Source organism: Lemur catta, chromosome 9 (genome assembly GCF_020740605.2).
Source record: "Lemur catta isolate mLemCat1 chromosome 9, mLemCat1.pri, whole genome shotgun sequence".
NCBI lineage: Eukaryota > Metazoa > Chordata > Mammalia > Primates > Lemuridae > Lemur > Lemur catta.
Window position 1 is genome coordinate 36,405,825 of NC_059136.1, and position 144,179 is coordinate 36,550,003.

Here is a 144,179-nt window from a genome sequence, read left to right on the forward strand (position 1 = left end):
GTTCATGCTTCCTGTTACCAGAAGAAATTTTTCTCTTAGGGTACAGCATGATGGAGTAGAAAGATCAACTTTGGAGCTAGAAATATGGATTCTATTCCTGATTTAAACATTTATTGGCTATGTGATATCAGACAAATAACATCAATATATTAGATCTTAATTCCTTTACAAGCAAACTGAGAATAAAAATCTCTACCTTGTGCTATTGTTGTGAAGACTAAATGAGATAATGTGTGTTGAGGGTCTGATGCTAAGTAAGCTCTTGATAAATATCCATTTCCTTCCCCTTCTATTTGTGGCCAATGCTAAATCATAAAGACGGCATTTGGGCACATAACAGGATATCCTACATGAGTAGGAATGGCTTCCCAGGGTAATAGATAGGGTTGCCAACAATAAAGAAGAGAATGAGAGGAAGCAGCCACATAAACGAACCTTCTCAAGGTTTCACCCTGAAGGGTTCAATGTAAGGTTCAAAGAATGACTTTGAACATTAAACAGCATCATGAACAACCCAGCAATGTTCCCAGCTGTGGTGCTTAATCAACACACATTCCTAAAGGCAAGATGGCTCAGTGAGAGGCAAGAGAGCTGGATTCAGCACTGAATGAAAGGTCAACAGGGGTGCATGGTATGCAAAGCATGTGCCAATGACAACATTAGGTCCACCTTCTTCCTGCTCTACCCCCACTCTGTAATAAAGACTGTGAAGGAGTGGCATAAGCTTCCTGCTTGGTATGGTGAGCTGGGTATTCTCTTCCCCAAGGGCATTTTAAAGCCTTCAGGTTTTTATCAGGTCATTGCTGCTACAGCAGTTACGAAAAATGTCTACATATTGTATCTACAAGTGGTAAGTAAAACTTCCCCAGGCAAATACAATAATCAGGACCAAAATTAAGGATGAAACTATTACAATCCTTTATGGGCTGCTGAAAGCCCACTTTATATTTCCAGACAGTGGTCTGATCTTTCAGTTATCTTGTTTAAAGAGAAGACCCACTTTTATGCCTGAGGAACGATTTGACTTATTGGCAGCTGGTCAACCAGGTAAAACACTGACTTCGTGCTGAACAAGTCCTACCTTCATTTTCTGATAATAAGAGACTAGAAACTTAAACATCGTCCTTGCAGGAAATAAGCTGCAAGTTCTCGGAGGTGTGTGTTCCTGCCCCCCAAATTCCTACCCTGGCTATGGCTATAACCACACTTCAGACTGTGCTGCTACAACCCTGTAATGAACATGGCAAAATGGGAGATTCAGCCAACAAGGAAGTGAGAAGAGAGAAGTAGCATGGTATTGCAGAAAGAATTCTGGATGGGGAATGTGGAGATATGGATGCTTTTTGTACTTGCCTATTCTGCAAACTTGATGGATAAGCTTGGTAAATAAGATAGTGCTTATTCAGCGTCAACCTTTCTCTGGGTCATATCCTTAAATGTGTGTGTGTGTGTGTGTGTGTGTGTGTGTGTGGTGTGTGTGTGTGTGTGTGTGTGTGTGTGTGTGTGTGTGTGTGTGTGTGTGTGTGTATGTTAAGTCTCTTGCCAACACTAGTTGTAATACCTATTCCAGACATAAGAAAACTGAGGTTTGGATTGTGTCCAAGGTAAAAGCTTGGTGGATCATATGTTGAAACCAATTCCATGTTCTTTCTACTATATCATGCTGCATTGCAAATAGACTGCAATGTTTAGCTTTTTTACATCCTCCTTTAAACATGAATGGCCACCTATGACCAACTTCAAGTAAAACTGTTCCAGTCCAGTAGCCGTGGACTAGATAAAATGATAAGGCAGACACCACAGAATACTTTCTACCTGCTGGATGGCTTCACATGCATTTTCTCATTTGACTTAGGGCAAATTATCTCACTGGGCTGGACCTTGTTTTTCACTTCTGTGAAATATGAAGTTTAAACCAGATGATTCCTTTTAACTCTCAATTCTAAAATGAAAAGTAACATCTCTAGTAACATATATTTCATATGTCTATATATTTATATTTATTATATATTTATATATATTTATTTATATTTATTATATATTTATATATATTTATATATATTTATTATATATTATATATTTATAGACATATAGACAAATATTTCATATTTATATAGACGTTAGTTTAGTGTCTATTAAATTTTGTTTTTAAGGGGGACTGGAGCCTTTCTTTTGAACTCTGCTCTGGTGAAGTTCACCCCATTTTCATTTTTCTTTCTTCATTCTCCCTCTCCTAGCTAGAAGTAGAAGCTCTCATGTCTGACCTCTTCTATAACTCTGCAGACCTCACTTTCAGCACTGACCACATTCTGCTTTCTTTTCTTCCTATGGTGATTAATGGTGGGCATCTCTTACCTCCCTATAATTCTGTAGAGTTTCCTCCACTTCCTTACTAAGGCTGAAATTCCAGGACACTCAACCCAATGTTGGCACCAGGGGTATAGTATTGATATGCTCCATGTATTTTTATTGAAATTGAAATCTGAAGTATTACAAGATTTTATTTAATTTAAATGAGCTCCACACAACATTTTTCAAACAGGAAAAGAAATAATCTGAGAAGTTATATGGCAGAAAGTTTGAATAACAAATATCATGTCTATGCTGTTTTACAGTGGGGCTTTTCTTGCTGTCTGAGTTGAAGAATCAGATTTTTAAAATTAATTTCCAGTCAATTCTGGTTTGGTGCTTTTGTAAAGTATAATAAAATGAATTTCTAGAAAAATTAAATTTAAAAGATATCAAAATACAAACTCAAAATTTGTATCACTAGATTCAAAAGAAACAAAATCATTCTGTCAAATTGATATAAAATTTGTAAACACTATAAAGTCTCTCAATTTCTGGACTTATTAATCAGTAACAGAGTGGCTGCTCACTACCACCATTCCTGGATGGCATTTGAAGGAGCACTAATTTACCTTTAGAGTAGTTGTAGAATTCTAATAGGAGCTTGGTTGCACCACCTGGGTGAAAATACAAGAGATCATATGAAGAAGAAACCACTAGAGACAATATGTTTATCTTCATCCTTTCTCTGTGGTCTTTGAAAAGAAAGACCAAAGTCAAGGACAAAAAGTCAAGAGATTATGCCTTTATGCTTTGCTCTCCAGATGAAGAAATGGGATTGGAAATCACTTCCAATATAACTGAATCTTGGCAGAACAAGTTCAAGAGTCATTGTCTGCAACTGCTTCATATTCTTAACAAAGAAAAGAATATTTATTACCTAATTCTAAGTTATAAATGAATCTTGCACTACCAGCTCATTTTAAACTTTCCTCTGTTAATAATTTGTTTGTATTTCTCTTTTTTTTTTAACATGCCACAAAAAAAAAATTATTTAACCCTCCCCAGATCCCAGCGAGGTAGGTACTAATGTTTTCCTTACCTTACAGGTGAGAAAACTGATTCAGAGATGTTACATGACTTATCATAGTTACTCAGTTACTAAGTAGTCCTACTGGCATTCACACCCAAGCCTGTCTGACTCCCTATCTGGTTCTCTGCTTACCAAACCTATTGTTTCTCTGACTAATCTCCCTTTACAGTGCCTAAGCAGTCTAAGCATACAGGGAGCTATAGAGAATATGCTTTTTTAAGTAAGCAGGAAGAAAATATCTCCTCACAAAGCCCTGGGATAAGACTCACAGACATGCCTTCGTGAACGTTAGATAGTTATATAACTACTGTATTTTATCTCCAAGCCCAACCTCTACAGAGTATGACTAGATATATAAGTATCATGCATAGGTTCTTAATAATAAGCTGTAAATGCTGCACTTGCAATCTTTCATCTATAGAATCTAATTATCTTTAATGAGTAGTTAAGAGTATTCAATGTGATTGTCTAAATACCCTTGAAAATCAGACCCATTCATTATAAGGATTCACTTGATGCATATTAAGGAAAAATCTAGCATTGTAACTTTTCTAAAATTGACCACATTGTCCTAATGTACTGGGGGGAAACATCTATCAGGAGAGACAGGATAGTTTCTTGAACTACTCATGTGTTGCAGTTGATTTGTTTTCTTTCCCCCTGAATAAGTTTTCAAAGAATAGGGAAAAATCTTTGACGTGAGCCTGGTGGTGAGAATCTCTTTGTAGAGGCTCTCATGAAACAGTGATAACATAAAGGGTGCTGCTTTCTATGATATTAAAAAAAACCAAAATCTGCCAAGATATGTGCTACTTCAAGAGTGTGGATTAGCTGCTATGTCTTCAGACTCTTTCAACTCAGACTTCAGGTCTCAGTTTCATCCTTAGCAGATACTTTTCCGACAGAATAAACTTCAAATTCTAAGACACACAAAGATTGACAGCAGTGCAAAATATTGGGGCTCAAATGTACTCCACTTATGGGTGAGGAAACTAAAACCTAGAGGAGAGAACTGACCTGCACACAAATAATTGATACTAAAGGTACACTGGAACCCTATCTGAATCCCCCTTCTAGGAAGAATCCAAATTTAACCCAAAACAAATAAATCCACTGCATATACCTCCATTTCCTATTTTTAGTGGCAAAATCCACATCTACTTATTCATTTCTCTATCCTCAGCACTAGGCCTTAGTGCCTGACACTTATTAGATGCTCAGTAAGTGCCTGATACATTCAATTAAATTAACTAAAGTACCAAGGTGGAACCTTTTGGAACTCATTGTGATTATGCACACTACTAAACCTTGTCTGAGTGCTGATAACATGGGGTAGAAGCAAATGTAATTCCACTAGCCTTTTATGATCTTTGCTGTGAAAGAAATATAATAGCACTCAGGATTCCTATTACCACTGTCAGAGGGATGAATGATCCAAAGACCTATAAAGCTTAATATACAATTAATATTGTGCTTTGCTTTTGTGATAGGCTTATTGTTCTACATTTTCACTGTCTAGACAGGTATCTCAACTTTAACCTTCTGGGCTAATGAGACTACAAAAAAGTGTGCAGAGAAAAAATAAAATCAAAATTATGGAAAATGTAAAAATCAAAATGCAACAGTCTATTACTGTTCTGTCACTCAAAGAACCCAGAAGCATCATATCTTTCTTGCCTCAGAATTAAAATGTAGGCAGGACTGCATATATCATATGGAATTCCTGATAGCAGTGATTTTAAATCAAGTTGGTATTTGACCAAAGCAGACATTAGGACTTGTCCAGCCCTCATTGGATTCACATGAAATAGGATATGTTCATGTGAAGACACTAAACTTCTGACTGTCCAAGGGACTGTTTGTGACTCCTGTATAATTTTCTTGCTATCTTCTTGGTCTAAGGGGATAAATCAATAAGTGTAGGCACACACACAAACACACACACAGGCTGCAAAAGTGGTGGGAGGAAATATTTACAGGAAAACTTTCAACCAAAGCACACAATGAGGACATATTTAATTGTTAACTGCCTCTAGATCAAATTATGCCTTTCTTCTTGCTCTTAGGAACATCTGAGGATCATGTATCAGACCCATAATAGAGAAAAGAATATTATGGACAGTGCTGTGGGAAGCATAAAAGAATTCATGTTATTTGAGCCTTTTAGAGTGTTTTAGGGAATTCCTTACATATTCAAGGGGAAATCTACATGTTCATCCATGCATACATGCATGTATCCATCCATCCATCTAACATTTTTGACATTGCACCAAAACACAGCCATGGTGCCACGTAACAAGGAATAGAGTGATGAACAAAGTAGACATGTTCTTTTTCCTCCAGAAAAGGCAGACACATATACAGACATAAAAAAAAAAAAAATCAGTTAGCAGAGTTGACAGACAAGTGTTATGGTGAGAGCAAGTAAGAGGTGAGTTTCCCTGAAAAAGATGATGTTTGATATGAGTACTATGGAAAAGGAGGCATTAGGTAAAGCAAAACAAAAACATGAAAAGTAGGAATATATTTGGGATTCAAGTATTAGTACATATTTTATTTCAAAACTACAAGTTGTGAAAAGCTGTGATGTATTTGGGGAACTGCCAAGAGCTCAGTCTGATGAAAGGGAAGGACGTGGTAGTGACAGTGAGAATGGAGGTAGACTCGGGCTCTGCTGCTGAACGAAGTGTGAAAACTTTAGGAAGTTTCCTTCCTTTCCCAGCTTCCTCACCTGTCGACTATGGAGGCTTGTTTCAATGATGCCTCACCTCCTTTCCAGCTCTTGTAGTCTCATGAAATCTCTTACAAACAGTGGACTTCTCAAAGTACACCCAGCAACAGATCAGAAAGCCTGTCAACAAGGATTTCAAGTGACCTCTCACCACTATTGTTTAATAATCATCCTCACTAGCCCTGTTTGGCTCACATACAGAGAGAGCTTTCCTTAGGGAAGAGCTAACTCTCTTAAAACTTTTCCATGTTGTCCCAGAAGTGTCCTGAGCCACTGTTGTGATAGAGGGATGGGAGAGGTGGGGGAGGGGTGCGGGGTAGGAATTTATTGGGAAACAAATCCTAAATTTTCTTCAGAGAAAGGAGAGCCCAGAGTCAGGGGTTCAGTGGGGGTGAAATTGGGGAAATGAACCTGCTTTAAATGTTTCTTTATCCCTTTTAAGGCTCCCCACCTATGCTCTAAAATGATAGACCCACCTTCACACTGCAACATCCTCTTGACGCCTTAGACAACACACCGTGTGAGTAATTGTGTTAGGAGCCTTAACTGTCTCACCCAAGAATGGGGATAGTGAAGCCTGCCTCACAGAATCGTTGTGAGGAGTAAAGAAGGTGGTTCAGGCAAAGACCTTAGCATAGTGACTCAATGTTCTAAGTGCCTTCAATGGTTATTGATTTGATGTTCACATTGGCCCTGTGAGGTAAAGTTATCCTCATTTTTTATGTAGGGACAGTATGGTCAGAAGTTAAATAACTTGGTCAAGGTCACGTGGCTCCTATGTGGTAGTGCCAGGGTTTGTTTCAGATCACCCACCTCCAGAGTCCATGCCCACAACCATTATGCTAAATGTCTCTTCTCCTTTTTATTACCTGAGAACAACTCGCCTCTCATTCTGATGGCATGCCTTAACTGTCATCTCTGGGATTTTGTCTTCATCATTGCACAATGATCCCTAGACCACCATCTCTAAAAAAGACAGATTTTTGCCCATATGGGAGGCCAGCACCCCTTCTTAAGCTCTAGTCCTGACTCTTGGCTGCTCCAGCATGATTAACCCTGATGCCTAAACATGGAATCAACACAGCACCCACTAAAATCATTTCAGCACTTCATCTTTCTCCCTCCAGAATGACTTCTGTGCTAATTATGTTTGCTTCCCTCTTTGCATCACAATGGTAGTTTCTATTTTGGATTTCTACCGTTTGTTACAGCTTCGAGAAATTCTTATTGTCGTTCTGATCCGGCCTTGGCTATATTTCAAAGACACTAAAACCTCTAGTGAAGCTGGCTCCATTCACCTTTTGGCACAAGTACGCATCCTTCCCAGAGAGGAAAACAGTCTCTGTACTCACCCCTTAAAAACAAGTAGACAAGAAGGGAAGAGAGATCTCACTAGATTATACCAGGAGCAAAGTTGGCTAGGAATAAAACAAATTTAAAATCGAATTCCTGTCTGATGAAATTAGCTTAAATGATGATCTTCAGGTTTCTTTTTATCTCCAAAATTAGAAATGTTAATCACTGCTGTTATTCCATAAAAACATTTTAAAGTTTACAATTAAAACAATAATACTTTTTGCTTCTCTAGCACATTGCATCAGGGATTCGCAAAGGCCTCTCTATAAACAGCACAGCAGGCACTCTTGAATAGCTGCCTGTGAGGGGTCCAGGGAAAGTCCTCTTACTCCAGTATCTGTCCTAATAAGCTTATGTTATAGGATTGCATAGATTTCTTTTTAATATTTCACTTAATTGCCATCATAACTTTGTGGCACAGTTATTCCCATTACGCAGATATATTGAACCAAGTACCAGAAAATCAAGGTATGTTACTCAAGACCCCAGAGCTAGTCAAGGGTAATATCATGTCCCTTTGACACTCCAACTCCCAAGTTCTCTCTGCTACCATGTGCTGCTGTTTTCTTGGTCCTCCCATGTGAGGGTTCTAATTATAATGAAATGGATAATATTTATTGAGTACGTACTATGCGCCAGGCACTCAGCTATGAGCTTAAGAGATTTTTATCCCTAATACTTCACAATAATTTTATGAAATGTTTACTATGATAATTGTTTCTTTACAGACGAGAAAACTCAGGCTTTGGGAAGATAAAGGATTTCTCAAGATCTTGCAAGTGAGATGTGGTCAACCTTTTCAAAAAATGTGTATGTGCTAGGCCCTTATATGCAGTAGGGATACAGCAGTGAACAAAGCAGACCAAACACCTTCTACCTTCACGGAGGTTGTGATCTAGCGAATGAAGACAAGCAAACAAGTAAACAAACAAAGTATGATACTTAGAATATCATGGCTATAGGGACCATGGAGAAAACTGACGGAGAGAGAAGGGACCAGTGTCAGTGAGCTACGTCTGAACTCCCCAATCACCATGTAAGCTACACGCTCAACTTCTGGAAGGACAAGGCACTTACAAGACACTGAGAATTTACCCATCTAATATAAGGGTGGAATCATCATAGTCAAGACGGAATAAATGGCACATTAGTAAGCCTTGGTTGAGTGAAGTCCAAATCTCTAGAGTAAAACACTAGGAGATCACACTGGAAAGATGAGTTTGAGCCAGATCATACATGACCTGAAAAATTAGGTAAAAGATATTGTACTTCATTTGGCAAACAAGAGAGTTTTTAAAAATGGAAATGATAGCTTTAAAATTATTTTCCAGAATGACAAAAAGAGGGCAAAGACTTAGGGTGAAAAGTTTAAAAGAAGTTTGTTATGATTCACATCTAAGGTAATAAAGTCTTTAAAAGGCCTAGTGGAACGGAGACAGAGATTTATCATAAGGAAAGCATTGAAAGTACTATGGCAATTAGTTATTTGTAGGAAAAGAGTGTGAAGGTGAGTGAACACAGGTAAACAAGAGTAGATCTACCAGGAAGTTAATGAAGTCTAAGCTTCAGGCCCTTCACTTGCAGAATCCTTCTAAGGCCCTGGCAGTATTAACAGTGACCAGTGTTAACAAGTGTTGTTAATTCAAAGGACATTCAAGATTAGTCACTTCAAAAGAAAATATGAAATGCTGTGAAAGAACTTTGATAGAAATTTTTTCAAATGTGACCAAAAAACTATAAAAATGTACATAACATTATCCAGGAATTAAGAAGCTGAAGACTCTAACAGAAACAAATTGCTAACAAAAATACTAGAAATAAGACTGAGCTATCTATTTTTTTCTCTTTATACAGCCCAAAAATATAAGAAAAAATATGATACAGAGTGTGTCAGGCAGTTAATAAATACAACTATATTTTTTTCTGAATTTTATGACTGTGACATTTGTCAAGTTTTTAAAATTTGTAATTTGTTTTAATTGATTTCCTCATTCTAAATATTTACTTCTGAATTAAATTTGCATTCAGAATGCCATGTTATTATTATTATTTTAATTGTTGAAGCTTTATGCTCCACAAAACCTCTATATACTTATGCAGATGTATCACAAGTTGCTAATCTAAATAACTAGAAATATGGAAATAAAGATATATTTTTCCTGGGATAAATTCCTCTTGATCATAGTGAATTATCCTTTTAATGTGCTGTTGAATTTTGTTTGCTAGTATTTTGTTAAGGATTTTGGCATCTATGTTTATCAGGAATATTGACCTGTAATTTGTTTTGTTTATAGTGTCCTTGAGTAGCTTTAGTATTAGGGTAAGAATGGCCTTAAAATAAGTTTGAAAGTATTTTCTCTGCTTCAATTTTTTAGAAGAGTTTGAAAAGAACTGTTATTACTTCTTTAAATGTTTGATAGAATTCAGCCATGAAGCCATTAGGTCCTGGGCCTTGGAAGGCTCAACATTTACAAATCAACAAGTGTGATACACTACGTTAACAGAATGAAGAAAAAAACATATCATTTCAATAGATGCAGAAAAAACATTTCACAAAATTCAACATCCTGTCATGATAGAAACTCAACAAATTATTAGTAGGTATAGATGGAATGTTCCTCAAGACATAAAGGCAATATGTGACAAGCCCATAGCTAACATCATACTTAATGATAAAAAGTTGAAAACTTTTACTCTAAGATTAAGCATTAGACAAGGATGCATACTCTCATGACTTCTATTTAACATATCACTGGAAGTCCTAGTTAGAGCAATTAAGTAAGAAAAAGAAATAAAAGCCATCCAGATTGAAAAGAAAGAAGTAGAATTGTCATGGTTTGAAGATAACGTGATCATATATATTGAAAACCCTAGAGAGTCTGTCATAAAACAGAACTAAAAAATGAACTCAGTAAAGTTGCAGGATATAAAATTAACATACAAAAATTAGAGCATCTTCATATACTTATAGCAAACTATCAAAAAAAAGAAAGAAATCAAGAGAACAATCCAGTTTATAATAGCATCAAGAAAAAATACTTAGGAATAAATATAACCAAGGAGTTAGACATTGATGAAAGAAATTGAAGAAGTCACAAATAAATGGAAAGATTTCCCATGTTCATAGACTGGAAGAATTAATATTGTTAAAATGTTCAGACTACCCAAAGTGATATACAGATTCAATGCAGTCCCTATAAGAATTCTAATGACATTCTTCACAGAAATAGAAAACTAAAATTTGCATGAAACCACAAAAGACCCAAAATAGCCAAAGCAATCATGAGCAAAAGGACAAAGCTGGAAGCATCACACTAGCTGATCATAAAATCTACTATTATTCAAAGCTATAGCAATGAAAACAGCATGGTACTGGCACAAAAATAGACATATAGAACAATGGAACAAAAATAGAAAGTCTAGAAATAAATTCATGTATTGATGGTCAATTGATTTTTAAAAATTTTTATTAATAGCTACTTAAGCATTTTTTTCAATTGTTATGCATACATAATAGTTGTATGTCTTTATAGGGTACATGTGATGTTTTGATACAGGCATGCAATGTGAATTAGTCAAATCAGGGTAATTGGGGTATCCATCACCTCAGGCATTTAACATTTCTTTGTGTTAGGAACATTTCAATTCTACTCTTAGTTATTTTAAAGTATACCATAATTTATTGTTGATAATAGTTACTTTGTTGTGCTATCAAATATTGTTCATTCTATATGACTATGTTTTTGCACCTATTAAACATTTCTACTTTAACTCTTCCTCCCTGCTACCCTTCCCAGACTCTGGTAACCATTATTCTATTCTGTCTCCATGAGATCAATTGTTTTTATTAATAATATTTAGCTCCCACATATGAGTGAGAACATGTGAGATTTGTCTTTTTGTGCTTGCTATATTTCACTTAACATAATATTCTTCAGTTCCACCTATGTTGTTGCAAATGGCAGGATTTCACTCTTTTTGTGGCTATATAATATTCCATTGTGTACATGTACCACAGTTTCTTTATCCATTCATCCATTGATGGATACTTACGTTGATTCCATATTTTGGCTATCACGAATAGCACTACAATAAACATGGCAGTGCAGATATCTTTTCAATATACTGAATTCCCCTCCTTTGGACACATACCCAGCAGTGGGATTGCTGGGTTATATAGTAGTTCTATTTTCAGTTTTTTGAGGAACCTCCATACTGTTCTTCACAGTAGGTGCACTAATTTACATTCCCAGCAACAGCGTAGGAGGGTTCCCCTTTCTCCACATCCTTGCCTGTATCCATTATTGCCCGTCTTTTTGATAAAAGCCATTTTAAAGATAAAAATACTTTATCATGTTGAAATATCAAACTTCTGTGGCAGTTTGTCACAGAAGTTAAACCATTCTGCTTAGTACAACAAGTTGCTTAACTTCTTTGAGCCTCACTTCCCTCATCTGTATTATATTTCATAGGGCTTTCCAAATAATGAATATATAACATGCCTGCATACACACATATCCTGTGTTGATTCTCATTTTTTATCTCATGTTCACATGCAGATTTGGTCAAGGCTTTCCCTTTGCACACTTCCAGAGGGCATCGTCCCATTTTATCCAATGAATACATGTGTAAACCATGCTCCTCTGGGGTAGTTAGCTCAGCCCAGCCATATGAATTAGCTTCCAGGGAAAAGCACATTTCCTTCTAAGTGTCCATAACAAAGGAACTTAGTATCATCTTTAATAAAAAGATTAAAGCAACAATGATTTTAAAGGTAGAATAATTTATAGCTTTTCTGCCATGGCTTTATAACCTCCTTGTGCCATAAAAAGGAGATTTAATATCTTTACATTCTTTGCCTTTCCTGCCTCTCCTCTGGTAAAAGAAACAGCCTTTAGGCATCTCAGCTGCTATAAAGTAGTTAAATGCAAACCTCCTGATCAATATTCAGCTTTGGCACTTATATACATTTTTATGTTGATTGGGCCTTAAACTCCTACTAGCAACTCTTGCTGCCAAATCACTTTTTCTCTTCAGATGCCTAAGGTTGGAACTGAGTGTGTACCAACTGGAACTGATTGCTTAAAACTTGAACAGTTCAGAGTTTAATTTCTCTAATTTGGGTAAATACTATCTACTACCAGGCTGTGTGTGTTTTCAAGTGTTCAAAGCCACATAAGAGCCAATATTTTATGCAATGCATCAGGGAGGCATTGCTGCCATGCTGTGATGTTCTAAAAGACAGTTATAGTTTGGTGAGCCCTCAGAGGGTATGTGAATCCCCAGGAAGAAATTGTTAGAAGCAAGTCCAAAGGAATGTGTTGTTGAGAGATGGTTCCTGCAGCCATTTGCCTTCCATTTGTATGAACATCTGAGCAGAAAAAAGAGAATGGCAACATTACGAGATTCTGACATCTGGAAATTGTGAAGTGCACAGTTTTTACACTAATTTAACGCATATTCTCACATTACAGTCAAGTTTAACAGATACCCATGTGTCACTGAAAGAGATGCATTGTATGAAAAGAATTTTGGCAATACAGAACCTCCGGGCTGCAGCATGAGGTAACGGTGAATGAGACACTTGTACACAGACTATCTGCTTAGCATTTATTCATAGCCAGCCTTGTGGAATGCTAGAATGGGAAAAGGATTTAGAACCCAGCTGGTTCCAATCCTTTCATTGAACAGATGAAGAAACTGAGGCTCTGGGTGGGGAAGTGAATAGACAAGGGTCAAATAGAAGTGAGTAGCTGCAGCCAAGTTCCTGCCCAGTCCAAGATGCATCCTATAATATCACCTGTTTCTTTTTACAATGGTAAATTCTCCTTTCATTGCCACATTTCCCTTTGGACCACACAGAGAATAAAAGCAGAGGGTCATCTCAGGTCATCCGGCTTGCTCATATTTCTAATTGGTTCAGGTGAGTGCCCAGGAAAAGGTGGCTCTTATCCCTCAGCAACCAATACTAGCAAATCGTAGCACAGGATTATGGTTTTACATTTTTAAAGGAAGTTTTGAGGACCCAAATATGGTGAATCTTTGTTTTTTCTAAATGTCTGTTTGACTAATGGGTGAAAAGGAGTGCTGTGTTAGAGGTTAAGACACCTGGTTTTGAGAAACAGCTGCTAACTAAGCAGGTGTCTACGGGCAAGTTACAACCTCTTTGGGCCTCATTTTTTTAACCTGTAAAATGAGAAGAGGTAGATAGGAATACAGGTAAGGTCCTTTAAGATTTACAACCTTGTAGTTAAAAAGATTTCATCTTATGCCAATTCCAAAACATACACTTCTCAAAAGCAAATGCAATAATTAAAGTTCCCCAGCACTATGCTAGGAGCAGTAGAAAAGATGGAGGAAGCATGATCTTAGTTGGAGTATGTCATAGTCCAGTGGAACAATACAACATATCAGTGGGATAATGCAAAGCCACACGCAATTAAGAGCTGAGGAGCATGCCTTTGGAGTAATCTTCCTTTTGTCTGGACTTTCTAAGAGCCAAGCTAGAGAGACTCTACTAATTAACAAATAAAAATTAATTTCATTGAGTAGGTTTTACCTGTTAGGCACTGGTTTAAACATAATGCACGTGTACTCATATAATCTTCACAGTTGTATGAACTATATATTATTACCCTCATCACCTCATCATGCATGTAAGGAAACAAAGGCAGGAAAAGGTAAATAACTAGCTCAAAGTTACACAGCTGGTTTAGCCAGAATCCAAATCCAGATATTCCAGCTTTGGAGCCTATACTCTTAATCGTTCTGCAAAATTCTTACAAAAATGAAGAGATAAGGAAGCATAAGAAAGAGACCTGGAAAGCCACTAGGAGTGAAGCAGTAGCCCTATGGTTTGAACGTTTGTGTCCCCTTCCAAACTCATGTTGAAACTTAATCCCCAATGCAACAGTATTAAGAAGTGGGGCCATTAGAAGATGATCAGGCTATGAGGGCTCCACCTTCATGGATAGGATTAGTGCTTTATAAATGGGCTTGAGGGAACTAGCTGGGCTCTTTTGACCTTCCTTCTCTTCCTCCGTGTGAGGACACAGCATCCGTCCCTTCCTGAGGATGCAGAAACAAAGTCCCATCTTGGAGACTGGGCCCTCACTGGACACTGAACCTGCTGGTGCCTTGATTTTGGACTCCCCAGCCTCCATTACTATGAGAAATAAATTTATACTGTTTATAAATTATCCAGGCTAAGATATTTTGTTATAGCAACACAGACTAAGATAAGTACTATATATAAGTAATAGTAATAGCCATTTTACACTGACTATTTTGTGCCATGCACTGTGCTACATGTTTACTTACATGCATTACCTAATTCAATTTCCACCTAATTTTTCATCCAACAAACATTTATTGAGTGTCTACAATTCAGTAGCCACTTATGCAGAAACTGTAAGGAAAGATTTATAATAAGTCACATTTTATAGAACAGGGAACTGTGGCTCAGAGACATTATGTAACTCATCCAAGACCACATAGTTTCCAAGTAGCAAAGCTTAGTTTTGGACCCATGTCCATCTAGCTCCAAAGTCTGAGCCTCTGCTGTTGGTGGAAGACTTTTTGAGGCCATTCAGATTCTAGGAAATCACTTATAGTTTGGGACACTTTTTTGATTACTTTGATGCAAATGCCTCCCCCAATTCTGCATTACATACAGTTTTTCCTTGTGGCTTTGCATGTGTGTTAAGAGATAAAGACATACAGGAGAACAAAGTTGCTGGAGGAATTGTCAAAAGGGAAATCATTTCAAACCTCCACCACCTGGCAATCCAACCTCTATTTGCTGCTGTTGCCTTGATGTCATTGCTGAGGTGAGAGGCAGGAAGCACAAGGAGAAAGTAGTGAATGGCAGGATAAACAGGTGGAGATGCATTGGGGTCAAAGGGAGGAAGCACGTTCAAGGCCACAGGATGAGTCACCAATGAAGAGTGACTGGCAAGGTGTCAGGCATCCAGGATAAAGAAGGACCCTTGGGTCATGGTGAGCTGCAAGCTTACCTGGAGTCAATCACTCTCATTGACTTGCTGACAGTCTGCAAAGCTCTACATTTCTGAGTCCCAGCCCAGACCCAACTTCTAGTAGAAAAAGGCTTTTTATACTACTATGAGTCAGTGAGGAAGGCTGAAAGCTATAATTGAATTTAATCAATAGGACCTTCAGAGAAAATGGCCATTCCTTGTATAGATCTGTATAGTTTCATAGTTCTTCCATATCTGTGACCTCAGACAATCCTACAGGGAAGATTGGGGCATATTTTTCTCCCAAGTATACTAATGAGGGAGTGAAAGCACAGAAAATGTAAGTGATATATAAGTTGGAGTTCTAAAGAGAAAAAGAACCATTAGAATATATAGAGATAAATAAGAGGAGATTTATTACAGCAATTGGCTCATGTGATTATGGAACCCGAGAAGTTCTATGATATGCCATCTGCAAGCTGGAGAAACAGGAAAGCCAGTGATATAACTCAGTATGAGTCCAAGGTCCTGAGAAGGAGTGGTGGGGAGGCTGGTCTAAGTCCTAGAGCCTGAAGGCCTGGGAACCAGGAGCTCTGATGTCCAAGGGCAGGAGAAGATGGATGTTTCAGCTCAAGAAAAGAGAGTAAATTCCCTTTTCTTCCATCTTTTTGTTCTATGGGTCCCCTCAAGGGATTGGACGGTGCCTACTCACATTGGTAAGGGCAGAAAGTCTTTACTGAGTCTACTAATTCAAATTCTCGTCTCTTCCAAAAACACCCTCATAGACACACCCAGAAATAATGTATGAGCATCTATCTGGGCATCTCTTAACCCAGATCTTAAGCTGATTTTTTTCAACTCATATTTCCCCAAAAGTCCACATTGAAGTAGCTTGTAATCAAGTATTTCATTTTCCAGATATTTATAAATTGCTAATTTAATTTATAAATGGCTGTGGCCCTGTTACATAAAATTCCTCATTAGAAAATCATTAGAGAAGAGGCAAGGGTTAAGATTACCAAAACTACAACCAGGACCTGTGAAATAAAATACAAATATGTTTGAGTGAATTCTGGATATATAATAATTGAATACAAAATAAATAATTACCACACCCCTTTGGAAGTTAATAGGTGATCAGATCACTGAAGTTGGCTGGCAGAATTTTCAATGCAGTGTCTAATAAAATGGCTTTATGAAGAAACGTTCTTAGAAAAAATACATACATAAGTAGAATAAAAGACAATTTTGAAGTTTATGGAAATCTCTTTCCCACAGGAATGCACATTATTTTTGGAGAGATGAGACCCACAGAAAAGCAGCAGCCAGAGATGATAAATATAAAGTCCTCACCCAGACTCTCCTACAGGAATTAAATGATTGGACCAGAGACAACATAAGCCCATTGCTGTGTTTCATTTGGCTGTCACTATGTTTAAGTCAACATTCAACTTCAATCCCTTTGTGTAGAGCAGATCTGCTTCATTAGTCACAGTCCTTATCACTCTGCCTGTCATGTACCTGGCCAGCTTCTGTCATTCATATTACCTGTCTGGCCCCTGAGGACATCTGAATATAAGACCCTTGCTCTGGATGTATGCTGCAGAGAGCCCAAGAAGACATTTGTATAGGCTAGCTGTGGTTAGCCAGGTGAGGACTCCTTAGAGGGCCCACTTAATGAAGACAATTAGAGATGAGTATGTATTTTGCTCTTATGATGTCTAAGAAATCAATAGATATACAAGAAATCAGTCTTCTTTGTATAGGAAGGAGACAGGGCCAGATAGAAAGGAAGGCATAATCTCCATCATCATTGGGGCTCTCTGAGTGGCATATAGTGTATAAAGTACTCTCACTGATTTTATGGTCTCTCAAGTTGGTTCTTATGCTATTGTCTTAACAAACACAGAGGATAATTGCCTATCTGTGGTAGACTGAAAAATGGCCCCCCAATGATGTCTACATCCTAGTCCCTGGAACCTGTGACTATATCACCTTATATGGTAAAAGTAACTGTGCAGATACGATTAAGTTAAGGATATTGAAATCATTCCGGATTATCTATGTGGGTCCAATATAACTACAAGGGTCCTTAATAGAGGGAGACAGGAGGTCAGAGAGAAGAGGTTACACTGCTGGCTTTGAAGATGGAGAAAGGTGCAACAAGCCAAGGAATACAGTAGTTCTCTAGAAGGTGAGAGGGGCAGGGGAACAAATTGTCCCATGGAGTCTCCAGGAGCAACAGGGCCCGGCCAACAACTTAATTGTATACTTCTGACATTCAGAGATGTGTGATAATAAATTTGTGTTGTTTTAAGTCAGTCACTACATTTGTGGTAATTTATTACAGCAGCAAAAGAAAACTCACACGGGAATCTAAAGCCCTGGGAGGGAAAGACAGCCCTGTGAGGGAAGCCCAGTGCTCCAGGTCAGGGCCTCCTGTGGACCATCTGGGTCACATACAGATCATCAAGACTTGTGCACATGTTTCCCCAAATGCTGACCCAAAAGATACAGGTAAATATTTCATTCTCTTAGGGAAATTTCCAACTAAATAATTAATAATATAGAACTTCTGTGAAAATCCATCCCTTGCTTTTTTTTCCCCATTCTTCCTTTCTGCAACAAATATATAAGTGTCTTTGATGTACTTCATAAGACAAAGTTCCTGCTGTCAAGAAGCTTAGCCTAGAGTGAGGGTGGGGTATTGAACAACCAATAAGTGAGTAAGTGTTACGGAAAAGGGAAACAGAGAGTATTATGGGGAACAAGAAGAAGAAAAGGCACCTAGTCCAGCCCATGGGCTAACAGGAGGTATGGGCCAAGAATTAATACTGAAGACTGTGGCAGATAGAGCACAGTGGTTTCCTGCGGCTGCTGTAGCAGATTACCACAAATTAGGTGGCTTAAGAAAAACATAAATTTTTTCTCTCACAGATCTGAAGACCAGAAATCTGAAATCAATATCACTGGACTGAAATAAAAATGTTGGCACACACTCTTTGGAAGTTGTAGGGGAAAATCTGTTTCTTGCCTTTTCTAGCTTCGGGCGGCTGCTGGTATTTCTTGTGTTGTGGCCGTATCATTCCGATCTTCAAGGCCAGCATCTTCTAATCTTTCTCAGTTCCACCTTCGTAGCACATCCTCTGCATGCAGTGAAGATCTTCCTCTATCTCCCTCTTATAAAGATACATGTGGTTGCATTTAGTGTCCACTTGGATAATCCCTAACTTAATCACATCTGCAAAGACATGTAAGGCAACATTCACAAGTGCCTGGAATTATATGGTGGATATCTTTGGGGACCATTTTTCAGCCTGCCACATAGAGTAAAAATTTACTGGAGGCCTCAGGAGATGGTGTGGTGCAGACTCTGAGTGGGAAAGTTGGGGATAGATGAATCTGAAGAGATCATTTTAACTAATTTATAATTAGAAGGCTGGAAAACTCATGTTTATGATTATTGTGAAGTCAAGAAGGAAACATTTTAAGCAAGAGAGTTACCTTGTCAGATTTGTGTTAGAAAAATATTCCCTTCATTGGCATGCTGGTAAATGTTTGACAGCTGGCTCTCCAGGACTTTAAAAAAGAAAAGAAAAGAAAGTAGAGGGAGGGAAAGAAGAAAGGAAGGAAGTGGGGGAAGGAGACAGGAAGGGAGAAAGGAAAAAAAAAAAAAGCCCATATTTTTGATGTCTGCTGCTTTTCATGGTGTAATAACTCCTTGGTGGCTGATTTCTACCTCCCTGGCCATCGCCGTACACAGAGATGAGATGTTCACAATCAGCTCTTGGGCACCTGCCCATGCCAGCTCCGGCACACACCTGTGTCCCTCTGGCTTCTCACTGGACAGTTGATTGGAAGGAGACTGATGGAATGAATTGCTCTTTGTCATAATTGACTGCTAACTTTTGGTACCTTGAGAGGAATCCCAGCTCATCCTCAAGTTGTGGCTGGCCCTTCTGGGGCCTGTCACCTACAAGAAAAGGTAATTGTGAACAGGCCAGGTCCTAAGTGGGGTCTTTGGAGGGCGAGTTCTTGATAACATCAGCAAGCGTCAACCCTTTCCTTCTTCTGTGTCCAATTCCTCAGAGTCAGTGGAGCAAGCAGTTAAGGCCTGAGACGAGAACAAAAGCTGGAATTCGGGCACAGCCATTGCCTTCTTCGTTCTTTTATATGTTCTTTTAAATTCCCTCTCCCTGGCTCTGGTAGAGCAGGTTAACAACTTGGAGGTGGGGGTGGGTGAATTGTAAAAAGGAGGAGAGGGAGAAAACAAGCATTTCTTTGTCCCAAGTGCCAGCAGTGGAAAGGATCGGAAGCTCTGGAGCTTTCTGTGGGCGGCCAACTGCACATGAATCAAAGGACGGGGAGGAAATAGAATTCAGCTGGGATAGTAAATGGGTCTGTGAGGACATCTTAATACCCTCAACATTGCAAGTTCAATGAATTCTTATTGCCTGTCACGCATAGTTAGGAGTGCTTCCACGCATGCACGTTGTTAAGAATTCCCCCAGGATAGTTAGTTTTATGAATTATTACTTAGTGACATATTCTCACTTTCCCAGCACTCTTAGAAATATGTGAAATAAAGGACAATTACTCTTAACTTTGTTAAGTCAAATTCCTAGTATCTACTGCAAGCCACTTAATGCTTGATATGACTATTACAGCAGGGGACCTCAGCATGTCAAACCCTTCTGCTTTGCCCAGAGCCATGGATCTTCATTTAATAAGGGGGCAATTTCAGCTTTAGGTACACTGTTTGTTTTCAGCACCACAACCTTTTCTAACTTCTCTAGAACAGCAGTGCAAGGTCTGAATCTTGAAAGCAACCAGGAATTCCTTCTTAGCTTAGGGTTTGGAACAGGAAGACATGCTGAACAACTGTTCATTGAGAGAATTTCCCGTTGTTTTGAAGGCACTAAGAATTTGGTATTTTAAAACCTTAATAAGAGAATCTATTAATACATTTTATTTAAAAGGTCATAGAGAGAGGATCAATGAAATACAGCAAACTACTATTAGTGAAATTTCATGATTATATGAAAAGACCTTCCTGGTATTTGTCAAAATACACCATGGAGTGACTGGTGACTTAGTCCAAATGTAGGGCTGGCACTGTATCTGGGCTTACCTGTGGAACAAATGAGGTTATATTGACTCTGCTCTGCTCTATTTATAATTTTATTTATTCATTCATACAGATAAAAGTAACTCGAATTTCCATCCTTCATCCATTTCCAAGTTGGAGGTGCCCAGTATGTATCAAACTTTGTGCTATATATTTTCACATACTTTACCATTGAATTTTTATCACAATCTTGTGAAGTATCACCCCAAAATTACAGACGAAGAATAACAAGGCTCAGGGAAGCTTAGTAACTTTGCCAAAATAATATGGCCAGTGATTTCAGTCAGATTCAATCAGGTTTTTTGCTTCTAAGTCCTATGCTGCCCACAGGAGACCCTAGCTGCCTCCCTTAGACATCAACTGATATTTGTAGCCATCTTTTCCCTTCTCCTCCTCCTCCTCTTCCTTTTCCTCCCCCATCTTTACTCTTAGCTATCATTTATCAAATGTTTACTACACGCCTGTGAGCGCACAAAAGCACATTGCATGAATAATTTTGCTTTTCCTGTGTGTTACATGACTTCGTGCTATGTATGAAAATACCAATAAATAAATAAATAAAATGATAAATACAGCAGTGAACATAATTTCATTATCATTTCCATTTTGCAGATAAGGAAACTATGACTTCCACATTGTATTATATTATAACCTTATTCTGACATATAACAACTGATAGATTTCCTGGTCTATTTTTACATCTTCATAATGTAGGCGGTCATATCAGGTAGATGGATCAATAAATCCTAAGGTTTTCTAAAGATAATAAAGAGATTTTATGCCTTCTTTTGTATGTTTTTTGCACACTTAACAAATTTATTATCTATCAGTTCTTCCTTACTTTTAACCGAATTCTCTCCTGCTCTAATAAAAGACCACTTCATCTTATTTGGCCCCAGAAATGTCAGAATTTGTCATCCCTCCTTCTTTGTTGAAATGATGGACCTCACATGTGTTAATGTGTGACACTTCAGCAGCACAACACTTGGCAATCATTGCAGCCCCCAGGCAAATTCAGATTATGAATAAATATAACATGAGAGGGAGACAGTGCCTTTAATTCTTAAGTTGAATGTGAAGTGTAGGTAAGAAACAGGGCATTTTTTTCTAGGGTCATTCTCTAGAAATTTGTTATGCTGTTATTGTACCAATCAAGAATGCATGGTTATTTCTTTGCATACATGGTGGGATTTCTGATGAGTCATGGTTCTGCCCCTAGTACACAATAGGCTGGAATAGAAAGCTGGCATCCTGAGCCCTCCATGGAGCATGTTCAGCCAGGTCCATTGGTGAAGTGAAGAACCACCAGACTTCTCCCAAAATCACAGGTGTCCATGAGACATTCACAACTCTCTTAGGGGTTCAGGATACAGAAGCTTAGAAGTATTAGACATGCATGATACCAACACTGAAATACACGAGCTGCAACCTCCAATTGCTCAAGGTTTTATTCAATTCACTTCAACAAACATAGATGGTTCATATGCTAGTGCTATTCACCATACATGCTTCTGAGGGTAGAAAGATAAATAAAACATAGCACCTGCCCTGAAGGACAGAATGTACACATTTGTGCATTAACAAAAATACAAGGAGGAAAATGACAAATGCCAGAGAAAGGTTATATAATGTATAACTGTCATTCAGCAAGGGAGTGATTGATTCTGAGTTTGTGGAGGAGGAGGAATTTTCAAGGGGCTTTGAAGAATGGGGAGGATTTCTAAAAATCTGAGACAGGGAAAATGTTCTTCTAGGTGGAGAGGATAGCAAGAATTAAATCATAGAGGAAAGATAGCTTGAGGCACAGTGGGTGGTGTGATTTGGCTAAGATATCCAGTGTTGAAGAGACAGAGTGGAAGTTAACTAGAGAGAGAGATGGATTGAACCTCCTTATTTTTTACCTGAATATATGTTTAGGAGTTTGGATTTTCTTCTATAGGAAATGTAGAAGCCATTATAGCCAAGATATAGGGAGCCCTGTGTGTGTGCATGTGTGTATATAAAATAATATATACATAAATATAATATGTGTTATATTCCATAGCTATTGTATGCCTCCACACATAGGGGGCCATTGTGGTTTTTGAGGAACAGAGCAAAATTATTAGCATAATAATGGAGTAGAGCATCCATTTTATTCCACGCATGCCTCTAATTTGAAATATGTGATATTAATCCTACAATAGTCTCATTAGGGGATACATATACTCCTTTTTTTAATAGATAGAAGCACTGAAGACTAGATATCAAAGGACATGTACCTGGTACAGCAGGTCTTCTGAGTCATTTTTAGCTGACTCAAATTATTACCTCTTTCTTCAATATTCTGCCATGGTTTGGGAAGCCAAATCGCAGGTGTATAGAACATAGACTGGAAGGAGATAAAGGGAGAGACTAAAGACAGGGAGCACAGTTAGACAATTAACACATACTATGGACAATGAGGACAGGGAAAGGAGTGACAATGGAACTAGAGAAGAAGAAACATATTGAAATTATGTCCTTGGTTAGTCTACAGGTGGTGGTACCTTCTTGGTCATGATGGGATGAAAGGGGAAGGAGATATCAATGCTATATTAAAGCCTAAGGTGTAGAGACATCATGAGGGTTTCCAAAGCTCCTTTTAACCCTAGAATACCAAAGCTATACGTCTCTGGAATCTTGTGACCAGTCATCAGGGCTCTTGTTGACTTTAGGCTGGTGGGACTATACAGCGTTCCTAGGCATTGCCATAGAAGATCACAGGCCAAACTTGTTAGCATCTCTCCACAAAGTTACCAGGATCTGTCAAGGCTTTTCAGGAAGTGATTCACTTCTTTGCCAGCTCTTTCAAAGCCCAGAGCCTAGGGCATCTAGCTGTCAACCAAACTCAGCTGTGCACGTGCAAATACCAAGAGAATTAGCTTGGCTAGCGAGCTCTGCTTCTCTTCATTATTGAAAAAGAAAGTAAAGACGCCCAGTAATTGAGAGGTTGGTCTGCTCATTTGTGATCTAACTTGTGACCACTTAACTGCTTGGAAGCTTGTAGAGGTGTGTGAGGGAATTCTTTCTTGGGCCCTAAGCCAAAGAAACTAGTTGATGATTGTAGACAATGCCTCAGAGATAGAATCACCTAATCTAGCACATCTGAGCTTTGGGAGGTGACATAATTTATAAACTTGTGTGAAGCACTTTCAGAGACTCACAAGGCAAATTCTGAAAGAATGATTGGTTTATTTTATGCACCCCAATGGGAGGAAATACAGCAACAAAGATATGGCTTCCCAATTTCCAAATGTCCACATCAAATGCAATAAATCTTTGAGCTCTACCAGACTTTAGAGTCTATACATCTGTGAGGTATCTTGTGGTCAATCTGAAGGTTCAAATTATTTTTCTCCTTAAAAAGGTCAGAAGAAGAAATTCAAGTGGTAAAGGGGAGAATTAAATCCAATGCAAAGGGGAGAATAAAATTATTTATTTAAACTAAACAACTATTAGAGTTTGTAAGAGAGGGATTAAATGAACATAGTCTCTCTCCTTAAAATACTCTCATTTCAGTGAAAATAAAAACAGACAGACAAGTAGACAGATATTTACCACCAAGGCTGATAAGGGCTGTGAAGGAGCACTGGAAAATAGTGCATAGAGTATGAACTCGGTGAAGGAAAAGCCAAATTTTGCTTGAGGATGGTTCCACCTCAAGGCAGAGGGGGGGCATTTAACCTTGATCTTGATGAATGAGTAATGCCTAGAAAAGATGTCCCCGGCAGAGGGAACAGCTTGTGCAAAGGCTTGCCCGATCTCTCTTCTCAGCGAGCAGCAGCAGTGCAAATCCATTAGCAGATGAATCATGCACACCCGTGCCAGCACATGGCATGTGGAACCGGAGGTCCCGCTCCATTCTCACTAGCAGTTTGATTTGTGGCAAGCCACTGAACCTCTCCTGGGCTCAGTTTCCAGATTTGAGGTATCTCTTTCTCTTCAAAATTGTTTTACCCTTAGCATTTTTGCGATGGTCTGTCTAAAGCGATTAACAAAAAGGAATTTCATTCTATTGGGATATGCCTTTCCATGAATTTGTTCCAAAGAAGGGGTATTTATTAGATGCCTTGTATACATAGTACACAGGCACTATGGAAATGAGATACAAAGTACAAAGATATTGACCCTCAAGTAATTTAAAGTCTAGATATAGAGATACACCATAAACATATTAGTCACAAAAGGATTTAAAGAAGAGTTTAGGCCAAAGTGAGGTGGGCTAATGTAGATCATGAATTCCCAAGTGAATTAAACTGATGATTATGACCACAGAGAGAAAAGAAAGTGTTATGTATAGGCAATTAGCACTTAAATGAGATTAAATATTTAATAAACATATTTTTCCTCTAAGAATTAAATCATACATTGCTAGGGAAAAGGAGCTGTTATTAATAAAGAGAATACAAAATCCCATTTTACCAGGAATAGAAAGTGGGGAGAGACAAAGACCACATTATGAAATCAATGCAAAGAAAGAAAACTATGCTATGGTCAGTACCAATTTCCCTTAAAAATCCATGAGAAATTTTTGGAATAAGTTCACCTAAAATTATCAATACTGTGATATCAAACAGCCAGTTTTTACTTCAGTTTTCAAAGAGATTGATGTTTCTTTGAACAACAATGAAGTTCTGAGCTTAGATTTGTACCAAAACCCCCAACAAATTATAAGACACTAGAACCATGCCAAGAGTCAGAATATGGTCACAGTGAGAGACCTTGTGGGCCTTGAAACTTGCAATTAACCAAGGAAAGAGTAGATAACTCGCAGCTTATGCTCATTTAAGGATTTGCTTGTGAAGTTAAGTCAGGGTGCATTACTTGCATTTTAAAATTGTCAATCTCCCTCTGTCCTTTTTTGACAGATGCTGAATGAATATGGTTCCATTTATGTAAGTTAAATGCACATAAGAGGCAACTTCACAGTATTGTGTAATTGTGTAATCAATGCAGTGTTATAGAAAGAGTACTATACTTTGAGCTGGAATACAGTGATGTAAATCTCATAATAAAAAAATAAATTATTTTGGACATGTAGCCTAACCGCTTTGAACTTCAGATTCCTCATCCATAAACCAATGGACTATGATAAGATGATACCTAGGTAGATTCTGATCCATAGTATTCAATGATTCCTTCAGGATCTCAGACGTCACCCTTGGACATTTTTAAGTAATCAAGTCTTTGATCTGTGTGCTATATTAGACTGATAATTACATGGCATATTTCCTTCCTACAGTATTCCAAGAATCAATCTGGACTCTAACCTCCATGGCTGCAAATCTGCTGGAATTGACAAATAGCAATTCTTGAAACTCCAAAGGACAGATGTCAGATAATTGGCTTCTATGAGCACAGCAAGAATGCATCTATTCTAAGAGCACTAGTACACTGACAGCCTATAAAAAGTGATGGTGATAACCCTACCATTTGCCCAGGATGCCCAGGAATAAGCTATGAGTTTGGGAATTAATTGTGGTGCAGGATCCAGAGCCTGGAATCTAGAATCCAGGATCCAGAATCTGATGGCCTGGTTTGGGTTCCAGCTCTACAAATTGAGCTGTGTGGTACATGACAATTTACTGAACCTCTCTCAGTCCCTGTTTCATGATTTATAAAATGGAATTAACAATGATGATATTCATCATGGCAATAATGATAAATGACTCATAGGGTTGTGGTGAGGATTGTATTAAAAGAGGTTCATGAAGTCATTATAGCAATAAGAATATTAGAAGGTTTTGAAGGCAACATCCCCCACAAATCCTAGAACTTAATAAGTGCTCAGTAAAAGTTGGTTAACTGATAACTTAAGACATGGGCATGAGAAAAGCTACATTTTTCTCTCTAATGAAAGACTGTGGATATTAAAAAAATATATTCATAAATACAAGAAAACAAAAGAGTGTTTGAAGCAAATGGACAGATTTCAAACTTCCCTTTAACTTGTTTAAACGCTGTGCCCCTAAACACAGTGACAATGACCCTGTTTTGCTCTTTCTATTTTCAGCAGCCATCACCTGGTTATCCAGAGCAGAGATAACTAAGGAAGGGGAAAGGCAGGAAAAAGGATTTGGATGGCTTTAGATAAAGGGGCATTGTATCTGTCAGGACCCCATTTCGATAGCACAGACATCGCAGCGGGTGTTTTTGGTAAACCCAGACATGAAGTCATTCAACTGGGATGCTGAGCCTGTGGCTTCTCTTCACAGACAGAGTTCACACAGAGTTAATCCTGTTTGTAGCACCATTGTTACTAAGAAAGGATTTTTAAGACTAAGATTCCTTACAGTAGAGATAAAATGTCCTCAAAATATGACAACATTGGTTGGCCAATACTATATCCCCAGTCCAAAAGCCAAAAAAAAAAAACTGTTCCAGAAAATCATGTCAAAGAGATTTTATATCTCTTACATGCCTCTTAATTTAAAGCCATAGGAAAGCTGTCTCAAAGACAGCGTATGTGGCCTGCACCATCTCTTTATCTCCCTCCCACATTCCCTACCTTCTTCCCCAACATTGTTTTTTTGCTCCGTGTATGCAACCACATTACAAAATGAATGTCCTTCTTTCTCATAGAAAAGATAAAACAATCCTATGACACAGAATATGGCATAGTGTAGGTCAGGGGTCAGACAACATTTCCTATAAAGGGTTAGACTTAGCTTTCAGGATGTAGAAACATACAGGTAGTTGGATTTGGCATGTAGGCCATTTGTTGGCAACACCTAACCTAGGTAGTAAAAAGTTAAGGAACAACAGTGGCAATATGAAATTATAAGCTTTTGATTAGGATGTAAAATGTTGTAAGAATCACTCTCACTATAACAATAAGAGCAAGCTGGATAAACTACAAAATCACAGTTGTTAAAATCAGAAAACTCATTAGATATCTGAGGATGATAAAACATAAATGAACTAAATTTCAGAAAATAACAAGTCCTTCTAAATGAAAAGAGTGCCTCTGTTACTTTCATCTATAATGTCTGAAAAGAGGAAGAAGCATCCACATACCTGGATAAAGAGAAACCAGCTCAATGTTCAATGAAGTTTTAATGGCAGAGAGAGCTGATGTGAAGATTTGGAATCCCAAGGAACCCTAGACAGAATGAGTCTGCACATACCTATGAATATTCAGGGTGAGAACAGATAAACCCCTCTGAAGCACGTCAAAATCACACAGAGTATGAGGCAATGGATGGCAAAGATTGGAGCACAGTGCAAGGCAGAAGATGCTGAAGGCTAGAAGTGGGTCAAGAGACTGAGAGAATTCCTTCTGAGGAGCTCCAGGCCTTCAAAGTATGAACAGGTCTCTCAAGGCTGAAGAAAGCATTAGGGAAGAGAATAATCTCCCCAAAAAACAGAAAGCCAGAGACATCCTTAAGAGAAAAGAAAAGTCCCCAGAGGCCCCAAAATTTTGCAGAGTGGAATGCAGAGAGATGTTTCACATAGTCTGGAAAACTGATGCATGGACTGAAAACCACAAGAAGATCTCTTGAGTCTCCTTGGGTCTTTGCATCCCAGTCAATTGAAGAGTAGTCCCCAATCCTGATGTCAAATCATTAAAAGCCAGTGGTGTTAAGAATTTAAATAAAGTGAACATAAAGGCCCACTATGGGTTAGATTGACTCAGGCTTCCACATTCGCAGCCTTAGAGAAGAAAATGTGTGACCTTTCTGGGGGGAAAAAACATTATTTACTTTAATCTTTACAGTTTTTTACACATAAGATCTGACACATAGTAACAATTATGAGACAAATGAAGAATCAAGAAAATTTGAGGTAGAGCTGCGAAAGAGTCAAAATAGAAAAAAAGTAGTAAATCCAAGGATGGTACAGATAGTAGACAGATAGGGACTTTAAAATAAATGTATTAAATTATCTGGTAGAAATCTGAAAACATGCTTGAAAAAGAGGGGAGTTGAAATGGAGAATTGGGAACTACAAAAATGAAAATGAGTAATCTGCTATAATCACTGATGAAAAATGTGATTGGCAAGATTATCAGTTGATAGAATTAGAAAAGGAAAGAATCAGTGAACTTGAAGGCAAGTCGATTGAAATCATCTAAACTGAAACACAAAGAGTAAAACAGAAAAATTGAGAACATAGATCATCTATTGGGCAACATCAAAGGTTCTGACATATGTGTAATTGGAGTTACAGATGGAGAGGGAAAACAAAATAGGCAGAAGATGTGTTTGATGCAATTATGAACAAAAACTTTTTAAAACTAATAAAATATATCAACCCACACTTTCAGGAAACTTAATAAATCTGAAGCAATACAGAAACAAAGATAAATACATCTAAACACATCATATTCAAACTGCTGAAAACTAAAAAGAAAAAGAAAATATTAAAAGTAGCAAAAATAAAAAATGAAAGGAAGGCATTATATACTAGCATGCAAAAATAAGATAGATGATTGATTTTTCATTAGCAAAACATAGAATCCAAGAAACAATGGAAGAACTTAAGGGGTAAAAATAATAATAAAAGAATATAAGAAATGAAACAAAACAAAAAATTATCAACCCAGAAATCTATATCCAACAAAAATAGCCACTAAAATAAAGTAATTTTAACATAGAAGGTGAGAGAATTTATCTCCAATAGATGTTTCCTGTAAGAAATACTAAAAGAAGTTGTTCACTCTGAAGGAAAATAATGCCAGACAGAAGCCCAGATCTTCAGAAAGAAATGAGAAGCAGAGAAAAGGAGAAATGTCAGTAAATATAATGCAATTTTAAAATATTTTATATTTACTTGTGGTGTAATTTTTCCCAGAATTGACCAATATATTCAGCCCAATTTAAGTCAGAACACCCGGTAGACATTTTCTGTAGAAATTAATAAGATGAAGCTAAAATTTATTTGGAAATGCAAAGTCTCAGAATAGCCAAAATAATTTTTTTTAAAGTTAATATTCTTACTATCTTATTTCAAGAGTCATTATAAGGCTGTAGTAATCAAACAGTGTAATATTGGAATGATGATAGAAATATATTTCAATGGAACAGAATAGAGAGTTAAGAAATATACCCACAAATATATGGTCAAATGATTTTCAGCCAAGGTGCAAATTTAATAAGCTAGGGGGAAAGATAGGTTTTCAACAAATTATGTTGAAATATTTGAATAATTATATGCAAATATTTGAACAAAATATTTACCCCCACTATATGCAAGATTTAACTTGAAATAGATCATTTCTAAAAGAAAACTTCCAAAAGAAAATATAGAACATCGTCATGGCATTGTATTAGAAAAACATTTTTAGTTAAGACAAAAAAATACAAATCATAAGATGATTTGTTAAGTCGTACATTGTCAAAGTTAAAAACTTTTGCTCTTTAACAAAATATTGTTATGAAACTAAAAGAAAGGCAAGTCACAGAATGGGAGAAAATATTTGCAAAACACATGTGATAATGGACTTGGATATAAAATATATAAAGAAATCCTACAATTCAATAATAAGAGAAGCAATTCAATAAAAACTTGGCAAAATACTTGAACAGACATTTCAGCAAAAAGGATATATGAATGGCAGAAGATGATCAACAGTGTTCATGCAAATGTATAAAATTGTGACTGTTTTTTCTAAGCTGGAAGCAAAACAGAAACAAAACCAGGGAAACAATGTGCTCTCTCTCTCCTTACCTCCTTCCCTCCTTCCCTCCCTTTCAGGTTTCAGTCCTTTAAAAGTTATTTATATTTTCAAGTTTAAAAATAATTTACATACAATAAAATTTTGTAAATCATATAAGTTCATGTGGATGAGTTTTAATTTTACATGTCCAGGAAAATACCACCCACAGTTAGATATGACATATGTACATAGCCATGAAAAGTTTCCTACTAGACATTTCCAGTCATTTGTCACCTTACCTTCTTGCCCAAAGAGGCAGCCACTTTCCCTTTTCTGTCATCATAAGTTAGATTTGACTGCTATGCAATTTCATATATAAATGAAATTTTCTGTTATATATGCCTCCTTTCACTCAACTTAGTGCTTTGGCAGTTCATTCATGTTATACATGCATCAACAATTTGTTCTTATTTCTTGTTGTATAATATTCTATTGTTTGCATATACCACAAATTCTTTATCTCTTTACCTATTGGTTTATATCTGAGCCATTTCTGGGTTTTGGTTTTGATAAATCAGGCTCCTATAAACAATTTATAGGATTTGTGTAGTCATATTTTTTTCATTCCTTTTGGATAAATACCAGGCAGTAGAATGGATACGTAATAATTATTGTGCCGCTCACATTTCCATCAGCCATGTATGAGAGTTCCAATTGCTCTGCATCTTGACCATCATTTGGTAGTCAGCCTGTTTAATCTTAGACACTATAGAGAGCACGAAGTCGTGTCTAATTGTAATTTTTATTTATATGTCATTGATGAATAATGATGTTAAACTTCATAAGTTTGTTAACTTTGTATATTTTTATTTCAAAAGTGTGCACAACTTTTGCCCATTTTTATTAGGTCATTTTTCCTTTTGTTGTTAGTTTATAGGAGCTCTTTATATATTATCTATGTCAATTGTCAGTAAAATATTTTTTTACAGTCTGTGACTTGGGCATTCATTTACTTAGCAATATCTTTTGATGAATAGATTTTTTTGAAAAATTTTTGATATAGTTAAATAAATCAAAAACTTTTTAAGGTTAGAGCTTTTTGTGTCTTATCTAACAAATACATGCTTAATCCAAGGTAATAAAACAAATGCATGCTTAATCCAAGGTTATAAAAGTTTTTTTCTATGCTTTCCTCTAAAATATTTGAGATTCTTGCTTTTACATTTATATCTGTAATGTCACTATGGAGTTCATTTTTGTGTAAGGAGGTATGTATAGATATTCATTTATTCTAGAATTGTTAAATTTCTAACCCCATTTAATCTACTTTTGTATCTTTATTATTAGTTATTGAGATAAGAGTGTTGGAATATCTAAATATGATAGTGGATTTGTGTATTTCTCTTGTCAGTTCTAGATTTTGCTTCATATATTTCAGTGCTCTGGTTTTAGGAACATATATATTTAGAATTGTAGCATTTTCTCAGTGATTTGATCACTTTATCATTTTGAAATGTCTCTCTTTACATGTGGCAATATTTCTCATTTTGAAGTCTGTGCTTTGTCTAATATTAATATAGTCACTCCATCTTTCCTTTGATTAGTGTTAATTTCAATGGTAGAAATATAACTTGTCAATCTTTTAATTATTGTATGTAATAGGAAAAAAAAGTTGTCATTTTTAATCCCTCATTAGGCATTTAGAAAATAGATCCATTTTTACCCCCCCAAAAAATACGCTATGAACTTCTATGAGAAAATCCCAAATGATAATGCAGTCATTATGTTCATTTCCACCCTTCTGCAGAAGACCAGACTTGTGGGCTGCCCCATTTGAGAAGTGAGTAAGTGATGCCTCCAATGGGCTGGGTGGAGAGAGACAGGAACCAATGTCCAGTTTCAGAATATGGTAAGGTATTTAGCTTTATAGGAAAGCCTCTACATGAAAGGAAGTCTCAAGGAAACATGTTATCAAATAATCTTCAATTGGAAAGTAAGATCTACAAAATACCACATCAATACAGAAGTAACTTTACATCATCCAGAACACACGGTCTTGCTACCCAGAAAGGCAAACAATCTCCTATTACATGAGGGCTACTTTTTCTTTGAGGTGATTTAATTATGATGATAACTAACTTTTATTAGCTCTTTCTCTATGCCAAGCATTATATTTACACACATGATTAGCAGTCACTCCTCAGAATAACCCTATGATGTGGGTACTACCATTACATTACTATTAATATCCTGTTAACATTTTAGGAAATTGAGCCTTAGAAATAGTAAATAACTTTTATAAGTTTATCTAGGTAGTAGATGTTTTGTTTCTGAACTCAAGCTCTTAGTTATTTAGCTTTATTATTATTAATACAGTTAATGTTTACATAGATTTGTAGTTTGAATATGTGTGTATGTGTTTATTGTGGTTGTTTTTGGTGAAATAAAACACTGTTGATTCAGATTAACTTTGCCATCAAACAAAATTCCCTAATGTTTTTATATGATCTTTGTTTTAGGCATAACACTCTAATTGTATATAACCATATATGTCTACTTATTTTGAACTTAAATGCAAAAATAAGTATGTCATTAAATCCCTTGCTTTACTGAACCCCTAATTTTATATTTTTCTCCCACTTTCCTTTCCCTATCACTAAATTAGTATATTTTAAAAATGAGTGCCCTGGACCATTGGATATTCATCTTATTTTGAATTAGAGTATGTAAAAATACAAAGTGATTAAAAGTAGCAGTAGAAATATTTATTCACAATAATATAATATATATATACCCATGCATACACATATGTATGTGTTATTAATGAAGAGAAAAAGTCAAGACTTCTGTCACAGTCCCTGATCACCACATCATGATGAAAAATCTTTATAAAGTGGCTCCTGGTTTCCATAGTGGCCACAAACAGGAAAGAGCCATGGTCATGTACAATGTTCACGTTCTCTATTCATCCTGATGTTTAGAATGGGAACCGTCAGAGCTGGAGTAAATATTAGATGTCATCTAATTGTATGCCATCTATGTTTGTCATAATAGGTATATTACTTTCTATCAACAAACACACACACAATCTCAATGGCTTAACATGTAAACACATGTATACTGTTCTCATAATAGATTGTTCAGACTAAAACTTCAGCAGCTCCCTAGGGCAGCTCTATGCCATGTGGTACTCAGGTATTTCATTTTGGTTCCATTCTATGGCCACTTGATCTCAACCCACATCCTCCTCACTCACCTTAGCAGGGGAAGTTCTTACTTGAAGTTCCTACTTGAAGACCACATGTCTGTTTGTAAGTAATATATATCACTTCTGAACATAGCTTATTGGTTACAGCTCTTCACAACTAAACAATGAAGGAAGTTGAAGAATATGGGAGAGTACATGAAATATTTGTAGAGCAATAACTACCTATTCCATACTATTATTTTAAATATGATGTTATGAACCCTTGGTAAGTTGAAGTATTTGCCCAAAATCACTGTGGGAAGAGTCTCGTTAAACGCCAGCTACCCTGGGTTCCAGTCCAGTGTCTCATCTCTTTGTCTTATAAACATGTTGCAAATATCTGTTCTCTGCTGCCTTGAGGCCCATTTTGCCATTGCCAGTATTGGCTTTTATCTCTTTTCGTATCTTTAGCTGCTTCTAAAGATATTACTATTTTATTTAATACGTTGCTCTATTCCTCATTTTTGAATTGTATTAATGATAATCACAGAAAATAATAAACAAGATGTGATTTATTGAAGACTGACTACATATCAGGTACTATGTTAAATGTTATATAATTTCATTTAATCATAATAACATATATAAATTAGGTAACATTATCTGTACTTGGTAGATGAGGAAACTGGGGATTAGAAAAGGTTAATTAATTATTAATCCATCCCTTTTCACTTGTCTTGGAACCATGACTGCCTAGGACAATCTGTTTTGATCCTCAGTGTGGTTTACCATCTTTTGCATCCATGACTTTCCCATTCTGTGTGTATTTTACCATATCTTTCAGTTTTACCAAAGCCAGGAAACAAGCCCTAGACCACCCAGGGCTTAGATTCAAGCCGGAAGAGCTAAAGTAAGATCTAGGCAGTTGGCCAAAGGACATTGCTAAGAGACCGCCTCTCCTTTTCATGTACTTTATTTGAGTTTTCTCAAGGATTTGTCTGTGCCTGAGTGGTGAACATGGGATGTTATAAATGAGACACTTTTATTCTAGGCCAGAAGTAGGGTGCTGAAGATCAAAGACACAGACACACGCCCCTCAGGTGCAAAACGTACAAAGGAGCAAAGCTCCCTTCATCGCCAAAGAAAAGAGGCTGTGTACAAAAAAAGTACTTTTCAAATCTAAAAAGAAAAAAAAAATTAACCAAAGCATGAGATCATGAAGATTATACAATCCTGGTAGAAACCAGTATTGAAATGGGGAAGAAACTGCAAAAGACTTTAAAGGTGCTGAGGAAAGGTTCATAAAATATGACAGAACATTCAGCTATCTAGTAACTTAGGGGGGTTAGTCATTTATTCATTCAGCAGCCATTTGCTGAGTAACATACTATGCACAAGGTGTAGTGGCACACGTTGCTAAGTTGTCTACGTTGTTCCAATTAAAAAGAGGCCATTAAGTAATGTTCCATTTCCATAACTGAATAGAGATCATAATTTATAAGATAATCTTGGTCTACCAGTGCTAGAAACTAAGCCCAACTGAAGCTACTTAGAACCATGGTTCAGAAGCTGAAAGCTAATTTTGTGACCTCATCATTTTGTCTTCCAGCTCACCCTCATTGGCCCTAGGTACACAAACACCTTAAGTTGGAAATAGTGATGTACTGCCCAGATGCCCCTTCCACAGTCAAAGACTTATCACCCCAGCTACTGGAATCGCTGCTGGCAGACAGTCTTCTTCTGTCTGTCATCTTGCCAGAAGACATACTCCTTCCTGGGTAGCCTATGTCCAATGGCTTTTTGATGCTTGGGGACAAAGTCTCTCCTTCTTGGCACAACTCAGGATGACTGTGAAGGGTTACATCATCTTCAGAACTCCCCACAGGGTCCGCTGAGGATTCTATTGGGACTGCATTACAGCACAACATCACCCACTTCCCAGTCCTGCTTCCTTCTCTTCCCTTTCACATGTATTGATTCTAGAAACACCCCCTTAAGTAACCACCTGTATGCTAATCACCATATCAGAGTGTTTCCTGGGGAACCCAGCATATTACACACCTCCTGCTTTGAGTCATCACCTCTGGAACCCGACCTGCTCCTCTTCTTGCTTGTCTTTCTCCCCCATGTTGGCTTAGCCATTAAGCCCTCTTTGCCTGGTTGTCCCAAATGACGTGCTCTGCTCTCTTTAGCACTTCCTTCCTGCTATCTCTGTCTCAGGCTCATGTCACCTCACTCCTTCTCAGAAATGCATCTCTTTTGTATTATATCTATCAAGTCAGCTAGAATACCTACATTTCATGTATCAGGGCCTACAAAAATCTGTATTATTTTTTTTTATTATTTTCAGAAATTGGAGAAAGTTCCCCAAAGGCTCCTTGAGCAGGGGCCACTATGAGAAAGATGAGACAGAGCCTCTAGAACATTCTGCCTCAATTCCTCTAACAACTCTAGAAAGGCAGATAACTGCCAGAGATGAAAATTACAACATGAGGTATCAAGTAATAAAATCTGTAAAAAGAAGTACAGGTAGTATGTTTGGGAATTTGAAATAGAGAAATATTTAGCTGAAAGGAGATAAAAATTGTTTTCATAGACTATACAACACTTCAGCTGAATTTTTAAAGCTAGTATAATCTATGCATGAAGTCATGAAAAGAAAACATTATTTCAGGGGACCAGGAGTAGACAGGTGAACAAAGGTACAGAGGCAGGACAGTATGGAGTACGAAAGGGATGCTAGTTTGATGACGTGAGCACAAAGTGTTTATATAGAAAAGTATTCCCTCCCCCCACACAAAAAAGAGAGTGTACAGAATGTTGAAATTCTACTTGAAAATATGATAACTTGCTAAAATGTTAAATTTGACCAAACAAAGCTGAAAGAGGTATATGTTAAACACCATTAACAAATGAGTAGAATAGCACGTGTTTCTAACATGATTTTCACTAGGCCCAGAGATCTCCACTTCCAAATTTTGTTTTGAAGGGAGTCATTTGGAAGTAGGTGTAGAGGCAGAAGTTTGACTCCTCATGAGAAGGACACTGCATTGTTTCTGTAAAGATCACACTTCTTATCTAGACCCAACAACACTTGATGGTGCCACCATTAACTCAGTCACTTCTCCTAAACCTGTCAAATTAGCCTATTCTCTTTTCATCTCAGTCTGGCACATAATTCTCTTGGCTATAAAACTCAAGCTCCTTGAAGGCAAAACTTCTGTCTGAATCATCTATGTAATTCTAATACTCAGCAATGCTAAAACATAACAATCTCACTAAATGCCAGCTGAACAAATAAATGAATTACATGACCTGTTGAATAGCTGAAAACTCCATGGTACAGTATCCTATCTGAGGGAGCATCACTGAGCCTAGAATCTATTCATATACCCAAAAGTTTGTTGATCTGCAAACCAAAGAAAGAAACTTGTGCTCTTCAGGTGAAAAGGCAATTTACTGAAAATGGAGTAGTCATAGATTCAAATGAGAAAATGAACACTTGAACTTTAGGAAAAACAACTGAGGAAACTACAAAGACTTCAGAATCGGGAGTGTCTGGCCTTTTTGATAAGCTGATGTCACAGAGTGACTCAGCTCAGCTCCTACTAATGTCAGTTCCTGTGTCTCTCATTTTAATGTCAAATTCCTAAGTGGGAGAGTTTGACTGTTCCAGCTTTGGTCAACGAGTCCCTTTCTTCAATTCAACATGACCATAGGTCATGAAGGAAGAAGGTCATAGCCACTGAGCGGAATCAGGTGAGGACAGGCATCCACCCCAGAGTCTGCCTTCTCCCTCCTACCCCTGCTGCCCAGTGCATACTCCCACACATTCTTTTTAATACAACAGTGCCTAACATATGGGGGTTACTTCTGTGTTGAATTCTTAGTTTTATGTACATTGACTCATCTAATCCTCATAACAGCCTACCATGTGGGAAAATAACTTTCACAGTTTGAAAGATGATGAAACTGAGATACAGAAAAAACAATTGACCCAGGTTTACTCAATGACAACCTGGCAGAGCCCGGACTCAGACCCAGGCAGTTTTGACGTCAGAGCCTGCACTGTTAGCTAATATGCTAGAAGGCTTGATCCAGGACCACGTAGCTTTCTACCTTGTTATGTAAGCTCTTGGTGCAACAGATTGTAAAGTGTTTAAGAGCCATCCCACATCATTCTTCTCTTCAAGTCCCAGCAGTTCAGAATGTAAGGCTGGGTCCTGGGGCCTCTTAATAAAACTTGCTGACTGATTCCACAAAACCTGCCCTCCTCCCACCTTGTCAATGCTCACGTCACAGCTGCTTCACATCTGCAATGCATTCTTTTTCAGTAAATACTGCTTTAATTAGGCTTAAACAACCCCCACACACTTTCACCCCCCACTTCTATTTCCTGGAGACCTCCAGCATTACACCAGTATTTGGAAAATGCAGGAGTATCTTTTACTCATTCATTTATTCATTTAAATGTGCCTACTAAGTACAAAGCAGCTAACAACTGCCAGAAAAACAGGGTCAGATAAGTCTAATCCACTGTCTCAAAGGAGTTCATAGCCCACACACAAGCCAAATAATAAAGTAACATGTAGTGAGTGTCGTGGAGAACTTCCACTGCTTCCCACTGCTACACCCCCCCCCCAGCAGCTCTGCACTCTGGACACCTACCTTCCCTGTGCTTACAGTCATTACAGGTGAACTACCCATGCCCAGGCGAAGGCCAACCCTTCAACTGGTGCAGCGGAATGCGTGCATCTTCTCTGTCACTAATTCAAGGGTATCACTCGAGCAATTCAATGCTCTGTTCTACCGTCAGTTTTCCTCTCTGTTGAGTTATTCCCACCAGCATACAATCATGTTATTCTTTCTTCCAAATTAAAAACAAACAATAACTGAAACCCTCTCTCTTAAACCCACTTTTCCCCTTTAGTTATCTCGTATTTCTTTGTTTTGCTTCATAGCAAACTCCTAAATGCTATCCAGTCCCTCTCGTCTCCTGCTGTCTGAGGCTTGCTCTCACACTAGGCTTCTGCGTCATTGAAATCACCATGCTAAAGTTATCAGTGACCTCCATTTTGCCAAATCCAAGGTTTGATTTTCAGTCCTCATCTAACTTGGTCTATAAGTTAACTTGCTTCTCATGAGAGCTGAAGACAGAAAATTCCATGATTGTTTTGCTCTGTCAAAATGTTTCCTTTAAAGAACCAAAATCTGCCTACTTGTAGTTTGCGTCAATTAGTCCCTGCTCTGACTTTTGAAGCATCACTGAACCAACCTAATCCCTCTTTCAAATGCAGACTTTCCATTATTCAAGGCCAGCTTTATGCCCCTGTACATCTATGTCCCACCTAAACATCACTGGAATTGATGTGCTTCTGAAAATTAGTAGAGCCAACTGTTATCTGAGTGTAAGGAGAAGATTGTTTGAAAACTGTGTGTTAATCCATTTGTTCAATGATAGCTGTTTCGTAGGTGTCTACCATGCATTACACAGGATACAGCCATGAACAAGACAGACCCATCACTTCTCCTCAGGGAGCTCACTTAGTAAATTCTATTGAAAAGTAATCATGACTCCATAGATTTTTCTGGTGTTTTGTAAACATTAAGGTTTAATTTGGGGGGATAATATTCTTAATTATGACCTAGTATGTATTTTTTATCTCCAAAATTCCTTTTTCCCTGCCTTCCCTTATTTCTAAGCAAGAGGTTGAGGAAAGATGACAGAAAGTAATCCAGAACAAACATAAGTCAATTTGATGGCATTGAGTTCCAATGTGGATTTTTTTTTTTTTTTTTTAGCCCATAGCAAAAGCAGTAGTCATGACAATGAGGTAGAGCTAAGCACTCGGGAAAGTTTACTAAAATATAGCTTTTAAATAGTAAGAGAAAAGCAGGTAGGACTCAGAACAGAGTCTATATAAGAAACCAAAAATGGGAAACAGCAGGGTAGGCAGAGATAGAGAATTTCTCAGTGCCATTCAGTGGCCTGTCATCTGAGCCTTCAGAGTTGTTTTGCATCACTTCTGTAGGCCTCAGAGAGTAACTGGATGTGTCTTCTTTTCCTGTTCCCTGGTGAGGACACTGCCCCATAGGGCATCACTGCTGCCACTGAACTGCATGCATGGAGCGCACATCACCTCATGTACCAGACCCCACCCTCTCCTCTTGGCATTCTGTACCTGCCATTCTTTCTCTAGCTGTGATTATTTTTACTCAAGGATATATAGCAAGTAAGAGCTACATTTGAAGAAACATTCCAACCTGTATTTGAATTCTAACTCCATCGCACACTAGCTCTGTGACCTGTAGCAGCTAACTTATTTGCTTTGTGACCCAATTTTTCCATCTGTGTGATAAATACACCTACTTCACAAAGCTGTTGGGAGTATTGAGTAATATCATGAATATAAAAGGCTTCATTCACCACTAGACTACAACCGTCAACCTATTTTCTTTATTATTAGTAGTATCAGCTTTATCTTATTTATAGTATATTTTTAGCTTACTCCAATGGGAAATCTGATCACCGTTCACTACTCTAAAAGATTTTGGTGTGCACAACTCTAAGCTGCCAAAATATCTCACTTTCCTCTGGAAAGATGATCTCTTCTGTTGGGTTTTCTACTCAACTTTTTGCTTTTGCTCTAAAAAAAAGGATATCTGAGGATTTTCCATCTTTCACTAAAGCCTGAATACTGAATTCTCTTTCTCCTCTCTTGTCTCTACCTCATAACCTCCTTGCAAGCACAACAGTGGGCTATCTGCATATGGGACCAACTCATGCCTCCACATAAAACCCCTCAATAGCTTCCCTCCACATCCTCCAGGAAAGGCTCCAACCTCTTTTAACAAGGCAAATGCAACCTTTTGTGATCTGACCCCAGCTCTATTTCTAGCTTTATTTCACTCCAAAATGGCTTTCCAATCTGTGCTCCAGAAAGAAATGTGTATCTTTCCCTGCACATAAAATGTTGTTTCTCACCTTTGTACGTCTGTCGTGTTGTTCTCTCCACCCGGAAAGCCATTCCTCCATCCTGTGCCTGGATAACTCATCTATTTTTTAAGACCAAAGTCAGATGCCTTCTCCTACTTGAGCCCTTCATGAAGCCCCCAGGTTCCTCCCTATTCTGTGTTCCCTTAATTCACCTTCCCACTTCAGTTGTTACCATTACACAATTTACCCAAATTATTTGATCACAGATGTACTATACTGGAAACTCCTGGAGAATTGGGACATGCCTTATGGTCCCATAAGAAGGTGTCCCAGCACAATGATTTACACATAAATAGTTGCTTAATAGTTTAATACTTTTAAAAGCTCTGGGCCATGTATTAGAAGACATAGGCTCTGGTCCCACCTCCTCCAAAAATTACTCACATTATTTTAGATAAATTCCCGAAATTCTGTGAGGTTGTTTCCTCAGGTATAAAATGAGAAAAACTCCCTTAACTTGCCACCACCTATCTGGTCTCCTTAAGAGTTGCCATAGAAAAAAGTAAAACAAATTAAGTAATTCATGTTATTTTTAAAAATTACAAGATGCTATGCAAATACAAAATATTGCTAGAGAAAATATTTAATTTGGTTGGAACCTTTTGAGATCACTGTAAAAATATGTCATGGGTATAACCGAGCCCTCATGTCTTTCAACTGGAATTAGGAACAACAATAACAGCAAAATCAGTCACAGAAGTTGAAGCTTCTTAGAGAACACTGTGAAACTCATGTAAATGAACTGTAAACCTGGAAGGTTCTTAGGAATTATCCATCCCTGTTTTACAGGAGAGGACTCTGAAACTCAGAGATCTCATGGGACCAGCAAAGGGTCACTGTATTTGAACATGTATAAGATGCAGGCATCTAGATTTTCTGTCTGGCACTCTCTATAAAAAACCAAGTTAACTCTAGATTAAATGTCTATTAATTCATGAATGAACAAAATACAGTAGGGGTACAAAAGTTTAGGTTACGTATATTGCCCTTGCCCCCCACCCCACCCCCCTGAGTCAGAGCTTCAAAATGTTATTCATAATCATAAGGTCCAACACAGTGCCCTTGGCACATTGATGATTTTTGTTGATCAAAATCTTAAACGATGGTGTGAAGTTATTGCCTGGGAAAACACCTAAGAAGGGTCAGGTATGATGGTTTAAAATACAAAAATCTATTTCTAGTCCTTCTTCCAGAATGGGTAATGGAGAATGGTTGCAATGTAAGTAACTCCAGGAAGAATTTAATATTTCATCTGACAAGAACCTCTTCTGGTCTTAAGGGAAAAAAAATAAAAAGATAAAAGGTATGGCATAGCCTTCTTTTCTTCATTTTAGGAAGGGTGAGACCTTAGGGAGTGATGGTACATGGTTATCTTTTTCATGAGTTGTTCTGCAAGGAAGGTCAGAACCTTGTACACTATAAAATTATACTTCAAAGGTACTCTCACTTTTCCCAGTGGCCACAATTTGGGATAAATTTGAATTTCTAAAAATGATAAAGGAACACTTGAAAGTAGGGAGACACTTAGAGGCAGATACACAATCAGGAATGGACAGGTAGGCTCAAGATGATAAGAAAGCCTCCACTTTTGCCTTACATTTTTTGTGCAACCACTGTAGCTAACATGTATAGAGCAGGCTCTAAATATGTCTTGAATAAATGAAAATATTGATTTAATTAAACACTTATTTAAAGAATCCATGAAAATTCCAGCAACCATGAATAATCTGTTTAGAAAAGTAACCTTTTACATTGCAGAATGTCAGTTTTGGAAGGGATTTAGGAGTTATCAGATTTAATTTCCCATTTTCACTGTCCCTATTAAGTGGTAAGCCAACCTATACTTGAATGTGTCTCTTGCTGATGGACATATTCATTCTCAGGATGGTTAATCTTTGAAGCTTTAACTATTCATTCTACATTTATTTAGCTAATGTTTATTGAAGTACAGTAGACAAGATACAATAGATGAGGAACCAGACAAGGACTCTTTTCTTATACAGTTTACATTCTAGTGAGGTGAGAGGAGGAGACAGAAACAAAAGATTGAACAAAATATGTTTGGGTTGATGATGAAAAGCTGTAGAAGAATAGAGCATACAGAATAGAAAACAATGAGGGGATGATGGCTGCTATTTCACATGGAGTGGGCAGGGCAGGCCTCTCTGGTAAGGTAGCATTTGAGCAAAGATTTAAATGCAATGAAGGAGATGACAACAGTATCTCTAAGGAAAGAATTTCCAGACACAGGGAGTGGAAAATGAACCATTTCTGAAATCTGTGCAGGAGGAAACAGAACATGGGTGTGAAGAGGCTTAAAACTCTTTGTCAGTTACATACTTTTGAAAAAGATACCACTTATCTATCTAGAACTCAATCAAAAAGAGTTTGCTCTGGTATTGTGGAAAGATCCACAGTCTAAGAGTCTAAATATCTAAACAAGATCCAATTCTGCCACTAATTTATTGTGTGGTCTTTAGCAAATCATTTCTCTTTTACAAGATTCAGTTTCCTTGTATATAAAATGATGGAATTCTAGGTTCTCTTCTAGTTCTAAAATACTATCATTCAAGGGAAATGACCATTACTCAAGGACAAGTGAAATCTGAGTAAATAGTGTAGGTCTATAAGATGTAGAAAAAATTGCTGACCAATATCCTGGTCTGTAATAAAATCTTCTTCATTCAATGTGTAACTCAAGGTCAGAGTTTGTTGTTTCCCCTCTATTTCTTCCTCATCTAAAATGCTTCTCCCTACAGAATGTACTCAACAGATTCTTCTGTCTTGGTAAAACTTTGTCCTTTACAGCAAGGACTCAAATGGCTTAGTTTCAAACTCAGAAATCAAGGCAAACAGAGTGCGGTTAAATTCCACTGGGGATAAACACAATTTGAGATGCTTAATTGTATATCTAGTAGTTCTCAAATTTAGGTAAATATTAGAATTGGCTGGACAGATTTTAAACATCTCAGTACCCAGGCTGTGCCCCAGAAGAATTAAATCAGAACATTTCAATGTTTGTTTAATGTTCCTCAGATGATTGCAATGGGTAGCTCCAGTAGATAACTTTAGTTTAGGGGAAAGAGGTTGGTTTTGCCAGTGCACACATCTGAGCTTGACATCTGATTTTAACCCCTGCTGGATGAGTGTTCTTGAGCAAATATCTTTACTTGATTCTCATTTTCCTTATTTGTGGAATTTGAACAATAGTTATCACCACATAAATGTCTAAACCATTAGATCATCTATAATTGACATATTTTCACTGAGATTTAAGTGCTTATTTGTTAAAGGCCTAGTTTTACAGAATTATGTACTTGCTCTATGATGATAAATTTACAAACCATGCTAATAGGAGCTAACCATTTTTATATAAAGCCTGACAAAGCTTAGAGATAATATAAGGAGAATATCAATCCATGCCACTAGCCATTAATCAGTAGTAAAGTATATTGAGATCAACTGTACGTGGTGGTCAGAACTTGTAAAAGTAGATGTTGAGGTTATCTATTATTCCATAAAAAATTACCCCAAAACATAGTGGCTTGAAGGAACAGCATTTATTATCTCAGTTCTTTAAGTCCAGAATCTGGGCACAGACTAGCTGCATCCTATGGCTCTGGGTCTCTCACAAGGCTGCAATCATCTCAAGGCTCACCTGGGAAGGACTGGCTTCTTTGTTCACTCACATGGGTGGTTGGCAGGATTCAGCTTCTCACAGGCTGTTAGAGGGGGGACTCTGTTCCTTGCAAGTTTGTAGTTGGAGGCCTTCGTTGGTTCCTTGCTATGTGAGCCTCTCCATAGAACATCTTACAACATGGCAGCAAGTAAGCAAGTGGAAAAATGAGCATATCAACCAGAGAGAATGTGCTAGCAAGACGGATGTCACAACCTGTGATAACATAATCAAGGAAGTGACATTTTATCCCTTCTGCTCTATTGTATTCATTAGGAGTAAGTTGTGAGGTCCAGCTCACACTCAAGCAGAGAAGATAACCCAAGCACATGAATACCAGGAGGTAGGCATCACTGAGAGTCATATCAGAAGCTACTCACCACAGTAGATGCCTGAAAGTTTTGTTGCTTTAAATCCAAATGCAATTGTTGGTTCTCAGAGGAGAGATAGGGAATGGTTAGAAGTGTCAGTATTACTTCATTCTCATTTATATTTCCAGGAGCCAAACCCCACCCTCCCCTATGATTATACTTGGGGATTTTATTTATTGCACCACTGCTATGTGCAGAGCACAGTTCTAAGAGCTAATAGGTAATTTTGAAATGAATAAAACAGTAACTGCCTTTTAGACACTCACTAATAAATGAGGAAAACAGAAGCAAAATCATTTGGAAACAAGACTGTAAGTTTTGTTATAGAGAAACCATGTGCTATGGTATTAGAGGTAAAGAAAAATTCATGACTATTTGGGAATAGAATAAAATTTGAGTGACACCTTAAGAATGTAAAGGGCTTTGATAAATTATTTTATATATAAATTATAAAATAATTATTTTATTAATAATTATTTTATATTAAAATAATATAAAATATATATTTATATGTAATATAAATACACATTTAAGAGGGATATCCAAAAGAGAAAATAGCTTGAGCAAAGGCACAGTGGCAGAAAAAATTGAGGGAACATTCCAAGGTTTGTGAGGATAAAGTATAGGATTCGAGATACTAAAGGAAATAAAGCTGAATCTAGTTAGCAAGACACAAAGTAGAGTTCAGTGGAGGGAATACTGAATATATGGAAATCAGAGATTGATATAAGATGACCTGTATTTAGGACAAATCACCTTGGCAGCAAGGTAAAAAAAGATAGGAATGGAGGCTACTCTATGGAAGGTGGTTCTGAAAGCAAGGAGATTAGCTAGAGAACCTTTGGAATCGTACAGTCGGTAGGATTTAGGGAGAGCTTTGAGAAAATGTTAAGCAAGAGAAGCCAAAGGTGACTGAATTTTCACACTAGGTGACTAGATTTATGACAATAATTCTGGTGGAGTAGTTGTAAATACGAAGGAAGATAAAGGTTTATTAGTTGATTCATTCATCCTTTTAATTTGATTTTCTTATGAGCTACAAGCTTCTCATGTGCCTGGATAAATAAGAGCTGTGTTACTGTGGATGGTGTATACTGTTATTTGTTTGGAGAGATGATAAAACAGAGGACATGGATTTACAACCACCCAGGAGGGTGGCAAAACTGTCAGAAATCAAAGTTCAGTCTGTTTGAGCCTTCCCACTACTTCCAGAGCTTTGAGTCATTGAGGTCCTTGATTGTCAGGCTGATCAGATTATATTATACCTCATAGACGACGGGTAGCTAAGGCAACTTTATCGTTTCTCAGCTTTGGGCTTCATTTCACGGGGGCTTTACTATGAGATGGATATAATTTAGAAGCTTCATAGGCATAACTGCTTCATTAATGGATTTAACATAGCATGTCTAATGAATAAGAATACATAAGGATTGCAGAAGAAAGGAATGTCTATTTTCATCCAAGGGCATTTGAAGAAGCCAGGATGGAATTCAGGTTTGGCTCTCAGGGAAGAGCATATGTCCTCACAGTGCTGCAAAGTTACCATGCAGAGAGGAAAAGAGTATTTGGCTTGTGATTCAAAAGCCAGCCCCAAGAAATATCTCCATGGAGAAGGCAGAAAGGAGGGCTCAAAGAGGAATAGCCAAGTAATTTCCTTCTAGAAGTGCTGGAGCTGGTGCTGAGCACAGAATTTTCCCAATATCCAACAGAGCCAAACCAATGACCTGGTCAGACATGCACAGACCATGAGTTTTCTTCTGGGAGAAATATCTTCTTCTGAATCACCCCACAGCAATAGGGACTAAGTTCTTTTCAGTCTATCCAGGAACTTTTCCCATCCAACTCCTCCTCTCTGTATCTACTCCTAGTGACTTTGTTTAGACTCAATCTTCTCTACCTTTCTGGCTCAGGTTGTCTCCTAGAAACTGCATCCTAGACAAGAATTTGAAGGCAAGTAGTTTATTTTGGAAGTGATCCCAGGAAACATTGGTAGGGGAATATAGATGTAAGAAAGAGAAGAGAAGTAAACCAATGAAGGTGTCTTTATGAACAGGTTACTGCTTTGGGCAACTGGGGCTCAATTACACTGGGGACCCCTGGGAGACAATGTGGAATAAGCCTCAGGTTGTTCCACTAGAAGGGCAAGAAAACTAAAATAATTATCCTCCATCTTCTGTTCATCATTGGTTCAGGGCTACTTTTGAGGGAAGTCAACTTCCTCTCACTTCCGGCAGCCCCTTGCAAAAGCTGAGTACCCAGAGGACAGCCCTCAGCAGAGAAGCCCCAGGTGGCTGCTGCCAAAGGTGCTGGCATTCATGGAAATGATGGGTGATGAGAGGATATGGCGGAGCACCCCCATCTTCTGTGATGCCTGGCCTAAAGCTCCTCCTCCTCAACTGACAAAGCCTAACTTGTTCACCTTTAATTACATATTTCTTGAGCAGATACCATATTCCAGCCACTCGAGATACAACAGTAAGCAAGGTAGATGTGTTCCTTGCCCTTATGGTGCCTACATTGAAGTGCAGAAGACATGTAATTAAGCCAGCAATTGTAATCAAGATTTACATTATAAAATTTTTCAAACATACAAGAAGTTGAGATAATTTTATAATGAACACTCAATTATCCATCATTCAGTTGAACAGTAGTTGCTAACATTCTGTCACATTTGTTTTGTCTTGGTCTATGGATTTAGCTAAATTATTTTAAAGCAAATTACAGACTTTATAACATTGATTCCTATGTACTTTAGCATATATCTCTTTTAAAAAGAAAGAAAGAAAGAACATTTCCTAGAAAGAATATTTTCTTGTTTAACACAGTAACATTGTAACATTATTACACCTAATAAAAATCAACAACCATTCCTGGTAACCATTGACTGCCTCGTCTTTAACATCAATTGACATGTAATTCAATAAACTCAGAGAATATATGGACTGGTTCTCCATCCAGTCCAATATCTTAATTTTATGCATGGTTGTAGCGATGGCAGATTAATTTCTCTGAAGTGGGAGTCAAAAGGTGTGGTTTTAAGATCTGCCACTAATTTGATGATTAGTGATATTTGTGAGAGATCAAACTGGCTTAAGCAAAATATGGAATATAGTGGCTCATATAACTGCAAAGTCCAGTCATATTAATGGTAACTACAAATGTGTGTATATGTGAAATCATTTATTCATCACAGTAATCTTATGAAGTTTCCACTTGTCATCTTCATTCACCTCATTGCAGTAACCGAGACATACAGAAATCTTAGTGATTTGCTCAAAGAGGCCACATTGCTCGTTTATGGCAGAATTGTGATTTAAACTAGGGCAGTCTGGCTCCAATGTTTAGCTGAAATTGGGTCCACGGACTCAAATTATATCCACAGAACTAACTCTTCCTCTCGTAACATGCTCTCTCACTTGTCCTTTGGCTTCATTTTCAAGCAGGGCTTCCTCTCTTGATTGAAGCAGAGCTTGAATTTACTGCACCTTTACTCTCACCCACCCCAGTAGAAACTGTATATCTTGTTTTTCAACAGTTCTTAAAGCAAAGCTTTCTAATTCATTTCATTGGCTCTCATTTGCCTGGTTCGAGTTCAGACTCATCTCTCAACCAGTCGCAAAGTCTGAAAAATGTGAGGACACAAAACATGCTGATTGGGCGGGCTTAAGCTGCATGTTCACCCCAGAGTGGGGACTGAGGTTAGCCCCTTCTACTGGATGGAGAATGAGAGCAATGGGGGGGTCTCCAAAGGAAACCAGAGTGCTACTACCAGAGGAATGAGAACTGAATACCGAGTGCCAAAACTTGCCCATGAGCAGCCTTGGATCCCAGCAAGAGCCCCCCACACAAAGCCTCTATTTTCTCATTTGTAAAGGGAAGGCAGTTGGACATCATGATCTTTAGGGAAACTTTTAGTCCCAGTCATCTAAATTGTATCCAATTTAGGGAAAATAAGGCTGAGAGATGGGAAGACATTTGCTCAAAGGGACAGAGACAGTGGCAGAATGCGGATTAAAACCTGAGATCCATCAGTCCCACCCCAGAGCCTATTCCTCTCATTTCCATAGCCACTGAAATGTGGAAGGCCTTCACAAAAACTATACAAAACAAAAATATAATTGCTGGCATCAGTCCCTTGCTTAGAGGATCTGTGGTTTTATAAAATAGAAAAGGATTAGGGTATAGTTATTGACCTCATCTGAAAGATAAATATTTCACCAACAATTCTTAATAAAACCCCCAAAACATACAAAAGAAATTTTTCAGGTGATCCTTTAAGATTAACCTGAGTTTCCACAGGAATGCAGGGCTTATGCTGCCAGGTAATATGTGTACATGTGTCTGATGTCATCAAAGCAGCTAATGGCTATAGACAACTTCACCTGGCACAGCATCAAAGCTGTTGACAAGCAAGGGAGAGAAAGTCCACCCATGCTTAGCACGTCTGGATCTGTGCGAACTTACGTTGATAGTCATCTCTCAGTCACTTTGAAGTCATCCTACCCAGGTAATCAACTCAGAGGTCACTTCTCATCTCGGTCCTGAGAGAACAAAAGTCAATCTCTACACTTTAAAGAAAAATGAAAAATGGAATATTTCAGTTTCTTCCCAACTTTTGGCTGAGAGGAAGACTTTTGTAAAGGATAGAATGGAAATACAGAGGCAGAGGGATTATTGAACTTCATTTGCTGCTTGCATTCTTGCTATTTAACAAAGAAGAACTCATGGAAGTCACAGGAAAAAATCCCAACAACAGTGTGTCTTCTCCTTGCCTATCTGCTCTGTTTCTCTCAGTTAACCAAGTATTCTTCTACCTCAGCTGAATCACAAAGGAAGCAAGTTTGATTGGTATTTGGTAATTTCTATTACCCTTGATATCAAACCTCCATGCAAGTAATTAGATATAGGCCGCTGTTGGGTCAGCTTCCTACCCCATCTTATATTAGCCAGACCTTCACTAAGTACAGTCTAGAGTTCTTTCTAAAGACAGGTGCTGTGGGTAGGGAAGTTTGAATGGAAGGGGATGTGAGAAAGCATGTGACTTCATAATAGATTGGTCTGGTATACCTGCTTTTCTGAAACTACAAGCCAACATCTGATTTCTGGTACTTCTCGTTGTCATTTCAAAAAGATGAAACCAAATGTATCAACAGGATTTTTGGTCTTGTGCAAGCAATAATTCTGTAGACATCTGGTCACGCTGTGGTGCAGAGATTTTCCTTTTGCCCTTACAGATCAATAGTGTCTTGGTGTGAAAAGGAGAGTTCTCCCCTTCCCTACAGCTTTACTGTAACATTCAAAAACATGATGCTTACCAGTTACACATGCCATTTGCCATCACCCTAATTTGCCAATAGCCTAATGAGACTATTAACTCCTCATTAAAACACAAAATTATATAGGAGGAAGAAAGCATAGCAGGAGCACCTACTTAGTACCAGGACTGTGCTGTAGGTCACACATTTTCTGTCTCCAAATATCCTAACAACAACACATAAGGTAGATCTCGTTAACCCTGTTATATAGATGAGGAAATTGGGACTCAAAATAGTTGGTCACCTTTTCAATGATCACACAGGAAGTAGGTGGAAGGACTGGGGTTCAAAGCCAGGTCTATATATGACTCACCATCCATGTTCTATTTTCTACTCCTTTTACGTCTCTTCCCGGTGACTTGCACAGTACAGGGTGTTAGGAAAATGATTACTAAGATCAAAAACACATCAACACCCCCAACCTCTCACCATAGTCTATACAAAAAGGTTATGTGATCAAGTAAGCAGGATGTCTCTGCATATATTATTCCTCCTATAAAATTCACACTATTGACATAACATATTAAAGATTCTAAATATACACTAAATAATCCAGTTTAGTTGTGTTTGACCAGTATTCCTTCAGTTCACTTGATCACAGAATGCTTTTTCTGATAACATCCATTAACATCTCAGGAACGCAGAATTCCGTATAATATCCTTTAGAGAGCAAATTACAGCATCATGTTACCTTTTTCTCATTTTTTGAATGACAATATTGGGTGAGAAATGAAATTGTCATTTATGAATGACAATACTGGCTGAGAAGGAAAAAACGATATTATTAGGACTCACAATTACCAACTGGTGAAGCTGGGGCCAGAGGTCAGAGCTCCCAGATGCTAATGGTTATGCTAATGAAGGCTTGGCATAAAACAGTCATACACACTTTGTTTATTCTCCCTGTTTTCCTACTCTGGAAGGTCATTCATGAATCTCTCTTCTTAGCAGAATCTTACCACCTACCAAAGGAAATATTCTCTGACAGCTCCACCTTACATTGATCTCTCTCTCTCTCTCTCTCTCATAAACTCCTAAAACACTTGTAGAAGGCTAAACAGAGAGAGAGATAAAGGCTATTCTTCCATTTTATGCTAAACCCTGATATCTCTAATCAAATGTGACACTTCTTCATTTTGACCCTACACATGGTTTAACATGAATTTCTTAATTCAACACTCATAGTAGCCTCTATAAATCCTACTGCATTGACGTGCAAGCAAAAAAACATAGTTGCCATCTTAAATTCAGAGCATGACTTTGTCTGTTATGTGTTGCCTTCCCCCTTCCCTGTTTTAAAAGTTTATTCATACAGCTAAAAAACAGAGACCATATCTTCTGTTTTGAAAGTCCCTCAAGGTACCCAGCACATGGTGGAAGGTGTTATGTAAAACTATGAACTCAAATCATAACATTTCAGCATTTTAAGAGATCATAAAATTATAGAATCACAAAACTTTCAGTCTAGAAAAAAACTGACAAAATGTGAGTCAAAGGGCGGAATGAATGTACAGGAAATAGTCATGGTAACAACAAGGTAGAGTCCGGGGCCCTCTGAATATCAAAGCCTTAAGGTACTTGAGGATACAATTGTTTTAAGTGTGTCTTTCTTATTAGCAGGTAAGTAACCCAGTGAAATGCCTTCTTTCAAATTCTTCTGAGATCAACAGGAACTTCTGGGATTTACTATAGCATTGGTGGAAGTTTTCTTTAACTTGCCCCTACAAGACAAGTAAATTTCTTGGGGCCCTTTTCCTTTCCCTCAAGCTATGCTTTCCCTTCCTTCTAAGCTTTTGAAATCCTACTGAAGATTGCCAAAGGATGTGCACATCCTCTTATGTAATACCCCAGGTCTCAGGCATGAGATTGGAAGTGATTGGCTTAAAGTCTGTAAATAAAGCAAACGGATCCCTTAGGTTCTTCTCCTTGCCAGCTATCTGACTCTGGCTTCTCCTTCTCTTTAAAAATTTGAATTGCGCTAATCTCCCAGAAGTAGAACCAAACACAAGAAGACAGAAAATAGGAGAGAAATATTGGAAAATCAATCTAGGAAGTTGAACATCTACATAAGAAGAATTCCAGAGAGAATGAATTGAGAAAGTAGAGGGGAAGAAAACAAAAATCATGAAATAATATGAGAAATGTTGCCAGAATAGAAAGTCACAGGTTTCCAAGATTAAAAACATCAACTGAGTGCTTAACGCAAAAATGTTTAAAGCCACACGTTAAGACGTGTGATAATGAAGATTTTAAAACACCTAGAAAAAAAAGCTGAAAAGTTGTTTTGCCAAATCCCATGGTGAATTATCAATAATCATTTTTCTTGACCTTTCAGTTGCATTTGAGACAACTGGTTTATGTTCTCTTCTTAAAACATCTTTGCTACTCCAAGACTTTGCACCCTCATTTTTTTTTTTGTCCTTCTATCTCTGTCCTGTCTTTCTCTTTCTCCCTTGCTAGATCCTCCTCATATTCCTAAATCTCTCAATATTGGTGGGTTCCTGTGATCATGTTTTAGAGATTTCATCCAGGCAGATGGGTTTAAATGTATCAATACACTGATGACTCTCAAATCGTATTTCTAGTCCTCACTTCTTCCAGAAAGTCTAGACTCACATAGCCAGCTGTCTATGAGCATTTCTACTCAGAGAACAATGGGCTGATAAAATTTACCATGTTCAAGATGGAACCCTTGAATCCACATGTCCAAACCTGCTTCCTTTCCTATGTTCTCTATCTCAATAAATAACAACTTTTCATGCTGTTGCTGATTCCAAAAGAATCAGCTTTGATTCTGCTCACTCACAGCCAACATCTAATCCATCAGCATATTCTTTTCCTTCAGGGTTCAAAATATATCTTTAACCAGACCAAATCTCCTCTGCTACCACCCTAGTTTCTCGTCTGAGATATTTAACTGATTTTTCTTCTTCCACTCTTGCTCTTCTTTTCTCCTTGAAGTTTATGTGCATCATAGCAAATGCAGTAATTATTTTAGGAACACAATTCCCATCAACTACTTGTTCAAAACCCTTCAATAGTTTTTCGTCACATTTGGAATAAAATAAACTCTGATATCAGTAGGTATCTTGGGGGTTTGAATGAAATATTAGATGACTCTTTCTTCAACCTTGAGCCACAAATGCAGGTAATACACAGCAGAAGGACAAATCTCTCAGAACTTTCCTTTCCTTTTGGGACATGCTTCTCTTCCCTTTTGGAGATTGCCAATTAGTAGGTATTACCCTTCTAGAAAGTTGTGACTTGATTACTCCAAGCTGATAATATGATCCCTATTCTGTTTAATACATAAAACTAGCCTTCTTCAAATGCTGTAAAGCTGGACAGGGAATTGACCAAAATAGTAATAGTCTCTTAAAAGTTCTGGGAAATCAGGGAAAGTATTAATAATTAGGCTATGTATAGAAAACACTAGACCAAGGTACTCAGTGTAATCAAACCCATCCCCTCTTTCCAGAGCAAGTATTAATATTTTGTAATGCCTCTTTGCTATCAGAAATAAATTCACATATACTATAACTCCCATACATCTTTTTTAAAAAAAACCTCAATCTCAACATTATGCTCTAAAGATATTATAAATGGGAAAAGGAAAAGTGATTTAAAATAATATAACATGTATCATCCCATAAATATACCCTAGAAAACATCATGAAATAATGAGGCACTAACTTATAAATCTTAAATCACCAAGAATATAAGCCCTACCTAGGCAGATTGATGGAGGTTATATTAGCAACTACTATTTTCTGACACACTGCACAACTCTCAATAAATTCTGAAGAAAACAACAGTAATAATATCTCTATAACAATTACTATGTGCCAGGAACTATTTTAAACACTACATATATTATTTCACTTTGCCTCAAAACACCCAAATAGCGTAACTACTGCTATTATTCCATTTTATATATGAGCAAGTTGAGGACCAGAGAGGTTTAGTAACTTGCCAAAGGTCACACAGCTGATAAGGGGTAGAGCTGAGATGCAAACCCTCATAGTCTGGTTGTAGAGTCAGTGCTCTTAATCAACATATTGCCTCTCTTGATTTAAACTGAAATTGCACTTCTGGAAAATTCTTTCTATGTTAAAACTGCACATTAAAAAGTAAACTTAGTATATATACATGAAATGGAAACACGTTATAGGTTCAATTAATTATAAATGGCTTTGTAACTAATAACTATCTGGCAGGGGATTCACATCTGAAATGGGACACAGGACCACCCTTGGTTGGTAGTTACTGTATATCACAGAAACTCTGTCCCCGTATACTAAATGCTAGTAGGACCTCCCATTCATTGAGACAACCAAAATTGTCCCTACAAAATTCCAGACTATCTCCTGCAAGTCATACCACATGAGACTAAAATCACAAGATGTGAACTGTTCTCTTTGCATTTTGCCTAGCTATATGCCTGACTAGTCACCATCTATGTCCACACCTGAGTTTCCTGGTCTTCTAATGGATAACATTGGCCTAGATCAAGGGTAGGCAAGTTAAATGCCAATGGGAAAGTCAGGTAACGTAAAGGAAAACTGGTCAAGTGTAAAGAAAACATCACATAGCCCTCTTGGTTCAACTCTTATTGATTCTAATTTTCATGAGTGGAGAAACATAATTATCTTAAATACAGCAACTACAGCACAAAGGCAATACAGTGACGTAAGAGGCCATTGTCCTTGGGCCTCTCTTGCTGACACAGAGGGAGGCGCGATACAGACAAGCAAGAGCTTCACCCTCCTATAGGGAGCAGTGGCCACTCAGCTTCGTCTGATCACTGTCAGGTGGAATTGCCAGCCAGTGTTGCCACATCTTCCACTTTTTAAAAATAATACAAAACGTCAGATTTTTATAACATGAAATCAAGTAATGATTAAGTGTTGGCTCACATCTTTTAAAAACATCATGAAAGTTAAACAAACCATATGTGTGTGAAATTTTGCTCGTAAGTCTCTGGTTTGCTCATGCTACCTTTCCTTCCATTTCTGAAAGTCACTCTAACGCAAACCCTATGATTTTACCTTCTGGGGGACTGTAAAAGAGGAAATTCCTGGAATTATAAAAAACACAGTTGTTGAAGGGATAAGAGGTTAGTCCAGAAGGCTGGGATTTGGTGCTTTTCACTTCAAATATGAAAGTCATAAAGACAGCTCTGAGACTGTTGGAAGCTACACTGGTCATCTATTAAGTAAGCTAACTTACCAAGGAAAGATTACAAAATGTGTAGGAATTCTTTCAAGTTTCTTTCTTTTATTTATTTATTTATTTATTAATTTATTTATTTTAAAAAGAAGTACAGGATGCAAGGCCTAAATTTCCCTTAAATGTAGCACCGCCCCTGACATTGTTTATACTTTCCCCTTTGCACCGCTTCCAGGCACACTTTAAAGGAAAGTGATAAGGCGCTCACACCCCACACTGAGAAACAGTAAGTGTCTGCTCCAAAGGGTGTGGACCAAGGTCAGCCCTCAGGTTTCTTGTTTGTTTGCTTACAAAAAGAATTTAAGAGGGAGTCAGTAAACTTCACTTTACATCAGGAGTGTGCTTCCTTGGAAGTGTGGGAGAGCCATAAATCTCTTCTATCAAAGATCATTGTATCCATTAGGCAAAGCAGGCTGCCCTGACAGTCTGCCTAGCTATCGGGAAAGGAAGGAAGCCCGAGTGACAGGATATGAACAGGTTAGAACGGCTTGTGGAAGGCTAAGAAACAATAACCAGCTCCCCTTGAGAGGCCAGTCTTCTTTGGAAGGGAAGTCTCTCACTTCTCCACCTTCAGACTAGGGGCCTGTTCAAGCAGGGGACAGGGGAGGGAAGTCTGTCTATTTTTAGAGTAGACCTATCATGCCCAGCCTCTTGCTTCCCGCTTAGGGTGCAGCACAGGATAATGACTACACACTTTGGAGTCAGACAGATGCGGGTTCAAATCTTAGATTCTCAAGTCGCCAACTTTGCTAAGCGAGAGACGTTTCTCTACTTTTTAGGTCCATTTCTCTCATATGAAAAATGTTATGAATAATATTTGCCACATGCATTTTTTTTCCATGACTAAATACAATAATTAATATAAAGTAGAAAGGATTTTGCCTGGAAGTGGGCACTCAATAAGTTTAGATTTCTTTTTTTTTCTTTTTTTGAGTGCAGAAAAAATGGATTCATCTTAGATACAGCTGCCTGGGAAGTAAGTTTTTTGTTTGTTTGCTTGTTTTCCATGTATGATTCTTTTCTTTTTAATTTTTTTTCAGTTTTAAAAATTGACAAATAATTAGATGTGTTCATGGGATACACAGTGAGCCTCTGTCAAATGGCTCTTCTTAAAGAGAAGGACTTTTTGCTCTGACTTGCCAGTTTGCTAATCTGAGTCTCATTTGTATTGAAACTCATTCGTGAGTATATAAAATCTGAAGCAAATTCTAAATATGATTTGGGATAAATTTGTTTCAATACATATAATGTGTAGTGATCAGATCAGGGTAATTTTTTTTGAGAGGTGCTAGGCAACATACTTAATAACAATATCTTTAAACCCAGGTTTTCATCATTAGAGACTCAATACATTGTCAAATTTAATATCAGAAAAGCTTAGAATTGGAAAGGTCACGGAATAGTACCAATCCAGAGGATTTTTCTTGCCCCAGCCACTGATTATCTGACTCTCCTCCCAACCAGTCGTGATAACGAGGTAAGTTCTCATATCACCCGCATCTCCAGATTAGAAAATGAGGCTCAGAGGACTTAAATCACTTGTCTTAAGTGATTAAGCTCTGAAACCCCATCACTTTAAATCCAGAGTTTGAAACACAACTGTTACACAGACGGATGAGAAATAGGATATCCCTCTACTCTCTAGCAAAAAAGGCCAGAAAATATTTTGCTCTTCCTTCACCTGGCATATTGGAGAAACCATGTGGCCATCTGTGAGGGCATCATGTGGCAGCTTCCTCAATGATCCCTAGGTTTTCTCAGCCTGAAATCCCCCTTCCCCATAAATATTTCTCTTCAAATCTGGAATATAATGCATAGATTTTTCTTGGGATCCAGCCTAAATGTGAGCTCTCTCATGAAGTTTCTCCAGCAGACTTCTTGGCACAACTAATTATCATGGAGGACAGAAGATGAATCCTGATGCTGACATTGCCTCTGACACTGTGTAAGGTGCTTGAACTCCATGCGCCTCCATTTCCTCATCTGAAAAATGCTGTAATAGCTTCCCAGAGTTGATGTGAGTATGATGAAACAAAAATCATACCTTTCAAGATTTTAACATAATGACTGAAATATGTACAGCACGTGTTCTCTAGATTTTCTGGCTTTGCCACATTCTAACTTTGTGACCTTAGTTAAGCAACTTACCCATTCTATGTTTTAGCAGTCATATTTAAAAATGAGGAAAACAGTATTTATCTCGCAAAATTATTACTGGGAGGATTAAAGACACGATACATGAAAAAATCCTAGCATAAAACCTGACACCTAAAGGCAGGCTTGCTTTCTTCTTCTATACTTCATAGAAAGATTCTGGTGTATCCTAAATTAAGGATTCCAAGTTTGAAAAGCATAGCCACTTTTCTTCACATTAAAGAACCATCAGTACAGTAGTATATTTATACTCCACATTTGTAACACAGGACTCTATCTCTATCCGTAGTTTTCATTGATTTCTAGAGTGTGATCTTGTAAAATATTTACAGTTGAAATCTCTTTTGTATTTATAAGCCATTAACCAAATAAATCGATGAGTGTGCACCATTCTTGAAAGTCAGTATGAATCATTGACAAACTCTTCCTCTGACAAATGTCTCTTCTTAAAGAGAAGGATGTTTTGCTCTGACTTGCCAACTTGCTAATCTGAATCTCATTTGCATTGAAACTCATTCCTGAGTGTCTAAAATCTGAAGGAAATTGTAAATATGATTTAAGATAAATAATTTGGAGAGGGCAGGTTGGAAGGGATGTGATTGGATACTGGTCTGGAAGCTATTACAAGCAGTTCATAGCAATAGGGCTTTCTGTGGATCAACCAAGTGAACTATTTGTGTTTTTAACAGACATACGAGGAAATAATTAGACTATGAGAGAAAAACAGGTAACTATAAAAAATGAATTTCAATTCAACAAACATTACCTAATGTATGTTATACTGAAAGCTTTAAACTAGATATTTTGGTATGTAGCAACTGTTTAAAGCATTGAACTTCCTTTGCAGTAATATATATTATTCACTCCATTTTGAAACACCTATTAAGGGAAGAAAAATCAAGAAGAGATATATAGTAGTCCATGAAGTTAATTATGTCTGTTTTAAATATTTAGTCATTTTTATTTATACTATCTTATCACAGAAAGTAGACCATATTTTTAATCATGATATAAAACTCAATAAACTAAAGGAATTCAAGTCACACGAAGTATATTCTCAATCACAGTGAAATAAAATTAAAAATCAATAATCATGATAAACTAAAGCCTTACCACTAAGATCAGGAACTACTGGAAGTCCTAATTCAATAAGACAAGAAAAGGAAATAAAATGTCTACAGTTTCAGAAGGAAGAAATAAAACAGTCTTTGTTCATAGATGATATAATTGCCTATGTACAGAATCCAAAAGAATTGAAAAAAATGGAATTAATTTGATTATAGCAAGGTTGCAGAGTATAAGGTTAATATAAAAAAAACTTTTATAAAGAATCAAGTTGAAAGATCTATACTACCCAACTTAGCTACAGTAAACATGATAGCATGGTACTGATTTCAAGATCAATAAATAGACTGATGCAACAGAATTGAGAGTCCAGAAGTAAATATACACATATATAAACAATCATTGTTAAAAAATACAAAAGCAGTTCAGTAAAGAAAGAAGTCTTTCACCAAGTGGTGCTGGAGTAATTGGATAGGCAAATGCATATCCATGCCTCATACTGTGTATAAAAATAACTCAAAAGGGGGACCATAGAGTTAAATGTAAAACTCAAAATTATTTTAAAAATTCAAAGAAAATAGGAAAAAATTACAACATTGAATTAGGTGAAGATTTCTTCATTTTAACATGAAAAGCAAATTTTTAAAAGTTAATTTTGTCTTTATCAAAATTAAAAACTTTTGCTCTTTAAAAGACACTGATAGTAATATGAAAAGACAAGTCACAACTGGTGGAAAATATTTTCACATATGATAAGAGACATATATCCAGAATATAGGACAACTCTAAAAACTCAATAGGGAAACAAAAAAACCTAAAGAAAAATGGGTAAAAGATTGAATAGGCACTTTACCAAAAAAATATATATACATATGGCAAATAAACACATGAAATATGCTCAACATCATTAGTAGTTAGGTAAATGCAAATTAAAAACATGATAAGATGCCACTACAACCTTATTAGAATATCTAAAATTAAAAAGAGTCATCATAGCAAGAGTTTGTGATGAAGTAAAGCTACTAGAGCTCTAACACACTGCTCGTGGGAATTTACAATAGTATAACCACTTTGGAAAACAATTCTGAAATTTTACAACCAGTCTAAAAAAAAAGGGATTTTTAATCTATATTAAAATCGAGAAAATGCAAATTAATCTCAAGTGACAGAAAGCATATTAGTGGTCATAGGTTGGGGGGGTAGAAAGACAAGTGAGAGGGGGGTATTTCAAAGGTGCATGAAACAACTTCTGGAAGTTATATATATGTTTATTGTCTTGATATTGTGATGGTTCTACAGGTGTATACATAGGTTAAAATTTGTCAAATTGTATAATTTGGTCACATAAAGTGTATAATACTATAAAGAGGAAAAGCCAAGATTTTAACCAGATTATGTCTTTTGGCCCCACTTTTTTGCTTAATTTACCCTAGACCTTGAAGTCTGAGTGAAGATTTAGCATGCAGGAGGGAGAATGAAGTAGTGAAAAGTGGACAGAGTGGGAATTGATAAAACCAGGTAGGCAGACTCAAAGACACATGTGGTGATGATATGGAAGGGACATTGAGAGACCTGAAGAGATTCACTTATCACTGAGTTTCAAACACCTCACAAAGCCTCCTTTGGGTCTTTGAGGTCTGGGCTCCAATCTTTCCTCCTCAGAGAGGCCGTCCCTAAATAGTCAACCCCAAATGGCAACACTTGCAAGGGCACTATTAGAGACTCTATTTTATTTTCTTCATAGGACTTATCCCAATATGAAATGATCTTGCTTATTTCAAGGTTTGTGAATTCATCTTCTGTCTTGCCCTGATGGAATGAGGTGGCATCCCTGCCTAACTCACTGTCTTCCCGTGTGCAGAACAGCGCCGGCCACACTGGAGGTGCCTGCCGAATAAATGTGTGTTGAATGGACAAGTAAATGAATTCATCCTTTTCTATTTTAGGTTCTGTGTTTAGTTTGGGGCTTGACAATCTCCCTAAATACTATTTGCCAAAAACTTTTTCCCTTAATTTCTATTCCCATGTCTGTTAAGAAGGAAATTAAATCCAGATGTTTCTGAATCATCCTCCTTGAACTCACCAGAGTTTGGTGTTGTAAGAGCTGAGTTATGGAGATTTTCCTTTAGTAAGACAGTGCCCAGAGATGGAAATAAGCAATCCCTAGAGATAAAGGAGGATAAAAAAAGAGTGTGAACAGTTCTAAGCTGTATCTCCAGTTGATATTTAGCAGGAGTTGGTAAGGGGTGTGGCGTGCTGGTGCCTAGTAACCTCTTCAAAGGCAGGGCAACCTGCTGTGAGCCACCCTACTATAAGATCTCATATTTTCCGATGGGTAGTGAAATCTTCTACCTGAATCTTTTACCCTCAGACAATGCCAGGGCAGGTTGCCACCTCTCATCCTCATTATTAATTAAGAGCAGAAGTCTGGTGGAGATGTGAAGACATGTTATCCAGTAACAGATCTTTCAAGACAACATCTGTAAGAACAAGTGTGTTTGAAAACTGCCTACCCAGTGTTGGTTTTTCTTTAATTTATTTCTTATTATTTTATTTCTTGTTTTTGCTTTTTTAAAATTGTGTGTGCATGTGTATTTTATTACAGGTTTGGGGAATGAATATGAGCTTTCAAACAAGAGATTTATTTTTCAGTTCTACTCCTACAATTTACTGGTAGTGTTTTCTTGGGATATTACATAAGTTCTCTGAGCCTCTGTTTTCTTCATTTGCGAAAACTGAACTAAAATAGTATAGAGTTGTTATGATGATGAAATGAGATTTATTAAGAGCCTGTCAAAATGCCCAGTATATGTTAGAAATATTAAAAACCAGATAAAATAAAAGAAAAATAATGAGGGGGAAAGAGAGAGGGAATGATGAAGAGAGGGAATGAGGAAGAAAGGGAGGGAGAAGACAAAGGGAAGGAGGGAAAGAGGGAAGGAAGGAGAAGGGAAGGAAGGAAGGCAGGCAAGTAGCATGGCGATAAATGTTTGACAATGTAACAACTGGCTCTGTGGTAAAATAAATAAATTAATAAATCCTGGGTTGGTAGTCTGCGGCAATTTTCATAGTATAAATACTTCCATCATGGCCAATTATAAGCTATCAATGGAAGTTCAACTAGGTCTAACTTTTAGAAATTTTCTAAAAGTTTATCAACTCTTGCAAGCTGGTATGGGGCAGTACCTGCATACCACTGAAGAAAGTCTACAAAAGGCCATGGTTGTTGAGAAAATAAACACTGGATAGCTGTCTTATGACTGTGATGAATTCAAAATATACTTTCAGGCCTGGCACCATGGCTCATGCCTGCAATCCCAGCACTTTGGGAAGCCTATATGGGAGGATTGCTTGAGGCCAGGGGTTCAAGACCAGCCTGGACAATATAGCGAGACCCTGTCTCTACTAAAATAAAAAAATTAGATGGGTGTGGTGGCCACACATGTAGTCCTAGGTAGTTGGGAGGCTGAGATAGGAGGACTGCTTGAGCCCAGGAGTTTGAGGTTGCTGTGAACTATGATCACACCACTGCACTCCAGCCTGGGCAATAGAGTAAGACACTGTCTCAAAAAACAAAACAAAACAAAAACAAATATATAGTTTCAATTCAATTTAAGTCTCTAAATATTAATTTCCATGTTTTTAAAAAGGGTGCTGTACTTAAAGCTGGATTATCAGATGAGCTCAAAAAACTTTATATATCATACCCTTCATTTATTATACTTTTTGGTATTTGCAGTTTCCAGGATTTATAAGAAAAAGCTGAAGACAAATAGTACTTTCTGAGAAAAAGTCAGGACTGAATTCACAAGCAGGAGCATTTTGCAGGTTCCAACCCACGATCTGCCAGACCTACTTTAAAAAAACTGTTGGTCTGATAGAGTAAATTCCGCTCTTACGGATATGCTGAGTTTTCAAGCAATTTCTTCAGGATACAATGCAATACTAGAAACACTTAAAAAGTGTTAAAAGGTAAATTGAGACACAGCAAAATTTTAGAGTTTATTTGAGCAAACTATGATTCATGAACCAAGAAGCTCCAAATCAGCTGTCCATGGGCTCCACCACAGGAACACAGGGAGAAGGCATTTTTAGGATGATCATGGAAGTAAAGCAAAGAAAATATTCGATCAGTTATCATCATACAGTTGCCTTATTTGGTCTGTTAAGTTTAATTTTTCTTTAATATAATCATTTACAACAAATAGTCCAACTTAAGTTCCACTCATGTTTGCAAACCAAGCACGGTTGAGGTCACTTATGAGGCCTAACTGGCTTTGTCAACTCAGGGGATCCTTCAGCCCTGGTCTCCATTTTTATTTATTTTAACAGAGGAGATTGTATCTTGATCATTATCACTCATTAACATCTCAGTGTTAGATTTGCCTATTTCACACCAATTCTTTAGCAGTAATTCAAGGGAATGGAGCTTAGGGCAGGTAAGTTTGGAGATGGGGTTGAGAGAGTCAAAATTATCCTAGATCCTGGCATACTGGAAGGAAGCTATGGCCCGAGGAGAGTGTTGCTTTGGTGAGTCCTGGGCTGGCAAGGAATAATGAGAGAATCTTGCTCCAGGACGTGAGGGGTAGTGTGGGAACAGGTCCTGTATTCCTATATGGCAGCACTGAGTTTTGTTTTTGTTTTTCTTTTAGTTAAAAAGAAGGAAACCCATACTTTTTAATATTTGTGCAATGTTGGGCAAATTACATACCTATTCTGATTCAGTGAAGTCATCTATAAAAAGGAAGCACTATTATCAGCAAATTCTTGTGAGTTGTAACAAATGCACCTGGGATGAGATGAGGTATTAGCTCAAGGACCATGTGATTGTTTTCTTAGCTTCCTTTCTCTTTCATATTTTCTCTGTAAGGAGCAAATGGAAAGACATAAAGGTGTTTCATAATGGAGACAGTGGGACGGGTAAATGCCAAGTGGGGTGTGTGTATATGTGTGCATGCACGTGTCTTAGTAGGTCACAATATAAACATCTGACTTCAAGGCAGAGGAAGGTTTTTATTAGAAGCACATGGTTTTATTTACTTCCTTAGGAGGTACTCAGCTTGATTAGAAAACTCTTGACCCCTCCCCCTCAGAGCCCATTTCAGATGCTGCATCTATAATGAGGTTGTGTCTAATTGTCTCCACAGAAACCAGTCTTCCCCCAACCCCACTGTATTTTTTAGCTTCTTTACTCTCTGGTTGAAGCAGAGGTCTAAGCTACCTGGCGACATAATTATCTTGTGGGGCTCAGGTTTGTGAGCCTGACTTTTTGCTTGGCAGGAGCACAGGCCTCCCTTGGATTACCTGAGATCATAAAAAGTTATTGTAAGAAAATGCATGGCCTTAACAAAAACAGAGATCTCAACCAGGTCTCATGCGAACCAGGAGTATCCGCATAATCTGGCCTCCAAGAAGAATAGAAATGATCACACATCTGGGCCTCAGAGAGATAGAAACACCTTCAGGAACTGGAAAGTCATCTGAGATCCAAGCAAGCTCATTGTACAAATCCTAGGACGTTCTTCACATAAATGCAAGGTGCACACCTGGGCAGTCAGTTACACAGCCCTACAGGTGACTGTGCCTCTCTTGTGGGGCCACTGAGTCTGGCCCTTCACCCTAACTCAACTACTCTGACTGTCTATGCTTTTCCTTCTCTGCTGTCTGCTCATTTCTAATAGAGAAAATCTGACTGTAAAGGTGATCACCATTGTTCACTGGTCAGTTCTTCCATGCCACCTGTGGTCTGCTGGCCAGTTGAGTTTGATGTTCATGACAAGAAAATCACGCATGGCTAAGGTGCTGCATTCACACTTGGCACTAGCAAAATTTCTTATGTGGGCGGACTGTGTTTGGGAACCCCAAAAAAGGCGGTTGAAGCAAAGAACCCCCAGTGGACTATCCTATCTCCATTACTGCTCTCTAAATTCCTTCTACAAGATAAACAAACTGTCTCTTCTTCCTCTGAGTCCCCTACAGCAACTATTACATAATAGGTACTGCATGACACTTTTACAATTCAACTGGACTGATTTTTCTCTAAATTCATTTAGCTTCTCATTAATTTTGACTCCGGTTTGATAAGGGTGTATTTGTGCATGTGATGTTGGGGGTGGGGCACAGAGAACATGAGACACATTAGAAAGGTATTATATTAATAAAATACCTTTACAGAAAATAAAATGGCAAGCAAGGGGTCTGGATCCAGTTTAAAAATAAATTTTAATAAGATACCTTAGGGCCTTCGATCTAGAGGAAACTTTAAGTAGACAGAACACATCTTTCTTTAGTTTTTCTTCTTATACACCTGTGGAATACTTGATGGCTATCGCCCAATTTCTATACTTAGAATGTTATTCAGTTGAAGACCATTTATTTTACAAATAAAACATATAGGTATTTGGTATTCACCCTTTGAGCCTACTTCCTGAAGAGTTACCTTAAATGTGACCAAAAGAAGATGCCAAAATGGGAAAGATTCCTGATAAGGAAAGATTGCTACGTTGTATGGCATTATTGGCTACTACCCCTCCCATGTGAAGGATGAGAAGCAGCACAAGCACCAAGAATTGCTGTTGTGTCAACTTTTGTTGTACTTACCATCCTGCATCCTAACAGCAAATTGCCCATCTTCATTCATACTAATCTCTTTTGTTTATCTTAATACTCCCATGATAATGCTGGCTATGTGTAGATTCAATATATCCTTGCTAAATCAATAAATCTTCAAATACGCACATGCGGTACAAATTGAATGAATGAAAGTACTTTGTCACCATTGCTAATTATTATCCACCTCACCTATCACCTTCTTGGTTTCATGGACTTTGACCCTATTTGCTTCTTCACCTTCATCTATTCCTACTAGGGTTGCCAGATTTGGCCAATACAAATAGAGGACACGCAATTAAATTGGAATTTCAGATAATCAATGAAAAAATTTAGTGTATGCCCCATGTGAGTGTGGCATGTATCTGTAATTCAAATTTAACTGACAGTCTTGTGTATTAACTGGCAACTCCAATACATACCAAGGGCCCCAATCGCTGAAGTCTATTTCCATGCCACAGCTCTCCCCACCCCCACCCCATTTCTGCCCTCCCCATCCCACTGCACCCCTGACTCTCACAAGGCTGATCACACACTGGGCTGGGCTCGGCTGGGATGTCAACCAGAATGAGTCTTTCTCTAATGAAAGGAGGTGCGGGCCTTCTGCACTGGCCTACAACTGCACAAGGTCTCCAACGGGCTTCCTAAAGAAAACAGGGGCTGCCAGGGAGAAGGGAGGTATCCTGACGGAGAACACTTGCCTCTTTTGTCTAAAATAAAGAAAAGAACTATTCAGAAACCAAATTGATTAAAATTGAGGGAAATTGCCGGACCACTGATAATTGCAGCAAAAGGGCAGTGGTCACTCTGACTGATTGCCACTTCAGAGGGGGCTGTGCACCAACAGCCAATCAAGGGCATTAGTGAGCAGCAACCTTTTAGTGACCCACGGTTCCCCCTTCAGGAAGCATTTCACACAAGCCTTTAAAGCCAGGCCAAAGCATTTTCCGCACCATATTTACCTTTAATTCCCAAACCCAAAAGGACTGAAAATCATTCAGTCTCTAAATGTCTTGCACATGCTTAAGAGATAAAGGGAATGGTCTTCACCTCAACAGCTTTCTTCATCTACCAGCCTTTGAAATGCAACAGGCGGGCGAGACCTTGTGGCCTCTGTGCATCCTGGGGACTCTGGCGCCCTCCCCCTCTGCCCCATCGGACAGTTCAGAAGTGCTGCTCCTGTTCGATGCCATGAAAACCCGAGCACTTGCCTGGTTTGTGTTTTTTCCTACATCGTCTCACAGTGGCACTTTGATGGAGATAAATATCTTCTCTGTTTTAAAAGGAATCTGTATTTATAAATTCAGTGGAAGAATTTTGACCTGGGACCTGGGAAGCTGGGAGTGGTCCTGGCTCAGCCACAGGACCATTGTTGAATGATTTCAGGCAAGTTGCAGAGCATTTCTAGACTTCAGCTTTCTCACTGAGGAAGCAGCAATGTTGCACATAGTCCACAGGCCCCTAACTGTGCTAATCATTGCAATCCGGTCAGAAGAAAAGACATTGCATGGATAGGTGTGCATGCATGTGTGTGTGTATGTGTGTGTGTATGTGTGTGTATATGTGTGTGTGTGTGTGTGTGTGTGATTGTTAAATAATTCACTTAAAGTAATGTATTTTAAAATATTACTTTTACTTTAGAGTTTCTCTTTAGAAAGTCACATTTAGAATCAGCAATCTGTATTGTAAATAAGCTTTCTGGGTGATTATAAAGATGAGATAGGTCTGGAAGTAACTAGAGAAAAGGGTCACCAGTCTACTCCTACTTAGCATTTCATAGCAGGAACATTGAACATTTTATTTTATTTTATTTTATTTTTTTGCCCTAACTATTTACAGGGACCTGGAGGCTGTACATGTCAGAGAGTAAGACGAGGCCTCCAGGGATGTTTAAGAGGTCAAGGGACCTACACTCGGAAGGGAAGAGGAGGTGCCCTCTGTCCCCCAGCCAGGAAACCCCACACACTTGATAGAAAGGCACTTCCTCAGACTGACCAGAAGGCTGAGGTGAGTTTAGCCCTGGCCTTGGAAAAAGAAGCTTTGTTTGCTAGAGGAAGGATTGACATGTGATTGAAATTAGGCCTGGAAGAACAGTTTTAAATGTAGATTCCTTGAGATTGTGAATCTCTAGACATTTAGGAATCCACATCTCCATTCTCTATGAGCACTGACCCTGTGAAAATAGGGTTAGTTTGCTCCCAGGGAGCTGGATTCTGGCTCCAGAAGAACTACCAAACTACTTATGTGACTTTGAGCTCTTCTCTGCCTCTTTCAATACTTCCAGTTCCTCATCTGTAAATTAGAAGGTTGGTTAGCATGTGTAAGGTCCTTCCCAGCTGTGAGAGGATGCAACACGATTTTTATGTAAAACTTCTGTGACTAATGTTTAGATAATCTAACAAAAAGGTATATAAATATTATTTTATAACTTCTGGTGACAAAAAACTACTAACTGAATGTATATAAATAAAAAAATGGCTGCACAAATCTGGCACATCTATGCAAAAAATACTATTCAGCCGTATAAAAAGGTGAGTTTTATCTTTATCTATTGCCCTTGAGGGATGTCCATGATGAGTTGTAAAGGTGAGAAATCTAATAGAGAATTTAAGAAAGTTATAGAAAATTTTTGTGTATGAATTTGATGTTTTTAATAAAAAGCACCCAAAGCATATGTCTATCTGTTTTGCATGAACATTGAAAATGAATGCAAAGACACTCATCAAACTGTTACTATTAGTATCCTAGGGAAAAGGGATGGTGTGAGGGAATATTATTAGCTATTCTTTTCATAGCCTCAAACTGCTTCACTGGGTGTAGTAATTTATGTTTTTAAAAAATAAATTAAATCAATGATAAAAACTCAAATATCTTTAGCTCTTCTCCTGAAGAATTCACAGGGATATAGGGTGGAAGTTAAAGATCCTGTCTGCAAAAGCTATTGGAAAACATTCCCACAAAGTTAGGTTTCTCTTTCTTTAATACCACCCTCAAGAGTGAGTCATCCATTCTCCCATAACATCCACAATAAAGTAAATATCTATTCTAAAACATTATTACTATTCTATTATTATCATTTATATACTTGTCTTTGTCCTCCTAGAATGAAAATTCCATTGCACATGGTATGTGCTCAATGAATTTTGCATAAATTTTATTTATTTCTAACCTTTATGAAATAGTTTGTTAACTGCAGTAGCAAAAATGACACTCCAGGGATATGACTGGTAGTTTAAATTTTGTTTTCAAGTGACCACAATGAGTACTTGGTTAAAAACTGACAACATTAAAGGAACATCAATCCGTGCTAATTACCGCCATTTAAATGATTGCTCGTGCTGTTTACTGCTGCCAAAAAAAGTCTTGGAGCCCTTCTCCTCCACCCACTCCACCAAAACACAGCACAGGCTAGATGAAACAACATCCGTTTTGGCATCAGAAAATGAAAAGTTTAAGTCCTGATTCTGCCTCTTCTGGTTGTTTGAAATCTAGCAAGCTCTTAACTTCTCTGTGCCTTACTTTGCTCCTTTATTAAATGGGGACAGTGATGACTACCTCACAGAGTTATTGTAAAGTTGAACCAATAAGAATACTGGGGCAATAAATATTGTAGAAGGAGCAGCTGTTAAAAAAAAGTAGCAATTTACATGGCCCCTTGTGTGACCTGGGTGAAATCAGAGGAGCCATCACAGTTGTCATGAGGAAAAGCACATGTGCACCGAGCTCGTTCAAGTAAACCTGTTAGATCAACATGAAGATTTCTCACACTAAGTATGATGAAGCAGTTATTCCCTATATAAAAATATTGATATTTTTCATTTTGCAAAAGGTAACATTACTTGGTTTATTTTAGTTGTAAGGGCTTCTGAATGTATACTATTAATATATCTTAGTTCACAAAAAAAATCATATACATACCTCTTCAGTTCATTAGTTACGTATCTTACCAAGTAAAACTAGCACAACTCACAGTTATAGAAGGTCCATATTTTTAATACAAAATTTGAGATCTATATTTTTAAATAAAGATAAGCTAATCCTCCACTCATTCTATGCCTCACCTAACTTGAGCAAGAGAAATAAAAAACTGAACAATCCTCTTGCCTGTATTGGGTTCTCTCTTCTCTCAGCATTCCAGGTTAGCTGCATATAGGTCTGTCTGCAGCAGTAAACACAACATCTCAGAACACTCACAACACCACAATTTCTTGTGCAATTGCCAGCCATCTGTGTTAGACTTTGGGACCATGATGAAGCCAAGGATTGTGACTTTTGCAATAAGCATCCTCAAGTGCCCCAGCACAGGGTTTTGGCAAATAGACGATGGTCAATAGATTTTTGTTGAATATATGAAATAAAGAGAAGCTCATATTTGAGAATGGTATTCTGCTGGCCAGGCTACAAATATGAATTTGATTTCTCCTTTCAACTGCTTCTATGGTACTTTATTCACACTGACCTCATGGCCCTTACCTCTATCCATGTGTACCCAAATACCTCTTCCACTATCACACAAACTCTTTGAAGCCACTTTGTTCCTTTTTTTTTTTCATTTTCCCCCTAATCACATACCCCTTACCTAATTGCAGCCCAATGCCTATCGCCTTTTAGAAGGTCATTGCATGTTTACTGAATGAAATTGAACCTATAATCTAAAGGTTAACCAGAATAATCTCTCAAAGACACTGTCAATCCTAATATTACACAATTCTTGAAAGCTACAAAGACATTTTCCAAAATGTCCTCATTTGCTCCTGTAACTTGTTTAATAAGCCACAGATTAATTCATACAGCCCTTAATGTGGATATGCCTGAAAATGATTTATATATATTCATCTATACCATTCCTTGCAACACCAAGCTTGAAAATAAATGGTTCCTGTGCTAATGTGTTATAAGATGGCATGCACTGTGCCCAGAGGCCAGCAAGAGCATTTTAAACAATGACACAACATAGTTTAGGTTATATTTATGTTATTTATTTTACTTTACTTTATTTTATTTATAAGACTGTATTATAAGACTGGTAAACACTATAATTCTTAAACCCAACCAAATATATCTCAAGCTTTTCTAAATAGAGGCCAAACTATATTCTTAAATCAGAAGACTGAATAAAAGGATCCTTACATTCTTCAGAGAGTGTCTAATGTGAACCACGTTTGCTATACGTCATGCCAGGATGATACCGGGATGATAGAGATTATGATCTAATTCTTCTTTTTTGTACAGGAAAACCAGAAAGCACTGAGTCTCTATGGTGAACTACTAGAATAAGTCAGGATGCCCAAAATATTAAATTACTTCCAGAGTAAAACATTCTGTATTATTTACAAGTAGGAGTTTTCAGGTCAGCTAAATCGATTATTCACCATTTGTTCAATTTGGCTTTGTATAAATCTTCATTTTCTCACACGGCAAACTCTTCATGTATTGTGAAGCCATACCGTCATTAATGAGGATTGAATGCCAAACGTTAAACTGAGGACAGTTGCAAAACGCATAAGTTCTGCCCTTCAGCTGGCTTCATTTTTCTGTATCTTTCCTTCATCCAACAGCCATCACTTTGTCTGATTTTCATATGTAAGTCATAAAGAGAAGCACTATCCCATCACCCAACAAGCAAAAAAGTCACGCAACATCTTTGCTTTATGATTTTGAAACTGAGGATCCAGTTGATACCTATCACTTGGGACATTGGTTAAACAAAAGCACAAATAATGAAAGTAATAACAGTTATCACAACAGCCATTTCTATCTTGCTTATCATGGGGCAGCAGCTGTGCAAAGCACTTTACATACATTATTTAATCCTGACAACACTCTTTAAAGATGTTATTTATACCACTTTATAGTTGAGGAACCTGAGATTTAGACATTAAGAAGCTTGCCCAGTGCCACCAGGTTTATGTTGTAGAACTAGGACTATAGCATATCATAGGTGCTTGATAAATGGTAATTTTTATGCTATCCTTTTCCTCCTTTAATTTCTTCTTAGGCATGGGTCACTGTGCCATTTTATCTCTCTTGCTGCTATTGCTGAGAGTTCTGATTTCAGCAACATCTCTATCTTCAATCCCCTCGTTGGGTGAACCTTTATTAACAACATGATCCATTTATAAGAACATTTCTGAACTCTGCCCTTGGAATCAATATCTTCTTATCAATCAACTGTAGCAAATTTTCTGCAGGGAGCCCCAAGGAAGAAAATAAGAACTAAGAGGAAGCACCTGTGTAATTTAAAAGGACAAGCTGCCTCCTTACGCAGCAAAAAGAAGGAATGAATGAGATGTGGAAATTGATGGAGAATTCAATCCCAAAAACCCAATCTTAGGCCAAATGAATTTGCTTTGTCGTTCTGCACCTTTAACTGAATCACTTTAATTTCTGAAATTTGCTGAAGAACTCTGTGCTGAGCTGGCCCAAGAGACTTGGGTCTTTGAAGGGACAGAGGTTGTGGACTTTGGCCAGGACTGGCACCCCTCACAGTGGTGTGGGTACAATAGAGGTGAGCAATCCAGTGGATGCACCTCCCGCTTCTCACACTTGTTGTATACAGAAGCTTCTCAACTAATCAACTTCTGGCTACTAAAAGGAAGCTGCAATGTGGAATTTTTTAAAACACAGGCTCTAAGAACCAAATTTTCTAGATTCAAACCCTGGCTCCTTCACCTACTGACTGTGTAGCATTGAGAAAATCATATAGCTTCTCTAAGCCACAGCTTTCCCATCTCTAAAATACTGACGAACTTATATAGTTACAAACAAAGCAATGAGTCAGAGCAACATTTCATCAGCTTTGACCACAACCAACAGATGGTAGGAATTGTTATTGATGTGTCATCGTATCTTAGACTTCTGATGAACAACTGTGTTTATCAACTGCATTTAGGAAAACAGTTTATAAGTACAGAAGCTTCCATATGGAGATCTCAAAGAACTTCAATCAATTCATGTTACAGCTGGATGTCAATAGCAAGATATCTATTTCACTGGTTTCCAAACTAAGTTCCACTGAACACCAGAGTGCCAAAAGGAGCTTCAGGAGTCTTTAGAAGTGGGGATAGAGGACGTGGAGTGGATGAGTGATGAGTTGATGACGTTCTAACTCTCCATCCCTTTTTGTAAACAAATAATTGTTACTATTGTTTACATCCTATATTGAGATTCTGAGCAATATTTTATTTTCTCTTTGGAAGCTACTACTAAAAAATATCAGTGATAGAAAGATTGATCCACTCCAAGAGAGGGTTAAATAGCTTGACCAAGCCCACACTAAATAGGTCAGGAGCAGAAGATAGAATGGAGCCTGGTGCCATCTCTAACTCCCATTTCCAGGGCTGTCTTCATGACCCCGAAGTGCAGGCATTCACATGGCTCAATAATCCAACCCACGTTATGATTTAACATTATTGTTTGATTCCAGCCCTTTATCCTTGGTCTGGCAGGGTCTGTTAATGCCCAATCAGAGATTCCTGGGGTCACAAATAGGTTGCAAGGAAATAGTCTTGATGTTTGGCTCTCTGTCTTGGGTTGGATGATATTGAGCTGGTGGATTTAGGGGAACAGGGACGGAAGAATTACAAACAGCTTGGAATTGTTCCTTCAGCCTTCTGAGCTTCCTCAGTTGACTCACTTAGGGAGCAAAACAGGAAAAAAAAGATTGTGCCTTCTTATAACAATGAAGTGGTATCAGGGCAGCCTGGGAAGTCAGTGATTAAATCATGAGACTTGGGGCCAGGTGAAAGACCAGCACTTTTGTTATTTTGTAACATTTCATAAAGTCAGCCTTTTAATCTCGATTTTAAAATGTTACTTAAGGAAAATTTAATAAAAGATTGCTCATAAAACAGTATGGCAGTTCCTCAAAAAATTAAACATTGAATTACCATATGTTCCAGCAATTATATGTCTAGATGTATATCCAAGAGAATTGAAGGCAGGGTCTCAAAGAAATATATGCACGCATATATCCATTGCAGCATTATTAACAACAATCCAAAGGTGGAAGCAAGTCAAGTTTTTATCAATGGATGAATAAATAAAATTTAATATATGCATACAATAGAACATTATTCAGCCTTAAAAAAGGAGGAAATTCTAACACATGCTACAACATGGATGAACCTTGAATACATATTGCTAAGTGAAATAAGCCAGTCACAAAAGGACAAAGATTGTATGATTCCACTTATATGAGATGCCTAGAGTAATCAAATTGATGGAGACAAAAAATAAAATGGAAGTTTCCAGGGGCTGGGGAACAGAGGGGATGGAGAGTTATTGTTTAAGGGGTACAGAGTTTTAGTTTTGCAAGATGAAGTTCTGGAGATGAATGGTGGTGATATTTCACAATAATGTGAATGTACTTAACACCACTGAACTGTATACTTCAAAATGGTTAAAATGATAAATTTTTATGTTATGTTTATTTTGCCACAATAAATAAGATTAATTCTAAACAGTGTTTTAATATGTATGTATGGATATGGTATTCAACAAAGAAGACAAATTCAAAGTGCTACACCCACATGTGCTCTGGCCTTTAATTTCATTGTGACATCTTCCAGTTAGGACTCTATTATTGAGAGCACAGTAAACAGGATGCCCATTGTGGCTGGAACTGGATTTCTGGGGAAGGATCCTGGATTTAATCTTTTTAGGAAAAAACGCATAAGTATGATTTATTATTAGCATCCTAATTATGTGAGCTATTTTAAAGAGATAGTGCCTTTCTTGGCAGCCACCTGGAGGCAATGAGTGGCCCAGACCTCAGAAATGGTCACTTGTGAGTGTGCCGGAGACACGGCCCCTTCCTGACCCTCAGTACGCAACAGCTTTCACAGCACATTGTTCCAGGGATATCTTTATCTTTTTAAGGAAAGGATAGAAGAGAAACAAGAGCCCCTTCCTACCGAGGTTGCTGAGAGGGTAAACATGAAGTCAATGTATACGAAACGGCTCAGCAAGTACTAAGCACACAACAGGCACCCAAAGAGTATTCTAGAACTTAGGCTGTAATTTTTGCTACATTTCAGGTATTTTCATGTGTATTCATGCATTCAAAATTAACAGTTGACCATTTATTTTATAGCCGGTAAAGAGTCACAGATGATGAAGCAATGAATAAAGTTTCTGCTTTTATGGTGTTTACATTTCAGGAGGGGGTCAGACAATATACAAATAACTACATACTATCTGTGATGATAAGAGGTAAGAAGAAAAATAAAGAAGCAAGGCCAGAGGGAAAGAGAATGATGGAGGAGGGTGTTCTCTTATCTAGGGAAACCTGGGAAGAGTTTTTGAATCAGATGACATTTGAGCAAAAACCCTGAAAGGAAGGTTGAAAGATTTGCATATGGATGGATGAATGAATAGTCCTCTGGGCAGTGAAACAGAAAGTAACCTCCTTTTGGGTAAGAACATGGGACATGCTTAGAAAGTTCCTGAAATCTCGTGGAAGCCAGTGTGACTAGGACAGAGTTGGAGATTGTAGGAGTGTTGGAATATGAGATCAGAGAAGTGTGTGCATGTGTGTGCATGTCTTGGGGAGTATATGAAGATTATGTAGAGTGTGGGTCACAAAAATTTTTCTGCAAAGGGCCAAATGGCAAATATTTTATATCCATGGGCCATATGATCTCTGTTGCAACCACTCAAATCTGCTGTTGTAGCATGAAAGTAGCCATAGACAAAATGTAAACAAATCAGCAATAAAAGCAAAACAACACAGGCACTGTCTTATAAACCATGAAAAAAATTGTGGCTTTCACTCTGTGTAAGACAAAAAGCTGCCAGAGGGTTTTGGTCACTTTGGAAGCCAGGTGAACTATGAGGAGGCTCTAATAATAACAAGGCAAGAGATTCTAGTGATTTGCATGAGGGTGAGGGGAGGAAATATTTTAAAAGCAGAGTTAACGTGAGTTGCTCACAGATTGGATTTGGGGTATGAAAGAGGAGCGGGGGGTCACAGTCAGCTACTAGCCTAGACAATGGGTAGAATGAAGCTGCCACTGACTGTGGAAGGAAGAACTTTTAGGGGAAATCAGGAGTACAGATTTTCACATGGTAAATTTGAGATGCCAATAAGCATCCAAATGGATATGCCAACGTGAGAGCTTGGAATTCCTGGGAAAGACTAGAACTTAAATATGGAAGCCCTTGGCTTGAGGGTGGAATGTGAAGCAATGGCACTGGATGGAATCACACCAGATGGGACATCAGAGAGGTTTATCACATATTGTGTATGGTGCACCCTGTATATGTCACAGATGGTAAAGCAATGAATAAAATAAAGTCTCTGCTCTTATGGTGTTTACATTTCAGGAGTGGGTCAGACAATACACAAATAACTACATACTATCCATGATGATGAGAAGTAAGAATAAAAATAAAGAGGCAAGGATAGAGGGAAAGAGAACAATGGAAGAGAGTGTTCTCTTATCTAGGGAAACCTGGGAAGAGTTTTTGAATCAGATGATCCCGTACAGCAGGAACATGCCATGCATAGTTAAGGTTAAGCCCATGGGACCAGGTTAGCTCAGAGTAAATCCTGCAGTAGCCACATACTACCTGTGAGATCTTAAGAAAAGCAGTTAACCTCCCTAGACTTCACTCTACTGTACACAACTTATTAAGTTATCATGAGTATTATAATACCCAGTACCTACCAAGCTCTCAGAAAACTGTATCATATCAATCTCTCTGCTCTTACCCCTGGCATGGCCTCCAAGGTGCTGCCTGCTCTGGCTCCTGCCAGTTTTTCCCACTTCCTCTGCCCCAGCCTGCCTCTCAGTCCCAAGGTTCTGCCCACCTGATCTCTGTCTATTTCACAGACACATCAAGGTGTTTGCTTCAAACTCTCTTCTCCCTCTTCCTCCCCTGGCTCTTACTTATGCTTTAAATTTCATCTTAAATGTCACTTCCTTAGATGGCTTCCTAGACAGTGCCTCCTATGTCAGCACCCCCTAGTGTGTTATTTCACAGGACCCTACAGTTTGTCTTCTTGGCACTGCCGGTATAATGGGAGGGCTTGTGAAGACAGCCTGGGTTCACTAGCTGAAAAACCTTGGATGAGCTACTTCACTTCTCGGTGCTTCAGCTTCTTTATCTATAAAATGGGGTTATAACAGTGCCTACACTTCAGGAGTTTGTTGTAGGACTGAACTAGTTAATGTATGTAAAACACTTCAAATGCCCAGCACAGCAAAGATACCAGATGAGTCTTAACCATGATTGGAATGATTTTCTACATGATAATTTATATGATTATGTACATATTATTGTGTGATTATTTGTTTAATGTCTGTCTACTGTGTCTCTCTTGTTCTCTCCATCCTCACCACCTAACATATCAGATGCTCAATGCTCTTGAAATAAATGAATAAATGAAATTCACATGTTATCATCATCATCATCATTATCTTCAGCATCACTGCCTCATTTTGTCCACTGATCTCTGTGAGGTAGTGATCTTCTCTTTTGGTGGGTGAGCAAATTATATCTGAGAGAGGTTAGTGAGCCCAAGGTGCCACATGGGCGCTCATGGGCACAGTTGGAATTCCAGCACAGTTCAGACCCCAGATGCTCTCAGTCATGTTTAAATTTGATTTGGAGAGAATTCCTGGTAGGTGATCTACAGTGTATAAAATGAGGGAACCAAAAGAAACCACCCCTCATGAAACAAGTCAGCCCCTACACCTGCCAGAGTACTTATCTACATGGCTCTATCAATGATGTTTTCCTTGCATTTGCCATATTGAGTCCTTAAGCACTTCCTTTGGAAATTTAAATTCAACAGCGGGGATGATAAATTCCTGAAATCTCATAATCTGAAGACAATTTAGAGCCCATAAAATACATCCTCACATCTAATTCTTAAATACCCTCCATGGTACCCCTATCCAGTACTGGTCCAACTTATGCTCAGACTGTCGGTGACAATGGAGATAGAGAAATGTGGGTTAATTATGATGATTTTGGTGGTAAAAACATCAAGACTTACTGATTTTGGGAACGTGACATGAGAAAGAGATAAAGGTGTTAAGAAGGAATCCAAAATTTCTCACATAAGTGACTGGGTTAACAATGGTGTCATTTTGTGAAATGTCAGTAAATGGTTTGGGGAGGAACAGGTTTGGTAGAAAAAGCCAAAATGTCATGGATACATTAAGTTTGGGATGTTTTGAGGTATCAAGTGGAGATGTCATGTCAGCAGCTGTTCCATCTTTGGACAACTCTGATAGAAAATGTGAATATGTTGCTATTATTAAGGGACTGAATTCAATAAATTTCAAAAAGCAATATTATTTACTTATAAATGTATAGAAAAGAGGCTAGACATTTAATGTATGCACCATCACAATGGAGAATAATATATTAGTAATTAATAGTATATTTAGAACATGGGCTTTAGGATGAGGTAGACCTAGATTAGAAGTGACCTGCCAATCTCTAACTCTAATGATCCTGGTCAATTTACTTTACCTCTGTAAGTTTCAGTTTCTTTGCTATAAAGTGGGAACTCTATTACATGTTTATAAGGTTGATGAATGGATTAAATAAAATAATATAAATATTAGTATTGATTTTATACTTACTAATATTATTTTTAATAGTAGGAGGAGGAGGATTATTATCACATATGAGCAAAAATTATGGCCTGGAGGGATTCCTAAAGAAAGGGTAACTCTACAAATTAGATAAGTAAATAAAGAAGAAAAAGTTATTGTTTTAGAAAAGAATTTTAAGTCTTTAGAAAAATAGGTCCTAAAAATAAAGTCAACTCTGCCAGTAGAGTTGGATTTGAAAAGATCTTGTCTAGGCCGGAAGCCTGGGATCCAAACTGACTCATATCCTACTTTGGGTATACTTTGGCCAATTCATTTAAATTGTCTTAGCCTGAAAACTCTCAGTCTAAAACCATATAGAAAATCCTCATGTTTTCCAGTATACTGTAGATTAACTGAGGCTAGGGGTCATTATTCCACTGGCCAATGATTCCCTGGACAGACTAACAGCATCCCAAGATTTAGCAATTCCCTACATGCATGCCTCCTGCCACTCAAGATGAAAGTAGGATTCATTTGCTTTGTCACTGGTAGATGTAAAATCTATTCTACTAACTATCAGATGGAGAAGGGGAAGTAAATCAATACTTTGATTTCTGGTCCTATATTATGATTATATACTTTCTATAGATTTTATCAATTAAACTTCAAGAGCTTTTAGAGGTAACTGTTATTATCCTTTGAGATATGAAGCAGCGGGTCAAAAATGTTAAATATCTTGTCTGAAGTCACAAAGCTACCTGGTGATGAAGCTGTGCTTTGAACCCAAATCTGTGTCCTCCAGGATGTGTTCTAGTTACTCCACACCACACAGCACTGATGGATAGATTCTATTTATGCAAAACCTCATGGCCTGAATTCTGGGCCTGAGAACAAAAGTTATTATTATATACCCATAATTATACCTTGCTATAACATTGCTATAAAAAGTAATTATATAAAGACAATGGGGAAAAGCCCCATTCCCTTTCACTTCCCTCTTCCTGACACCTTTACTGAACAAGGCCCTTTGGGCTAAATTCTCTTTTCTTGATCCCATAGGTCACTCCACACTGAAGTGAATGATAACAGATAACTGCCACCACTCTTTGGCCTCTGGAAAGAAATAAGATACCATACTTTTGTTACAGGTGTTAAAAGAAAATTACTGCCTCAAAACAAAAAAAATGAAAGAAAAAAAAAACCTGTGCTGTTTCCAATGGTTTTACATCAAAAAATGGAAAGGTAATAAGACGCGTAGAGTCAACATATCTACAATTTGAGCCCTTATTCTGTCACTTTCTGGTTGCATGACCACAGGAAAGCTGGCATCTTCTTTCTCTGAGTCTCATTTTAATCAAAACACCAACTTGCTATGGGGCTTAACTAAAAATGGGGATATGAAAGGACTCCTGCATTTAACTATTCACCTTGTTAAAATTGCAACTTGTGGTGCAAAGTTGACACTGAATGAATTTAAGAGAGTTAAGATACAGGCCTGGAGAGGACTTCTGTGTCACATGCATCAGACTTTAATGGCACCAGGAGGCAGGTACTCAGGTGCACATGCTCCTACCGCCAATTCAGAAGGGTTGTTTCGATCTTGTATGAGGTGTAATCTCCATAATCCTCAAGTGCCTCATTTATAAAATGGTGATAATGGTGCTTCATCTGTCCCCCCGTATGCCACAAAAGATGATGACTTGAGGTTTTATCCTACATCAGAAACTTATCTGGCAAAAGCATTTGTTTCTAAGTCCTTTAGCAGGCATTTATACTTTTCTCATCACCCAAATGGGTCAAAAAATTCCGTGATACTATTTAGCCCATTATGTATATTTGCACTTATTATCTGTCTTTGTTCAAATATGCTGGGAAGAGTAGCATTTTAGAGGCTGGTGTGTTTCTCCCCGGTACTATGCCTGTAATTCAGATAAATACCACCACGTGGAGACATCTCAGATCATGCTACGTCCATCCAAAAGCCTTCCTCTAGTTCTTTATGTTGGAATCCACTTCAGTAGTAATATGAATAATAAATCTTTAAAAAATATAACAATGTGTATTTGCTAGGATAGGTTAGTCCTTATCTCCTCCAACAGATCCCATTTTCCAAGTTTCTAGGAGGGCAAACTGGCTTCACTCTAGGTATGCCTACACTTGCCCTCCATTATGAAAACCAAATTATTTAGTCACCCTAAATATTTCCGTGGATTATATCTCAAAAATCAGCCTATGATAATTAGAAGTACCTGAAGAGAGAGTGGACTTGATCATCTTATTAATACCATTAATAAATATCGGGGATCAGAAAATACCTGGTAAATAGCACGTGCTCAATAAATACAGCACATACTATGAGCCAGGTATTTCTACCTAATACCTTAAATCTATAAATGCTTCTTAAGTTCCTATTATATAACATATTATACAATGTGCATAATGGGGTGGGGTTAAAAACCACCACCACTACCACAATGACCATGGCCACAAGCTTACTGTCTACAGAAGGGATACCTATATTAAATAAATAAATAATTAGTAATTACTGGTGAAATCATTGCTATGAAAGAAAACAACAGAAAGTCATGGCAAAGAATAATGGTGAAAATACTACTTTAGGTTGAGTGACAGAAAAGGTATTTCTGAGATGGTGAACACTAAGCTGATACCTCAACAATGAGAGGGAGGCAGATATGCATGTTCTCATAAGAAAAACATTCCAGGCATAAACAAAAATATGCATGGAATCCACACAGCAAGACAGACCTTGGAGTGTTTTAGAGAATTGAATAATATCTGCATGATTGAGGTATTAATACAAGGAACAAGCCATAGAAGAGTACAAGACATGCTTAGAGAAGTAGGCAGTTGCCAGATCATGAAGGGACTTAATCCCATAGTAAGAAGGTTATTGTAAACACAAAAAGAAGCTTCTGAGTGCTTTTCAGCCATGGAATGAAATGATATAAGTCTTAAGATGACTGTTCAATGCTGCTGCAGAGAGTCTGTATTGGGCTGGTTTCAGTAAGTGTAGGAGACTAATTAGGAGAATGGTTTTTGTTTTCTTGTTGGTTTTTTGATGACTCAAATAAGCAATAAAAAATCCTTGAAGCAGAAACAGTCATGCTCCCAGCAGGAAATAGATAGCATTTCAATCAAGGATGGTTTGGGAGGGTTTAATGCAGGAACCATACAAGGCTGGATATAAGGAAGCCACAAGAGAGCTCTGCAGTTCCTTGGGGACAAGTGACAGTGGAGAGTCGTTACTAAACAAGGCACAAGGGCATGAATGGGGGGGAGGGACAACTAGAACATGGAGACAGAAATTGCCTCCTGGCAGGAATGAAACTGTCTATGGAAGATCCCTGTAAATCTATGGTAATCCTAAAGGGAGGGAGCCCATGGAATATATATACTCCAACATCACTCTTCTCCCTCTCTCCAATTTCCTGCTAGTACTCTCCACTAGCTATTAATAAATCCAACCAGAAGCCCAAAGGCTAGGGAGTGTATTGATGTAGCTTATGCAGCTCAGTCTGCCAGAGAATAGTATAGGATAGAGAGGGTGGACAACAGATTTGGAAGGGAAAATGGAAAATATGCTACCCAGGAGGTGACAGTGGAGACAAAGAGAAATGGATGAATTCAAGATATCCTTGGATATAGAATCCCCATGATGTGCAGATGTATTTTATATGGAAAGTGGAGGAGAGAGGGTTTAACCATGAACGTTAGGCTTTTGATGGGAGTCATGAAGTTGGTTGAGGTGTCATTTGCTGAGATGTGGTAGACTTAGGGTAGAAGCAGCAGCTCAAGATTCATAAGTAAGTTAGTATAAGATGTTTAAACATCCAAGTGGAGATGTCAAGTGGGCAGGTGGATGAACTAGACTATATCTCAAAAGGCATATCTAAGCTGTACCAATAAATCTGAGTTGTCAGCACATGCGTGGTATTAATGAGATGATAACGACTATTATCTAGAGACAGTATTTAAGGAGAAGAAGGAAGGCCTATTTTCAAGTTTTGAGATCAGATAGAGGAGAAGAACCCAGCACAAAAGATTGAGCAAGTGTAATCAGAGTAGTAGAAAGAAAACCACGAATGCATGAGGTCACAGAAACTGAGAGAAGGGTATGTTTCAGGGAGGAGCATGGGTCAATTGTGATGGATATGCAGTTGGAAGGACAGCATTTCAAGATTAGTTTCAGAAAGTCAAGAGCACAGAAGTCAGATTAGAGTGGGTTGTTCAAAAAAGGCCTGTGATGCAGGTTTCATTATGTCTTTTTATTTTAGCAAATGAAAAGAAAATAATGCTGGGGTTGATTAAATAGCTCTTTCATTTAATGAATTTGAAAGCAGGTGTCTTTGATTCCAAAGCCCATGCTCTTTCCATTCCGCTGAGTAATTCTCCAGCTCTATGATTCATGTTGCACAGGGAGAAGTTTGAAAGTAACTATCAAGTTAGCATCTCACCCTAGATTTCTGCCAGGTTTGACCTTCTCTCAGATCTGGCTCCTGAAGGCAAAAGATGAGGAAAGTCTTCCCCTCCAAAGGGGGAATATAGCATAAAATAAATGGCAAGATATTAATCTTGAGACCATTTACAGGGAGGTGTTAAGTGGCCCCCTTGGCATTAACAGCAATGAGCTTCGAATATCACTGGTACAGCAAGCTGCTTAGCTTTGCAGATAACAAGTCACAGCAGGCCTTCTTGGGTTGCAAATGTAGTCACTCTGTTTGCCAATTAACTCTTTCCCACACTGCTTTTTATATAACCAGCCAGGAAGCTTTGCTGAGACAGCAGGATCTGCTGGAAAACAGCGCTGGCCTGGGAGTTAGAAGAGATGATGTGCTAGAAGCAGTCATGGTTGTAGTAACAGATACTATTATAGTAATAACAGTGGTAGAAAAGTTATTAGTAAGCCAGAGGCCTTGGAGGCTATTTTCTGAAATAAATGTCCATGGTTTCTGAGCTTAATATCAATGTCATAAGCAAGGCATTGTTCTTTCATCTCAAGAAATTTCAATTTGTCTAAGTTGTTTCTGAGCATGCTAAAAGGAAATACTCTGTGGTCTTTTGGAGTACACTGCCCAACGTCCTTAATTCATTTGTGATGCTATAGACTAGATTTCTCCAGGAGCACATGGTTCTGTGTCCTGGAGAGTGCCTCTGTCTCCTACATTGGAACTGTGATTTCCAGGCGCAGAAATGCAAGGGTCCCATGGATATTCCCTGCTTGTTTGACCTCCCAGCCACATCTGACATGAAACCATCTCACCTTCATAAAACATGTTCCCTCGTGATACTACACGTCCCTGGTTTTTCTCCTACCTCACTGACTATTCCCTCTCAATCTGTTGCACTGGCTCCTCTTTTCCTCATCCTATACATATGGAGATGCCCTAGGGTCTTTCCTGGGCTCTTTTTACGTGTCTCTATATATTTTCTCCACACAAACGAAGATTTAATTTATCATCCAAAACAGGACCATCCTGAGAGTCCAAAATGCTAAATCAGGAGACAGTATTATGGGACCATAGCTGTCTTTTCTAGGTGACCACATCTCTATGTGGCAAAGATTCTTAGATAGTTCTCTACAGACTCTGGACTCACATACTCAGAGGTCAACTTGACATTACTGCTTGGATTCAAATAGGCACCTCAATTGTAACATAACCAAAACAGAATTCTCAAGTTTATTTTTGCAAGCCTGTTCCTTCTTAGTCTTCCCTATCCTAGTAAATGGCTCTACCATTCATTTGCCAGCCATAAAAAGTCATTACCTTTGATTTCTCTTTCTTCTTTCCCTCTTATCCGATTACTCAGCAAGTCTTACTGACTGTACTACCATGTTGGATAAATCTACCACCATCTCTCAACTAGATGTGCAATAACATCTTAACTGCTCTTCCTTCTGTGAGTATGGGTTCTCTATAAACTATTGCCCACATTTTTAATAAAACACATGCTGCAAACTTTTATGTACCAATTTCTATAGAAGTTGGCCCTCTCCCTCTTCCCCAGTGTCATTTCCTTCCCCAACGCCTCTCGTCTGCTCTGCCTGGCCTGATCAGCCTTCCCTCTGTTCCCTGGAAACGCCAGCCAGACTCTGCCCTCAGGGCTGTGGGGTGGCCCTTCTCCCTGCCTGGCATGCTCTGATCCTCCATGGCTGGCTTCTTGACATCCACAGCTCTGCTTAAATGATACCTCCATAGGGACCCTTTCTCAACTGGAGTTCCTCATATGAATCACAGAGCACAACAAATGATCTTAGTAACTTGGTTTTTTGTTTGTTTGTTTACTTTCAATTCTCTTTCAAGAATTGTAACTGGTACCATTCTAGATGCATGGGAGAGAAATTAAATCATTATATCCTATGTAGGATTTAGATAAGTTGGACTTAATTTTCTCAGGGAAATCCACTTGAAAAAGACAAAATATGCTCTATGTCTCATCGCCTCTGACTATTCTTTTCAAAGTGTTATCACTATCTGGTATTTTCCTGCATTTGTTTACTTATTTGTTTATTGCCTATCTCTTCTGTCTAGATTATAAACTCTCTAAGAGTACAGAGTACGCCCATTTTTCTTTGCTGTAAATATTTGTTCAATAGAGGTACAATGGACCAAGGTGGAAAACTAAGAGGTAAAGACTTCTCTCAGCTCCTTTCTAAGGTTGGCCTTTATTATACCACCGACCTCCCTCACTTTTTTGGTACTATACCATTCTGTGTATTTCTTTGATAATACTCATCACAATTTGTATTATTTCATTGTATATGTACTTAGTGTTTCTCTCCTCTCGTTAGAAAGTGAGCTGCGTATAAAAAGAGACCTCATCTGACTTTTTATCCTGTGTATCCCCAATGTCTCACCCAATGTCTAGCATGTAGTGGTTTCTATTGCATAAATAAATGAAAAAGAGGGCATTACTATGGAGTAAATCCTCTCTGAGTAAAGAGACGTTGCTCCAGGCTGAGCTTAGCATACACCTTGCCCCAGACCTCTGAGCTTGTTACTAAGCCTGTCTATGTGTCATATTTTCCCATCTATAAAATTAATACCCATTAAGATCTTATATAGCAAAAGGAGTAAAACATTTTACATACAATTATTGTATGCTATCTTAGCTTGGGTTTCTCAGAAGCGATCTCTGAAACAAAAACTCCAGTGCAACTGATTTATTTGTCAATGAAGGGTACGGTGGTAGAGGAGTGTAGAAAAAGAAGGTAGCCAGTGGAAGGTGAGCTCTTGAGCCAGACACCTGTGTGGGCAACAGAAAAAACTGGGAGAGTGTAGAACACATGCCTGGGATGGATCCAGCAACGGGAAAGGAACCTGGGGTATTCATACACCTATCAATCATTGATTGAAGGCTATTCCTAGAGGGCACTAATTCCCTGCCCCTTCATGCTGCCACAAGGGTGGCAAATCTAGCTCTAAGAGAAAGCCCTTAGGCAAAGAAATGCAGAAGCGGCTGCTGGATGTTGGGCTGGTGTGCACTGTGGTAAGGGCAAGGGAAGGTGGGGTGGAGGGGATTCCAGAAGCATCTGCTCCACGTCTCTACTGGATATTAGTGATAGCCCAGTGTGTAGCATAGTAACCTGCATTTAGCAGGTACTCACTTTGTCCATGAACCCTCTGAAATGTTATACAAACTGTGTATAATTACACATCTTTTTCTTAAATCTGCTAAACCGTAATTAGACATTCAAAAGGGTCTATGACCTCAAAGAGTTAAGAGCCATTGGTATATGAATCTCTCTGACTCCTGGCTTGTCCTTTTCTAATTCACTCTTTCAAAAATATTGTTGAATATACCACAGAGGAAGCATGAAGGCTGCGCCCACCAATGACCTCACAGCAATCTCAGGGAAGGCTTAAAATCGTCCCCACCCATGAGGGTAGAGATGTGAGCAGAGTGTACCTAGCTCTCCAAGGGGGAGAGATCCCACCTCAGCATACATCTGCTGTACATATAAAATGAACATATTAAATAATAATCTCTACCTTATACGGCTGTTGGAAAAATTAAATGGCATAATCGGCGGGATATATTTAAGCACCTAGCATAGGGCCCAGTACCACAGCTGCTGGAGGATGATGCAGAGTATGTTTTTATTCTTCAATTGGGACGCCAAGAGTAATTGGACACATAAATACATGTCGGGCTGAAACTTAAGTAGAGAGGAAATGAGTGACAGTGTGAATGGGCATCTGGGCCACAGTGATTTTTGGCCTCCTGGGTATTTCCGCAGTGGCCATTTATAGCCAGTGACACAAGGAGAGTGCCTTTATTACATTCAGCAAGCCAGTGTCATTGGGATTGGGCTCTCCGAGTGCTTACGTGACCTCGTGATAATGAAGACAGCTGGAAGGTCAGAAATAAGAAGCTGCTTCAGATGAATTGCCAAATATTTCCTTGATGCAGGAGGTGGGTCCCAATAGAAATCAGTCTTCTGACATTTGCCTACGTGATGCCAAGTCAGTGTGCTCAGCTGAATAGATTTCAATCCTAGGTACATTATTAATTTTTTTGAAGTGTCTTGCCTGGTATATTTTAGCACCATCACGTTGGGGGGAAAAGCCACCTAGAGAAGGTAAATGAAATCAGAGCCTCATTGATCTCTGAGCTAGAAGTATTTTCAAACAATTGCTTAGAAGCACAGCTACAGCCTGGAAAAGAATCTGGGCTTTAGTTACCAAAAGGCATGGGTGCAAACTCTGGCCTTCTACTCCTTAGGTGTGAAGCATTAGACCAAGCTGTTCCAAATCTCAGTGTCTTTACTTGGCAACCAAACCCATGTTGGGAGTATTAGCAACATGTATGCACATATATGTGCACACTCGAGCATGTGTGTGTTTGGAGAGCAAAAATTAAAGCCGTTATGAGTATTTAGTCCAGCTATTGCTTTGAAATTTTATAGGTAAATCAAGATAGCAAGAGTTAAGCTAATTACCTAATTCATGCTTATAAGTAAGCAAAATAGAGCAAGACTCAGCAAACTACTGCCTATAGGCCAAATCTTACCTGCCTGTTTTTGTACATGAAGTTTCATTGGATCAGAGCCACATCCATTCATTCCTTAGTGTCTATGGCTATTTTTGTGCTACAAGAACAAAGTTGAGTAGCTGCGATGGAGAATATGGGCTGTAAGGCTAAGATATCTACTCTCTAATTCTTTATACAAAATATTTGTTGACCTCTAAAATATAGGATAAGTGAAATTCACATTATGAGCTGGTGTTCTTGCACCAAGCTTTAATGCTTGCATCTTCCAAAGCTAATAACTTTCTTTACAAATATGCTGGGCAATAGTAACAGAATTGACCTTGAGATCACCTCAGACTTTCACTACCCTTTCTCCCCACATTCTTCTCTCTTCTTCCCCCATGTCTATCCCTCATGGTGTCCCCAGGCCTCTCCTGTCCACTGTTGTGTGGACCAGGGCTGAGCTGCTGACACTGCAGTATGTGATCCCCTGCAACAACTGTGTGGTATGAACGGCCCCGGCCTGAATTCCTGGAGTATCAACTTCACAGAAAACAATGTAAAATCTTGGCTTTTTACAAAAACAAATGAGGAGTTTTTAAGATGAAGCATGTGACTTCAAAGAAATTTCCAGTCTGCTTTTGGGCACCCTAATCTCTTCCCTTGGAGGAGCACACTTACCTTCCTCTGTTTGGGATTCTTAGAAGGGAATTTGGCAAGCATTCTCTTTGTTGGAGCCTGACATTTTGGAGTCAGACAGATCTGCATGTGAATTTTTGTTCCCTAGGTAACTGGCTGTGTGTCTTAACTACTCCAAGACATTCACTGCTTCCCATTCAGCAAAGTGGGGGGTTAAGATTCCGTCCTAGGAAGGCTGGGGTGAGAATGAAGAGAGACAATGGGAATCAGTGGTTCTCAAACCTGATTGCACATGAAAACACTTGAGGCACTTTCTGGATGCCCAAGCCCATCTTCAGGCCAATTAAAATAGAATGGAGGTGGGTGGAGAAGAGTGGGGACCATACTTGGCAATTTGAAAGGTGCTCCAGGTGATTCTACTGTGAAGCCTACATTAAGAAAGGACCGATGTGTACAGAAGTGTTAGCATGGTACTGACTCATAATTGGTCATCAAAAAATGGTAGCTTAAAGTGGGTGGGCACATGGCACTCACCTAGGACTGCCTACCCTGCTACAAGCTCCAACTTACCCCAGCGTGACAAATAGCCTAAGTTAAAGTGTCACTCCACCCACATAATATATTTGCATTGCAGAGCCTAATGGTGCCCTTAAATCACATCATCAAGACAGCTCTGGCTCCACCTAATGCCAGCCCCGGATAGTCTAAGCCGGTTGCTGCTGCTGGGGTGTCTGGGATTGTACGTTCATGCCCATCCATGCACAGGAACTCATGCCTTTAAAGGATCTGACAAAGACACTTCCTGCCCTTTGGGGGTCCCCAGCAACTTAAGAGATGGTCTAGAAACACCTTAGAGCTGGCCAAACTTCCCCTTGCTCCACCTGCCTGCCACAGACATGAAGCAAAGTATGTGAGCGTGTGTGTGTGTGTGCATGTGTGTGTGCCTGTGTGTGTAAATCGAACGACTTCTGACCTTGAAGTCAGAAGGCCTGGGTTAGCTCCAATCTTGTCCTAGCCTGGGTTCCCAAATAAAGAGCCTAGGTCAGATCTTGTCTTGAGGTAGTTTATCTGGGAGGAGATTCCAAGGAAAAAGTGAAGCACCGCTGAGTGAAGCAGGAAGAAAGGAACATGAATGTAGAAATGTGCTAGCGATTTGGTCACAACTGGGAGTGACTGTGGCTTGGTCTCCCTGCCCCATTTGAGACACCCCTCAGAACTGTCAGCCTGGGGGAGAGAAAAAGGGAAGCCTCTATCTAAGAGCTCCTGTCCCTCTTTGGCAAGGGCAGCCCCTGTGGCATGAACCTCTCAGTCCATCCTTAAAAGCTGAGCAAAGTTCTGTAAGTCAACCAGAGAGGCCCCAAGCCAAGAAGAGTCCCTTGTGCAAAGGCTGTGGAAATCAGCACAGAAATGTATGTGCAAAACTTGGGACCGGGAGGATGGGAAACTGTGCAAAGAGGTGCTTGAGGTAGAACTTGCCCACTTACTCCTGGCCACAGCAGATGTTCCACGCCCCATGCTAAGTATTTCACATGCATTATCTAGTTCAGTCCTTCCCTAAACCCCAAAGACTGACATCTTTCTCTCTTCATTTTACAGATAAGGAAGCTGGGCCCTGAGACATCAGTTAACTGAAAGTGGCTGAATGGGGACACTCCAAGTGACCACCTCTGAGCTGGAAAAGGAAGACTGGACACATCACTTCATCTTTCTGATTCTTGGTGTCCTTGCCTGTAAGATCACGTCAAGAGTCTCTGTCTCCTTTGTGGGCTGTGATGCAGACCAGATGAGAAATGCGTGTAAGCTATAAAGAGAAGTTGCATATGCAAGGATTTTTTTTTCCAGAAGGCAAAAACAAAAACAAACAAAATATAACAGCACATCCCAGGTAGCAGAGGTTGAGAGAAACAGGTTTCAAAGCTATATCCATGTCCTGGGTGGTTCTGCTTGAACAGACAGGCTTCCCCAGGGAGCCTGGAACTGAGGCAGGTTCCTCCTGGGCTCGGGGGACAGCTTCTCTCCGGGGTTTAGAGAAACATCTAATTTTCACTGGGGGCAGAAGGACAGTTGCTGGCTATGTCTCTGGTTGTCCTAGAGAAATGAAAGCTAAGAACTACAGCTCCTCTCACATGAGGTGAAGCAGCTTTGCAATTGAAAGACAGAGCAATCCACCTGGAACAATTATGTTTTCATTATTATTCCCAAGCTGCTGTGTCACAAATCACATTTTCCATCCCGGGGCATGTCGGTGCAGAGCTACCAATTGCAGTTCCCATCATTCCACCAGCTGACTGCTCCAGCCTGGCCCTGGGAGCAGCAAGCAGGTGGCTCATTAACCCCAATACCTGCACACATATTGCAAACCCAGTGGGGCAGATGCTGCGGATTTAAGGAAATTCTCCCCCATTTGAAAATGGACTGTTTACTATAAAACTCCTGTCGGGATTTTTCTAGAAAGAAACACCGTGAAACCCTTGTAGATTTTCACGTCGACCTGCATTACAGCTCAGCTGACAGTGCTAAGGCTGGGCGTAGCTTTGACTTAACAAGCACAAACACAAACACACCCAGGCGCCCCTGGCTTTAAAACTGGGGATTAAAAGTGCTAGATTTGGGAGCGCGAGAGAGCTGCAATGCTCATGCCGCCATCATGTGGCCATAGGAGGAACTGCACCAGGAACAGACTGCCATAGTTGACATGGTCCAATTTGGCCTGCCTGACTTCCGGCTCTCCTGCATCTCTCCCTCCCTTTGAAACAGCTCCTGTTTTGAAGTAATCTAGTGAAAGAGAGGAAGAGAAGTGGAAGAGAAATAATTGAGTTGCGTGCCACTATTTGTCTGCCCCTTTCCTAGGTCTTTACATGTGTCATCAGTTAATCCCCCAAATGCCCTGTGTGGTAAGGGGTATTATTTGCAAACAGTGAAAGTAAATTTGAGTGGGAATTCAACACATTCTTGTTTGCTTGTTAATTTACATTAGGTGAGTTAAATGTCAAAATTAAGCAACTCATATTTAAGAAGGGCTGATTCCCACAGAACTTCATAGACCTTACATATAGAGGGCACAGAGCAAATTATACTTTTGCTTATTGATTGGAATAAAAATCAGTATTTTACCAAAAAAGGGGGGGGGTCTTAAAATTATGCCCTCATCCATTGTTCTGCCAGGTTGCTTCTAATTCTTAATTTGTAGAATTCCATTCTGGGAATATTACCCTTTTGTGTGAGTTGCAAATACTTTCTAATAATCATTTATTTGTCTTCTTTATGGGCTCTCTTTCTATTCAGAATTTTTTTAATTATCAATATTGTTTTTTAATATAACTGAAGCTAATTTTGTTTTTCCTGTATAGCTTCTGGGTTTCCTGTCTTGCTTAGAAAGTCTTCCTCCACTTTAAAGTAAGAAAACAGTCTTTAATATCACTTAATGGTTATATAATTTTATTTTATATTTAGTTCATGTGAATTTATTTTCCTATTTAAAGTGAGTTAACTTCATTTTCATTCAAATGTGGAATCTATTGTGTATCATTAAAAAAAATAATAATGTGTCTTTTCTCACTGAACTGCAGAGCCACATTTATCCTCTCTGTTCCACCAACATGCAGTATTTATCTTTCACTACCATAGTGTTTTTATCTGGACAAGCCCCCACCCCTTCCAATTTTTCTTTTCCAAAATATTCTTAGCCTTTCTTGAACATTAGCTTCTATATCATATGACTATGCATTATCTGAATTGTTGTAACAACCTTGCATTATTTTTGTCAATAAAAAGTCTTCAATTCTGCATTTTTTGCAGGGCTTACATTATTTTTCTAGACACATGGTAGAAGACAGCCACCTCCCAGCCCTCTCTCTTAATCCGCTAAGAGGGACTCTGATTGGCCCAGACTGAGGGTCTCAGGTAGGCTGCCAGGGGTCCACCTCGACTAGTGAGCAGTTACTTGGGGGGGGTGAGGTAGGCAGAAACCCCAAAAGGTGTTTACTATGTTTCGTAATTCCAAATTCATTCAAAAATCATTTATTTATGGCCCTTTAGATGCCAAAGCTTAGGACTGGAAAATCAAAAGTGAATCAGATATAGTCCTTGCATTCAAAGAACTCACAGTCTAGAAGGGGTGGACACATGTGAAAACAAAGGGCCCTACTAGGCAAAGGGAGTGAAGTGGAGAAATGTGCACCACGGTGCTGCAGCAGCCTCAGGAGGGGGCAGGGAAGTCTCTCAGGTGGGTTGAGGTCGTGATGTGATTGATCCAGGAGTGGAGGCAGTGTGAGGGCAATTACCACTTTGTCCCTTCCTCTGCAGGGGACGCAGACTCATCTCAGTGCCATTAAACAGAAAAGTGTGTGATTCCTCTTTCGTGTGCATATGTGTTTGTGTGTGTGCATTTATTTGTATACTCTGTACTCAGGCTGGGGTTGCAGAGAGAGGTTGAACGGCTTCAGGAGGAAGCGGCTCTTACACATCCTGTTCTTCCCTGGCCTCCAGCTACAACACAGGTAAACACACATCAGGTAGGGTTTCCGAAAAGACAAAGTTCTCACTGTCCCAGGAACCGTACCACCTTCTCCCACCTCCCTCCTGACACACAAATGCTGTTTGTTTAAAAGTTTATCTCAACTGGAGGTTTTAAGGAAGGGGCCCTGACATTGCCATAGATCCGGGGTTATGCTTCAGCTGTTTTTTGATGTTTGTCTGTTCACACAGATGAAGTCATGAAGATCACAATCTAAGGCAAGATGATATTTTCTGCAGTAATTATTGTTCTTGGAAACAGGAGAGCTGAGTATGAGAATATGTGAGCGTTGGAAGGGATCAAGACAGTATCCAGTGTACCACTGGGCTTTAACCCCTGAGGGGAACGAGGCCCAGAGAGGTGACAGGACTTGGCCAGTTCACACAGCTGGCTCCTTCTGCACCGATGTACCCAAAGAAAATTTTCTAGGTCTGCATCTCCATTACGTCATTGTGCAATTAAATGGAGGCCTCCTTTTGGTAGAATACATCACTTGTCTTCTTCCAAACATCAAGGTCAGAGTTATTTACAGTTGCACATGTGTGTGAAATTTTGCAAACAAAATTCCATTCAGGAGAGTGGATGAACCATAAAAGATATAGGCTCGTCTTTCCCCAAAAGGGCCTCAAACAAGAAGGCTAATTAGGTGGGAAAGGTCTCCACGAAGACAGATTTTCCCTAAATCTCCTTTTCCCCTGCTTACTCCTTTCCATAGCGGGCCCCAAAGGTCATCTAACTGGAGAGTTTGGGACAAAGCTTGTCTAGACATAGCTCACCCCCCTGCCCCTATTTGCAGGCCATAACTGCTTGCAGATAGCAATTGTGTTCTCTGCAAAGTAGAGGAAGATCCTACCCCAAGAAGAAAGGTGTTTATGGTATTGGGGTTTTTTGTTTATTTGTTTTTCTAGCACTTTCAGTGGTTGGTTGGAAAAGCTAGACTGATTTCAGGAAACAATGTTGGAAAGTCCGTGCAGCCTCGATCCCCAGTGATGGTGCTGCCAGTGATTAAGCCGGCATTCTGTTCTCCAGCTGTCAACGCCTTTCATCTCTCCTCGGTTCAGAGCACAGATGGGAAAGGGGGAAGAGGTGTGTTATGTTCACTCCCTTAAACCCCTTCCATAATAGAATGCCAGTATGTATTAGCAGTAGCTAATTTAAAGATTATCAGTTGCTTCCTGCCTGTTTTTACAAATGTTGTCAAGTTGAACCACAATTTCCTGTGAAATGTAAATACTTTATCACGTCTAAAAGATGTTTCACAACTGAACATTTTCCATACTTTGCTCTTTGGATGGAAGCAGGGCAGAATATATGACAGATGCAGACTCAACTCAGCCTTCAAAACAACCTCTCAAAAGGGAACAGTCAGTGCATCAGTCAAGCAAAACCACAGAGGTCAGGAGAATCTCATCTGCTTCTCCCCCACACTCTTGGGTTGTCTCCTTTGTCTTCCTCAAGTCTCACAGAATCCCAGAGTTGGAAGCTTCTCTAAGGTCATCTAATGCAAACTGCTGTGAGGAATTTGAAGTCTGGCTATAATGTGCCCAATAAGCATTTGTCCAGACTCAGCTTCCCCATTGCCAGAGAACTGGCGTTTAATAATACAGAGGTAGCCCAGGCCATCTCGAGACACATCCATTCTTGGGAAAGTTTTATTATTATTGTTAGTTTCATAGCATCCTGAAAGTAGCCTTCCTGAATTCCATATAAGTTCGACTCTTAGCAAGACAATACTGCAATTCAATTTCAAGAGGTATATTTGTTTATATTTTTATCTGTGAATGTGGGATGCCTCTTAAGAACTGATGGCATGTTCTGACTGTGTTTGGCCAAGGAGCAGACATGGCATTGTTCTTGCTTGTGCATGTGTGAGATTGGCTGTTCCTGGTGGTGGAATGAAAACTACAACCTCACGACATTTCAGTCATCAAACTGTTAAGTGCCTTTGGCATAAGGAATGTAAGTCCTCTTTGTGACCTAAGAAACCTTGCCACTGAGATTTTTGAAAGTCATGAAAGCACCGGCATCCAAACATTCAGAAGACATCTTGGAAAAAAAAATCCTGGAGCCAATAGTGAAGCACTCATGTATTACGATATTCTTATAAAGAGAATAAAATTGACAGCACAATAGAGCACAACTGCTCAACTAATGTGCTGAATTCATAGAACACAATAGCTATTTAGGAAATGAAATATTTCTTGTTTATTTGCAATGTGCCGGTAACCCTGCTAAGCCCTTCCCATATTTTTTCCACTTAATCCACATAGCGGCCTAATGAAGTAGTTGTTATAGTACAGGTCCACTGTCCCTTACCCAAAACTCTTGAGGCCAGACAAATTTTGAAGTCCATAACTATTTTTATTATTTAAGAAAGGAAATATAGTGAATATATTTTTTTTAGCCCCATCTGCAGGGTCTGGCATAATATGCTATAATCAAGCATGAATATTTTGTAGCAAAACACATATATATTCACACAGAGTGGGATAAAGAAAGAACATAAGACGTCTCATGCCAGTTTAGGTCAAGTTTAGCTGTCAAATGAGTCTGTCATGGGCTTATGAAAATATTTTCTGTTTTCAGCTATTTGGGGATTTTAGATATGCAAAGGTGTGGTTTTGGATTTGTGCTACTATCTCCATTTTGCCAATAGAGGAAGTGAGTAAGTAGCTTCCCTGTTACACACAGCTCAGAAGTACGGAGCGGGGCTGAGACACTCAGGGTCTTCACCATGATGCTTGGCTGCCTCGGTGACACAGGCACCTGTCAGATGATCGGGGGCCACCACCTGGGCCCTGGGTCTTCTTTCCTTCAGACTTACTATCTGCACACGACCACTGTCTCAGGGCCTCTTGCCACAGTAGCTCTCCTTTGAGCACCCACAAGTTCCTCCTCAATCCTTCTCTAGCCATTACAAGCACGAATATCAACGAGGGAGACTGATCTGATGATACAAGAATGGAAAGGCCTATGAGGAATTCCACTCTGTAGCAGCACCAGCCACTTGCTCAATGAAGTTTTTAAAAACTCAAAAGAGTTTATAAGCAAAAGATGCAGCCTCTCTTTTTATAGTCCTCATTTTAGAAAGAATAGATAGTAATACAAGATAGAGCTACTATAGGTTCCAAACCCAGGACTGGCAAACCTCCATCCAAGTTCTGTTGAAATCACAATTCCTTCTATAAATTCCCCTGGAGAAGTCACACATATCATAGGAATCTTAACAATAGTAAAGTACTGGTTCTGTAGCCAGCTTGTCTGGTTTGAATCCTGTTCTGTCACTTCCTAGCTGTACGATCTTAAGCAAATTACTTAACCTCTCTGTGCCTCAGTTTTTTCCGCCTAACAAATGGAAATGATATGACCTACCTTTGAGAGGTGGTGTGAGAATTCAACGATTTCACGCACGTAAGGTCCCACACCCGTACCTGGCCACCAGAAGGACTTAGTGAATATAAACTTTTCATCATCATTTTCATTGCGGATATTTGTAATCGATAAGCCATACTCTCCCATAAAGGAAAAGTGGCAGAAACAAATTTAGAAGTCAAATCTCGCAGCCACTGAGGCTCATGATCTTTGGCAATTGGCTGTCCTGCTTCACAGCCCAGGGGTTGTGATGTCTGGAAATCAATCCACCTCCAAAATTCTAGGGCCCTTCCCAAAACTACTTCAAGGAGTAACATCACATCTTATCCTGCTACAAAATTAGTGACTTGATTCAAAACAAAACAAATATGCATAGCCGTCTTCATGGAGTCTCCTTGTACATTTTAATGGGTCATATCTGTTGCAACATTATTATTAGCCTTTATTATGGGTAAGAATTCATGTGGTGCTCTCTAAAAGAACAAAGGTAGCTCAAACAGTCCTTGTCTTCAATAGATCACACCCTAGTAGAAGTGACAGTATGTATAAACATACATTAGAATGTAGTTCAAGAGAAATGTGGCACTATATATATACACACACAAACACTATATATGGAGATACGTAATGTATAGTATATCTCTATATGTTATATATATGTTTTATATGTGTGTTTTTTATATCCACATCTGTATAGTAGGGTCTAGAAGGAAGAGAGAAATTGCCTTGGGACTGAAGCCCAAAAACTATAATCTGTAGAAAAACCCTGCCTCCTGCCTTGCTATGACCTATAAGCTGAAAATTTTTACATTTTTAACTGGTTTTATTTTCAATGAATATATAAGTATCTACATAATATTCTCCATTTGTGTCTTCACTTGCAAAGCCTAAAATATTTATCTTTGGCCTTTTTTTTAAAAAAGTGTGCTGAGCCCTGCTCTGGAAGGCTGTGCAGGGGCATCACATGGTTTAGGACCAAGTGAATATGTTTTGGAGTCAGGCAGGACTGCATTTGAATCCTAACTAATCTACTTGCTGGATATGGGGTTTTGAACAAGTTACTTAAATTCTCCAACATTAGTTCCTTATTCATGAAAAGGGAATACTATTACCTACAAGGTAGGATCAGTGTCAACAAATAATGCTTAATGCACCTGACACTTTGTGCTTAATACTTGTTTGCCGCAGCTGAGTCTGAATTTATTTGTCCATAGAGAACAGTTTCTATTTATTTTCTCCTTTTGATTCCTAGATTTTTAAAAGAAGGGGCCATGTCTTGCTCCTTTCTGTATCCACAGTGCCTACAAAATGAAGGCTTGATAATGAATGAATGAATAAATGGAGGACTTGTGTGACCTGCAAAGGTTCTAATGGGATACAAGTAATTTCCACCTTATCAATTTGTGCTTCTTAAAACAGCCCCCACACTCAGCACATCCCCTCTGCCCTTCCCCTACATCCAAGCACACCCTCATCTGGCCACGCTGGGAAATGTTGCTTCAAGGCTGCAGGGAAGAAGCCAACCTAAGACCTAAAGAAAACAAAGGTGGCTTCTCTTTTTTAATAGCCTCACCTAGCTGGGAGTGGGAAGTCAAAAGAAAAGCAGCATGGCTCATAAACGCACACTGCCCTAACGCAATGGCAAGCCCCAAGGGTGAAACTCTCTCAGCAGCGGTTGGGTAAATAAGTTCTAGTTCCTCTATAGTCTTAGAGAGATTTTAAGGGGATTCCCATTGAACAGCCTTTTAAATGTGTGTTTACCTATCCCCACCTTCAGGAAGCCTTTCTTAGCTACTTCAGGCCTCACTTTGATTGTTCCCTTCTCTGAACTCCAAAAGTGGTAGTATAGCCTAGTGGTTGTGTTTGGGCAATGAAACCAAACCCAGGTTCAAACCCTTCCTCTCCATATATAGCTGTGTGACCTTTTGCAGCATACCAACCCTCTTCAAGCCTATAATTTCTTTATTTTAAAATGTGAATATCAATAGTACCTACCCTCATAGTTGTTTTAGAAAAGGGGTAATCTGCATATGAAACATTCAGTTCGTTACTTGACATAGAGCTAAGCCCTAAAAAACATTGAAAATTATTCGTTATTATTTATTGCATCGATAACCTATGTTGCATTTAATAATAAGTGTTCCCTATTTTGTAATTTCAATATTTAGTGCGTGTTTATTTTGTCCTTTTGATGGCAATAGCTACATATTGAATTTTCTATTTTAGTCTCAGGATGATTAATATGTTTTTCAACAAGATATGACGCTTCTTGGCAAAATTGTGAAGTATGTGAGAGCAAGCTGTGTAGTATAAAGGAAAAAAAATATTTCGGGGGGCCTCTTTTATCTATAATCTCTGGCGAATTGCTTCACAAGCTGCCTCCTGCCAATATCTGAATAGAATCTTCTCCCAAGACCAGGGAACAACTTGGGAGTCTGGCCCGGGGGAATTAAGACTTCAGATGGAATAAAGGCTGTTAACCAGCTGCATGTATGCTAGGGAGGTTATACTAGTATGTCCCGGTGGGCCCAGTGTAATCACAGGAGTCCTTAAATAGGAAGAGAGAGGCATTAAGGTCACAGCCAGGGAGATGACATCATGAGAAAGACTCACTGGCCATTGCTGGCTTTGAAAATAGAGAAAGAGGAGCACAAGCCAACGAATGCAGGCAGCCTCCAGAAGCCTCCAAAAGGCCAGGAAACAGAACCTCCCCTGGAGCCTCCAGAAGGGACCCAGTCCTGCTGGCACCCTGATTTTAGCCCAGCTAGAGCCATTTTGGACTTTTGACCTCCAACTTGTAAGATAATAGATTTGTGCCATAAGCCACTGCTTTTGTGGAATTTTGTTACGACAGTAATAGGAAACTAATACACCGACACACGGAGGTTACAGAATGGAGGAGCTCACAGGTGCAGGGTTGGCTTGTGGAGTTTTCCAGACAGCTTAGAGCAGTGCAGCCAGGAAAAGAATGTGACCCGACTGAAGTTGAGGAGGGGAAAGATGAGCAGAGTCTGGACATTCATCCTGAGCACCGAGACAGAATATCAGGATGAAGTAATGAGAGCAAATAACAAGGTCAGGAGCTGGGAAGGTCAAGGGCAGGGTGGGACACAATGCAGGGAGCAAGGGCGGTGAGGACCGCCTGGCACTTGGAGCAGTGGGAGGGCCCGGAGGGAGAAATGCTCAACTGCCTCACCAGCAGGTGAGGAGAAGCCAGATATTTTACAGTTGTGGTGGCTCTCGCGTGGGAGAGACCTGACAATTCACTGTGCCAAGAGCCATGGTTCCACGTATGACATTCATCTCTACCTGCTACGATACCTTCCATGGCACCAGACACCAAATCAGCCCTGAATATGTGTGGACAGTCTGTCCAAAATAATCAACGGTAATGGTCAGTGTGATCATCTCACCCGTGAGAGGTGGGCTCTATCTATAATTTGTGAAGGCACACCTTTTATTAAATAATATTCCTAAAAGCTAACTTTGTGCGAACAAATCCAATGCCAATAATACTGTATGATAAAGTGTGTTTTCATAAAGTCTTGCATTAATAAGCACAGAGAAACAATGAGCTTGCCTGCCTGCCTGTCTTCCTTCCATGTTTATAGTAACATAAAAAAAAAAATCTTCTAAAGGCCCTGACTGTGCCAGAGAATGTAAATTCAATAGAAAATATGGAACCCAGGGATATGGGAAGCATGAAAGATGGTGAGAGTATCTTATACAAAATGCTCTTAGCCACCTGCTAGAATGGGTATAGACCACGAAGGAGCAGAAAGGAGCAACAGAGCTGCATCATGAACACAAGTCTCTGGGCCATTTGCTGGCTCCCAAAGCAAGTACTCAGAAATCTTTCATTAGATTCCAAGTTCTGCCCCACTCTCTTCTAAAAAGGAAAAAAAAAAAACAAAAAAAAAAACCAAGTCTCAATTTCAAAGCCAGCATTAGAATGAGTCATGCAATCTTAGAACTGAGAGGGACTTAGAAATAATTTGCATCAAACCGCTGTTCCTTCCCCATACCCAGCACACCCATTTGTACCTGAGGACACTCAAATCCCATGAGAAGAAACTAGAATCCAGCCCAAGGGCCATTCCGATCAAGGGGCAGAGCTGACTTGAATGCAGGTGGCTCTTTCTGTGGTTGCAAAAGACATCCTTACTAGAGGCACTGGGTTGGGCCAGAGTGCAGCCCAAGGATTCCCGTAAACCTTTGTTTCACCAAGGGTGGTCCTTGAGGCAGCAGCATCAGCATCAGCTGGGAGCTTGTTAGAAATGCTGAGGCCCAGCCCCCTCCCCAGACCTACTCAGTTAGAATCAGCCTTTGTGATGAAGCCTCCAGGTGACTCGTGTGCACATTAAACTTTGAGAAGCATTGACATAAACTGCCTTTGATTCAGTATAAATAGTAATGGTTCTTCAACACTCTTTCAGCATAACAGTCCAAGACTGGGAATTCTCACAGTGCAGAGGGGCCCAAGGGGTCCACAATGCTTACTTATGAATCAGCATTAGCAAGCGTTTCTTAGTCCTCTATACAGAAATCTGTGACCTCCACGGGAGAGGCCTTAATGGTTTCTGGTCTCAGCTCAGCAATCAACATCTGTTTTGTTATCTAGGAAAGAAGGAAGAGGTATCTATCTTTTTTAAAAAAATAAAATAAAATATCAGCTGACTGTGACTCTTTTGTCAGGTTTTGCTCACTTTGCTTTGGCTTTGGTTTCAAGAAACCAGAACCTCCTATTTACATAGGGTTTACATAAGGCCCATTGTTCTTTCTGGGGCACAAAGAGGCAGCCTAGACACAGGAAAAGAGCACTGGGCCCAGAGTCATCCACACATGGGTTTCAATACTACTTCATCTATGTAGTGGCTGTGTGACCTAAGGCAGAGCAGTATACTTCTCTGAACATTAATTTCTTCAACAGTAAAATGGTGATCCCAATAACAACCAATTTATAAGAGTCAGGAGAGAGAATATATATGAAAGCGTGTAGCAGATATTCAACAGGGCATGTTTCAGAGAGACTGTAATTAGAGCATGCAACGAATACTTTTTGAATATCCACAGTGTGGGTAGATTCCGGGGATACAACAGTAAATGAGACAGATACAGTATCTGCCCCAAGAGAATGACTGTCTACTGAGAAATAAGACAAAATAATGCTAGCTGACAATGATTGAGTGCTTGCTCCATGCCAGGCATGGTTCTAGAGACTTTACACACTTTAACTGATGTAATCATCACCACTATCACACAGATACTAGGTACTATCATTCGTCCCATTTCACAGAGGAGGAAACTGCGGCACACAGTTTCCAAGAGCTATAAAGCCAAGAGCTATAAAGCTAGGCAGCAGGAGAGCCTAGGTTATGAACTCAGACATGTCAGTTCTGGAGCCCTTTACTTTACTGAAGCTCTGTGCTAAGCTGCATCATGATAAGGAACTACTAAATGCATATAAATACACATTTAAAAAGGAAAAGGCCTGAGCACTGGGAGTGTGTACACCATGGAGTCCTACCTAGTCTGAGGGGTGAAGACTCTCTGAGGAGGTAAGAGAAGGAGGTACCCAGGGAAAGAAGGGGAAAAGTGGTCCCAGCGGGGCCAGTATAGGGGTGAAGACCTGGAATTAAGAATTCAGAGCTTGGTTAATTTAATATTAGGTGACAGATTAGTACTTGATTTCTAAAGAAGACTGCAGCTCAAAATCAACCATCCAGCAAATACACTGGTAAGTAAAATTGCTTGGATGCTACTTCGGTCATATTCACATTCTCAGTTCTTAGTCTTGGCCAGCGTCAACATCTACCATTTGTAGAGACGAAAATGAAGCACAGGTGAGCTGACAATCGGAAGGAGGAGGGAGGACTTTGACTTCACATCTGGGCCTGGGTCCATTGATTGCTCCTTTCTGTGTAACCTTGAGCAGGTTATTTAAATCTACCTTCTAAACCTCAGTCTCCTTATCTAGAAAATGGGAATGGTGATAGTGCCTTCTGATAGTTGCGGTGAGGATTAAATAAAGCTGTGCATGTATGGCCTGGCCCATGGCAAGGACTCAAGGAATGTTCTCTCCCCTCACCTGTCAGTGATCAAAGTTAGAAGTCGGCACCTTATGCAGGGAGCCCAGACACAACTTGCAAACACTCAGGGCCCCTCTCTCATCCTGCATCTTTGAAGGTGTTTGTTTTGTCCTGATGTCTTAACCAGTATTAAATTATCAAGTTCTGTCACAGAGCACCCACAAGACTTTCTTCTTAAATCCATTTGTTTGTTTAAGATCCTTCAGAGGAAGCAAAACTTCACTTTGGATGGATATATCCAGATGCCCTATTAGTAGCTTCCTCACAAGCTAAAACAAAACAGTGAAATTGGGCAATAAAATTACAATACAAGGAGACAGGTAGTGAAGGGAATGAAGGCTTCTGTTTTTCTTTTTTCTTTTTTTCTAGTAGTGCACACTAAAGAAATATATACAACCTCAATTCCCTCCAAATTCCAGAGAGAGAAATCTGGAGTCAAAAAGTCAAACCTTTTCAGTGATACCTGCAGCTTCAGTACCTAAAATCAACTTGAAGGGCATTGGGTCAATCCCCTCATTTTCCAGGGGATGTGAGTGATTTTTAAAGCTGGAGAAAGGTCACATGGGATCATTGGCAGAATTAGGACTTGAATTTTGGACTCCTGAGGCAATCAAGGGGCAGCATATGTAGTGGCAATATCACTGATCAGCTAAGGAGATTTGCTGCTCCGCACAATTTAAGTTTCAAAGTTTAAGCAGAAAGCTATTGATAACTGGCTAAATTACCTCCTCTGAAAAAGGAAAGTGAAGTTAAAACTGCTATAAACCAAAAATGCCACCATTCCACAAATTTAAGAACATATTCTCTTTCCTCATAAACGTGTTATGATAATTCTCACACTTGTCACTTCTCATTGATTTCTTTAAGGGAAGTTAGTAAAGTTTGCTCAGATTTGCATGTGATTTCCATACTGGTCACCCAATCCCAGACTCATGTCAGTGGGTAATCACAGGCCTGTTTCCGTTCTGGTTCCTGGTCATTAAGCAAGAATGCCAGGTGCCTTGGCCTCTGCCATGTGCAGCCACCGCCCAACGAGAGTAAGGCCATTCTCCAACTGCTTCTTTCCAGCTGAGGATCAAGGCAGCCCTCAGAATTTTGAGGCCTTTCAGAAAGCCACAAAACACTCCCCCGGTGCAGTGTGTGGTCTGAGCAAATCAGCTATGAAAGGAACTTCTGAGCCAATTGAGGACGTTTGAATTTGTACGGGGCATTATGTGCCACTAGGAAATCACTGATAATTTTGACGGGTATGATAATTATATTATTGTTATGTAAGATAATAGACTTACTTTTTAGAGATACATTCTGAAATATTTGGGGAGTAAAATGTTGTGATATCTGCAATTTGCTTTAAAATATAGACTACTCTAAAAATATTAAGCAAAAAAAAGAAAAGAAAAGAAGATCTATCTAGCAAAATGTTAAGTGTTAAACCAAAATATAAGTGCTCATTATAATATTTTACCTCTCTCTGTGTGAAAATTTGCTTAATAAAATTTAAAAACAAAGTTATTCTGTTAAAATTAGAAAGAGAACTGTGGAACTTGACCTCTTGTCCTGATTCCAGAGGTCAGCCTCCACAGGTGGGTGCTATAATGAAGAAAGCAGAACGCCTTTTCCATATGTGAAAAACACACACGAGTAACTACTACCTGAATATTTTCTCATTGCAAAGACTTCAAACCATCAAGAAGTACAAAGAGTAACAATTGAAAGCTCCCCTCCATGGATTGACTCTCCCAGCCATTCGCCTCACAAACAAATCCTGCCCCCACCCCTCTCCCCACCATGAACAGTTTAGTGGATGTGAGTAGGGAACTGGATTGTGCCCCTAAGCCAAACAAATGTCAATGCCAAAATCACACTGGAAAAAAATTATAAAAGTTGAGTTGTGGGGTGGGGTTGGGGGGCAAGGAGAAAAAAGCAGGCTTTCTGAATCTCTAAAAGGCTGCCTGCAAGGATCCTATTTCTGAAAAGATACCTGGGTGCTCCCTCTTGCTTTCTGGCCAGTAGGAGAACGTGGACTTCCTAATTCTGAGTTCAGTTTGTCATCCAGGAGAGCCTGAAGTTTGCACACTCTCCTTTAAACCCAAACATCCAGGTTGTTAAAGGCAAGTTCTCCCCCCATGGTTATAGAATCTTAAAGTTCTTCCCCCACAAGGAACATTCTCAAGGCTATGTTCTCAGCATGGCAGAGCCCAACCTGGGCAGAATGTCACCTTCAGCTTTTAGTCCTGATAAGAATTCAAGGCCCCGGCAAAAGCCATGACAAGACGAGCAACAAGGGGTCATGCTTGCCTCCTTTACGCTTTGTATCCTTGCTTAAATGAAATGGGAATTTATGATAATTGTGTGGGTGTCATCTGTTTTTATTAATCCATAACCTACTGAAAAATCTGCAGTCTCTCTACAGTCCTTTTTCTATGTACTTACATATATAATAATAATAATAATGATAAGGGAACCCTTGTACACCATTGGTGGGAATATAAGGTAGTACAGTCATTGTGGAAAACCGAATGGAAGTTCCTCAAAAGACCGAAAATAGAATTAGCACATGATCTAGCAATCTCACCACTGAACACTTACCCAAAAGATTTGAAATCAGTATGTCGAAGAGATGTCTGCATCCCATGTTTACTACAGCACTATTCACAATAACCAAGTTACAGAATCAACCTAAGTGTACCTCACTGATAAATGAATAAATAAAATATGGTATATACACACGATGGAATACCATTCAGCCTTAGAAAGAAAAAAGAAATTTTGTCACTTGCAGCAACATGGTTAGAAATGGTGTACATTATGCTATGTGTAATAAGTCAGGCACAGAAAGACAAATACTGCACACTCTCATTTATATGTGGGATCTACAACAATCAAACTTAAGGAAGCAGAGAGTAGAATGGTGGTTACCAGAGGCTGGGGATGATGGTCAATGGGTACAAAGCCTCAATTAGTTAAGAGGAACAGGGTCTTTTGAAATATACACAGTCTCCTACTTAACAATTTTTCAACTTTATGATGGTGCAAATCCATATTCATTCAGTAGAAACTATACTTCAAATTTCAAATGTTGATCTTTTCCTGGGCTATCAACATGCAGCGTGATACTCTATCTTGATGCTGGGCAACAGCGGTGAGCTGCACCTCACCATCAACCACCCGCAAGGGTAAACATCCAATACGCTGCCGCATACTGTGTTGCTAGACGATTTTGTCCAACTGTAGCCTTACGTAAGTGTTCTGAGCACATTTAAGGTAGGTGAGGCTAAGCTACGATGTAGGTTAGGTGTCTTAAATGCATTTGCAACTTATGATATCTTCATCTTTCGATGAGTTCATCAAGATGTAACCTCATCATAAGTCAAGGAACGTCTGTATTGCACAGTGTGGTGAATGCAGTAAATATTACCATATTGTACCTTTCAAAATTGCTACGAGAATACATTTTAAATGTTCTCAGCACAAAAAATTAAAAAGTATTTGAGGTGATGAATAGATTAATTAATTAGCTTGATTTAATTATTTCACATTGTATTCATAAATCATGGCATCATTTTTTACCCCATAAATATATTCAACTATAATTTTTCAATTTATAATTTAAAAATTAAAAAAAAAACAAACAAGAACAAAAACAATAAGTATACATGAGCCCTTCAAGCATAGAAGTGTTCTAAGCACTTTGTACCTATTAAACCATTTAAGCTTCACAGCATCCCTAAGGTATGTACTACTTTATCCATATTTTATAGATGAAGAAACTGATGCCAGAGAGGTTAAATAACATGCCAAACTCACCCAGTTAGAACTGGAGGAAATAGGATTTCAATCCAGGTAGTCTGACTTCAGAGCAAGCCCTGTTGACCATCACACTATTCTTTATCTCTATGATTCACATATTGTTTTGCTTCTGGATTTGTTTTTCATACGTAGGGTCACACTATATATGACATTTTATTTTTACTTTGAAGTATGCTTTATTAGATAAGGTCTACTTCATTGTTTTTAACTTGTGTATAGACACAACAGAGAAGAGTACAGAACCACTTCCAAATGATGGGTATTTAAATGATTTCTAATATTATCTATTATAAATAATGCTGAAACGAGCAATCTTGACCTTGTATTTTTAGGGGTACATGTATTTCCACAGGTTAGATTCTTAGAAGGAGACTTGCTGGGTCAAATAATGCATGCATTTAAAATTTTGATGAATACTTAAATAAGATTTCTACTTTTCAATTTATAATAGTGGCCAAAAGCCAGAAATCCATGTCTTAGGAGGGAGGGTAAGGAAATTAGAATAGTATCAAGCCTGGAGTATCAGTCCAGTTACTTTTTCAGTCCAATATATCATGGTATAAAAATTGAGCCCCCCAAAACATAAGTTTATAGGAAGACCTTATAACTAGACTTCAGCCTACTTTGCCAAAAGCCAAAAGGCCATACTATTGAAGAGGGTTGTACTTCACAATCATCACGACAAAACTATGATACTAGCAGTTATAACAGGCATTCACAGCCTCATTTACTCCTGCTAACAATCTGCAATCCTGAGAGCACCCAGAGTCTATACACCTGCCTAGTTACCCTCATTTCTCTTGCAGTCACAGATGAATCCTCATTTCCTTAGGGAAATCCCTCTTCACTTCCCTGACCAGGGGAAATGCCCCTTCAATACTCTCTCATAGCACCAAGTGTCTCTTCATTATAATGCTTTCCAGAATGATAATGTTATGTTGAATAATGCTATTCTTTGAATTATATTTTCAGACCCCACAAGGGCTAAGATGGCGAGAAATGGACAAGTGAGTGAGTGAATGAATGAACCAACACATGAGTTACGGAGCTAAATACTGAATGGTGAATACCATATCGGGAGATACAAATGGATGAGGAAGGACAGTCCAGGCAAGAACACAGTGGTCAAAGGGACCAAAATAAAAACCTACTGGGCATGTGGTGGAACAAGAAAGAGTGTGATGTCACTAAAACTTCCTGTCTTAGCTAATCTGGGTCCACCAGCCAAGAGAATAAGATCAACTTAACCACCTATACCTTAGTCAATATCCTACCTATCCTAATAGCTTATGTATTTAATGGAGAATTAAAAGCAAAGGAATGAGGCTGGGCACCGTGGCTCAAGCCTATAATCCTAGCACTCTGGGAGGCTGAGGTGGGTGGACTGTTTGAGTTCAGGAGTTCGAGACCAACCTGAGCAAGAACGAGACCCCGTCTCTACTAAAACTAGAAAAAAATAGCCAGGCAACTAAAAATAGAAACAAAAAATTAGCCGGGCATGGTAGCTTACGCCGGTAGTCCCAGCTACTCGGGAGGCTGAGGCAGAAGGATCTCGAGCCCAGGAGTGTGAGGTTATAGTGATTAAATGCTCACTATAAACCAGAAAGTTTGATAAGTTTGAAATAGCATTGATAATTCTCACAACAATCCTGCCAAATAGCTAACATCCCCCATTCTCTACTGAAGTCCTAAGAACTTAGAGTACTTAGGAGTACTTAGAGTATTCTTTCTTCTCCTGTATTATTCTATGAATTATTTATTTATGTAAATTATATAAAAAAGAGTTTCATTTCCTAGGGGCAGGCAGATCTTCTAGTTGTCCCAGTAATTTACCTGCAACTATGTCAAACTAACCAAATGAGCATTATTTACAGGTCTTTATACTCAGTGTCTAAAGACAAGCATCTCGGTGAAGACTTGAACTCGGTGCCCTTGCATTATCAAGAAATAAGGTCTGTTTGTTAACATTATGGTACATTGGTTCTCCGTCCTGGCTGGTTTAGCTGATCTGGGGTAGAACCTAGGTGGAGACCAGAAGTCAGTATTTTTTAAAACCTAAGTCTTCGTGTGTAGCACAGATTGCTTTTCTCTGCCTGCTGACCTAGTAATTCAGGTGATTCTAATGATCAGGCTAGTCTGTGCAAGATTGGTTACACGTATGACCTTCTTGAGATATCAACTGAAGCATGATGAGCTTCATAAATTTGAAAAGGAGAGCTTTATTTCTCATAAAGGGCTACAGCCTGCAGGCTGGCCATCTTGCAGGCTGGGAAGCGTACCTGCTGGCCAGTAGCTGAGAGCAAGCACTTCGAGGAAGGGGCATAGGGAACAGGAATTTATGCTGAGGGAGGTAGCTGGATATACATATTTAATAAGTTATAGGAGGAGTCATGAATATTTAAGAAGAAACATGTACATGCACAATTGAGCTGCATGCTACTTCATAGGACCTATGTTCAAAGAAGGGCAGTGTTAGCATGATCTGAGGGAGGAGCTTTTGACCCTCTGATGTTAAAAGGTGAAGCAGAAGACATGAAAACCACCACTGTGCAGCCTCCATAGACTAGTCAAAACCACTCCATGGTCAGTGGTCTCTTATCAGAAAGGAAACAGCAAAGGTCAGTTGTTGTGCTAAAAACCACAAAAGGGAGGAGTAGCATTAGGCATTGTTTGAAACCATCAGTGGAGCAAGTCTTTCCCCAGGGCTGATTCTGTTTAACCCACAGGGAAGAAAGCCTAAGGGTGGTTAAAGAGAAGGGAGTATAAAGAGGTGTGTCTGACCTCTCCTCCTGTCATGGTCGGGATTTCAGTTTTAATGTTTCTCTGGGGTCCCCTTGGCCAAGAGGGGATCCATTCAGTCTTCAGTTGATTGGCGGGGCAGAGATAACATCTATAGAATCTCTACTACAATGCAAGTCTCTATACTAAGAACTTTAAATGGCTAATTATATTCTTCCTTACACCTCTCTTTGAATGGAGCTACATATTGATATTACCCCATCTTACAGACAATGGAAAATTGCCTAGGGTCACAAAGTAAGCAAGCCTGGAACCAGGGGTCCAATCTAGGAGGTGTGACCCCACCATCTCTGGTTTTAGCTCTACATAGTGCTTCGTGCTGTAAATGGCCTTTGAGCCCTTCAGTGTTATGAAGTATTTAATATCCTCTCTACTGAGCCAGAAAAAAGGACAGGAAGTTAGAGACCAGGATTGGGCTGGATTTATGTCTTAGAGAAAGGGATCCGATAAAGAAGTAGAAACAAAGACAGCCATTGGATGTCAGGGGACTCAGGATGCTATGAAGTCAAACCAAAGAACCTTCTTAAAATGTGTAAGCCCTTGCTCCAAGTGCAAGGACTTGATCTTTTCATAAGGCACAGATTAGTTATTTACAGGCAGTATGATACAGTGGAATGCCCTTGGACCTCAGAGTCTAACAGAGCTTTCTTGTCAGCTACAACACTTACAAGTGTGGGTCCCATAGGCTAATTCTTTTAACTTCTGAGCCTCAATATCCTCAATTATAAAAAAGACAAAAATAAAATCTTATGCTTCAAATGGCGCTGAGGATTAAAGGAGATAATGAACATGGTAGCCGGTAAATAACTGTCAGTAAATTGCCTCGCCCTCTTCCCCAAGCAACTCCTACTCAGCACGGCCATCAAAGGGTTAAGAAAGCCTATTGAGTGCAATCATGTGGTTGGGATATTTTATTTCTGGACAAAGGTTTATAATTTCATCTCGGCTATGCCTATACCTAGCTCCTCGCTGAATCCTTACTGCTGCCTGTGGGACTTGTAAGCAGATCCAGGGCTCTGCGGTAATGGTCTTTGAAAAAGCATTGTGCTTTAATAAGTCACTTTTCTCTCCTCAGGCGAAGTTCACATGAATTAGACTGCAAGGCATTTTATGCAAAACGTCTGACCTTCACCGGCTCTGATTTGCATTGTCATCGTTCCTTTATTCTTCTAAAGTGCCTTCATTTTGCATAATGTTATAATGTTATTCAGGCTTTGCAGTTAGCACTATTTCATTTCTCCAATTATAACCATTTTAGGCAAAGCTATAGATAACCTTCAGAAACCCATGCCTGTGTGATCTTTCATTCACAAGGAGGCAGCAATGAAACTGGACTTTTTTTTTTTTTTTTAAAAAAAAAGGACAAAACTAAAAAGCTTATTTTGAGCAGAAATTTAAAACTCCAAGATTAGATTTTCATTCCCTTGTTAGGGATTTAGAGTGAGTGCTGTCTGTGTCTCCCAAGAAAATCTCTGCATTACTAGTTAGTTGTTGCAGGCAAAGTTTACTATGGACGCAGAAGAATTCAGCTAAGCAGATTCACCCAGGGCCGTTGTACAATTTGAGGGGTCTCTCAATCTATGGTCTCTCTCCCAACTGCTCCCAAAAGTCCCACCTCTCTGCAGAAATGCCATCCCAAGGCCCAGAATTGGAACCAGTTAATGAACAGATGTCTGTGGAAGACATGACATATTACATTGTTATCTGTTCTTTATATTGGCCTAAATGAGATTCTGATCCTTTCACTCAATTTAAGGTTGATTATAGAAAGACTGCAACAAAGATTCTGAGATGTGGATGGATAGGGAGTGAGGAGAAAACCCTAAACCAAGTGTCAACCTTTCCAAACTTTGCTGGGACCCTTGATTAGAATTTGAATTTGAATTAGAATTTTTTTCACTAAACAGTGGAAAAAAACGTACATTTTCCACAATATTTATCAAATACCTACTGCCCACCAGACATCAAATTAAACACTACACAACACAAAATGCACCCACCCTCCACAGTGTTTACCATCCTAGTCACGAGATTTAGTGGGTTAGGCAAATAGTAAGGGAATTTTGGCAAACCAGAGAGCTTGAGGTTACACAGCAGTATTAAATTAAACTTCAAAGTTCAAAGAACCTGTGGGTCTTTTATGTCTCTACTACTTTTTACTCTCTCACCCTGATTTTCTAAATATGTAAAGAAAAATACTAAATTTAGTTCATGCTAATTGAAGAATGAATCCGTTGAATGGTTAAATCATTTATTTACATTTAAGGCCATCTCTTTGGAATTACTGCTGTTTTTCTTGGTCCTCTTCCTACCCCAGCACTTTCCTGGGAGTGTGGGAATAAGGCTGACATGCCCCATGGTGCTGTGTGGAAGGCAGGTCCCTCAGTCTAAAATCTGAGTGTATATCTGGTGGCATCTCATTAAGCATGCTTGGTTTTACTTTATCCCTGGCTGTTTGCCAATATTGATACTGACATCCATCAATAATGAACTCTTCCCTAGACTATTCTCAGCCCAGGTAAGCCAGACACTTCCATCACTCCTTAATCCCCCACCAGAACCCTCCTTAGTTCTCCCTGACACCACAGAGCTCCCCAAGTTTTGCCACTCCGTCACTGCAGCCCTGACTCAGGAGGGCATCCCTGGGCTTCTGTTGAAGAGTCTCCTCAAGCCCACTTTAGTTGGCCCCATTCATTATAGGGCCAAGGATTCTAAACCTAGTGTCCCTCTTTTTTACTATCAGCTGAGGAATCTCAGGACTGCTGATAAAACCCTCTTTATGCCAATCCATCCTCTTAAACCATGCCTGGACCCCGCTTGTTGGTTTGTGGCTGTTCTGCATTATGTCATCCTCTGCGAGTCTTCAGCAGGGAGGTGAAGAGAGCTCTCTTCCCTGTATGGTCCCCCAATACAGTCAGCACATCTTCCCCTTCCAGAGCAGGAGATGGAGTTACACCCTGGGCTGCCTTCCTCCCCCATCTCTTGCTTCCTTCTCAGTCCTCTGGGCTAGCAGAGAAGGAGCCTTTCCCTGTGTGTGATCCTCCTCCTCCTCAAGGGCAATCATCCTTTTCCACCTCCTTCCTGCACTCTACTAACAGGATGCAGGGAGGCAGAAATATTAAAGTCAAATCAGTTGATAGGTATCTAAAAATATCATTCTTTTTATCCTTAAATATCCAGATTCTTAGTCACCAAATGCTGGAGCAGCAATTTTGGTTTCCATTTTGCAGGTAAGAAGAAAGACCAAAATCAAGAGTCAGAAATAAAATTGAGGGCAAATCAATCCCAATATATTAATATCTCAAGCAAATAACTACCTAATATCTGACATCACACTTTGGAGATCTCTCAACCTGGCTGAATCTTCTGTTTTTTTCTTTAAGGGATGCTCTTCTTGCTTCTGCCCCTTAAACAGAGGTGTTGATCCAAGGTACTTTCCTTGGCCACTTTCTTTTTGTTTTCTCATCTATACTATGTATGATTTGTGTGAGTGCGTGTGTGAGAGAGAGAGAGAGAGAGAGAAAGAGAGAGAGAGAGAACAAGAGAGAGAGAGAGAGATCATCTGATCTCAGAATTTATCCATAATCTTTAAATCTAGACTTAACATTTCATTCGTATCTTGCCCATTTTTCTAACTGGTATATCTACCTTAGAGGAATGCTAGTTTCTCAAACTGGGCATCCGGAGAACTGAATAGTCTCCAAGGCATTGACTTTCTAGGGGGCCATGTTCCTTTTTATTTTAGTATCTCTAGTGTCTAGCACATTATCTAGCTCAAAAAATGTCTTATATAAATGGATGGATGACTGGATGGATGAATGGAAACTTTATGCCACACTTATGGTTCATAACATATCTTATAATAGAACTGCATGAATAAATGGATGAGTGTCATATGCTTGTGTACTCCCTATAACTAACTCTGATTCCTTATCACATGCTGTCTACCAACTCGAATGATCTGCATCCTGCAATTTGCTGTAGGTCTACTGTCGAACACTTGCAGCTCTTCCTCACTGCTTTGATTTTCCAATGCTTAGAACACATGAATTTTGCCAAGGAGGTGTAGAACTGTTCAATCCTGTCACCCAGAACTGAATCATCCACAAAGTATGACATCAAAGCTGATGATAACATCCTTTCCACCTATCATCTTCTTTTTCTGCTTTTCATTTCTACCTTGTAAACCTACTCTGTCTCTTGCTACACTTGAAACCATAAGAGTATCTCATACAGCCTTGATATCAAAAAGCTGACACAGGCATTCAGGAAATCAGTGATATCTATAAAAGAAAAAAAATCACTTTCTCTTTGGCTGAATATTTTTCTCCCAAACACTTGTCCTCTTTCCCAGAAACTTAGCTGTGCTATTTCGTAGCCTGAATTCAGTGTGCATCTTTCCAGAAGACTTCCTCTCTGTAAGCACTGGGAAGAACTCAGAATGCATCCTCAATTTTAACTTATTAACAATGGCCTTATTTATAAATCAACCATCTCTACAGGCTATGTTGGTATGTTAAAAAAGGAGGCAACCACTAATTTGAAAATGATTTTCGTTTCTAGACTTGTGGAACACCACCATGTGTATAGGGAAGAAAAGCATCTGACAATCCCAGAAACATTTTAAAATTAAATTATCTTTTTGCACTAGTCATTTATTAGTACTGAATAGATGCTCTTTTTACGAGTTACTTATTGCTGTTCAACAAATCACTCCATAAGTTTGTGGCTTTAATAATAACCATGTATTGTATCGCATGAACTTTTAGATCATCTGGGAAGTTGTGCTAATCTGGACTGGCCTTGGTCAATCTTGACTGGGCTCATGTGTGCATTTGTGGTCACCTGAGAGGTAGGTAGGCAGCTATGCTGACCTTGGATGACCTTCAATCTCACGTTTGAGAATGGGCTGTCCACGATGACCTTGGCTGTGACAATTCTACTTTGCAAAACCTCATCTTCCAGCAGGCTAGTCCAGGCTTGGTTCCCAGTAGTTAGCAGAATTCCACATATGAGAAAACTCAATCAGGCAGGAGGAAAAGTGGAGACACTCAAAACCTTTTTAAATCTCTACTTGCTGCATGTTTGCTAATATCCTAATGACCAAAGGAAAGCACACTCTATGTCCAAAGTCAGAGGGCTGCAGGTTACAGGATGAAGAACATGAATAACAAGAAGCCAGTAAGTGGGGCCATCAATGCAATTGATTTATCACTTTCCAAACTCTCTGACTTTGTGCATACCTCATAAAAATATAGCTGTAAATGCTCTACCTAATTTAATCCTTCTGGAAATAACACCATCATCATCAACAACAGCAGTCTTCCTGGGGCACCAACCACTATACTTAAGCTATGAATAATAATTCTCATTTAATTGACAAAACAACCCTATAAAGTAGATAGTCATTTTTTCAAGCCCAGATGCTTTAACTCCAAACCCCATGGGCTTAAGCATCAGGCCAGTCTTCCTTCAAAGGCAGGTTTGAAATATCACCTGTAGGAACATATATCATGATGACGGCCTTTTATCATACTTTGTTCTTACCTCTCCGTAAAAACTCTTTGGTGAAGAGTTTATATACCAAATCCCTTCTTACAGAGCAAATTATTTGAATGGCCTCAGGGTGTGTGAATATACAAGCATATATGAAACTGAGAGGTGCAATGAAAAATATAACTCAGGGATCATTTCTCAATAATGGCTCACAAATCATTTTGTTCCCAGTCCTCAGTCCTTTGGAATGTCTCTGGATCCTCTCAAATTGTTGCTAGATAGTAGCAACAACAGAAATGGGCAAGGGAAGAATCTGCCTCTGGGGCATCCCTCAGCCTTGGGCACAGCTGTTCAAGGCCTATTTTCCTAGACCCAGGACGGAAGTGACCTACCCATGCAAACATGGGTCACAACCAACCACATTTACTAGTAGGTGAAAATGAGGAAGGACGAGGGAAAAAGAGATGTTCAGTACTTAATAAAGAAGCCATCATGTCTCATTGAGCCTGACTCAGGATGCACTTTCACACAATAGACTCTTCTACAAAATCCTCAAGGTAAAAAATCACTTCATGTCATTAAAATTTCATGAGCCTGATAAATATGCCTCTGAAATGACCAAGGCATTTCAGAAATATAGTCTTTAGGTTGCTGTGATTTTGTCAATAAAGGCTATGCTATGGGCAGAGAGGGACACTGTAAAATATATCACAGTGCTTATTATAAGTTCTTTGTTTTGTGTCCTCAGGATTAATTTGCACAATATGCTCCACGGGCCCTGGGAGTGCCCCAAGTAAAAATTGAAGACAAAGGTTCACAAAGTTTTTCTGTAAAAGACCAGATGATAAATATTTTAGGCTTTTCAGGACATAGGATCTCTGTTGCAACTTTGCCATGTTGCACAGAAGCAGCCATTAGACTATATGTAAATGAACGTCCATGGCTTATTTCCTACAAAACTTCATTTACAAAAACAGATAGTGGCCAGATTTGGCCTGCAGGCTAGAATTTTCTGACAGCTGATATGAGTGGCCAGGGAATCTGTAAAGATTTGGGGTGTATTGCTTTGAGCAATAATTTTGGCTTCTGAGCATGGCAAGGCATAGAGCAATTTAACTGAGAAGTTTAAGTTCATCCTTCTTATGATAATCTACAATTAGAATATGTCCCACTTGGTTAAGTATTGTGTGATAACCATTGGCCTTGACAGCCAAAACAGGACCTCTTTTGGGGAAACTGAGTCTCCTAGAGGGAATGAGACTGGCCACAGAAGAAACTTGTATGCCCTCTGAGACAAATTTAGTGCTTTTCTCAGCCACCAACCGATTCTAAAGTGCTTAGAGATCTAAAGGTAGGAAGAATAATGGACTCAAGTCAAACACTTAAAAAGCACTGAACTTGAAGCAAGGAGACTTGAGGTCTAGTCCCAACCTTGCTCTAACTAACTCTACAAGTCAGTTATTTGATGACTGTGATCAGGTTTTCCCCACCTACAAAATAGGTGATTCCAGGGTTTCTCCAAGTATCATCTATGTACTCACAGAAATCATACACACACACACACACACACACACACACACGTATGCACCATTCACCTTTAGAATTACTCATACTGCTTATTTATTAATAAAAGGAAGATTTCTGGGCACCCCCCCCAAACTTACTAAATTATAATCTCTGGGGGTTGAGGCCTGGTAATGTATGAAGAGCATGAGCTCTGAGGGTTCTTAAAATTTGGAAAAGTTTGAGAACCACTGGACAAGAGAGATACTTTCTAGCACACCTTCCAGTCCAACGTTCTGTGTCTCTCTAAAATGTGGTTAAAGTATACCATCTCCTGCTGTGCTGACTACTCAGGAAGAAATGCCTATTACCAATGACACACATGGAATTCATTAGTGCTATGTGGAATTTTGGAAAGAATAACCAGCCTCACCTATACCTCTGTTTGGAGAAATGGCTTCTTGGCCTGGGTAGATGTGTTATTTGACAATCAGAAGGGGAAAAAATCATAACTCCACACCCTTTTCCTCAGGCCAAAATGCAAATTTGGAACTCACCCTGAATGCCTTTCCAGGGAGGTGGCCACAGCTGATGAGAGATCTCCACTTGTAGCAACAGGCCCTGGAAGCTGAATCATATCCCTGAAACTGACATAGCCCCCTTCAGCTCAACAGAGCAGCTGAGAGAAAGGTGAATGGTGCACACGTGTGTGTGCACATGTGTGAGATGGGGGGGGAAGGTTGTGTGTAATGTGTGTATGTGGTGTATATGTGTATGTCTGGTGTTTGTGTACATAGATTTATGTGTATCTGTCATGTGTGGTATATGTAGTGATTGTGGCATGTATATGTTGTGGGTATATGTGTGTGCATGGTGTTTGTGTTTGTGGTATATGTATGTTGTTGGGGGGAGGGTTGTATGTGACTGTGCCTGGAGTTTGTGTGTGGGGTATATGTGTGCTGTGTGGTGCTTCTGTGTGTTCTCAGCGTGTGTGTTTGTGGTCTACATGGTGTTTGTGTCCTTGGTATATGTATGCTGTATGTATACATGGGAGTGTGTGGTGTGTGTGGTATTTGTATGTGTGTTTATATGTTTGGGGAAGGCAATGTGAGGGGGATTGTTAACCAAGAGTCACGTCCATACAGTCAATAGTCCCTACTATGTGCCCGCCCCAGGCTGGGTGCTGAAAGTACAGAGATGAGTTAGAGCAAGTCACCGCCCTGACAAACCTCAGAGCCCAGCATGCAAATTTTTGTTGAGTATTATGAGCTAGGTAGGCACTGCCTACATCAACCTCACAACAATCCCTTTGAGATAGAGATTATGATTATCCCCATTTTACATCCAGGGAAGACTAAGGCTAAGGGAGGTTAACTATGGAGCACTATGAAAAACCTAAAGAACTTGAACTGAGGCAGTTCAGATTCCAGAGCTCATTCTACTAACCATATTATCACAGTAGCCATCTTCAATAGAGGTTTGTGGTATGCATCGTGATCTCATGAAGGTGCTCAGGACAACCCCACGAGGTGGATGCTGTTATCATTCCCACCATGCCACTGAGTGAATGGCCCAAGGTCAGAGTCAGCAAGTGGCAGAGCTAGGTTTTAAACACAGGCAGTCTTGCTCAGGATGCACGCCCCAAGTGTTCTGTTACTTTGCCTCTTAAAGACAGACATAGAAATGAATGACAACCCAGAAGATGCATGTATGCAAAGACTAGAGGAAGAAAAGGCTAACTTTCTGGGAAGGCTTCCCCCAGGAAGTGCTATCTATTGTCTTGTATTTGCAAACCTGACTCTGGGAATAATAGCAGAGTCCATATTCTGGCCAAGACTTTCAAGACACCAAGGGAGAGTTTGGTGGCTGTAATTTCATACCTGTTTGATTTGTCCTTATTTGGGTAGGGAGCAAGGACCCATGTTTTATATGTGTCCCCCTTTCTTTAAACATAAACTCCCTTGATGAAATGTGAAATACCTCTACTGGTCACCCCACTGGCCTCTTAGAGTGTCTCCTCTTCCCCAGGAGCTAAAGAATAGTTAAGGGCAGGCAAGTTTGCCGGGAGACAAGCAGGCAGTAGGGAAATAAAAGGCTTGTGTGTGCAGAATAGTGCTGTCCAGACAGCAAGGAGCTGGGGCATTGGAGAGAAAGTCTATTTGTGTATTTTGTTCCCAGCTCCACTGCAGTTTTGAGTCTTCTTTCCAAAATAACTAAAAAATATTAAATAATAAGTTCATGATCACTATGTGTTTTAGAAAGATTGGTGTGATAGGCTATATTCCCAAAAGATTTTTTTACCCTCACAGGTGTGGGTGTAGCTGTGCAGGACATTGGTGACTGAAGCCAGAAGCCTAATGTTTGTTGGAACCAAACTGTATTTGTTATGGAAAAAAAAAAATCTCGAAAAGATAATAAGATACACAAAAGAATAATTAAACTTAAGTATATACAGAAACTGCACTAAAGACATCTTAGCAGACCAGCTGGGTCAACTCCTGAGATCATCTTGAGAGTGTGAATGTGTGCATGCAAGTGCAGACAACACTTTTGGCTACTTTGCACCTGCATACTTCCAAGGATAGGAGGTCACCACTTCCTCAGCAGGTCATTTCAATGTTTTGCAGCTCTGATGGTTCCTAATCATACTCACCATTTATCCTAGTTCTGAATTCTGAAGCTACCCAGAGTTAATTTTGAATACTTTTTAGTGACTTCAAAATCTTTTTGGAAGAACAACATGAAAAGCAAATATGTATATAAGCAAAATAAAGAAACAAATGAATTCTTATCCACATAAAAAGCCCATTGATTATTTGAAGATGACTAATGCATCCCTCTAAGCCTTTTTGTTCTTCATCTGGCTTAAATTCCACTCCCGCCTGGCTCTAATCCTCACATCTTGAGTCACATGATCCTCTCCCCAGATACACGTGTGTGCACACCTACACACACCTGTGCGTGTGTGTGCACACACACTACCACCTGGCAGGCTCAGTTCTCCTTCTTTAAAACTCTGACTGATACTGTCCTTAGGTACAGTGTGAAGTGCTCAGGAGACTCCTTTTAAAGTTAAACTTGCTAAAGGTGTATCAGCACTGGTGTCATTATTACAATGTGTTCCTTTCATGTCCCTGACCCCCCATCCCCACCTTGTAGTTGGGAACATACTGGGTCTTGTTGCCATCTCTTGCGTGTGACCCTGTCTTAAGACACCCCTCTTAATGATTAGGTCCACTCCTATCACACCTGCTGCTGCTTGGACTGAAGCCTTGATCCCAGGCTCGTATCCAGTGATCCTTCCTGACCCCACGCCATCAGACATTCTAACAAACTCAGTCTTTATATCAACACAATCAATTAAATTTTTACAAGGAATAGACAGATATGGAAGGTAGCTAAAGATTACCCCATTCCTCAACGAACATGTATCTATTGAAATTTACTATCTTCCGGGCTTCATTTGTCAAGTTCTTCTTCCAAAATATTCTGAAGGACACTTCCGCGTTCCTTGCTGAGATTGAGTCACATGGCCTTAGTTGCACTCAATGCTTTGTTAGTCTGACAACCCTATCAGCAAAGAAGTGAATTTGACATGGACTCCTCTTATTCTTATGTAATCCATACCAGTTCCTGGAGATCACTGCTTCCTTCTCTAAGTGCTGAGGAAGGGGGGAAAAATATATATATATATAGATATATGTTTAATTATTAATTGTAGAGTTTTCTTGGAGATGAACATCAAATTTAGATGTCAATACTAATATCCATCTTTCTTTCCTTACTTAACATCACATCATTTGTCCATCTTCAGTCCTCTGGTGCCATCTTTGGCGGTTCCTCTCAGATTATTTACAGTTATAGCCGTATTTTTGAGTTCTTAGCAGAAAAAGTGTGAGATTTAGATGTGACTTCAAATCTTATCTCTACCAAGTAATTTATTCAAGGTGGTAACCATGGGCAGATGATTTATTTTCTTCGCACCATGGTTTCTTCGGCTGCAAAATGGATATAATAATATTTGTCTTCCAGAGCTGTGAGAAAGAAATTCCGTAGCATACCTAAAACACTGAATGTGGTGCCTGGTGTGTCTTTTAATAAATATCTGCCCTGTGCCAAGACCAGCTCCTTTTATCTCTGCACCTCAACCTCACATAGAGCTTTTGTATATTGAGCTCTGTGCTTCCACAGCATTTCCTCATGTATCCTTGTCTCCACGTTCTTCTCTTTCCAGATGGAAGATCAGTCTCCTTGACAGAGGTGACACATTTTATAAGACTTGTACAGCTCTGTTTCCTCACTGTCGTTGTTCCACATTATGTCTTCTGCCCTGAGCAATGAGCCTCTTCCTTTCTTATTCTCCTTATTGTTAAAGTAGCTTCTAACTAGTCCCACTCCAACTCCCAGTACCCTTTTTATCCTGTCTTTCACAATTCTCAGTTTATTCACAAGAACTTATTAAAGGCTTACTATGTCCAGTACGCACTAAATGTTGAGAACATACAGAAAGGGTCCCTGCTGCCTCCCACCTTATAGTGAGCATTAGTTTCCTGCAGGTGAAGCTGGGTTTAACTTGTTCCCCTAACCCTGGGGTCAGTGTAGCACACAATGGAACTGGGATCTAATCTAGGTGCCCTTTTTGCCATATGATGTTGGCACAAAGAACATTTGAGAAGCCTGACCAGCACCAAGGAAATATTATGAAATAGGCTGTTGGGGGGAGTGGGCATGAGCCTCCTCCTGACATCACCTGCCTCCATTCAGTGGATTACCAGCTAATCCTTATTAAATGGCTACTGGATAGGGTTATTAAGGTATCACTGATAATGACTAGGGTGTGAACCACTTCCAGTGGGAATGTAGTTGGTGGCCTTATTCTATCTACTCCAAAGGAGGGTGAGAAATGATTTAAGTGGCTGTCCTTCCTCCCATCCCTTAACTGTCAGTCCTAATTGAACATTTCCACAGCCTTCATCCATTAACCTCTAAATATAGTGAACAGAAGATCTTTGTACTCCATGATTATACACTCTTTACCTTACAAATGGACTCGCATCTTTACTCCTTCTCCATGTAATGGGTATAAAGAGATATTCACTACTAGTGGGTAGCAAAACCTGGGCTATTGTCTCCCTCCTGTCACTGGCTCTGTGTGTGACCAAAAGGAAGTAACTACACCATTTCTTCAACTGTAAAATAAAGGAAGTGGATTTGGAAAAACTTGAAAGAAGGTCCTGATCTCAAGTTCTAAGTGGTCAATTGCCTCAGTTCCAGAGACTCTTGGCTGTGCACAGATTTTAGCAATCTGCATCCCCCCCAAACACACTTAGCTCTGCAGAAACGAGGACAGAGCTCTTCAAGGGGACCACTGGCCTGAACATTCACATCCTTGTCTGAAAGCTCATTCACTTACTCAGACAATTTTCTCCTGTGTGGGGGGGGTGGGTGGAGCTGGGGGGAGCGGTGGGGAATAGAACTGTACCTGAGGCAGCAGACTTGCATCCTGGCTTTGTCATTTATATGCTGTGTGGCCTTGAGGAAGTTGTGTCATCTCTCTTAGCCTGTTACTTCCTCTGTCAATTGGGCATAATGGTACACCCTCAAAAGGCAGTGGTAAGTCTCAAATGTTCACAAAACTGAAGTATCGGTCTAATTCAAAGATGGCCTAGGGGACTTGAGTCTGCAATTGTGATGTTAGCAAGCATGAACACAATGAGCTTACTTAGATTGCTTGTTTATTTGAGGTAGCTTGAATGAGACCACCAAGATAGGCTCTGTAAGGTAGTGGGACTCAAACTTCCCCAAGTTACCCCAACGGCACAGTCATTATTCACGGATCAGTTGAGACACTCCAGTGTGATTCCACACGCCAAAAGTGCCTGGCACACGTTCAAAGAAATAAGACAACATACTACTTCTGTATGTGAGTCTGCTTTGTGCCAGATCCCAGGTTAAGCACGCAAAACTCTAAAGTCCTTTGCACGGCAATAAGGCAATAAGGAAGACAGCATTTTGTAAGAGCAGCATCTAAAGAAAGAAAATAATCCTCTCTTAGGAAATACTGTCTTAGTTCTTAAGGTTTAAGATAAGATTGCAGAGATGATAGAACATTTCACATGGTAGCGGCATAGCTCAATCAGCATCTGGTGGGGATTTGTTTATCCTAGCCTTACCAACATTTGGAAATTGAATGTGTGCCTGGCACCTAGCAGGCCCTCAATAAGTCTTCAGTCAATGAATGGATGAATTAGTGAATTCATGTCTAAATGACAAGTAGGGAATAAAATATTTTGTAAGACCAATGCTATGAAATTTCAATTTCACACATACCTACTCACCACCCCCCAAGTTAATCAATCCAAAGGCAAAACTCCAGAGTCTTTTACTCCCATAACATTTTTACATGCATAATCACAGGAGAGTGTTTCCAAGTATTTTGAAACTTTTTTTAAAAAAAAAATTTCTTCCAGCCCTGGCAAATTTTACTCTTGAGATTAGAGAAGCAGGAGGAGAAGGAGGAGAAGAAAATAAAAACCATCCGCTAAACTCTCAGAGTTTGTGGGAGTCACCCCTCAGTGTCCATCTGCCATTCCTCCTCGGTAACAGACGCCTCTTTTTTCAGCTGGGCATATGGCTGCCTAGGATAAAAACTACATTTTTCTGCTGCCATTGAAACTAGGTGTGGTTATGTGATATGTTCTGCAATGGGATGTGAGCAGAGTGTTGATTACATCTTCTTGGAAATGTCCTTCAGGGGAGGGAGCTGTTCCCGCCTTTCCTTTCTTCCTTGTGTGCTGGCTGGAATGGCCATAATGGATAAGGAGATGAACTTGGGAATGGAAGCCATGCATGAAACAGTAAAAGGACAATTCTGATCCTGAATGCAGTCCCTTCAGACTTTACCTGAGAGAGAAATAATCTTCCAGCTTTAACAAACAAATAAAAACAAAACTGTGTTTTGGAGTTTCCCCTTGCACATAGTTGAAGCCAGCCCTGACTCACTGAGGTGATGCTCCTAAAACTTGAAAATGCTATTCACACAATGTGCCGCAACAAAACGAGCACCAGACAAGGAGTCAGAAAAATCAAGTCCTGATCTAGCTTTTACCACTATCTAGCTTGTTGACATTCAACAAATCACTTCCTTTTCTACATCTCAGTTTTCTCCTGAACAGAATGTGGGGAAATTTCTTCAGCAAATTTACTACCCATAATAATTCTTAAAAAAAAAAAAAAATAGCATGAGCTCCTGTGTGACAGATCTCATTAAGCTTAAAAATTTAGCAAAAGAAGAATCTGGTGGTAAACACAGTCAGCTAACAAACATTTGTTGTGCACCTAACTCACACCAGGTATTGCGGTAGGTACTGGACCTATGGAGGTGAGCCAAACAGACACAGCTCCTGTTCTCAGGAAGGTTACTATCCGATTAAGAATAGCAACATTAACATATATCCCTGAATGACTGTAAATAGAACAAGAATTGCCTAGAAGAAAAATACATATGTTATGGGACCATGTGCCCGGAGACATTACTGGTTGTGAGAAGAAGGGAAAGTGAAAGAATGCATGAGGAAGTGATATTTAAACTGAAATATGAAGACTGAATAAGGGTTAACTAGGTGAAGAGTAGGAAGAAAGAAACACCGAGAAGTGCATTTTACATGAACCTTAAGAGTTTAAGAACAAGTCACTCAAGCTTATTAAGCCAGAATAAGAGACTCATGCCTTTGTTCTTTCCCAGACTTGACCCTATTGGTAACAGCTGCCTCCAGGCAAAATCTCCACCCAATCCTTAACACTTGTGGTTTTCAACTCTAGAAGATATTTTTTCTTGAAGTTACAACACTGAGCAATTTTAGATTAGATAATTGCCTTTTCATGTACACTACATTTTTCCATTTAGTGTTTATGTAGCAGGGTTACATGTATAATCTCATCTATGTACTAACAGTAGATAGCATTATCCTCAATTACAGGGACAGCAATGGAAACCTAGTGATGTTAAGTTACATACATGTGGTCAAACAGCTAGCAAGTAGTGGGACCTGGGTTTTCCCCTGACCATCAGCTTCTGGTCCAGGGTTCTGTCCACCTCTCTTTCTAGTGCAGCGATCATTTGCACGTACAAGGGCAACTATAAGGGAAAGACACTAATTTATCCCTTTAAATAGAAAGGTGACCAGTTAATCCAATAATGCTTGCTGGGTAGATTGAAGTCAAGTGATTTCCTCATTCTATTTAGGACCCACACAAGCCACACGAGAAAATAAATGAAGACTTTAAAGCCACACTTTGGTTTTTGACCCCAGACATAATTACACAGCTTGATCATAGTCTTCGTTTGACAGAATTGGTTCTGAAGGACACTTCTCTGTTTCCAAAGATCAACTCCAACCTCAAAAAAGGAGCACCATATGGAAGACTCAAAGGAATGTGCTGTAAGCTCCACAGGGAGTTCTCAGAACGTCCAGACCTGTTTTGAGCAGTGTCACTGTCATCTGAATAAGGGCCCCCCTTTCCCGGGGAAGACTTTGATGGATCAGCAGGTCTTTGAAACAATTGGTCCTGACATACTAAAATCCATAAGATCACATACTTTTAAAGAGGTAAATTGTCTAATACGTGATTTATATCTCAATAAAGCAGACTTTTTAAAAGTAACCTCACAGGTTTACCTTGCACAGACTGTTATCACTGGGATAGCTGCTGCAAAGCTCAGAGAGGTATCTCTATGGCTGTTTCAGTTAAATGGGAGAGACATAAGCCCACCATTAACCTTGCTCCCTCCAGCTTATGAGACAGCTGGTGACCTCCTGTGACCTTCCTGGGTTCCTTGTACTGTGTCCATTATTTCACAGGAGGTAAGGGAGAGAGAGTAGGTTGAGCCTTCCTGTCTTTCTTTCTTCAATGTGCAAGACTCTTAAGAGAGGGAAATCTCCATGTCACGGCCCAGCTGCCTTAGGGCCTGCCAAGTTATCATAGAAACTGACAAATCTCCCAAGGTCCCTCAAGAAAAGCATTTCCTCAAGACGATTCCCTACAGCAGAGTTCAAGGAAGCTGCAGAAATCTGCAACATGTGGGGGCAGCAAATGTGAAAACAAAGTTTGGAGAGTTAAAGCTAATTACTCTGAGGAGTATGTTTGGTCAATGGCCCAGGGCTGTTAAAAACCACCACCAGCAGCTGTAAGTCTGAGGTGGGAGATTAATTGGGTGAAAGGAACGGGCATCTTGACATTCAGAAGAATATCCTCATTAGCAAAACTGACTAATAACTGAGAGAATCTCGGTGACAAATGGAAAAAGGGAGTTCAGTTTACCAAAAAGAACTTCTACCACTCTGAGCAAAACACAAACAACACACTACACATGCACACACACACATTGATGTTTTATTTAGACAGTTGTGCATAAAATTCCCTCTTCATTTTTCGCATCCTCTCCCCTTTTCATTAGTATCTCTTTTCCTTCTCTCTCTTTTAACTCATTCATCCAAGGTTCTACTCTGTGCCAAGCACTTAGGGAAACACAATGAAAAACACTGCCACAGTGCCTACTCCCTCAGAGCATACAGTTATTGGGATATTTCCAGAAAAATAATCTAGAATATTGCAAAATTGCTTCTTGCACTCATTCTTGCCTGTGATTCAGTCCAGAGCTATGTGTCCAAGTGGCCCATCAATGCAGATATATCGTAAGCTACATCAAAGGAGGTAAAAAACACCTCCTTTGGTCAAGGTCAGATTGATTTTGGCTGTTAACAATTGTTGGGTTTTCTGGAGGGACCAATAAAGCTCAGAGAAGGAACAGAAACCCAGAGGCCTAAGGCAATGCTAAATTTTGATATCTCTGGTGCAAAATGGAAGACCCCAAATCAGAGGAATCTTAGTTTTCAACATCTACTTGCCCCCCACCCACCCAAATCCTACTTTTCTTTAATTCCTCAGCAGCATGGGAAGCCCAAACATCACAATGAATGATTTGAGAGCAGGAAATAAATATATGAGACTAGCCAATGCTGCCAGGACCCCCGACTCTCTAAGATTATTCCTACCTATAGAAAAGTAGGTGGAAAGACAAAGAATTTTGGTATTGGCTGAAATACCAGAGGTGAAAGTGGCATTGGAATGGTATTTCCAAGGTAGAAAGTTATGTACCTGTTTGAGTTCATTAGGATTAGCTTTTGCTGTGAGTAAAAGAGACTTAGAAAATTGTTGCTTAAATAAAGTAAATTTCTCTCTCACATTTAAGAAGTCTCAAAGAAGGCCTTCCAAAGCTAACACACAGGCTCCACAGTGTCAGCAACCAGGATCCTTCTGTGTTTGAACCTCTACTCCCAAAATATCTCCATGGTCCAGATTTCCTTCTGAAATCATCTATTACACTTGTATTTCCAAAACAAAAAAGATGAATAAAGAAAGGCAGAGGGGCAAGCCTCCTCTCTTTTAAGGAAAGTCCCTGGAAGATCCCAGTGACACTATTGCTTGTATAACATTGTTCAGAATGTAGTCACATGTCCACACATTGTGGTAAGAAAAGGTAAAAAATGTGCTCCTTTGGTTAGGCAGCAATGTGCCCAGGTAAAAATTAACGCTATTACTAAATGGAAAGGGAGAATGAATTGTGAGCTCAGCTACAGATATTCTCTGCCACAATCATTGATATCTGGGAAAAAAAGTTTTATAAGCCAGCTATAGTATTAACTAGCCCAATAACCTTGGGAAGGAAAACCGCTGCCTCTCTGAGCCTCAGTTTAACTATAAAATGAGAACGTGTGATCATTCAGGTATCACCTCTCCATTTTTTAAAGCCTATTTGACTTGGGTAGATTATGTAGAGAATTTGTCAATTCCTAGGCTCTAAGTGCCTTGACAATTATCTCCAAAACCTGAGTAACTTTTGGTCATACTGACCAGGACATGCTACATTCAGCAAGAAGAAAAATCTCCCAGAGTATGTTTAAGTTAACAACAAGAAAGCACAAGGTTCATTAAACTTCAAGTTAATTTCCAATATGTGGTCAACTCCCAATTAAGTGCTTGACTTAAAAACCAGACAGTTAGGATTACATCGGTCCCTATTTTTCCAAATACTTGTTTGGTCATGAGGATGAATGCTTCTTTTTTTGCTATTAAAGTATAAGTGACGCCCCATAGGAACCCACCAATGACCAATAGAGACAGGGAAAGACTTTCATGGCATCTTGTGCAACTTTTCCAAACACAGATGCTAATTTAGCTTTTGCAAATTTAAATAAATCTGTATATGTACACACATGATTATGAGGGGAGAGGAGGGTGTCTAAGAACACTCCATGATTCTGGGCAATTGACCAGAGAAATTGTAATGTTTCCATTGCCAATCCAACATCTAGAGAGAAAAAATCTTTAACCATTACTTTCACTGTCCTTCAACCACCCAACACATCAGACCTCTTTCTTAGATATCACCATCACCAACAATGCATATTTTTCTAATATCACAGATTCTGAAATTCATGTTTTTTGTACAATGTGACATTCTGTTATAGTATTGGGGCTAAGATTTAAGAATTCAGACTTGGGAATTACATGACTCAAGGTACCATTTCCGGTTCCGAAATTTGCAAGTTATGTGACCTTGAACAAATTATTTAACCTCTGTATACCTTAATTTCCTCCTCTGCAATTTATCTTTTTTGTGAAGGTATTAAGTACAAGAAATCTAAGAATATAAGCACTTGATAAATTTTACCTTAAAAAATGCACCACTCTTCTATTCTACATTGCACTTCTTCATTTCCACTAAATTTTCTCTTTGGCCTTATTTTCAACTCTGTTCCTAAATTCCAGACCTGCAATTCTTGAGTGCCCTGTTAGCTGGACCATGAGGAAACTGTCTCAGCTGCAATCATTCCAGCCTCAAGCCCCCTACTCTCTCTCCCTGGCCTGCCATGTCATCCTCCATTCCAATTTCCACTCTCCAGTTCCAGGCCTTCTAAGTATTCTTGGGAAGAATTGCTTCAATCTGCTAATTATCAACACTGGAAACTCATGGTATACTGAGCCTCAGCTGGTTCAGAATGCTACGAGGAACCTCTGTCGGTCACACTTAGGTTCCACTTTCCATAAGGGGGTCCCCACTTTCCCATAGGAAACTGTCATATCAACGTGCCCTCTCTGCATGAACAAATTATTTTTTTTCATATGTTTCCTGATTTGCTCTGTCAAAAAGTATTTACTCAGTCTTTTCCATGAGCAAGTTTAATGGTTCCCAAGAAGACTGTTCCACTCAGGAAAGTCTGAGTCTCATTTGTCCATTCATTCATTAAAAATGATCCTACTGTTTCAGAAAGACCAACATGATCTTTAACACACAGCTTGCTTCTTCCCCTCAAACATTCCCTCAAACTCAGTCTACACTTCCTTTTAATGTCTAAGTAAGAAAATCTTCTTATTCCTTTGCAATTTAATTCCTTCATTTCCATTTCTCTCCACACTTATCCTTGTCCTTTGGTATCCATTTTAACATTTCTTCATTTTTTCCTTTAGGCTGATTCTTTACTCTTCAATTACTTTAGGAGTTCCCATTGAGAAAGCAAAAAAAAACATTTTTTATTTTTCTATACATCACTCTTTTTAAACACCCAAAACATATCTAACACTTTCCCAGACTCCTCCCCAATTCACTCCTGGGCCCATAGGATTGTGGTTTGACCTCACAGACAAATGGCTCTCTCCAAGGTCACCAATGGCCATTGTGGTGACAACTTCTAGGGACCTTCCTCAGTACTCAGTTTACTTCTCTGCCCTTTCTGTAGCGTTTTTAGCCCTAATGACCCCCCACCTCCTTGAACTATACTTTTCCCTTCTGACATTTCATCCTGAGTGCTTTTCTACAACATTTCTCCCTGTTTCTTCTCACTGTCCTTGCCTGGATCGGTGCTTCCTGACCACCTGTGGTGTTCCCCAAGGGTCTGCTCTCTCTGCTTCTCCCTTCTATGTTCTTTCTCCTCAGTCAGCTTCATCACTGTATAAATGTAGAAGGTACATCACCTTCTCTGCACCCTACCTTTTTCTCCATGTTACAGACCCCAGATTTCCAGTCATTACTAGACATCTCCATGTGGATGTCCTCTCAAACACACGTCTCAAAAGAAACATGTGGCTCTCATCACACTGTGCTCCACTTCTGCCTCCTAAATGCTCCATTTCTGCAGTCTTGCCATTTTTCCTGGTCGTGACCCATAGCGCCCAGAGTAACCACAGATATTTTTCTTACATTCAGATATAATTATGTCATTCTTCCATTCAAAAACTATCGATGGATCAAAATCCTTCTACAGAGAAAAAATACATTTAAAATTTTTCTTAATACAGCACTCAAACACGTTGATGATTTGGGTAAAAGTTATCTTATTAGCCTCATTCATTCACTCAGCTAGTCAATCAGCAAATGTTTATTGAGTATCTACTGTGAGCCAGGTACTGTTCAAGGCATAAGTGAATAAAATAGACCGTAATAATAATAATAATCCATGCCCTTATGGAGCTCCCATTTTTATGAGTGTTTATCTCCCATATTATACCATCCATATTCCACTCAAACTATATTTTTTTTATTTTTGAGATTTTATTTTTCATTCTGTTTCCTGATTTTTTAATGCATAGAATTTGTTTTATTTCCTTATCTCCTGACAAAAATTTCCTTTTAGCATATCAGCCATGACCAGGAATAAAACCTCAGCAGGAGTTTATCAAAATCTATCCTGCACACAGCCCATCTCTCAGCCTCATCCCCAGGTGCTTTGTGGTTTCAGAACCCTGCCCAAATTCTTGCAGCCATGCTTTCTGAGTGCTCCGGTGCTACAAAGGGCTGATCCTCCTCTCTGGAACACTTTTCTACTTTCTTCTGGTTAACTCCAGGAAGACGTGAATAGAATGGTTAGAGTCTGGGTTGGAATCCTAGCTCCACCCTGACCTTTAGCATGACCTAGGCAGATTATTTAATTTCTCAAAGCCACAATTTTGTCGTCTGCAGAATATGGGTAATAATACTTATCTGAAATGCTTGAGATCAGAAGTGTTTTGGATTTCAGAGTTTTTTCGATTTTGGGATATTTGCATTATACTTACAGGTTAACCAACCCAAATATGAAAATTCAAACTCCGAAAATACTCATATTTCTTTTGAGCATTATGATGGTGCTAAAAACATTTCAGATTTTGGAGCATTTCAGAGTTTGGATTTTTGGATTTGGGGTACTCAACCGGTACTAGCTCTATCATAGAGGAATAGCCATCATTAAATGAGATAATACATGGAAAACAAACACAAGCAAGGTCTCAACAACTGTTGGTGGTTATTATTATTGTATCATCCACCCTTCATGACTCAGAGCTATGGGGGCACTTCATTCAAACTGCCCAGATCTCTCAAGGTTTTATATTAAGTTCCTTCCTTATGTATATGCATAGCTCCCATTTTATCTCTACCATAGGACTGATGGCAATGTACTTTAATTGAATAGCTACATAGCTCTCCACCACGAAGAGACTATAGATGTTATGTCTTCTGTTTGTATTTGCCACACATATTTGTAAACGCTCAATAATGTTCAATACACCAAATACAACTACAGAATCAGCTTCTTCTCAAAGAGGCATTTCCAGCTTTTCTCCCCTCCAGACTAGATAAATTAATCTGTTTTAGTCCCCATAACATGCGACACTTCTGCATTTCATGGCTCTATTTACCTGCTCAAATTCTTACTCCCTACTAGACGAGAAGCTCTTTGAGAGCAGCCACTCCATCGGGGAGGCATCTCCCAGTGTCTATTTGCTGAAAGAATACATGAACAGGGCTGAGATCACTCTTAGAAATGGAGTGGCTAGGAATTCAGCAATTAAGCTGATCAAAACAGAGACATGGGCCTTGAGAGGGTGGCCTGGCCTTGGTCACGCTTCCTGCCTTCCTCCAGAGCTCCATACTTGCACAGCCCAAAGACTCTACTCTTTGTGTGGCAAAGCTTTGGAATCTGGCTGCTAAAATCAAGAAAAGGGAAGCAGAGGGGCCGGGGAGTCATTTGCAATGACTGTCCAGAGATCCCATTTCATCATGTGTATGCACTTAGTGACACATCAGGAAACCTTTTTCCAGGAGCAAGCTTTTTTTCTCCCCCCTCCACTTGTGGACATGTTGAAAGATCACACATACGTTTTCAATGAAATCACTGACAATCACGGGAAGCCAGCAGCAACAGCTGGTGCGTCCGAATTACCCCGAGGCGATTTAATCTCTTGGCCTCACATGGAGAAAGCAGTTTGAGGAAGGTAGACTCGGTTAAAATTTTTTTCGAAGGGAAAAGAGAACGAGAACAACAAGGAGAAATTGTATGGCTCGAGACAGCTGCTGCTGTTGCTAAAAACTGAGAAAGAAGGCAGGAGGGGCCCTGAACCCCAACGATGAAAGTGAAGGTTGTTATCAGCAGTCAGGGTGGCCAGGACTGGTGCTCCTGGGAGAATGTCATTTCCTTTGTGGAATGAGATACCAGAAGGTTTCCAACTCCCAGCAACTCAGCCTAGAGAGTCTGGGATTGGAGGCTCTTTCTGATCTGGAATGCCTGGGCTCATAAACAAAGTCACTATCACTCCTGAGATGAGTAACAGGAGAGGGACAGTTAACAGGCCAGGGAACCCTGAAAACGGTCATTAAAGCTTTGAAAGATGTGGACAGCAGTGTGGTACAGCTGTTGAGCATATCAATTAGCAATTTGTGGGGGAGAATGTTATTCCAACAAAGCCAGCAGTTCCCATCCTGACTGCATGCGTGGCAGGCCACCATATCACACCACAGGGGCCCTCTTGCCAAAAGCAAAGCAAAAGAGAAAACAGGATCCTTGAGGTCCCTGATACTCACATATTTCCTACTGCACTTTGAGATCTACATATTTAGCTAAGATTTCATGATCAGATTTTTGTACATCAATTATTTAAAAAAACATCTTCAAAGGGAAAGTTTAGTTTCCCCTGCAGCTGGGACATGTGTTTAATGAAAAGGAACAGTTTGCCAGGGGAAAGGACCACCTCTGCTGTTACAAGTAATGAGACTGGAAATTTCCATCATAATTTGCTCATCAGTCCAAAAAGCTTTTTAATACCACAGTCACCAAGATAAATAAGGTATAGTTCCTCACCTTGAGAAATGCAGCGGTCGCATGGTGGAGAGAGCCACACGAGCAGGTCATTACACCACAGCAGTGCGTGTGCTGGGATGGAGGCTGGTGCCCACCGACGAGAGGCTGGATGAGGCTGGGCTGGGCCTGGGAAGCACGAGAAGGCGAGGGCGGAGGGCAGCAATGAGGAAAGGCAGGTTAAATAAAGCTAATGAGGTGCAAGGAGATCTACCTGCCATGTTTTTTGCATTTGAACTTAATGCGGTCCTTCCCTGCTCCTTAAACACGTTAATTGGTACTCTGCTCCATTCCTGGATTTTTTCCAATCTTCTTTCATTTTTCCTCCCAACAACCTTCTATTCCTATTTTACTCATTCTTAACATATGCACCCTGCCTATTTATGTCCATACCTATTTCATTCCTGACCTGCGGATGCCCTCCCCAGTGTATTCGGTAGATCCATCCACCCATCATCTAGTCCTGTCTCCTTTCACTCCGCAACTCTCAAAACTCCCTCCTGAACCCAGGGAAAAAGGTTTTTGTTTTCACTCATTTTTGCTTAACAATGGGCAAGAGAAGAAATTAGGTTGTTGAGGAAGCTAGTTTACAAGGGTGTTTCTATTTCTTTGTAAATGTTTCCCAGAAAGTGGCACAGCCGGGACTTCGCAACAAATTGGCTTTTAATTGTTACTGCCTCATTGGATACCCAGATGATTTCTACTTGAAGTGTACTATATACGGGAGTTGGTTTTCAGATGATAGTGCCTTTTCACTTCAGGATATTGTAGAAGATTTTGGATACTTTTTATCTTCCATAATATTTTCTTTGCAGAAATTCACCCCTCTTCCACCACCACCACATTCTTTTTGAGTTGGTCAATTATATGATCCAAACTCTGATCCACAGAGTTGGGACCACGATCCAAAGGTCAATCACAACATCCCATTTCCCTGGTCACAGTGATTGGTTTGGGCACGAGGACATGACACAGATGAGACCAATCAAAGCCATGCTAGGATGTTTTCCTGAAGTCACTGGGTGAAAAGGACCATCTGCTTTATCTGAAACTGCAAACAGTATGTGAAGAACTGTGGGTGATAATCTTAGACACTGTATAAAGAAGGCACAAGTGAGAATAAGCTAACAGAAAAACAGTAGGGGAGGGGGAGAGAGAGAGAGAGAGAGAAAATTACTTTTCTGTCCTTGAATCCAGCTACATCCAAAAGTAGAACCCTTCCTTCTTGAACTTCCCAGTTATATAAATCTATTAACTCTGTCTTTTGTTGATTAAGTTAGCTTCCACTAAGTGTGCAATCTACACTTGTAAGGCAAAGCATGTTTTAAGTCCAGTTATATAAACATCTATCAGCCCACATACTGATAACAATAATCTCTTAAATGAAAACAGGGATTTAGTAGAGTAAATTGGAAAAGGAATGGATTATATAGTAAATATATATATTCATATATATAAATTTTATATATTTATAAATTATATATATTTTACATATATATGCCTGGGAAAATACATGATGATAAAAGTTTCAGTTCATTAGGAAGATACAGAAATCCTAACCAAACACACACACACACACACACACACACACACGTCAAACAACAGAGCCTCAAAAAATATGAAGCAAAAACTGATAGAGTTGAAAGTAGAAACAGACAAATCCATAGTTACAGTTTGGGACTCCAACACCCTACTCATGGCAAATGACAGAACTACTGGATAGAAAAACGGCAAAGGTATTGAGGGGAATTACCTCCATTTGATAGAGAACATCTGTAACAAACCTACAGCTAACATCCTACTTAAAGGTGAAAGACTAAATGCTTCCCCCTAAGACCAGGAACAAGGCAAAGATATCCACTCTCTCTTTTCTTATGGGACATAGTGCCAGAAGTTCAAGCAAGCACAATAAGGAAATAAATAAATAAATAAAAGGCACACAGATTTGAAAGGAAGAAATCTACCAAAAAAAAAAAAAAAAAAACCAACCCTCCTAGAACCACACAGAACATAAGATCAAGACATAAAATCATTTTCATTTTTATATACAAACCACAAACATGTGGAAACAAATTAAAAGCACAATACCATTGGCAATTACTCCAAAGAAAATGAAATGCTAAGCTATAAATCTAACAGAAGATGCAGAGGATCTCTATTGTGAAGATTACAGAGGCCTGTTTTTAACTAATGAAATTCTTTTGGACTATCTCATGTCAGTCTGAAATTCTTTCCTTTTCTTGCCTGAAATCTCGGGTTCTGGAATGACTGTGGTCTTGCCTGTCTAATTCAAGAGATATTAGATAATGATAATCATAGAGGCAACTGGGGTTTTCCAACAGCTACACCAGGCAACTCACACTTGGTGGAATGTCTCCTCTCACACAGCATCAAGACAACCAGCTGGAAGGAGGCACCAAGAGCGCAATCTTCAATGCCTAGGAGGATGGGGCACAAGCAGAGACCTTGGCTAATAAAAGGGCTCAAAAACTACATTTGTGAAATCAATGTTTCCAGTTAATTAGAAATAAATATGTAAATAAGTGGAATTTTGTTGAATGTCTAAATAAATAATAAGATCCACTTATACTACATGTTCCTTTTTAAGCACTTTTCATATCTTAGTAAATTGCATTCGCATACCTGTTGTGTTAGTTGGACCTTTTTTTCCTTATAATATACATGAGGGAACCCCAAGGTCCAGAGATATTAAATAACTGGTCCAAAGCAACAGAGCTAATGGAACCTGGATTTGGCTGCATGCCTGTCTGACTCCAAAATCTACACTCTTAACCAAGATGGTGTGCTGCCTCCCAGAAGTCTGAGAATCACATCCTATTCTGGTATAGTCGTGATTGCCAAAGCAGGAAATAGCTTATAAAATCAACAAATATAAATCAAGTATCTTCAGTGGAGGAGAGACTGAATCATCGACTTCTAAAAAAATGGAAATATATTCAAGCCTCATTTGCTAGAATCAACTTTTTTGAATAATGCTGAGCAAGCCAAACACTTTGGAAGTACTGGCAATAAAAAAAAAAACACCAATTAAATACTAAAAGGGCAAAGGTCATGAAATGCTAAAGGAGAAAAAAAAGTAAGGTTATTCTTGCTTCCACTGGACAAAACTAGGGTCAATATGTATAAGCTACAGAGAGAGAGATCTCAACTCACGATGAGGAAGAATTTACAAAATTATTTTTTACAAAATTAATTTTTATATTAATTATCTAACAAAAATTATTTTTTTCTCTAATAAAGTGAAAATTCTTTTGGAGAAAAAATGGAAAACACAGAAATGTAGAAAGGTCTTTCATTATCCCACTACAGTAAAGCAATAACTGTTAACATTTAGGTCTTTTATAAAGAAAAACATTCTGTCAAAATGGTCCCATGAGAGGTAATTGCATTCACAGGAAGTGAATTCTCCATCACCAGAGGTATGTAAGCGAAGACTGGATAAGGAGTTGTATAGATGGATGCAACCATAAGGTGGGGAGAGAGAGCGGGTTTGGACCAAAAGGAATACTTCCAACTTTGGCACAGCAAGAATCTACATGACCTAGTAAGAAAGCAGCACCCTTTCTGGTTCAGTCATTAAGGATTAATCAAAATTTAGCACAGGTTCTGGCACATGGTAGGTGCTCAGTAAACATATATTAAACGAAAATGAAATAACAAAAGGAAGAAAAAGAGGGACGAGTTAGGAAGGATAGGAAGAAAGGAGGGGGAGGAAAGAATGATTAGGTGGCGGATTCCAGAACCTCAACCATTCATCACCCCGCAGCCATTCACTGAGCTCCACCATGCGGCAAATGCTGTACCCGCTGCTGGGGCTGCAAAGATTCAAGATGCAGTCCCCCAGCCCCATGACCATTTTGGAGCCCCTATTCAGTTTGACAGCATCCAACAGGGTGTAGCGAGGGTGGGGTGTGTATGGCAATGAGACTGGGGGGGCCAGCGATTGTTACAGGAGAGAGAGAGACCTAGATATGTTTGGAAAATGACAGGTGGTTAGAGCATACAAGTTGTGTGATATGTGGTGGGGAGGCAGGTGTCTGCAAACTGGAAAGGCTTTTGGAATCCTTTCTCCCCTCCATTTGCTCAGTGAGTGGGAGACACAAAGCCAGTTTCCCGGTTTACAAGCTCCCCTACCCAGAGTCTCCCCTCAAATCTCAGCAGCAAAACTGCATTCTGTGTGGCACAGCAGACCCAGCGGCTTTTTGCACCTGAGAATAATTTTAATTTTATCAGACCAGCTGGGGCTTGTTTTTGAGTCTGTGAAAAGATAGGAAGCTCTCAAACAGGAAGTTGAGATAAGGTTACACTGACAAATCTGTAATTTTGCTCATGACTTTAGAGCAAAGGAATGTTCCAATGCAAAAATGCATTGCTACAATCGAGGTGAAATACATATACATACAACATATATAAAAATATATATACACAAACACACACACAATACATATATTTAAGCCTATTTGGCTGCTTGGAGCTTGTTCTGACTCAAAGTTTGTGTCACCTTTCTTCTGTCCTGAGAAAAGCCCTTTTTGTCATATGAGGAAGCTTTCCCCTTCCCTGGGAGAGTCTTCAGGCCCCCCTTCAAGGCCCCAAGCTCAAAGCTCAGTTAACAGGATCTCAGCGCCCTCTGTTTTTCAGAAATCTTCAACCTTCCGTCTCTCTCCTCCTCCTCTTTTCAATGCTCACCGTGACCTGGCCTTTTAGGCTCTGAAATGTTCTGAAAAGCGTAATCTACACCCCTGAAGGATGATCGAGACCCCGTCTCAGATCCTCACCATCTCATCTGGACAATAGCTCAGGTTTCTTGAATCGTCTCCTTGACTCAGTCTCTGCTGTAAAACTTCCTCCACTTTGCTGCCAGAGAAACCTTTCTAGGACACAAATTTGATCAAGTCATTTCCCTGTTTAGGTCATTCCTGGTGGTTTCTTATCCTCAGCCATGCCATTCAAAGGGTGGTCTGGGGACAGGCACCAGCCCGTGAACATTGTTTGTGCTCATGACAAGATAAGTACAGAAGCAGAAAGGGTTTGGAAATGTGACTAACGTTTGACATCACCATGGTACCCAAGTGTGGGGTAGGGAGACTCGTGTCATTGAATAGAGTATCTATAGGATGCTGTTGGACTCCCAAGGTGAGTGGTCTCCGCACTCCTACTGGTCTGTGCAAGGTTGGAGAAAGAATAACAACAGCAATAACAACAACTGGTCCTTCCCCAGGAGAGTTTGAGAAGCATAACTCTACAGGATAAAGTCTAAAGACTTCACCCCCAATCTTTCATTATCCAGCTTATGTCTATGGTTTCTCCAACATCTCCTGGAACTCTTCCTGTACCTTCCCCCTGTGAAGCCACTTGACAGTTCCCCAAGCACTATGTGCATATTAATTCTGTCTGGAGTGCCCTTCCCTGCCTTCTCTGTCTGAAGACTTTCTCTCACCATTTCATTACTCATCTCTCACAGAGAGAGCTCTGCTAGAGCAGCTAGTGTGAACCCATTTCTGATGCTATTTCTAAATCCCCAACACAAATATCCCCTCTTTTGTCCTTCCATACTACCCAGTTTATTCATTCAAAGTATTGTGGCAATGACAAATTTGGAATGAATAGAATAAGACTAAATCCCTTCTATCAAATGATTCCTAGTCTATTGATACATCTCTCATGAATTTTCTTTGCTTTGTCTCTTGGAAGACAGTGACTATGTATTAAACATTTTTGTGTCTCCAAAGAATCCACACTTTGAATGTAGGGGAAACTCAAGGAATAATACATTGGGATGAATTTTGATAATGATGCCTGAAACATAAGAGGTTCTGGAAAATCTTCCACACTCTCAGTTAGCCTCTCTGGGCTTTCATTTTCTCTTTCACCACAGGTAGGATTTGAGTTGTAGGACACCCACAGTTCCTGGAAGGCTCCAATATTCTATTCCAGACCCAGGACATTTACATTATCAGAATCTCATTCCTCCAGAATCCTCCAGAAGATGGCCCTTATCATCCCTACCTCCACCCCACACCAACTCCTCAGACTCTAAACACAAAAGTAGCAACCAAAAGGATGCCCATAGCTCCACCCTTTCATCCACGTGCAGACCACTCTAGAACCAGGTAATCCAAACAGAAAGAAACAGAAAGAATTCAAATTTGGATTTCTTCCTAACGACTTTTCCAGGTATTTCTGGAAAATGGAAGTGACAAGAAAACATGGCACAAGTCCCTAGGCTTGGCAAAGAACACCCTACAGTCATTCACAGGTAAAACAACAGGCTGGCATTGTGGGTAATTAGGCCATATGGGCCCCCATTAAACCTACTGAATTGAGATTAGTGCTTTTACTTTTCTCTCTTCCTCATTCTATATATCAGATTGCACAGAAATGTAGGTTGAAATATGTATTGTCTTTTGGGTTTTCAGACAGATCTGAGTCTCCTGTCCCCCATAAGATTTCCAGGCAATAGAAAGATTTTTCTAGATATGATCCAACATCCAATTCTTCATTTGGAATAAAAAAAAATGACCAATTCTTTATTGCTTACATGGGATATTGTTGATAAATTGATTTAATTTTTCTCTTAAGTCACAGCACAGTCACGGACAGGGATCATTTCCCCTCGTATTGCCTTTCCTGAAAAGTGGACAAAGTGCTCTGAGAGCCCAGTATCTCTGCGGAGCCCCCCAGTGTCACTGCCTCTTGCCCAGAACACACAAACCAAACCCCTTCACGTCTGGCCAGATCTGACTCATTCTTCATGTCGCAAATTTGACCCTGCTTTCCTGGGCCCCCTCTGTATGCCCCAAACTGGAGCAGATGACATTCTTTCCTGTTCCCATAGTGCCCTTGAAAACCAGCCTTTGAACAAGAAATGGTAATGGTGCACATGTCAAATTATCTCCAACTTGGTCTTGAGCAAAGCAAATAGAATGCCCTAATTCTTATGTCTTCGTCTCCCAATTCTGTTTAATATAAGAAAAATATTCCAACTAGCAAATATGAAAGAGCCTGACATTTTTATTTCCTCAAACAATTCTTTGCAGAATTACTCAATTGAGTCAGAAATATCTAACCACATGGTCAATAACGCCACAAGAATAACTGCTCTACAAAAGTTTGATTTATTTACCTGACCAGAAATGTCACAGTTAGGTAATGCCCTAAGTAATGCAGCTGAGGATGTTTTCTCAAGTATGACATGAACTCCATCCTATATACATCAGCCCGCTTTTATGGTAACCACTCCTCCAGCTGAAAAAAAAAAAAAAACCTCTTCGTGATTTTGGCATGTGAATCTTGATTAGCAAGTCTTTAGTCTGAGACCACAGGAGAGAAAGATTCTGCTGTTACTCTCTAGAGCAAGCCTCCCTTGCAGAGGTTTCTGTCACCACAGACTGCCACTGTGTCTATTCTCACGTTTCAGATTCCTTTCACTTAATTGACAGGCCAGCTTCCCTCCTCCTCTTTCCCTGGTGCCATACCCGGGGGCCTGCTGCACATATTAGTGTTTCCAAAGCAGCATTCCCAGCAGGAGATCCAAGAGGGGGCTACACACCCAGAAGGAAGGAGATAAAGGTCTAAAAACTCGGTTTTAATTGCATTCGGATTTGGGAAGCCTGTTTTGATTAACAAGTAACGCCGTAACGGCATATCTCTTACAATTTAATGAACAGTTTTTTTTCACCTTAAAAAAGTGAAAGAGGGAGTCAGAGAACTCCGCGACACTTCCTTGCACCCACCCTCAAGCAATAATTTGATGCACGCAGACTGAGTAACGTGATGCCGAGCGTGACTGGCAAAAACCAACTTTCAAAGGGCTCTGGCGCCCTCTGCTGGTAGTTGGTGCTGAGAGCAGTCCTAGAGGAAAGTCGCTGAGCGTTGGGGGTGACCTGTTGGCTTCACTCACGTGTAAAGATGGGAACCCTGGGACCTAAAGAGCCTCCCTCAGACACGTCAGAATTTCGCTTGTTAACAGAAACCTGCACGGTGGTCCAAGGAACACCTACCACGGTAGGAAGTCCCCTTTTTGAATACTGTGTTTCCTTAACTAGCTGTGTCCTTGAACGAGTTATTGACCCTCTCTCCAATTCTCATTTTCCCATCTATAAAACACGATAATAACAAAGGTCAACTGGCTTTGAAAGAATTGAAGAAAGGACCGTTCTTCGAAAGATATTATTTACCTGACAGCTTCTTGCTTCGGCATTGCTATCCTCCCACTGGGCACCAAGTTTGCTTGGATAATTGAGTTACCGCAGTGGGTGGTTCCCCTTCTAATTCACTGTTCCATGAGTTTGGTTAGTGAGAAGGTGGGTTGTCAATGGCAGCTCTTTGGTTAAAGTTAAATAACTGTTCTTGCCCACATCTGGTCTGTGCCCATATTTATGGCAAAATACAACCCAAATAACTTGAGGACTAACTATAGATGTGGTGTTAATTACTAACCATCCTTACTGATTTACTAGGGCACCATCTCCTTTCATTTTACTGAATAGCCTCTCCTCTTTCTTTTTATTTGCCTAATTCACAATTATCACATTCAGATATACATCAAACCTGCCCCTTCCCTATCTCAGAGCTAATTCGCTAATTATAGGAAGTTTTTGGAGTTTCTGTACGTAACTGTGCACATTTATCTTGAATTTGCATCAAAGTAACACTACAAAAATCTGGATGAATTCGAAAATTATGAAAGTTCTTCCTGTGTGAACTTGCTCTGATAACTTCCTGCTGCCTGTGAAGCCACTATAAAAATGTTGGCCCTTTTAAAAAACAAAACAAAACAACAACAAAAAGCACTTTCTACATTGGCTTTAGGCAGGGAAAGTACAATGGCTAAGTTGGGTATTGCTTGGAAAACTCCTTTCCATTGTGCAAAATCCTTTTCCTCAATTACAGATATTTACTAAATGTCAATTATATGTGGGCTAGAAGCTAAATATGGTCAAGTGGTGTGATCAAGTGCTCGGAGCCAGTAAGTAATATTGCTGGAAATAAATTTTGACTAAGATCATAAACCTTAAAGCCCATTTTGAAACCTGTAATCCACGCTCCCTTGACCCCCAACAAGCTTTGGAACAGAGCAAAGAACTGCTCATAAGACAGTAACAATGAAAACATTTTGTAGCCTGTGTTAGGTGGTAGACAACCATAAGCCCTGTATACTGGCAGAAGAAGCTCCATATAGACCTTGAAAGATTTATCTACTGCCTAGTGAATGGAAAGATGTTTAAAGAGTTTAAGTTAGCTAGAAATCCAAGTTTCCAGACACCCTGGATTCGATGAGAGCAAAACGGGAATGTGGAGCTTCTAAAGTAAGAAGCTGGAGAACAAATTGTTCCCTGTACACTGCCAGGCGTTACGTGGTCTGAAGTGAAGCAAGCACACTCTGCAATGTGTTCCCACACGGCGTGCAATCAACCTCAACGATGCAGAGACTTTCTTCCAAGAGGTGAAAGGGAACCCCTGCCTCTTTATTGCAAATCAAGCTCACTGTATCCCCCTTTATCACTATTGGAAGGAGGAGTCTCAAGTAAATCACATTATTGCTTAAAAAATACGTATACATTTCTTAACAGTGATACAAAAGGAAAAACAGTACGCAGGACAGCCATTGGATCAAGTGAGCGATAAAACCAGGGGTAATCGCTTTTATTTCTGAAACTTTTCTGTGCTCCATCTTTGGGACAAGTGCTAAATCAGACAGATAATGTTTGAATGTAGTAATATCGTCTTGTATTTCTGTAACGTAAATTGAATAATCCAAAGATGGGACACTGAGATTATATAGTTAACCATGGTAAGATTTGGCATTCCCATCTCTCTAATGATGGCACGTTGAAGAGTCTGTCTGAACATGTTCCCCTAAGCAATAAGATTTTACACAAGAATAGATGTCAAGTCTCCCAACAGCATCTCTAAAGAAAAGGGCAAATATGCACTGTCCATTTTCATTCAAAGCAAAATCAATTATAATTTCCTCTAGAACATTCTCCTGCTTTTTTGTCTACCAGCTGTTTTCTGGATTACTTTCTTCCATAATCTTTATTATTTCCAGTTGTCACAATCATGATTTGTTTAACAGCAATTATAATGTCCATGATGAAATTTAACCAGTAATTGTGCAAAAGTCTGATATTCCAGTGTAACCCAAAAGTTATCTGACTTTAGAGACAAAAAGCAAGAAACAGGATATTTTGTACAGCAAATGTGAGGAAACAAAGGATTTTTCTTGGTTTTTCATAATGCAATAAGGGATTTTAGCTCCTAAATTAGGGGAGGGGGATGAAAAATGAGCTCAAACCCCAGTTGGTTAGAAGGAATTCCCTCTCACTTAGTTGACAAGAACAGGATATTTTCCTCTGGGAAACATGACATACAGAAGAAATTTCTGAAATAAGGAAAAAATTTATAATTTTTCTCACCTAATTAAATATCAGTATAATACCTAGAGTCAAAGAGAAAGCTTTGTGAAACCATGGATAAGTCAAAAATTCATGTTATTTTCGAATATGTGTTCCTTCGTGGAACCAATGCAGTGCAGACAGCTCAAAATACCAACAAAGTGTTTAGGAAAAATGTGGCTAATGAACACACAGTACATCTGTGGTTTGAGAAGTTCCATTCTGGTGATTTTAATCTTGAAAATAAGCCATGTGGGTGACCTGAGACCAAGGTGGATAATGATGAGCTAAAAGCTATAGTGGAAGCAAATCCATCTCAACCTATGCATGAATTAGCAGCAAGGTTTGATGTTACCATTCCAACAATATTGGACCGTTTGAAACAAATCAGCAAGGTAAAGAAGCTGGATAGATGGGTACCATGTGAATTAAATAGGCATCAGAAGAGAATCATCTTGAAGTCTGTCTTTCTTTGCTGTCACATCATAAAGGTGAACCATTTCTACACTGAATTGTTACATGTGATGAAAAATGGATTCTTTTTGACAATCACTAGTGTTTGACACAATGGTTGGATAAAGTTGAAGTGCCGAAACAGTCCAAAACTGAATATTAATCAAAAAAAAAAAAAAAACCCTAATAGTGCCTGTTTAGTGGTCCAGGGATGGTATTGTCCACTACAGCTTCGTGAAACATGGTCAGCTGATTACAGTGGATGTCTACTGCAACCAATTAGACAAAATGTTAGAATGTTTGTGATTAAGCAGCCAAGATTGTTCAATAAAGACAGGCCATTCCTCTTGCAAGATAATGTTGGATCCCATGTCACACAATGGCACTGCTCAAAATACAGCAGCTGGACTTAGAAACTCTCCATCATCCACTGTATTCACCAGACCTTGCACCGACTGACTACCACTTCTTCCAAGCATTGGACCACTTCTTGCAAGGAAAAATATTTAATTCTCAACAAGCTGTGGAACACACCTTTTGTGACTTCATCACCACTGGCTCTTCTGGCTTCTTTGCTGCCGGCATAAACAAGCTACTGTTAAGGTGGCAAAACTGTGTCAATAGTATAGGCTCAGTGATTAATTTTACTGCTTCTTGTTTGAGATATAATAGACTACACTTTTGATTCAAAATTGGACATGTCGTATTTAATGACCTAATAGAATAAACTTGATAATGACCTTTTGCAGTATTTATGCTAAAAGAGTATTATATCCAGATGCCGAGAAAAAGAAAAGGGTACTAGCTAATATAAATAATGTCATAAGAAGGAAAACAATAGATAATAACTGAGAAAAAGAAGACACATAGGGTATTATATAAAAATATGAGTAGGGCAATAATTACCACAAATAAATAAACTTTCCTAAATAATAAAAGCTTTGTCAAAAGAGAGAACAAATAAAATAGATAAGACATTGGAAGACTTTCTTACATAATTATAAATAATTACATGTCACACATATTCAAGTAACTATAATATGCATAATTTATAATAAATATATTTTATATATAACATTTATTACATATTAAAATATGTGTACATGCATGCATCACATGTAATATATGTGTAATATCAGAAGTGAGACCAACCATATCATTATGTTATTGTGTCAATAAATATGAGTTTATATCAACTATTAAAAAGAAAATATTTTCAGAATGGTTAAGACAGTAAATATCATAGTATGCTATATACAAGAGGCATATTTAAAGCAAAGAGATTCATAAAATTAAAAATGAAAGGATGGTGCCTTCAGACAATAAAATATTATTATTTTTTTTTTTTTTTTTTTTTTTTTTTGAGACAGAGTCTCACTTTTTTGACTGGGCTAGAGTGAGTGCCGTGGCATCAGCCTAGCTCACAGCAACCTCAGACTCCTGGGCTTAAGCGATCCTACTGCCTCAGCCTCCCGAGTGGCTGGGACTACAGGCATGAGCCACCATGCCCGGCTAATTTTTTTTTTTGTATATATATTTTTAGTTGGCCAGATAATTTCTTTCTATTTTTAGTAGAGACGGGGTCTCACTCTTGCTCAGGCTGGTCTCAAACTCCTGACCTCGAGCGATCCACCCGCCTCGGCCTCCCAGAGCTAGGATTACAGGCGTGAGCCACTGCGCCCGGCAATAAAATATTATTTAGCACTAAAAAGAAATTACCTATCAAGCCATGGAGATTTAGAAAACTTAAATGAATATTTCTAAGTTAAAGAGGCCAATCTGAAAAGTCTATGTAATGTGTGATTCCAACTAAGTGACATTCTGGAAAAGACAAAACTATGGAGACACTAAAAAGATCAATGGTTGTCAGGGGTTTGGGGGAGGGAAGGCTAAACAGCAGAGCACAGAGGCAGTTTAGAGCAGGGAAACCATTCTGTGTGATACTGTAATGGTGGAGACTTGTCAGTGTACATTTGTCAAACCCATACCTTGTACAACACTATGAGTGATCTCTAGTGTAAACTATGAACTCTGAGTGATAACGATGTGTTAATGTAGGTTCATTGATCATAACAGATGTACTACTCTAGTGGGGAATGTTGATAATAGGGGAGACTGTGTAGGTGAAGAATCTCTGTACCTTCTGCTCAATTTTGCTGTGAACCTAAAACCACTCTAAAAATAAAGTCTATAAAAATAAAATAAATAAAAGGAAAGTAAAATGTAATCCTAAGCTAACGCAAAAATAAGAATAAATAAAGAAGGAAAGAATGTAGTGGTCACACTTTTGATAATTAACAAGATAGAATTTAGACCCCAAAGCATTAAAACTCACTTTATAATACTAAAGGCAACCATTTACAATAAAATAATTATAAGTATTAAAACTTATAGCTCTGACTTGGGGAGGGGGGAGGCACTATATGTAACATAAACATTTGTAACCCCATAATATTCTGAAATAAAAAAAATTGCTTACCTAATAATACAGTGTCAAGTTACATAAATCATTGTCTAAATGAGATGAAAGAGAAAGTACACAGACATAGACTAATAGCTGGAGACTTTAACA